The sequence below is a fragment of the Somniosus microcephalus genome, chromosome 2 (assembly GCF_052327205.1).
Source record: "Somniosus microcephalus isolate GS21.2 chromosome 2, FLI_Smic_1.0, whole genome shotgun sequence".
NCBI classification, from domain to species: Eukaryota; Metazoa; Chordata; class Chondrichthyes; order Squaliformes; family Somniosidae; genus Somniosus; species Somniosus microcephalus.
The window spans coordinates 261160248-261301259 of record NC_140988.1 but is presented as its reverse complement, the minus strand read 5'-3'; the positions used below and the strand labels follow the sequence as shown (position 1 = coordinate 261301259).

The 141012-nt window shown below is 47.8% G+C and overlaps 1 protein-coding gene across 1 annotated transcript; it reads left to right on the top strand.

Moving 5' to 3' along the window:
• Nucleotides 1–41369: 41369 nt before the first annotated feature.
• LOC147123354 (uncharacterized) lies at nucleotides 41370–107239 on the top strand. The gene is made up of 3 exons (XM_085965932.1): nucleotides 41370–41598; nucleotides 41758–42446; nucleotides 107168–107239. The coding sequence occupies exons 1-3, from the start codon at nucleotides 41370–41372 to the stop codon at nucleotides 107237–107239; spliced, it is 990 nt and encodes a 329-aa protein (XP_085822058.1).
• The last annotated feature ends 33773 nt before the right edge of the window (nucleotides 107240–141012 follow it).

Here is a 141012-nt window from a genome sequence, read left to right as displayed (position 1 = left end):
CCTCGACTCTTTCCACATACGTGGTCCAGTCCTCTAATGTATTATCAAAAGCAGTGATACAGCCAGTCTTCGGCATCTTGCAAATCTAAAATGGCGCCTCCCGCGCTTTGCCTTCTTCCCCGATTTAACAAAATGGCGCCTCCCGCGCTTTGTCTTCTTCCCCGCTGTTGTTAGCGCTGCTTTCCACGGTTTCCTGCGCGTTAAATATTGATTCTTTTTCTTTTATTATTTTCCCATCGTGGAGCGGACCCTCTGGGACACTTCCCTCCCTCTTCTTAGGTCCGAATGCTGCCCGGCTTCGAAACACCGGCCGCGCCCTGTATGCTCCACCCTCTCTCCCTCTCTTTGCTTCCCGACTCGCTGCCCAGCCCCGTTGAAAGGCCACCCGATCGAGCTTCAGCCCGCCGCAGCCCAGGAAGGATCAGAGCACTACCTGCCACCAGCCCGATTAGCTGGGAAACCACAGACCGAGGAACCCAGCCTGGCTCTGGACAATCTCTCCTGCAAGTTTTGAACCCGATGATTGACGGTCGACGCCCGTTTCTCGAGTTTCAATGGACTCTATTTTTTTTTTTTTTCTGGCTCCGACCTTCAACAACGTCGTCGGAGCTGCTGCCGAGTTGCAGGTAAGTACGTTTCTTACTCGTCGCCAGTGTTAAGTCCGTGAATGATTGAGACACGGACTAGCAGGAGAGAAAACAAACAGATCTTTACTGGTGCAAGTCAATAACGAAGCTAAACAACAGAGGCTCTCTAGCGCCTTTTATACAGGGGTGGTCACTGCTGGTACTGCAGTCTGAGACCAGTTATTCTCTTAAAGGTACATACACAACACCCCCAACCCCACAAAGGGGCTGATATGCGCCATCGGTGTAACATACCCTTTTCCATTTCCCATTCCCACCCAGCTGAATTAGTTCAAAAGCAAAATACTGCAGACGCTGGAAATCTGAAATAAAAACAGAAAATACTGGAGAGCACTCAGGAGGTCAGGCAGCATCTGTGGATCGAGAAACAGGAGTTAGCACTTCAGCTAAAAAAAATTGTTCATCTCTAACATCTTCCAGTTCTGATGAAAGCTCATCGACCTGAAACGAGTAACTCTGTTTCTCGCTCCCCAGATGCTGCCTGACCTGCTGAGTTTTTTCCCCCAGCATTTTCTGTTTTTATTTCAGGTGAATTAGGTGGTATTCACAGGAAAGTCTGATTTGGTTTGACTCAGCTGAGGTCATTTTCCAATTTTGCATTTCCGGTGAGGAGCTTCATCTGCTGAGGACAGATATTGGAGATTTGCACATAAACGGCCCATGATTTTACCACCATTCATAGGCAGTGTGCACAGAATTTCAGGTAGACTCTCCCAGCAGGCAAAACTCCCTATTTGGAGCATAATGCTAGAAAGTGACCCCTATCCTTGCATTTTTTTTTGCTTATCAGGAAGCAGTTTCCCATTTTTCCTGCTAGTCAGGCTGAACACAATAACTCAGTCGGCATGTTTTCTTTTCTAATCTTACTTTCTAAACATTAGAATTGGACAAAAATAGTTTGGATAAATGACACAGGAAAAAATGTGTTTTTAAAAAAAATAAAAAGCTGCAATATCCCACAGTCATTCAATTTAAAATTAACACAATTCAGAACTACTTAACATGTTTTGACAATAAGCCAAAAATTGCATGCCTCTGCCAGCTTGAAACATGCATTATGTGACTTTGATAAACCAAGTTCTGTCATAAATCCTGTGAAAAGAGTACAGCAGAGATTGGTGATTTTTGGATAATTGCCAAAACTCAGAAGCTGTTTAAGATTTGTTTTTGTTTTAATGTAATGACTGCAGGGTATTGGAGCTTTCAAAGCATAAAGAAAATTTAGTATGTGCAAAGCTCACTGAAATGTTTGTTCAAAAAAAGGATCATCTTTAAGGAACATTATAAAGGCATTTTATGACTTATTTTTGACCCCCAAACCACAATAAGCTGCAACCTTCTGAAGAAAAGGATAATGCCTAATCTTTGCTCAAAGAACATAGTTCTTGTACTCCACACTGATACAATTTAGAACACAGGGCACAATGATAGTGCGGCATTCTTGTTTCTTATCAAGCACAAAAGATCATACCTCAAAATAAGTAGACTTCAAAAGCATACATACCAGCCTACAAGCTGACACAGCCCCAAAAATGCTGACAACTCATAAAGACAATGCACAACTGAAAAATAACACCGAATAAAGGCTTATGACCAAAGCCACTTCTTCAAGATGACTGAATGAAGTTAAATACCTTTTTGTTACATTGGATTTCAGGATTTTTATTGGTTTTTCGGATTGTATTACAGGGGAAAAGAACTGAAGTGTATAAGAGTGCAATTTTTGCAGTGATGGATTTGGAAACTGAAGCAGTGCAAAGAGGAGGAATAGCGCATGTCCGGTGCATTAGCCACTAGACTTGGGTAGAAACAGTAGAAATCAAATCATAGAAACGAATGGCTTCTTTATACTGTAGGTACCAGTTTGGCACTAGCCACTGTTTTAGAGCATGCAAGCCATTAGCACTATGTTAAACGGGAATGGTAGCATAGTGATTGTGTTACTGCGACCACTAATCCTAGCAGGCCTGGACTAATGATCTGGTAAATGTAAGTTCAAATCCCACCATGGTAGCTGGGGAATTTAAATTCAATTAATTCAATAAATCTGGAATAAAAAGCTAGTATCAGTAATGGTGACCATGAAACTACAGGGTACTGTAAAAACCCATCTGGTTTCACTCATGTCCTTTAGGGAAGGAAATCTGCCATTCTGGCCTATATGTGATTCCAGACCCACAGCAATGTGGTTGACTTTTAACTTCCCTCTGAAATGGCCTAGTAAGCCACTCAGTTGTAAAAAAAACGCTATGAAAAACAATAAGAATAAAACCGGACAGATAACCCGGCCTCGGCACCAGCTACGGCAACGGCACACCCAGCCCAGTCGACCCTGCAAAGTCCTCCTCACCAACATCTGGGGACTTGTGCCAAAATTGGGAGAGCTGTCCCACAGACTAGTCAATCAACAGCCTGAAATAGTCATACTCACAGAATCATACCTTTCAGCCAATGTCCCAAACTCCTCCATCACCATCCCTGGATATGTCCTGTTCCACCAGAGATGGCACCACAGCGGTATACAGTTGGGAAGGAGTGGCTCTGGGAGTCCTCAACATTGATTCCAGACCCCATGAAGTCTCGTGGCTTAATGTCAAGCATGGGCAAGGAAACCTCCTGCTGATTACATAAGAACATAAGAAATAGGAGCAGGAGTAGGCCATTTGGCCCCTCGAGCCTGCTCCGCCATTCAATAAGATCATGACTGATCTGATTTTTGCCTCAACTCCACTTTCCCGCCCGCTCCCCATAAACCTTGACTCCCCTGTAGCTCAAATATCTGTCTATCTCAACCTTGACTATATTCAATGACTCCACAGCTCTCTGGGGTAGAGAATTCCAAAGATTCACGACCCTCTGAGAGAGGAAATTCCTCCTCATCTCCGTTTTAAATGGGCGACCCCTTATTCTGAAACTATGCCCCCTAGTTCTAGATTCCCCCATAAGGGGAAACATCCTCCCTGCAACTACCCTGTCAAGCCCCCTCAGAATCTTATATGTTTCAATAAGATCACCTCTCATTCTGCTAAACTCCAACGAGTATTGGCAAAACCTGCTCAACCTTTTTTCATAAGACAACTCCTTCAACTCAGGAATCAACCTCGTGAACCTTCTCTGAACTGCCTCCAATGCAAGTATATCCCTCCTTAAATAAGGAGATCAAAACTGCATGCAGTACTCCAGATGTGGTCTCACTAGCGCCCTGCACAGTTGTAGCAAGACTTCCCTACTTTTATATTACATCCCCCTTGCAATAAGGGCCAACATTCCATTTGCCTTCCTAATTACTTGCTGTACCTGCATGCTAACTTTTTGTGTTTCAAGTACGAGGACCCCCGGATCCCTCTGTACCACAGCATTTTGTAGTCTCTCTCCATTTAAATAATAATTTGCTTTTTTATTCTCACTACCAAAGTGGATAACCTCACATTTTCCCACATTATACTTCATCTGCCAATTTTTGCCCACTCACTTAACCTATCTATATCCCTTTGCAGACTCTGTGTCCTCCTCACAGCTTGCTTTCCCACCTATCTTTATATCCTCAGCAAATTTGGCTACAGTGCACTTGGTCCCTTCATCCAAGTCATTAATATAGATTGTAAATAGTTGAGGCCCCAGCACTGGTTCCTGTGGCACCCCACTAGTTACAGTTTGCCAACCATTTATCCTGACTCTCTGTTTTCTGTTAGTTAGCCAATCCTCTATCCATGCTAATATATTACACCCAACCCCGTGAGTTCTTATCTTGTGCAGTAAACTTTTATCTGGCATCTTATCGAATGCCTTCTGGAAATCCAAATACACTACATCTACTACAAAAAGAAAATACTGCAAATGCTGGAAATCTGAAATAAAAACAGAAAATGCTGGAGAAACTCAACAGGTCAGGCAGCATCTGTGAAGAGAGAAACAGAGTTAACGTTTCAGGTCGATGACCTTTCGTCAGAACGAAAGGTCATCGACCTGAAACGTTAAATCTGTTTCTCTCTTCACAGATGCTGCCTGACCTGCTGAGTTTCTCCAGCATTTTCTGTTTTTATTATACTACATCTACTGGTTCCCCTTTATCCACCCCACTCGTTACATCCTCAAAGAACTCTAGTAAATTTGTCAAACACGATTTCCCTTTCATAAAACCATGTTGACTCTGCTTGATTGTATTATGATTTTCTAAATGTCCTGCTACTACTTCCTTAATAATGGATTCCAGCATTTTCCCAATGACAGATGTTATGCTAACTGGCCTATAGTTTCCTGCTTTCTGTCTCCCTCCTTTCTTGAATAGGGGCATTACATTTGCAGTTTTCCAATCTGCTGGGACCTCTCCAGAATCCAGGGAATTTTGGTAGATTACAACCAACGCATCCACTATCTCTTCAGCCACTTCTTTTAAGACCCTAGGATGTAGGCCATCAGGTCAGGGGACTTTACAGCCTTTAGTCCCGTTAGTTTGCCTAGTACTTTTTCTCTAGTGATAGTGATTGTTTTAAGTTCCTCCCTCCTTATAGCCCATTGATTATCTATTATTATTGGGATGCTTTTAGTGTCTTCTACCATGAAGACCATTACAAAATATTTGTTCAAAGTCTCTGCCATTTCCCTGTTTCCCATTATTAATTCCCCAGTCTCATCCTCTAAGGGACCAACATTTACTTTAGTTGCTATCAATATGTTTCAGCTGTGGCTCAGTGGGTAGCACTCTCTAGGTGGGAGGGGCTAGGAGTGAGCCAGGTGTTACTGGTTGCCTAATTGCAGCTGGGTGTTGGAGGGAGTTTTGTAAAAAGTTGGTGGTGGGTTTTGGGGTGTTTTCAGGTTTTAGGGCCTTTTTGGCCCACAAAAAACAGCCAGATGGCTGCTGAGTGCCGGGCCCCTCAGAGGACAATATTCCCGAGAGGAATTTAATTCGGGAAGAAACTGTGGTGGGAAGGGGAAAAAAAAGGCCCAAAGATTTGGGCCGGGACCTCAGGAGGTTTGGTAAAGAAAATACGGTGGTGGTGCAGTGTGAAGATAAGAAGATTCGAGCCTGGGATATAATCCAGGCGATTCATGAAGACTGTGGCGAGGGAAGCTGCTTTGCCTACCGACCAAAGCCGAATGTGGGATTTGAGGTGACGGTCAGTGGCCGTGAGGAGGTGGAAAAACTGCTACTCAGTCTGAAAGTTGGTGAGAAATTCTTGGAGGTGACTCTGCTATATTCAGAGGAGGTGGTGGTTTCATTTTTGAACTTGCCAGTGTACATTGAGGACGAAGTGCTGAGCAAAAAGTTGGAGTCGTGGGACATTAAAATCTGTTCTGAAATAAAGAGGAGGTACTATCCGGGAACACGGGTAGCAGACGGAACCCGGTATGTAAAGGTGCAGTTCCCAGAGGGGGTGAGGTCTTTGCCGTACAGTATGAAGTTCGAGACACTGGAAGGAGTGCAGTACTTTCGGGTGCTGCACGATAACCAAGTAAAGGTGTGCTACTATTGTCTGGGACATGACCATCTCATAAGAAACTGTCCAGATTTGTATTGTTACAATTGTGGTGAGCCGGGACATATCACTCAGAGCTGCAAGGCGGAGAGCTGTGGGGTGTGTCACAAAGGCCCCACCCGCTGTGAGTGTGTGGCAGAAGGGAGCGATATGAGTGATGAGGAGATGGGAGAAGGAGATGAGAGTGGAACGACCAGAGGAGCGGTGCAGTCGGAGGACACAGCTGGTAAAATGAAGGAGAAAGGAGCACAGGAAGAGGCAGAGGATGGCGGAGTGGAGGACGGGATGGAGATGGTGGAAAACATGCTGAGTGCTGTGGAGGGGAACAAAGACAGCAGCGGGCAGCGAGGGTCGAGTGCAGGCTCGAGCCTTGGTGCGGTTCGGCTCCCCCTGGGGAGTCTGGTGGCTGCGGGGGGAGAGGAGGCAGGAGCGGGGTGTGTGGTGGATGTGGGTGCTCCGGGGAGAGGCGGGGAGTCCGATATCTTGGTGAGCGGGAGGGGGCAGGACGGGGAGAGGGAGCAAGAGGCAGGAGCCTTAAAGGGACAGCAGGATGGGATCGGCGAGATAGAGACGTCAGAAGGGAACAATTTAGGTGCGCCATTGTCCCATGGAGAGAGGGAACAGGGTGCAAGGGTCAGAGGTGGAGATGTGGTCGAAGGGAGCGGCACAGTGGGAGAAACTGCGATAGCAGGAAGACTCTCTGTGGGAGATGATGTATCTGACGGGGAGCAGGATTATGTATCTGATGGGGAGCAGGCACAGGGGGTTGCAGAAGAGCTTGAGTGTGAGGAATTAGAGGGGGGCAGAGACATGGAAGTCGGGGGTGGGGTGGCATCATGTGGAAAGGGAAAGGTTAGTGAGGGGCAGAAGGAGGGAGGAAGGGCAGCTCCTGGGCCCAAACTTAATGCAAGGAAGAGGCTGAAACAGCAGGGAAAGTTTAAACAGGAGGGGAAAAAGAGTCGGAGGCTGCAGGAAAAAGCAACAGCTGCCGAGAAGTTGGGAAGGAGCATGTGAGGAGGGAAGGGCCAGAGATTAAATGATGGGGAGATTATCAGGCATACTTCCCTTCTTTGGAGCCATGATTACATTGGTCTCGATTAATGTGAACGGACTGAGGGGTGAGAAGAAATTGCAGCAGTTGTTGCAGGGTTTTAAAGGTACGGACTTGTTGTGTCTGCAAGAATCCTTTTGGGATGAGGATATCCTAGAAAGAGTTCAGAAGGTTTGGAAGGGAGAGGTGTTTGCGAGTTGTGCAAACAATAACTGTAGAGGGGTGGCTGTTTTGGTGAGTCTGTCCATAAAAGAGAACGTTGCCTTGGTGGACAAGGACGCTGAGGGGAGATTTTTACGGCTAAGGGTAAAAATGGAGGGATTTAATTGCGATCTCTTTAATATCTATGCACTGAACGACCATTGCAAGCGTCACGAGTTTTTTGGGGGTTATTCACTGAAGCGGCAGAGGTGGAAAATCCTTGTATAGTGGGGGATTTTAATGTATTTTTTATCTCGGATGGACATTTCAGCCCAGATGACCTTTAAGGATGATAACTCCAGAGGGATGATTGTAAAAATGATGGCAAATTTAAATTTGAGAGACTTATGGAGGGACCGGAACCCCATAAAAAGGGAGTTCTCCAGATCAGTTTGGGTGGGTGATGTTTTAAAACGGAGCCGAATAGATTTTGTGTTAATGCGGGAAGGGTTAAGTTCTGAGGTGATGGAGATTTATTATAAAAAAGCATTTTTTAGTGATCACTCGGCTTTGGTTCTTAGAATTAGGAACAGCAGAGTTAAGATCGGTTCAGGAGTGTGGATTTTAAACAATCAATACCTGAAAAAAATCGCTTATAAAGAAGGGATTATAAATATAATAAAGGATGCTCGGAAGGAACCTTTGTTCTTGAAAGAAAGAAGAGTTTGGTGGGATAATTTCAAATATGAGGTAAAAAAATTTTTGGTACGTTATGGGAAAAAGAGGGCGGCAGCTAACCAGCGTCGAGAAGAGAATATAAATAAAAGGTTTACGGATGCCTGTAAAGCAGTTGATGGAGGGGATAAGGGAGTGGAGACTAAGTTCCGGGTGCTAAAGGAAGAGTGGGAATTATTGCAAGCTGAAAAATGCAAGGGGGCCATTCTCCATGCAAAGGCTAGAGATGCATTGGAGGGCGAAAGATGCACTAGATATTTTCTAGAGCAAGAAAAGCTGCGACAGAGATTATCGTTAATTGAAGAGTTGAAGGTTGGGGAGAAGATCATTCATGAAAGTGGGGAGATTTTAGAGGCGGCTAGCAGCTTTTATCAAGAGTTATATACTAAAGAAGACATTTCCAATTTGGCGATGGAGAAGGTTACTGCTTTTATTGAAAAGGGTTTAAAGGAGGATGAGAGAAGCATGTGTGACAAAGAAGTAGGATTAGCGGAAATAAAAGTAGCAATAAGTGGAATGAAGGGGGGGGGGAAAGCCCAGGGTCCGATGGACTAAGTGCAGAATTTTATAAAGAATTTTGCGAGATTTTAAGTCCATTGCTCTTAGAAGTTTTTAAGGAAAGTAAAATTGAGGGAAGCCTGGCCCCATCTATGAGGAGAGGGATCATAAGCTTAGCTTATATAAAAATAAAGGGGATAGACGGGATCTGAAGAATTGGAGGCCCATCACATTATTAAATGTGGATTATAAGATCTTGGCGAGGGTTATGGCAAATCGTTTGAAGGAGGTGTTACCGCAGATAGTTTGGCCCTCTCAGTCCTATGGAGTCATAGGCTGGGACATCGCAGACTCTGTGGTCTCAATCCGAGATGCGATAGAGCTCATGGAAGAGAGTGGGAGGGAGGCTTATGTATTAAAGATAGATCAAGAGATAGCCTTTGATAGGATCTCTCATGAGTTTTTATTGAAGGTTTTGGAAGCATTTGGTTTCAAGGAAAATTTCATTCAGTGGATAAGGATTTTTTATTCAAACATATTTAGCTGTGTTAAATGTAATGGTTTTTTATCCAAGTATTTTCCGATACAGAGATCAGTGAGACAGGGTTGTCCCCTGTCCCCATTGTTGTACACATTGGTAGCAGAACCATTAGGTTACATGATGCGAAAGAAACAAGGTGTAGTTGGGATTGTGGTCCCCAGATCTGGGCTGGTGTCGGTGATACACCAATATGCAGATGACACAACCTTAACATTGAGAAATGGGGAGTCAGTGAGGAAAGCTAGGGATGTAGTGGAGAAATATTGTAGAGCTTCAGGAGCCAGAGTGAATTATAGTAAGTCCCAATGCCTGGTTGCAGAGAGGGGTAGGGGGGAATGGTTGGGGGAATGTCCCTTTAAGGTGTTGGAGGTTTTGGAAGTTTTGGGGGTGCATATGGGATGCAAGAAAGACAGGGATGAAGTGGATCGATTAAATTGGGAACCGAAGGTTATGAAAATTAAAAAGATTTTGGGAAGATGGGAAAGAAGGTGGTTGAAAGTGCAAGGAAGAGCGACAGTGGTGTCTGCCCTCCTGCTATCTAAGCTATGGTACTTATTGACGGTGGAGGATATTCCTGAGTGGGCGGAAAAGTCCATCCGAGAGGCTTGTGTGAGGTTTTTATGGGAAGGGAAACCAGCCTTGGTGGCTTACAATACCATCATTGGACGGAGAAATCAGGGAGGACTCAATTTCCCAGATATTGATTTGAAGAAAAAATCCTTTAGAATCAAATACAAGTTTTTGGAAGAGTTGTTTTGAGCATTTTTAAAAACGAAGTGGGATAGGAGGGCAGGGGATATTGTATATGGAATACAATAATATGTTTTTGAAATCGATTAAACTTCTCCCTAGGTTTTATAAGGGGGTTGTAGAGACTTGGGCCCAATTTTTAAAAAGTGTGCAGGTTATGCCCAAGGGGGCTGAGGAATTTTTAGAACAGCCCTTATTTTTGAACAGATGGGTCAACATCGAAGGAGAGGTTTTATTTAATCAAGCTTTTATAAAAGCTGGGATTATATCTGTGAAAGATGTATTATACGAGGTGATTCCAGGTTGGTTGCCGGAAGCGATAGTGAGGGACATGGTGTGGGAGGAGGATCAGGAGGTAGAGGAAAAAGCAATAGGGATCATGTATGAGAAGATTGTGAGGGCAATGCCACAGGATTGGATGGAAGAAATAAATGCGGAAATCTCCAAAGGAAGTAAAATACGTCCTGCTTTTCCAAGCTTTGTACTGGAGAAAGGGGGAGAGTTGGTCCAATTTGACAACTGTAATACTCGAGATTTCTATGAGGTATTCAGAGAATGGAGATTCAAGACACCTGCTGGTCAGGAGTTTTGGCAGAGTATATACCCACAGCTGGACTTCAACAGGATTTGGAAGGGAGTGTGGGCGAATTTTAAATGTCCAGAGTGGATTGAACTGGATTTCAAATTGGCTCATAACCGGATTTTTACTATGACGGTCTTGTGCAAGATTAGGCGAGTGGAGGCGGCAACTTGCCCAGTATGTGGGACACGGGATGAGACTCTGTCCCATTTACTGGTGTTATGTCTGCAGTTAAATGACTTTAAGTACTATGTTCGACAGTTGTGTGAAGCTTTTTTGCTGGGTGGGGACCGAAGAGTGAGAATGGGAATCCCGTGGAACTCAATTTTGAGATGGGGATTGCAGGAGTGTCTGCCCGAGTCTAGCAGAGCGGCAATTAATTTAATGCTCAGTTTGGCTAGATTCGTGATTGTGCAAAGAAGGAATGCTCTGTTTTTTAAGGGGAGGAGAATCAATCTAAAAGAGTATTTTAAATATAAGCTAAAAGATCATTATAAGGCTCTGTGGATGTTGTATTCAGAAAGGAATTTAAGGATAGTATTTTACAACCAATTTTTAAAGTACAATCGATTAATATATGTTACAGGAGACAAATTAAACTTCAGGTTTTGATGTTAAAATGTGGCGGCGGAATGGCTGGGCAGAGTGGCGGAATTGATTTGTATCATACAATGAAATGATCAAGATGTTGTAAATTTTCTTAATGTGCAATAAAGTATATTTATATAAAAAAAAATAGCACATCTCACCTCTGAATTAGAAGGTTGTGGGTTCAAGTCCCACTCCAAGAACTTAAGCACATAAATCTAAGCTGACACTCCAGTGCAGTGCTGCACTGTCAGAGGTGCTGTCTTTTGGATGAGATGTTAAACTGAGGCCCTGTCTACTCTTTCAGGTGGATGTAAAAAATCCCATGGCACTATTTTGAAGAAGAGTAGGGGAGTTATCCCTGATGTCCTGGCCAATATTTATCCCTCAATCAACAATACAAAAACAGTTTATCTGGTCATTATCACATTGTTGTTTGTGGGAGCTTGCTGAGCGCAAATTGGCTGTTGCATTTCTCACATTACAACAGTGACTGCACTCCAAAAGTACTTCATTGGCTGTAAAGCGCTTTAAGATGTCCGGTGGTCGTGAAAGGCACTATATAAATGCAAGTCTTTCTTTCTTCTTTCTTTCTTCCTATTTATATACCCGTAGAAGCTCTTACTGTCTGTTTTTAGATTTTTTGCTAGTTTACTCTCATAATCTATCTTCTCCCTCTTTATTATTTTTTTAGTCATCCTTTGCTGGTTTCTAAAAAATTCCCAATCCTCTGGTCTACCACTAATCTTCACAACATTGTATGCCTTTTCTTTCAATTTGATACCATCCTTAACTTCCTTAGTTAGCCAACTACCACCCTCCTTCAGCTGCTGAATCAGTACTCCTCCATGTTGAACACAACTTGGAAGAAGCACTGAGAGTAGCAAGGGCACAGAATATACTTTGGTTGGGGGACTTCAATGTCCATCACCAAGAGTGACTTGGCAGCACCACTACTGACTGAGCTGGCTGAGTCCTGAAGGACATAACTGCCAGTCTGGGCCTGCGACAGGTGGTGAGAGAACCAACATGAGGGAAAAACCTACTTGACCTCGTCCTCACCAATCTACCTGTCGCAGATGCACCTGTCCGTGATCACCACACAGTCATTGTGGAGACAAAGTCCCATCTTCACACTGATGCAGTCCCTCCATCGTGTTGTGTGGCACTACCACTGTGCTAAATGGGATAGAATCAGAACAGATCTAGCAGCTCAAAACTGGGCATCTATGAGGCGCTATGGGCCATCAGCAGCAGCAGAATTGTGTTGAGTCTGTGTTTTCCAAATGTAGTTATGCTGAATAACTGGACACAGACAACAGAATACTTAAACAGGTCTTTAGTAATTGAGGGTCTGGGCTGAACTGAAATACAAACTGCTCCACAGGGTTTATATACCGGTGTGGTCACCACCGGTACTACAATATACAGGAGCCATCAGAAAGTAGTTCATCACCTTAAGGTAGTCTCTTAAGGTGGTACAGGTTACATACACTACAATTCCTCCCCTTTTAGTTTAACAGTGTACATCCCAATTTAAACATAACATGGATAACATATATACAACTTTCATACAAAACTGTTCAAAGATTCAGTCTCTGAGGAGGCCTCCTGATCCGGGCCGGATAACGCCTTTCAGGGGTCTCTGGTTCTCGTTGCTGGGGTGACTCATCCATTTGATCTCTTATGGATTGAACATCATCATGTACGTTCGAGTCTGAGGTAGATGCTACAGGCTCAATAACTTCTTCAACTGGTGTCTGTGCCGTAGACATGGGGTCGACCCTTGTTCTCGATTCCACAAGTTGGTCAGCATGACGTCGTATTACGTTCTCACCAACGTCTACCGTGTACATCAAGGGTCCTTGTCGGGCACGAATTGTTCCGGATTGCCATTTATCATTCCTATAGTCCCTGGCCAACACTGGTTGTCCTATTTTGAAACTCCGAGTGCCCTTGTTATTTACGTGCTGGAATTGTTTGTTTTCGACTTCCCTACGCACATTGGGTTTTAACAAATCCAATCGGGACCGCAACCTCCTGTTATAGAACATTATGGCAGGGCTTTGATTTGTCACTGCATGCGTGGCGTTTCGATATGCCATCAGGAAATTGTCCACCTTGTGTTGTAGTGGAATATGGTCTTCGCTCATGGCCTTTATCGCCTTTTTGAACGTTTGTACAAATCTCTCGGCCAACCCATTTGTAGCCGGATGATATGGGGCAGATGTATAGTGTTTCACCCCATTCTTCTTCATGAATTTCTGGAATTCTTCTGACACGAACTGTGGTCCGTTGTCTGAACATATTTGTTCCGGCAGCCCATTCCTTGCAAATATGGTTCTTAGAACTGCGATCGTCTTTTCAGAGGTAGTGGTCGACATCTTAATCACTTCTGGCCATTTAGAATGTGCGTCTACCGCTATCAAAAACATGGAATCCATGAATGGACCTGCAAAGTCGATATGCATACGTTGCCATGGGGTTGAAGGCCATTCCCACGGATGCAGCGGTGCAATTGGAGGTGCATTTTGAACTTTTTGGCACCCTGAGCAGCTTTTAGTCAGATCCTCTATTTGTTTGTCGATACCTGGCCACCACACATAAGCCCTAGCAAGGCCTTTCATCTTGACTCCCCCCAGATGACCTTCATGCAGTTCCTTCAGAACTCTCTCCCTTAATTTAGGAGGAATAATCACCCTTGTTCCATACATCAATGTCCCTTGACAGACGGACAGCTGCTCTCGTCTGGCTGAGAATGCCGATAACAGTGGTTCGCCATGTGTTGGCCATCCCTTCACTGTCAAATCATGGACCCGAGACAGTGTCGGGTCGTTCCTGGTCTCTCTCTCAATACTCGCATTGGTGACTGGTAAGCATTCGATGATGGTCGAGTGAAATATCTCGACAGGGTCAACTGCCGGTGCCTCTTCCGCTGTAGGTAGTGGCAGGCGCGACAGCCCATCAGCATTACCATGTTGCTTTGTACCTTTGAATTCGATATCGTATTGATGTGCCCCTAGGAAAAGGGACCATCTCTGAAGCCTCTGCGCCGTCATAACCGGAACACCCTTCTTAGGGTTAAAGATGGAAACCAACGGCTGGTGATCTGTCAGCAGCGTAAACCTTTGGCCTTGCAGGTAATGGTTAAATTTCTTAACTCCCCACACGAGGCTGAGAGCCTCCCTATCTATCTGAGCATAGTTGCGCTCAGCGGAGGTCAATGATCTGGATGCGAACGCGACTGGCCTTTCCAAGCCATTTGGTAACTTATGTGAGAGCACTGCCCCGATACCATATGGAGAAGCATCACAAGCTAAACGAATAGGCAGCATTGGGTTAAAGTGAGCCAACACTTCCTTAGAGGTGATCAGTGCCTTGCTTTTTTGAAAAGCCCGCTTACAGTCCTCGCTCCACTTCCATGGTACTCCCATTTGCAAAAGAGTGTTCAGCGGGTGTAACACCGTGGATAAATTTGGAAGAAACTTGTGGTAATAGTTAATCAACCCAAGGAACGACCTCAACTGGGATACATTTTCCGGAGCAGGAGCTTTCACAACAGCTTCGATCTTGTCAGGTGACTTATGAAGCCCCTCCTGGTCAATGACGTGACCGCAGTATGAGATTCGCTTCTGAAAGAACTCACATTTCTGGCGATTAACTCTGAGTCCATATTCTTTCAATCTGGTGAGCACCTGCTCCAAATTTGCGAGGTGTTCCTTATCATCATCTCCTGTAATCAGAATGTCGTCCAGGTAGCATTGTGTGCCTGGAATTCCCTGTAATACCTGCTCCATGGCCCTTTGCCAAATCGCTGGAGCCGATGCCACTCCAAAAACCAGTCTATTATACCGATATAAGCCCTTATGTGTGTTGATCGTGAGATACTGGCGTGACGCTTCATCAACCTCCATCTGTAAGTACGCCTGCACCAGGTCTATCTTGGTGAAGTGTTTCCCGCCAGACAGCGAAGCAAAGATATCCTCAATCCGCGGAAGCGGATATTGCACCGTGTGAAGAACCGGATTAACAGTGATCTTGAAATCGCCACAGATGCGAACCTTCCCAGGTTCCCCCGGCTTGTTGCTCAACGAACGCTTCATGACGGGAACAATGGGCGTGGCCCATTCGCTCCAGTCCACCTTTGACAGTACTCCTGAACGTTCTAGCCCTTCCAGCTCTGCTTCCACAGCAGGTCGTATCGCATAAGGTACCGGTCTGGCTTTGAAAAATTTTGGGTTTGCATGTTCTTCAACTTTGATGTTTGCCGTAATTCCTTTCAGTGTTCCCAGTCCCTGTTGGAACACCTCCTTAACATCGTCCAATATTTTGGACAGTTGTTTAGGTTTGACATCGTCCTCTTTACAGGAATCTACAGTTAGTGCTTGTAAGGAATGCCAGTCCATATTTATTCTCCGGATCCATTCCCGTCCCAGTAGTGGTGGACCTCCCTCAGGTAACACATACAAGTCCATTCCCTGACTTTCTTTATCATTGTAGACCACCTTTACCTTTATCTTTCCGATGGGGTATACTCTTTGCCCCGTGTATGTTTTCAATACAATCTCCGTATCCCTCAGGGGAATGTGTGAGAATAACCTTTTGTACTCTTGCTTATTCATGACCGTCAATGCCGATCCAGTGTCCAATTCCATCTTCACTTGGACTCCTGCTATCCGAAGCATGACCCAGATAGTTTAGTGGTCTGCTGTGTTACCCACATTATGTATTTTTAGACAACCCAGTTCCTTACTGCTGGAGTCTGAATCCGTCTTTTGTTCATCGGAACTGTTCTCTGTCACCTTGTGTACTTTCTTGTACTTCTCCTGCGGCGACTTTTTGTTGCTGGTCTTCTTTCCTGACCGGCATACTTTCGCTATGTGACCAAGTCTGCCACATTGCCTGCATTCTTTATCTTTGAACCAGCACTGGTTCTGATCATGCGTTGTCCTTCCGCAATGATAACACTTTACTGCACCCAATGCCATTTCATTGGTGCTGCATTCCGATGGCCTTTGCTGCATTTCTGCAGTGCCTCGTGCTGCTGCCTCGTGCGATGCTGCAATGCTGGAAGCTTTGTCCAGCGTAAGATCCTTTTCCTCTAGCAGTCGCTTCTGGGTTCCTTCCTTTAGTAGCCCACACACGAACTTATCTCTCAGAGCATCTGCTAGTCCTGTACCGAACTGACAGTACTTTGATAACTTGCGCAGTTCGATTAAGAATTCAGCGTTGCTTTCCTCTTTAAGCTGAATTCTTTTATAAAATTTAAATCGTTCCGCTATCAGCAGCGGCGTGGGGTTTAAATGCTCTTGCAGGATAGTAATAATCTCAGCGAAACTCTTTCCTACCGGTTTATCTGGTGTTACAAGGTGCCTTAATAACCCATATGTCTTCGCACCCATCGAGTTTAATATGGTTAGTGCTTTCTTATCCGCCGGTACCTCATTCGCTGTACAGTAAACTTCAACGCTTTCCACATAAGTGGCCCAATCTTCTACATCGCTATCAAAAGCAGTGATGTTACCCGTTTTTGGCATCTTGTTGAGTTTCCTTTATTTTATTTATTTTTCCAAAATGGCGGCTTCCCGCGCTTGGCGGCTTTTCCCGCGCTTATCTTCTTCCCCGCCGACTAAAATGGCGATTACCGCGCTGTTGCCATTCTCGCCTCCCAGCGGTCCTTATTTCCCTCGACGCTGCTGCTCTTGTTCCCCGCCGCTCCCGCGGTCCTCGTGGACATTAACGCTTTTCTGGCTGCTGCGCGCCTCTGCCCGATTGCCGTCCGGCCCTTTTCACTGGCTGCGGTCGTGTTCTCCGCCCTTTTCTTCGGTTTCCCTCCCCTTCTCCCACTGACAACTCGGCCGACTTTCTCTCCGTGTCGCTAGATCGGGCTTACCCGCCGCTGTCGTAGAAGGGATGATCACTGCCTATTGCTGATGGTGGACTTCGTGGCCAGCAATCCAAACTGGGTTCTCGATGCCTCCCGTGCGATGCGGTGCTCAGCAGGATGATGAGGGCGGATGCCCCTTTTCGACGCCCGTTCTGAGGACAAAGCTTCCTTGGATGCAAAACTGCCGCTAGGTACGATCAGACTCGTCGCCACTGTTGAGTCTGTGTTTTCCAAATGTAGTTATGCTGAATAACTGGACACAGACAACAGAATACTTAAACAGGTCTTTAGTAATTGAGGGTCAGGGCTGAACGGAAATACAAACTGCTCCACAGGGTTTATATACCGGTGTGGTCACCACCGGTACAACAATATACAGGAGCCATCAGAAAGTAGTTCATCACCTTAAGGTAGTCTCTTAAGGTGGTACAGGTTACATACACTACAAATTGTATTCCACCACAATCTGTAACCTCATGGCCTCATGGCTCGGCATACCCCTCACTCTACAATTACCATCAAGCCAGGGGACCAACCCTGGTTCAATATGGAGTGTAGAAGAGCATGCCAGGAGCAGCACTAGGCGTACCTAAAAGTGCAGTGCCAACCTGGGAAAGTTGCAACACAGGACTACATGCATGCTAAAAAGCGGAAGCAGCATGCTGTAGACAGAGCTAAGCAATCCCACAATCAACAGATCAGATCAAAGTTCTGCAGTCCTGCCACATCCAGTCGTGAATGGTGGTGGACCATTAAACAATTAACGGGAGGAGGAGGTTCCACGAATATCCCCATCCTCAATGATGGTGGAGCCCAGCACGTGAGTGCAAAAGACAAGGCTGAAGCGTTTGCAACCATCTTCAGCCAGAAGTGCTGAGTGGATGATCCATATCGGCCTCCTCCTGAGGCCCCCACTACCACACAAGCCAGCCTTCAGCCAATTCAATTCACTCCACGTGATATCAAGAAATGGCTGAGCGCATTGGATACAGCAAAGGCTATGGGCCCCGACAACATCCTGTCTATTGTGCTGAAGACTTGTGCTCCAGAACTAGCCGCAACTCTAGTCAAGCTGTTCCAGTACAGCTATAACACTCTTCTTCTTCTCCTTCTTCTTAGGCAGTCCCTCGGAACTGAGGTTGACTTGCTTCCACATTAAAAATGAGCTCTCAGGTGACTGAGTCCAATGCCGGACCTACAGTCTCTGTCACAGGTGGGGCAGACGGTGGTTGAAGGGGCGGGCGGGTGGGGTGCTTGGGTTGGCGTGCGCTCCTTGCGCTGCTTGCGCTTGGCTTCCGCTTGCTCTCGGCGAAGAGACTCGGTGTTCCGAGTGGCAGGCAGTGACTAGTGGGGTACCGGAGGGATCGGTCCTTGGACCCCAGCTATTCACAATATATATTAATGATCTAGACAAGGGAACTAGATGTAATATCTCCAAATTTGCAGACAACACAAAGCTGGGTGGGCGTGTGTGCTGTGAGGAAGATGCCGAGAAACTCCAGGATGATTTGGACAGGTTGGGTGATTGGGCAGAAGCATGGCAGATGCAATATAACGTAGATAAATGTGAGGTTATCCACTTTGGTAGCAAAAACAGGAAGGCAGATTATTATCTGAATGGCAATAGATTGGGAGAAGGGGAAGTGCAACGAGACCTGGGCATCCTTGTGCACCAGTCACTGAAGGTAAGCATGCAGGTGCAGCAGGCGGTTAAGAAGGCAAATGGTATGTTGGCCTTCGTAGCGAGAGGGTTTGAGTACAGGGACAAGGATGTCTTGCTACAGTTGTACAGGGCCTTAGTGAGACCACATCTTGAGTATTGTGTGCAGTTTTGGTCGCCTTACCTGAGGAAGGATGTTCTTGCCATGGAAGGAGTTCAGCGAAGATTCACCAGGCTGATACCTGCGATGGCAGGAATGACGTATGAGGAGAGATTGTATCGATTGGGCTTGTACTCGCTGGAGTTTAGAAGAATGAGAGGGGATCTCATTGAAACTTATAAAATTCTGACAGGACTGGACAGACTAGATGCAGGAAGAATGTTCCCGATGGTCGGGGAGTCCAGAACCAGCGGTCACAGTCTAAGGATAAGGGGTAGGCCATTTAAGACAGAAATGAGGAGGAATTTCTTCACCCAGAGAGTGGTGAACCTGTGGAATTCTCTACCATAGAAGGCAGTAGAGGCCAATTCATTAAATATATTCAAGAAGGAGTGGATATATTTCTCAAGGCTAAAGGGATCAAGGGGTATGGGGAGAAAGCAGGGACCGGGTACTAAATTTGGATGATCAGTCATGATCGCATTGAATGGTGGAGCAGGCTCGAGGGGCCGAATGGCCTACTCCTGCTCCTATCTTCTATGTTTCTATGTTCGGCGCCTTCTCGGATGCTTCTCCTCCATTTTGTGCGATCTTGGGCCAGGGATTCCCAGGTGTCAGTGGGGATGTTGCACTTTTTCAAGGAGGCTTTGAGGGTGTCCTTGAAGCGTTTCCTCTGCCCACCTGGGGCTCTCTTGCCGTGCTGGAGCTCCGAGTAGAGCGCTTGTTTTGGGAGTCTCGTATCAGGCATGTGGACGATGTGACCCATCCATCAGAGCTGATCGAGCTGGTCAAAGCTTCGATGCTGGGGATGTTGGCCTGATCGAGAACACTGACGTTGGTGCGCCTATCCTGCCAATGGATTTGCAGGACCTTGCGGAGGCAGCGTTGGTGGTACCTCTCCAGTGCTTTGAGGTGCCTGCTGTACATGGTCCATGTCTCTGAGGCATACAGCAGGGCGGGTAACACTGCTGCTCTGTAGGCCATGAGCTTAGTGCCGGGTTTGAGGTCCTGGTCTTCACTCTCTTCCTCAGGCGACTGAAGGCTGCACTGGCAGAGTGAAGGTGGTGTTGGACTTCGTCATCGACGTCTGCCCTTGTTGACAGTAGGCTCCTGAGGTATGGAAAGTGGTCCACATTGTCCAAGGCCTTGTCGTGGATTTTGATAATCGGGGGGCAGTACTGTGTGGCGGGGCAGGTTGGTAGAGGCCCTTTGTCTTACAGATGTTTAGTGTAAGGCCCATGCTCTCGTACGCTTCGGTGAAGGTGTTGACGATGGTTTGGAGTTCGACTCTGAGTGTGCGCAGACGCAAGCGTCGTCTGCATACTGTAATTCGGCGATGCAGCTATAACAGTAGTATGTACCCGACAATGTGGCAAACTGCTCAGGTATGTCCTGTTCATAAAAAGCAGGACAAATCCAATCCAACCAATTACTGCCTCATCAGTCTACTCTCAATCATCAGCAAAGTGATGGAAGGTGTCGTCGACAGTGCTATCAAGCGGCACTTACTCACCAATAACCTGCGCAATAATGCTCAGTTTGGGTTCTGCCAGGACCACTCAGCTCCAGACCTCATTACAGCCTTTGTCCAAATGTGGACAAAAGAGCTGAATTCCAGAAGTGAGGTGGGAGTGACTGCCCTTGACATCAAGGCAGCACTTGACCAATTTTGGCATCAAGGAGCCCTAGTAAAACTGAAGTCAATGGGAATAAGGGGGAAAACTCTCCACTGGCTGGAGTCATACCTAGCACAAAGGAAGATGGTTGTGGTTGTTGGAGGTCAATCATCTCAGTCCCAGGACATTGCTGCAGGAGTTCCTCAGGGCAGTGTCCTAGGCCCAACCATCTTCAGCTGCTTCATCAATGATCTTCCCTCCATCATAAGGTCAGAAGTGGGAATGTTTGCTGATGATTGCATAGTGTTCAGTTCCTTTCACAACTCCTCAGATAATGAAGCAGTCCATGCTCGCATGCAGTAAGACCTGGATGACATTCAGGCTTAGGCTGATAAGTGGCAAGTAACATTCGCGCCACACAAGTGCCAGGCAATGACTATCTCCAAAAAGCGAGCATCTAACCACCGCCCCTTGACCTTCAACGGCATTACCATCCCTGAATCCCCCACCATCAACATCCTGGGGGTCACCACTAACCAGAAATTTAACTAGACCAGCCACATAAATACAGTGGCTACAAGAGCAGGTCAGAGGTCTCACCTGCTGACTCCCCAGATACTTTCCACTATCTACAAGGCACAAATCAGGAGTGTGATGGAATACTCTCTGTTACGTCCGTGTAATAATAAGAAAAGGACTGCAGAGAACGATCAACAGGTGTTTACTCAACGTGGTTCAAACTGCAACTGACTGTACAGATCACTACTCAGGGTTTATATACAGGTGTGGTCACTGCTGGTACTACAGGATACAGGAGCTGTAAAAAGTAGTTCTCCCCCTTAAAGGTACATACATTACAATTCCTCCCCTTTTAGATTAACAGTACAATAACACTCCTTTAACAATTAAATATCAAACTAATTACAATTAACACTTTTAACATGCAACATTAACTGAAAATAGTCTATTTATAAATTCAGTCTTTGGGGAGGCTTCCTGATTCTTTCTGGATAACGCCTTTCCCGAGTGTCTCGCTCTTGGTGCGGAAGCGATTCTAACACCCTGTCGTCAGTTGATTCATCAGCTTCCAATGCTATTGTTTCTGAGGTAGATGCAACCTGTACGTCGGGTTCCTCACCAGGTACGTATGGCCGAGACATGGGGTTGACTCGTTCCTGTGACTCTAGGATCTGGTCAGCATGGCGTCTCACAATGTTCTCCCCAACATCCACTGTATACATTAGTGGCCCCTGCCGTGTGCATATCGTTCCTGGTTGCCATTTCTCTGTTCGGTAGTCGCGGGCCAAGACTGGTTGCCCTACATTGAAGCTCCTTGTCGGCTTCTCATTGATGTGCTGGAATTGCTTACTCTCAACATCTCTTCGTACATTTGGCCTGAGCAAATCCAGGCGAGATCTCAACCTTCGGTTAAAGAACATCATGGCCGGGGCCTGGTTGGTGACTGCATGTGTCGCATTTCTGTAGGCTAACAGGAAATTGTCCACCTTATGCTGCAGTGGAATGTTGTCATCGCACATGGCCTTTACTGCTTTTATAAAGGTTTGTACGAACCTCTCAGCCAATCCATTTGTGGCTGAATGATACGGGGCGGATGTGTAATGCCTTACCCCATTCCTTTTCATAAATCTTCGAAACTCTTCGGACACAAACTGTGGTCCGTTATCAGAGCAAATCTGCTCTCGCAAGCCGTTCCTGGCAAAAATGGTCCGTAGGACTGCAATAGTGTTCTCCGTGGTGGTGGAGGACATTTTGATCACCTCAGGCCATTTCGAGTGCGCATCCACGGCTATTAAAAATATTGAGTCCATGAATGGACCAGCAAAATCAATATACACCCATTGCCATGGAGATGAGGGCCACTCCCATGGGTGTAGAGGGGCATGTGGTGGTGCATTTTGGACCTTTTGGCATCCTGAGCAGCTCTTTGTCATGTCCTCGATTTGCTGATCGATCCCCGGCCACCACACATAAGCCCTAGCAAGGCTTTTCATTTTCACCTCTCCCAGATGACCTTCGTGAAGCTCATTGAGCACTCTCTCCCTTAACTTGGGTGGAATTACCACTCGGGATCCACACATCAAGGTCCCCTGGCATACTGACAGCTGTTCTCTTCTAGATGAAAATGCTGGCAACAGTGAGTCGCCATGTGCTGGCCCATCCCTTCACCGTCAAATCATATACCCGAGACAGTGTCTGGTTATTTCGGTCCTTCTCTATACCAGCGTTAGTTACTGGCAAGCATTCAATCATAGTCGAATTAAATATTTCGACAGGATCCACTGCTGGTGCTTCCTCCGCAGTAGGCAGTGGCAGGCGTGATAGCCCATCAGCGTTTCCATGCTGTTTCGTGCCCTTATACTCGATTTCATATTGGTGCGCCCCTAGAAAAAGGGACCATCTTTGTAGCCGTTGCGCAGTCATCACCGGAACGCCCTTCTTTGGATTAAAGATGGAGACAAGTGGTTGGTGGTCAGTCAGCAAGATGAACTTCTGCCCATGCAGATAGTGATTGAACTCTTTCACTCCCCACACTAGGCTGAAGGCCTCCCTGTCAATCTGGGCGTAGTTACGCTCGGCTGAGGTTAGTGACCGAGACGCAAAGGCTACTGGCCTCTCCGAGCCGTCCGGGAATTTGTGCGACAGCACCGCACCAATGCCATAGGGTGATGCATCACATGCCAACCGAATTGGTAGTGCTGGGCTGAAATGAGCCAACACCTCTTTTGATGTGATCAATGCTTTGCTCTTCTGGAAAGCTCATTTACATTCATCACTCCACTTCCATGGTACCCCCGTTTGCAGTAGGGTGTTCAGTGGGTGTAGTACGGTAGACAAATTCGGCAAGAACTTATGGTAGTAGTTCACCAGCCCGAGGAACGACCTCAGTTGTGACATATTTTCCGGTGCTGGAGCCTTGACTACTGCCTCAATCTTTTCAGGAGACTTATGTAACTCCTCTTTATCAATAACGCGGCCACAATACGAGATCTGCTTCTGGAAAAACTCGCATTTGTGGCGATTAGCTCGGAGCCCATATTCCTTCAATCTAATGAGCACCTGCTCCAGGTTGGCGAGGTGATCACTGTCATTTTCGCCCGTGACCAGGATGTCGTCCAAATAACACTGGGTCCCTGGAATCCCTTGCAGGACTTGTTCCATTGCCCTTTGTCAAATAGCTGGAGCTGATGCTACCCCTAACACCAGCTAGTTGTATTGGTAGAGACCTTTATGAGTGTTGATCGTGAGGTACTGTTTCGAGGCTTCTTCTACCTCCATTTGCAGGTACGCCTGGACCAGATCAATCTTAGTGAAGCATTTCCCTCCAGATAGCGAGGCGAAAATATCTTCAATCCGCGGAAGCGGATATTGTACAGTGTGAAGGACTGGGTTCACTGTCACCTTAAAGTCCCCACAGATGCGAACCTTCTTTGGTTCCCTAGGCATATTACTCAATGACCTCTTCATTACAGGAACGATGGGTGTAACCCACTCGCTCCAGTCCACTTTGGACAGTACTCCTGAACGTTCCAAACCTCCCAGCTCTGCTTCGACGGCTGGGCGGATCGCATAAGGTACCGGTCTGGCCTTAAATAACTTTGGGCTTGCATTTTCCTCTATTTTGATCGTCGTTGTTATGCCTTTTAGTGTTCCGAGTCCCTGCTGGAACACTTCTTGTGCATCAGTTAGCATTTTTGACAGTCATCCAGGTGTCACGTCGTCATCTTTTTTGGCATCTACAGTCAGTGCTTGTATGGAATGCCAATCTAGCTGTATCTTCCGGATCCATTCATGTCCTAGTAGTGATGGTCCTCCATCTGGCAATACATATAGGTCCATTTTTGGTGTTTCCTTGCCGTTATATATAACGTTCACCCTTATTTTTCCTTTGGGGTAGACTTTTTGCCCCGTGTACGTCTTCAAGACAATCTTTGTATCTCTCAAGGGTATATGTGAGAATAGCCGCTTGTAGTCCCTTCGGTTTATGAATGTTAGGGCTGATCCTGTGTCCAATTCCATTTTCACTTGGACTCCTGCTATCTTGAGCGTGACCCAGATAGTTTGGTGATCCTCCGTTTTGATCACATTATGTAGTTTCAGACAACCCAGCTCCTTGCTTTCAGAGTCTGTATCACTCTTCTGTTCGTCTGAACTACTCTCCATCACCTTATGTACCTTCTTGTACTTCTCCTGTGGAGATTTCTTGCTGCTGGTTTTCTTTCCTGACCTGCAGACTCTTGCTATGTGTCCTACTTTTCCACACTGTCTGCACACTTTGTCCTTGAACCAGCAATCATTATGGTCGTGTGTTGTTCTGCCGCAGCGATAGCACTTCACTGTTCCGTATGACATTTCATTTGTGCCATATTCTTGCGGTCTCCGTTGTATCTCTGCAGCGCCCTGTGCTGCTGCTTCGTGTGATACTGCAATGCTGAAAGCCTTGTCCAGCGTAAGATCCTTTTCTGATAGAAGCCATTTCTGGGTTCCTTCACTTTGAAGCCCACACACAAACTTGTCCCTTAAAGTATCTGCTAGTCCCGTTCCAAACTGGCAGTGTTTCGATAGCTTGCGCAGTTCCGTTAAATACTCAGCATTACTTTCATCTTTATGCTGGTTCCTTTTGTGAAACTTAAATCTTTCTGCTATCAGCAGCGGTGTGGGGTTTAAGTGGTCCTGTAGGATTGACACTATGTTTTCAAAATCCTTTTTTACTGGCTTCTCTGGGGTTACTAGGTTTCGTAGTAAGCCATACATTTTTGCACCCATTGAATTCAACAATACCAGCGCTTTCTTGTCATCTGGCACTTCATTCGCCTTGCAGTATACTTCTATGCGTTCGACATATGTCGTCCAATCTTCGACTTCATTGTCAAACGCTGTGATACTGCCACGCTTCGGCATTTTTGGGTGTGGTTAGACTGGCTTAAAATGGCATCTCCCGCACTTTCCTTTCTTCCCCGCTGCGGCTTAAAATGGCGTCTCCCGCGCTGCTGCCAACGCTGCTCTCAGCGGTCCACGTGGCAAATGGCGACGCCGTGTGGGTTTCGTGCGCTGCTCCTGCGCTGCTGCCAATGCCACTCTCTGCGGTCCTCATGGCAATGGCAGCGCCTCGTGTTTTCCTGCGCACCTCTCTCCCCCGTTGACGCTGCTCTGCCCTTGAACACTGGCTGCGCTCTGTGCATTTTCCTGCGCGCCTCTCTCCCCCATACCTGGGAGAGAGCAGCATCGGCGGCAGTTTGAAAGCGGCGGCAGCAGTGAGGCCCGACCACAGAGCCTGGACCTGTACCTGGGAGAGAGCAGCAGCGGCAGTTTAAAAGCGGCGGCAGCAGCAAGGCCCGACCACAGAGCCTAGACCTGTACCTGGGAGAGAGCAGCAGCGGCAGTGTAAAAGCGGCGGCAGGAGCGAGGCCCAACCACAGAGCCTGGACCTGTTCCTGGGAGAGAGCAGCAGCGGCAGTTTAAAAGCGGCGGCAGCAGCAAGGCCCGACCACAGAGCCTGGACCTGTACCTGGGAGAGAGCAGCAGCGGCAGTGTAAAAGCGGCGGCAGCAGCGAGGCCCGACCACAGAGCCTGGACCTGTACCTGGGAGAGAGCAGCAGCGGCAGTGTAAAAGCGGCGGCAGCAGCGAGGCCCGACCACAGAGCCTGGACCTGTACCTGGGAGAGAGCAGCAGCGGCAGTTTAAAAGCGGCGGCAGCAGCGAGGCCAGACCACAGAGCATGGACCTGTACCTGGGAGACAGCAGCAGCGGCAGTGTAAAAGCGACGGCAGCAGCGAGGCCCGACCACAGAGCCTGGACCTGTACCTGGGAGACAGCAGCAGCGGCAGTGTAAAAGCGGCAGCAGCAGCGAGGCCCGACCACAGAGCCTGGACCTGTACCTGGGAGACAGCAGCAGCGGCAGTGTAAAAGCGGCAGCAGCAGCGAGGCCCAACCACAGAGCCTGGACCTGTACCTGGGAGACAGCAGCAGCGGCAGTGTAAAAGCGGCAGCAGCAGCGAGGCCCGACCACAGAGCCTGGACCTGTACCTGGGAGACAGTAGCAGCGGCAGTGTAAAAGCGGCAGCAGCAGCGAGGTGTACCAATTCAGCAGCAGGGGAGAGAGGTAAAAAGTAATCAAAGTGTGACGTCAGCAGGAAGCAGGTAAGTGATTGGTTGGTGAGTATTTCTCTCTTTTTTAAACTTTAACTCTGGTTTATAGTTTCTAAGGTCTCTCTCATGTAGCGGGGCTGTTGGTAAAACTATTTAACTGTAGTGTAATTAGTGGGATTGATTGATTTAATTTAAACTCAATTAATTAAAGGGTAAATCATGGCAGGACCGCCCGGCCCTGTGATCTGCTCCTCCTGCGATATGTGGGAACTCAGGGACACTTCCTGTGTCCCTGACAACTACGTGTGCAGGAAGTGCACCCAGCTGCAGCTACTGACAGACCGCATTGCGGCGCTGGAGCTGCGATTGGATGCATACTGGAGCGTTCACGATTCTCGCGACATCATGAATAGCACGTTTAGGGAGTTGGACACACCACAGGTAGAGGTTGGACAGGAAGAAAGGGAACAGGTGACCAACAGGCAGAGTACTAGGCACAGGCAGGTAGTGCAAGGATCCCCTGTGGCCATCCCCCTCTACAACAGATACAACACCTTGAGTGCTGTTGTGGGGGATGGCTTATCAGAGGAAGGCAGCAGCAGCCAACTTCCTGGCACCAGGGGTGGCTCTGCTGCACAGAATGGGAGGAAAAAGAGTGGTAGAGCTATAGTAATAGGGGATTCAATTGTAAGGGGAATAGATAGGCGTTTCTGTGGCTGCAAACGAGACTCCAGGATGGTGTGTTGCCTCCCTGGTGCAAGGGTCAAGGATGTCTCCGAGCGGCTGCAGAACATCTTGGAAGGGGAAGGTGAACAGCCAGTTGTCGTGGTGCATATAGGCACCAACGATGTAGGTAAAAAGCGGGATGAGGTCCTAAAAGCGGAATATAGGGAGTTAGGAGGTAAATTAAAAAACAGGACCTCAAAGGTAGTAATCTCAGGATTGCTACCAGTGCCACGTGCTAGTCAGAGTAGAAATAGAAGGATAATTCAGATGAATACGTGGCTAGAGGAACGGTGCCAGGGGGAGCGATTCAAGTTCCTGGGACATTGGAACTGGTTCTGGGGGAGGTGGGGCCAGTTCAAACCGGACGGTCTGCACCTGGGCAGGGCTGGAACCGATGTCCTAGGGGGTTTGTTTGCTAATGCTGTGGGGGAGGGTTTAAACTAAAATGGAAGGGGGTTGGGAACCTGAGCAGGGAGACAGAGGAAAGGGAAACAAGGATAAAAGCAAAAGATAGGAAGGAGAAAAACAAAAGTGGCAGCCAGAGAAACCAACGGTTTAAATCAAACATGGCCACAGTAAATAATAATTCTAATAGGTCTAAGAGCGTTAAAAAAACAAGCCTGAAGGCTTTGTGTCTTAATGCGAGGAGCATTTGTAATAAGGTGGATGAATTGGCTGCGCAAATAGAGGTAAACGAATATGATTTGGTTGGGATTACGGAAACGTGGCTCAAGGATGGTCAAGACTGGGAACTCAACATCCAGGGGTATTCGATATTCAGGAAAGATAGGCAAAAAGGAAAAAGAGGTGGGGTAGCATTACTGGTTAAAGAAGGGATTAACACAATTGTAATGAAGGATATTAGCTCTGATGATGTGGAATCTGTATGGGTAGAAATGAGAAATACTAAGGGGAAAAAAACATTAGTGGGAGTGGTATATAGACCTCCCAACAGTAAGGCGGAGGTTGGGGATGGCATTATAAGGGAAATGAAAGAAGCGTGCAATAAGGGCACAGCAGTCATCATGGGTGACTTTAATCTACATATAGATTGGGCTAACCAAATTGGTAACAATACTGTGGAGGAGGAATTCTTGGAGTGTTTACGGGATGGTTTCCTGGACCAATATGTTGAGGAACCAACCAGAGAGCAGGCCATCTTAGACTGGGTATTATGTAACGAGAAAGGATTAATTAGCAATCTTGTTGTACGAGGCCCCTTGGGTCGGAGCGATCATAATATGATCGAATTCTTCATTAAGATGGAGAATGAAGTAGTTGACTCAGAAACAAGGGTCCTCAATTTAAATAAAGGAAACTACGATGGTCTGAGGAGCGAGTTGGGAAGGATTGATTGGGGAATGGCACTCAAAGGGTTGACGGTGGATAGGCAATGGCAAACATTCAAAGACCGAATGGATGAACTACAGAAGTTGTTCATCCCAGTTTGGCATAAAAATAAAACAAAAAAGGTGACTCAACCGTGGGTAACAAGGGAAATTAGGGATAGCATAAGATCCAAGGAGTGGACATACAAATTGGCCAGAAAAAGCAATAATCCTGAGGATTGGGAGCAGTTCAGGATTCAACAAAGGAGGACAAAGGGATTAATTAAGAAAGGGAAAATAGAATATGAGAGTAAGCTTTCAGGGAACATAAAAACTGACTGTAAAAGCTTTTATAGATATGTGAAGAGAAAAAGATTGGTGAAGTCAAGCGTATGTCCCTTGCAGTCAGAATCGGGGGAATTTATAATGGGGAACAAAGAAATGGCTGACCAACTAAATACATATTTTGGTTCTGTCTTCACAAAGGAGGACACAAATAACCTCCCAGAAATACCGGGGAACATAGGGTCTAATGAAAGGGAGGAACTGAAAGAAATCAGTATTTGTAGGGAAATGGTGTTAGGGAAATTGACGGGATTGAAGGCCGATAAATCCCCAAGGCCTGATAATCTACATCCTAAGGTACTTAAGGAAGTGGCCCTAGAAATAGTAGATGCATTGCTGGTCCTCTGCCAACATTCGATAGAATCTGGAACAGTACGCATTGTTTGGAGGGTAGCTAATGTTACCCCACTATTCAAAAAAGGTGGTAGAGCGAAAACAGGGAATTACAGACCGATAAGCCTGACATCGGTAGTGGGGAAAATGCTAGAGTCCATTATAAAAGATGTAATAGCAGAGCACTTGCAAAACAGTGACAGGATCGGACAAAGTCAACATGGATTTACAAAAGGTAAATCATGCTTGACTAATCTACTGGAATTTTTTGAGGATGTAACTGGTAAAATAGATAAGGGAGAACCAGTGGATGTGGTGTATTTGGACTTTCAGAAGGCTTTCGATAAGGTCCCGCATAAGAGATTAGCGTGCAAAATTAAGGCACATGGGATTCGGGGGCAAGGTATTGACTTGGATAGAGAACTGGTTGGCGGACAGAAAGCAAAGAGTTGGAATAAACGGGTCGTTTTCCAAGTGGCAGGCAGTGACTAGTGGGGTACCGCAGGGATCGGTCCTAGGACCCCAGCTGTTCACAATATATATTAATGATCTGGACGAGGGAATTGGATGTAATATCTCCAAATTTGCAGACGACACAAAACTGGGTGGGAGGGTATGCTGCGAGGAGGATGTCATGAAACTCCAGTACGATTTGGACAGGTTAGGTGATTGGGCAGAAACATGGCAAATGCACTATAATGTGGATAAATGTGAGGTTATCCATTTGGTGGCAAAAATAGGAAGGCACATTATTATTTGAATGGCAATAGATTGGGAGAAGGGGAAGTGCAAAGAGACCTGGGTGTTCTTGTGCACCAGTCGCTGAAGGTAAGCATGCAGGTGCAGCAGGTGGTTAAGAAGGCAAATGGTATGTTGGCCTTCGTAGCAAGAGGGTTCGAGTACAGGAACAAGGATGTCTTGCTACAGTTGTACAGGGCCTTGGTGAGACCGCACCTTGAGTATTGTGTGCAGTTTTGGTCGCCTTATCTGAGGAAGGACGTTCTTGCCATGGAAGGAGTGCAGCGAAGATTCACCAGGCTGATACCTGGGATGGCAGGAATGACGTATGAGGAGAGATTGTGTCGATTGGGCTTATACTCACTGGAGTTTAGAAGATTGAGAGGGGATCTCATCCAAACCTATAAAATTCTGTCGGGCCTAGACAGACGAGATGCTGGAAGGATGCTCCCGATGGTCGGGGAGTCCAGAACCAGGGGTCATAGTGTAAGGATAAGGGGTAGGACATTTAGGACTGAAATGAGAAGGAATTTCTTCACCCAGAGAGTGGTGAACCTGTGGAATTCTCTGCCACAGAGGGCGGTGGAGGCCAGTTCATTAAATATATTCAAGAAAGAGTTGGATATATTTCTTAAGGCTAAAGGGATCAAGGGATATGGGGAGAAGGCAGGGACAGGGTACTGAATTTGAATGATCAGCCATGATCTCATTGAATGGCGGAGCAGGCTCAAAGGGCCGAATGGCCTACTCCTGCTCCTATCTTCTATGTTTCTATGTTTCTATGTTGACGCTGCTCGGCCCTTGAACACCGGCTGCGCTCTGCTCTCTCTCGCCTCTCTCCCCCGTTGACGCCACTCGGTCCTGAACACCGGCTGCGCCCTGTGCGCTCTGTCCTTTCTCTCTCCCCCGTCGACGCTGCTCGGCCTTTTTCTGTGCCGCTCGGTCGGCTCTAGCCACCGCTGTCCGGGAAGGGTCTGCGCAGTACCTGTTGCCAGCCTGTTTCGCTGGACCACCGTGACTGGAAAGCCAAGCCTGGCTCTCGACAGCCTCCCCTGCGATGCTCAAATCTCCGCTGGATGACTGGGCGGTTGCCCGTGGTCGACGCCCGTGCTTCTGGACTCGACCTTCTTCCACTGTTCTCCAGGAGCGAATCCCTGGGAGGTGATGCAGAGTTGCAGGTAGGTTCGAATCTGCTCGTCGCCAATGTTACGTCCGTGTAATAATAAGAAAAGGACTGCAGAGAACGATCAACAGGTGTTTACTCAACGTGGTTCAAACTGCAACTGACTGTACAGATCACTACTCAGGGTTTATATACAGGTGTGGTCACTGCCGGTACTACAGGATACAGGAGATGTAAAAAGTAGTTCTCCCCCTTAAAGGTACATACATTACACTCTCCAATTGCCTGGATGAGTGCAGCTCCAACAACACTCAAGAAACTCGACACCATCCAGGACAAAGCAGCACACTTGATTGGCACCCCATCCACCACCTTAAACATTCACTTACTCCACCACCGGGGTACCATGGCTGCAGTGTGTGCCGTCTACAAGATGCACTGCAGCAATTTGCCAAGGCTTCTTTGACAGCACCTCCCAAACCTGCGACCTCTACCACTTAGAAGGGCAAGGGCAGCAGGTGCATGGGAACACCATCACCTCCAAGTTCCCCTCCAAGTCACACACCATCCTGACTTGGAAGTATATCGCCGTTCCTTCATCGTCGCTGGGTCAGAATCCTGGAACTCCCTCCCTAACAGCACTGTGGGAGCACCTTCACGACAAGGATTGCAGAGGTTCAAGAAGACACCTTCGGGTCACCATTGACCAGAAACTTAACTGGATCAGCCACATAAATACTGTGGCAACAAGAGCAGGTCAGAGGCTAGGTATTCTGTGGCAAGTGTCTCAGCTCCTGACTTCCCAAAGCCTTTCCACCATCTACAAGGCACAAGTAAGGAGTGTGATGGAATACTCTCCACTTGCTTGGAGGAGTGCAGCTGCAACAACACTCAAGAAGCTCTACATCATCCAGGACAAAGCAGCCCATTTGATTGGCACCCCATCCACCACCTTAAACATTCACTCCCACCACCACCGGTGTACTGTGGCTGCAGTGTGTACCATCTACAAGATGCATTGCAGCAACTCGCCAAGGTTTCTTCGGCAGCACCTCCTAAACCCGCGACCTCTTCCACCTAGAAGAACAAGGGCAGAAGGCGCTCAGGAACACCACCACCTCCAAGTTCCCCTCCAAGTCACACACCATCCTGACTTAGAAGTATATCGCCGATCCTTCATCGTTGCTGGGTCAAAATCCTGAAACTCCCTACCTAACAGCACTGTGGGAGTACCTTCACCACAGGGACTGCAGCGGTTCAAGAATGTGGCTCACCACCACCTTCTCAAGGACAATTATGGATGGGCAATAAATGCTGACCTTGCCAGCAACACCCAGATCCCATAAGCGAACAAAAAAAAAGACAGCTCACCACCACCTTCTCGAGGGTAATTAGGGAGGGGCAATCAATGCTGACCTTGCCAGCGACGTCCACATCCCAGGAACAAATTAAAAAATGTAGCCATTTTTCTTTACGTGTAAATCTACAACGTGAGCATCAGCATTTTACCATGGAGAGCAGCTTGATTCTTTCCTCATCAGATATCCACACGTGCAAGTAACTGATAACGTTACAGCACTAAGGCCAATTGTAGAGCCCTGACCACGACTCCGGTAGAGATCAGCTCTATTGCTCGGTAGTTAGGGGTTACATTACTGGACTAATAATCCAAAGAACGTGAGTTGAAATCAAATATGGCTATTTGATCTCATGATTTTTGTTTTTTTTTAAAAAGAATCTGGAAATAAAAAGCTGGTATCAATAAAAGTGACCACGAAGCTGTCGGATTGTTGTAAAAACCCAACAGGTCCACTAATGTCCTTTAGGGAAGGATACCTGATGATCTGGTCTATATATGACTCCAGTCTCATATCAACGTGGTTGACTCTTAAATGCCCACTGAAGTGGTCTGGAAAGCCACCCAGTTGTATCAAACTGTATTTAGGCAACTCGTAATATGATAAAAGCTTACCTTGGCAGTGACAGCCACATCCTGAGAATGATTAAAAAAACACACAGCACAGAACTGGATACGGTTTAGCACCTTTGCACACTGAGGGCTAGAAATTCATTATAGCCAAGAAATGGGCAGTGTTTAGACTAAAAATGGTTAAGTAGTGACAGGTGAAAATCGTCTAGAATGCACGGAAAATTTGTCCTCACTCCTCAGTAAAATGATTGCAGTCATGGTTCTCGCCTAAAAACCCAAGCTCATTGGCGTTACACTGAAAAGTTGGCCCAATAGCGGGTGAAGTCTAAACTCAAGTGATGATTGCCACCAGATTTTTTCACTACATAAAAGGAGAGGTTCATTGATGCTGCAGCACCTCATTCTCAGTATTGTTGGGTGTGCAGCTGCCTCAACAACCTTAAGAAGAAGGACAAGGAGAAGGAGCACTTTTTACAAATCCAGATGGCAGCTCGCCGCCCCAGGGAGAGAGCCCGGAGGTTTTCAGATGAAGCTTTGGAGGCATTGGTTTTAGCGGTGGATAGAAGGCGGGCGGTCCTGTATCCACCATCTGGCAGGAGGCCGTTGCCACAAGTCTGCCGGACAATGTGGAGGGAGGTAGCACGCCACATAACAGGCAGCACAGTGGTCTGCAGGACACACACCCAATGCAGGAAGAAGTTTAACGGCCTCACATGGGTGGTCAGGGTGAGTGAATGCTTCAACATGTGCTACATACCACCATCTCTACCATAAGCTTCACACTGCTCAATGCGCCACACCCCACCACACTCCCAGCACTCACCCACCAACAACCTCTACCTAGCAACACTCACTCCCACATCTCACACCTTACACACAATGACAGCTATTCAACTATGGCAGGCACAAGGGTCATTAGTTATTAGAATTCATGTCATATGTGTGATATGTTTCTAGATACATTTATTAAGTGTGTTTGGAATATTTTGTGGTCTCTTTCATTTCCCCTTTTTGCCCAGGAGGACACTGTGATACACCATGAGATAGGGATTGTATGATGGGGATGTGGTGAGCTAGTGGGATCTGGGACTTTATTCATGTGAATCAGAGTCTGCTGAGCCAGTCACGGACAACCCGTCCAGAAGGCCGATTGTTTTGCTACTTCCACCCTCCCTCCTGTTCCTCATCCTCCTCTTCCTTCTCCTTGTCCCCTTCCTCCTCCTCCTCCTCCTCCTCAACCTCTATCTCCTCATCCTCCTCTGCCTCATCATCCTCCTGAGGTAATCCCTCAATCCCGCAGCCCCCATGACTGCGAGGAAGTGTTGTGAGTAGAAGCCTTTAACAAATAATGAGCACTTGAATCAACATTCCCTGTCACCAAAAAAAGCTTGAAAATAACTAAAGAGAGCTGTTTCAGTTGCAGGAAGTAGCAAACAGGCAGTGGGCCTGGGTGAGGTGGCGGCGGCAGAGGAGTGAGCTTAAAAGCGGCGGCAGCAGCAGGTAGGCTTACAAATCTCCGAGCTCAGAGTGGGAGAGAGAGAAGTAAAAAATAATCAAAGTGTGACGTCACCAGAAAGCAGGTAAGTGATTGGTTGGTGAGTATTTCTCCCTTTTTTCCAAACTTAAACTCTGTGGTTTATAGTTTCTAAGCTCTCTGTGGTGTTGCAGGGACTGCTGTTAAACAAGGGCCCTTAAGTATATCATTTAACTGAAGTGTAATTGTTGGTATTGATTTGATTTAATTTTATTTGAATTAATTAAAGGGTAAGTCATGGCAGGACAGCTCGGTCCCATGGTATGTTCCTCCTGCGCTATGTGGGAAATCAGGGACACTTCGTGTGTCCCTGACGACCATGTGTGCAGGAAGTGTATCCAGCTGCAGCTACTGGCAGACCGCATTGCAGCGCTGGAGCTGCGATTGGATACATACTGGAGCATTCGCGATGCTGAGGACATCGTGGAAAGCACATTTAGGGAGTTGGTCACACCGCAGGTAAAGGTTGCACAGGCAGAAAGGGAATGGGTGACCACCAGGCAGAGTAATAGGCACAGGCAGGTAGTGCAGGAGTCCCCTGTGGTCATCCCCCTCTCAAACAGATATACCACTTTGGATACTGTTGAGGGGGATGGCTTATCAGGGGAAAGCAGCAGCAGCCAACTTCCTGGCACCAGGGGTGGTTCTGCTGCACAGGACAGGAGGAAAAAGAGGGGTAGAGCTATAGTAATAGAGGATTCTATTGTAAGGGGAATAGATAGGCGTTTCTGTGGCCGCAAACGAGACTCCAGGATGGTATGTTGCCTCCCTGGTGCAAGGGTCAAGATAGTCTCAGAACAGCTGCAGAACATTTTGGAAGGGGAGGGTGAACAGCCAGTTGTCGTGGTGCATTATGGTACCAACGATATAGGTAAAAAACAGGATGAGGTCCTAAAAGCTGAATATAGGGAGTTAGGAGGTAAATTAAAAAAATAGGACCACAAAGGTAGTAATCTCAGGATTGCTACCAGTGCCACGTGCTGGTCAGAGCAGAAATAGAAGGATATTTCAGATGAATACATGGCTAGAGGAATGGTGCAAGGGGGAGGGATTCAAATTCCTGGGACATTGGAACCGGTTCTGGGGGAAGTGGGACCAGTACAAACCGGACGGTTTGCACCTGGGCAGGGCCGGGACCGATGTCCTAGGGGGAGTGTTTGCTAGTGCTCTGGGGGAGGGTTTCAACTAAAGTGGCAGGGGGTTGGGAACCTGAGCAGGGAGACAGAGGAAAGGGAAACAAGGATAAAAGCAAAAGACAGGAAGGAGAAAAACAAAAGTGGCAGTCAGAGAAATCAAGGGTTTGAATCAAACATGGCCACAGTAAATAATAATTCTAAAAGGTCTAAGAGCGTTAAAAAAACAAGCCTGAAGGCTTTGTGTCTTAATGCAAGGAGCATTTGTAATAAGGTGGATGAATTAGCTGCGCAAATAGAGGTAAACAAATATGATATGATTGGGATTACGGAAACATGGCTCCAGGGTGGCCAAGGCTGGGAACTCAACACCCAGGGGTATTCAATATTCAGGAAAGATAGGCAAAAAGGAAAAAGAGGTGGGGTAGCATTGCTGGTTAAAGAGGGGATTAACACAATTGTAAGGAAGGATATTAGCTCTGATGATATGGAATCTGTATGGGTAGAGCTGAGAAACACCAAGGGGCAGAAAACATTAGTGGGAGTGGTATATAGACCTCCAAACAGAAATGCGGAGGTTGGGGATGGCATTAAAAGGGAAATTAGAGAAGCGTGCAATAAGGGCACAGCAGTTATCATGGGTGACTTTAATCTACATATAGATTGGGCTAACCAAATTAGTAACAATACTGTGGAGGAGGAATTCCTGGAGTGTATACGGGATGGTTTCCTGGACCAATATGCCGAGGAACCAACTAGAGATCAGGCCATCTTAGACTGGGTATTATGTAATGAGAAAGGATTAATTAGCAATCTTGTTGTGTGAGACCCCTTGGGTCGGAGCGATCATAATATGATAGAATTCTTTATAAAGATGGAGAGTGAAGTAGTTGACTCAGAGACTGGGGTCCCGAATTTAAATAAAGGAAACTACGATGGTATGAGGCGCGAGTTGGGTAGGATTGATTGGGGAATGTTACTCAAAGGGTTGATGGTGGATAGGCAATGGCAAACATTCAAAGATCGCATGCATGAACTACAAAAGTTGTTCATCCCAGTTTGGCATAAATTTAAAACAAAAAAGGTGACTCAACCGTGGCTAACAAGGGAAATTAGGGATAACATAAGATCCAAGGAGAAGACATATAAATCGGCCAGAAAAAGCAGTAAACCTGAGGATTGGGAGCAGTTTAGGATTCAACAAAGGAGGACAAAGGGATTAATTAAGAGGGGGAAAATAGAATGTGAGAGTAAGCTTTCAGGGAACATAAAAACTGACTGTAAAAGCTTTTATAGATATTTGAAGAGAAAAAGATTGGTGAAGTCAAGCGTAGGTCCCTTGCAGTCAGAATCAGGGGAATTTATAATGGGGAACAAAGAAATGGCAGACCAATTAAATACATACTTTGGTTCTGTCTTCACAAAGGAGGACACAAATAAACTCCCAGAGATGTCGGGGAACATAGGGTCTAATGAAAGGGAGGAACTGAAAGAAATCAGTATTTGTAGGGAAATGGTGTTAGGGAAATTGACGGGATTGAAGGCCGATAAATCCCCAAGGCCTGATAATCTACATCCTAAGGTACTTAAGGAAGTGGCCCTAGAAATAGTAGATGCATTGCTGGTCCTCTTCCAACATTCAATAGAATCTGGAACAGTACGCATTGTTTGGAGGGTAGCTAATGTTACCCCACTATTCAAAAAAGGTGGTAGAGCGAAAACAGGGAATTACAGGCCGATAAGCCTGACATCGGTAGTGGGGAAAATGCTAGAGTCCATTATAAAAGATGTAATAGCAGAGCACTTGGGAAACAGTGACCGGATCAGACAAAGTCAACATGGATTTACAAAAGGTAAATCGTGCTTGACTAATCTACTGGAATTTTTTGAGGATGTAACTGCTAAAATAGATAAGGGAGAACCAGTGGATGTGGTGTATTTGGATTTTCAAAAGGCTTTCGATAAGGTCCTGCATAAGAGATTAGCGTGTAAAGTTAAGGCACATGGGATTGGGGGTAAGGTATTGACTTGGATAGAGAACTGGTTGGCAGACAGAAAGCAAAGAGTTGGAATAAACGGGTCGTTTTCCAAGTGGCAGGCAGTGACTAGTGGGGTACCGCAGGGATCGGTCATTGGACCCCAGCTATTCACAATATATATTAATGATCTAGACAAGGGAACTAGATGTAATATCTCCAAGTTTGCAGACGACACAAAGCTGGGTGGGCGTGTGTGCTGTGAGGAAGATGCCGATAAACTTCAGTATGATTTTGACAGGTTGGGTGATTGGGCAGAAGCATGGCAGATGCAATATAACGTGGATAAATGCGAAGTTATCCACTTTGGTGTCAAAAACAGGAAGGCAGATTATTATCTGAATGGCCATAGATTGGGAGAAGGGGAAGTGCAACGAGACCTGGGCGTCCTTGTGCACCAGTCGCTGAAGGTAAGCATGCAGGTGCAGCAGGCGGTTAAGAAGGCAAATGGTATGTTGGCCTTCGTAGCGAGATGGTTTGAGTACAGGAACAAGGATGTCTTGCTGCAGTTCTACAGGGCCTCGGTGAGACCACATCTTGAGTATTGTGTGCAGTTTTGGTTGCCTTACCTGAGGAAGGATGCTCTTGCCATGGAAGGAGTGCAGCGAAGATTCACCAGGCTGATATCTGGGATGGCAGGAATGACATATGAGGAGAGATTGGGTCGATTGGGCTTATACTCGCTGGAGTTTAGAAGAATGAGAGGGGATCTCATTGAAACTTATAAAATTCTAACAGGACTAGACAAACTAGATGCAGGAAGGATGTTCCCGATGGTCGGGGAGTCCAGAACCAGGGGGTCACAGTCTAAGGATAAGGGGTAAGCCATTTAGGACTGAGATGAGGAGGAATTTCTTCACCCAGAGAGTGGTGAACCTGTGGAATTCTCTACCACAGAAGGCAGTAGAGGCCAGTTCATTAAATATATTCAAGAAGGAGTTGGATATATTCCTTAAGGCTAAAGGGATCAAGGGATATGGGGAGAAAGCAGGGACAGGGTACTGAATTTGGATGATCAGCCATGATCTCATTGAATGGCGTAGCAACCTTGAGGGGCCGAATGGCCTACTCCTGCTCCTATCTTCTATGTTTCTATGAAGCAGCAAAACCCTGTCAGGTACAGCTGATTGGGGATGGTGCCTTTAAATATCACTGCGGCAGACTGCTTCCTGCTTGTAGATGCCAGCTCTCCCTGCCGTTGTTCTGCGCTGCTGTTAAGATAAGTGGCTAAGTCCAATGTTGGAGATCAGTGGCTGGATTTTGCCAGCCCTTGGGAGGCAGGTTTGGAGGCGGGACTGCCGGGAAAATGGCAGAATTTGGGGGCGGTTAGTTAACAGGCAGTTTTTTGGCTAATCCCTATTTTGAGCCTGTAATGTATACACCTTTAAGGGGGAACTACTTTGTACAGCACATGTATATTGTAGTACCGGCAGTGACCACACCTGTATATAGCACTGAGTAGTAATCTGTACAGGCAGTTCCACTGTCAGCCACGTTGAGTAAACACCTGTTGTACCGTTTCTCCTGCAGTCTGTGTCTTGTTATACCCAGACACAACATTGGCAACAAGGCAAGTTCGAACCTACCTGCAACTCTGCATCACCTCCCGGGGATTCGTTCCTGGAGATCAGTGGATTGGAGGTCAAGGCCAGAGACTCGGGCGTTGACCACGGGCAACCGCCCAGTCATCCAGCAGAGACTCGAGAATTGCGGGGGGAGGCTGTCGAAAGCCAGGCTTGGCTTTCCAGTCGAGGTGGTCCAGCGAAACGGGCTGGCAACAGGTAGTGCGCAGACCCTTCCCGGCCAGTGGCGGGCTAGAGCCCGACCGAGCGGCACAGCAAAGGGCCGAGTAGCGTCGACGGGGGAGAGAGAGAGAGGGCAGAGCGCACAGGGCGCAGCCGGTGTTCAGGGGCCGAGCAGCGTCGAAGAGAGGGAGAGAGAGACGCGCAGAAACCCGCGAGGCGCCGCCATTGTCACGAGGACCGCCGAGAGCGGCGTTGGCAGCAGCGCAGGAGAAGCACGCGAAACCTACAGGGCACCGCCATTGCCACGAGAGCCACCGGGAGCGGCATTGGCAGCAGCGGGGGAGGAAGGAAAGCGTGGGAGACGCCATTTTAAGCCATTGGGAGACGCCATTTTAAACCACACCCAAAATGCCGAAGAGTGGCAGTATCACCGCATTTAACAATGAAGTCGAAGATTGGACTACATATGTCGAACGAATAGAGGTGCACTGCAAGGCAAATGAGGTGTCAGATGACAAGAAAGCGTCGGTATTGTTAAATTTAATGGGTGCAAAGACGTATGGTTTATTACTAAATCTAGTAACCCCAACGAAGCCAATGGAAAAGAGTTTTGAAGACATAGTAACGATACTACAGGAACATTTAAACCCCACACCACTGCTGATAGCAGAAAGATTCAAGTTTCACAAACGGAACCAGCATAAGGATGAAAGCAATGCTGATTATTTAGCAGAACTGCGCAAACTATCGAAACACTGCCAGTTTGGAGCGGGACTGGCAGATACCTTAAGGGACAAGTTTGTGTGTGGGCTTCAAAGTGAAGGAACCCAGAAACGGCTTTTATCTGAATAGGACCTTACGCTGGAAAGGGCTTTCAGCATTGCGGTATCATATGAAGCAGCAGCACAGGGCGCTGCAGAGATACAACAAAGACCGCAAGAATATGGCACAAACGAAATGTCATATGGAACAGAGAAGTGCTATTGCTGCGGCAGAACAACACACGACCAGAATGATTGCTGGTTCAAAGACAAAGGCCTAGAAATTCAGTCTGGACACTTTTGGGGCGCTAAAGTCGGGCATTCGCTAAAGTTAGCGCCCGCCGGAAAGTGTAGGCCACTTCGCCGAAATTCAGTAGATTTGGCCAAGAGTTTGGGCGAGCGCTGAAACTGGCGTTGCAATGCTATCTTCAGGCGCTAAGCCGGAGATGCGGCCTGATAACGCCGAGGCCGGGCGCAGCGCAGGTGCGGGCATGTTTTGATTGACAGCAGACACCCTGACGCCGGCCAGCTCTTAAAGGGGGAAGGGTCGACTTTGACTGCTGCCACGCCCTGCATAGTGGAGCCCTGCAGCTAGGCCTCAACACTGCTGGTGGGCCAAAATAGCGCCTGAAGCCATGGAGAGGGCCCGTGAACGAGCGCAGCGCTTCTCAGAGCATGCTCTGAGGGTGCTGGTTGATGGTGTGGAAAACAAAAGAGAGATCTTGTGCCTGGATAGTGGCAAAAGGCTCCCAGGAGGCAGTACAGGAAAGCCTGGAAGAAAATCGCCCGCAGGGTGTCATCCACCTGCGATGTCCCCAGGAGTGCGGACCAATGCCGGAAGAAGTACAACGACCTCACTCGGTTGGTGAAGGTGAGTACCCTTTCCAGTGTCCTCCTCATCCTTGCATGTGCACCTCACATTATGGGCAAAGGGACCTCAAAGGCCTAATGGGCAGCCCTCCTCCCGCAGCTATGGCACTGGCATGATCATCAATAGCACTTTCTGCACTTAACACACTGGCCAAGCTATTCGACCATGGGAGGCAGTGCACACAGCAACAGGGCACCACACTGGCCAAGCTATTCGACCATGGGAGGCAGTGCACACAGCAGCAGGGCACCACACTGGCCAAGCTATTCCACCATGGGAGGCAGTGCACACAGCAACAGGGCACCACACTGGCCAAGCTATTCCACCATGGGAGGCAGTGCACACAGCAACAGGGCATCACACTGTACTTACAGGCCGTCCTTTCTCTTGCAGGCCAAGCTGGCGCGGAATTTGAGGAGCCAGTCTGTCACCGGTGGAGGCCGTCCCGAGTACCAGGCGCTCAGTGAGCTGGAGGAGAGCGTGGCTCGACTCATGCGTGGCCGGGTGACTGGCCCTGTTGCCATCGGAGATGCGGACCCTGTACTGGGACCCACTGGTAAGGACATGACCGGTTGGACCTCTCTCGTTGCCCTTGCGCTTCAGATCTACATCCTTTCCCACTGTCCAACAAATGCGCATAATGCCACCACTCAGGCCTCCCTCGCTGACGCCCTGTCCTCACTCTAAAGCTACTCTTGTGCCTTCCTGCTTTCAGCTGGTGAGGAGGAGGTGGTCCCTCAAGCTCAGAGTGCCAGGCCCTTGGAGGAGGAGGACGACGAGGACCAGGAGGAAGGCGGCACATCGGGGGAACCCTCATCCGCGCCAGGGGATGGCAATGGAGGGGAGACGTCTGGCCTGCAGGAGAGCCAGGGGGAAGTGTTGCAGGGGAGGGCAGTTCCTGGGCCCAGTGGTGTTGATGCACGCGGGAAGGGTCGGGCAGCACGGCGGCCTTCTCCCCAGAGGGAGAGTCCGCCCTCCAGTCCGGAGACGGTCCTCGCCCAGGAGGTGCGCCTCCTCGATGAGATGTCGGCGGCGTCGGAGTGGCGCCACCAGGAGTTCATGGGGGTTGTGCAACAGATGCCTCAGGCCATTGAGTCCCTGGCTCATAGTGTGGTCGCTTTCGGCGAATCACAGGCCAGGGGGGTCGAACAACTCGCGGCAGCGCACGACAGGGGTGTCCAGCAACTCGCGGCAGCGCAGGACGCGAGTCGCGAGTACATGAGTGGTGCCGTCCAGACACTGGCAGAGCTGATGCGGGCACATACCAGGGCAGTTCGGGCACTCACTTCTGCCACACTCGCTGTGGCGCGGAAGCATCGCCAGGGCACCCGCCGCCCTGCTGCAGCACAGCGGTCTGGCCTCCACCAGCTTGCTGCGCTTGCTGCACTGCCAGCCCGGCTGAGTGCCAGTGTCTCTGGCGAACAGCGCGCGCCTGCCATCAGCCAGCTTGCCCCCATTGGTGCAGCCGACACTGCCACTCCCCCAGCCAAGGTGCGACGAGCTGCTGCTGAGACTGATGCTGGCCAGCCACAGCTGCAGCAGTCACCAGCCGGCCCCTCCCAGGCCGGGCCTCGTCTAGGCCGACCCCCAAGGGCATCTGCCGACACGCATTGTCGCCCTCATGAGCCTTCCCTCAGCCTTGCCACAGCCACAGGGCCCAGGTTGAGGCAGAGCAGCAGGTCGGGCAGGGGCCGGAGAAGCCTGTCTAAGGACTCGCCCTCTCGGCACACCCAGTAGAGTGTGGTGATAGCGGTTTTTTTTATATGGGGGGGCTTGTGTTCTGGGGGGGGATTATTTTGGTAAGGCCGAAGATCAAGGCATTTTTTGTTTTTATGGGGGTGTTTGTGTTGTGGAGGGGGGAGCTTATTTTTGTAAGGCCGATGATGAAGGCCATTTGGATGGGCAAGTTTTGTTAGTCCTCCCCAGGTTTTGGGAGTGATAGATGTTTTTGACTGTTTTTTGGGGGTCTTGTCTGTTTTTCTGTTTCATGTGGGAAGGGCCCTGAGTTTGTGAAATAAAGCTTTTTATTTATTCAGCATGTCCAGGTGTCATGTTTCAAGTGGTTGTTGCGTTAACCAGCTGAGGGCTTGCGGAGCGGCTGCCTTCAGGTGCGTTCATTGCCACAAGCCATTCCCTGACAGGGGGCCTAGAAGTGTCGTTCAATAAGCCGCCGGCGGACGGCCCTTGGACCTTGTGGCTCCCTCCTGGGCTGGTACTCCTCCTCCTCCTCCTCCTCCTCCTCATGGTCCTCCTGCTCGTCCTCCTGAGGTGGTGGTGCAATGTCAGGTGGCAGTGCCTGAGTCCTGCGGATAGCCAGGTTGTGCAGCATGCAGCACACGACGACGAACTGGGAGACTCTATCCGACGAATACTGTAGAGATCCGCCGGAACGATCCAGGCAGCGGAACCGTTGCTTGAGGACGCCTATCATTTGCTCTATGATGTTCCTTGTGGCTTGATGGCTTTCGTTGTATGCCTCCTCCGCTGGGGTCCTGGGCGCGCGGAGCGGGGTCATGAGCCATGTACACAAAGGGTAGCCCTTGTCCCCGATAAGCCATCCCCTTGGTGGAGGCTGTGCCTCGAACATGTCAGCCACAGTAGTCTGGCGCAGGATAAATGCATCGTGGCTGCTTCCTGGAAAGCGGGCATTGACAGCTAGGATGCGCTGCCTGTGGTCACACACCAGCTGTACATTGAGGGAATGGTAGCCCTTCCGGTTGCGGTAATCCTCGGCATTGTCGATAGGTGCCCGCATAGCCACATGCGTGCAGTCAATGGCGCCCTGCACCATGGGGAAGCCCGCGATCCTGCCAAATCCGACTGCACGCTGCTCCTGCCTCTGTAGGGTCATGGGGAAGGAGATGAATTGGTGTCTCCTCGCGAAAAGTGCATCGGTGACCTGCCGGATGCAGCGATGCGCGGCGAACTGGGAGATGTTCGCTATGTCCCCAGCAGCGGCTTGGAAGGAGCCGCTTGCATAAAAGTTCAGAGCCACCGTGACCTTCACTTCCACCGAGAGAGACGTCCTGCACATCAGCTGTGGATGCAGATCTCTGTGAAGCAGCTGGCAGATCTCTGCAACCACCTCCCTTCTGAAGCGCAGCCTCTTAACACAATGCGCGGCAGTCATGGTGAGATAGGACACCTGCTGCCGGTATTGCCTGAGTGGGTAAGGCCTACGTTGCCGATGCCTGATGGCCCCTCTGCATCTAGGCATGGCTGGCCCTCTCTCACAGCGTCTGCGAGCCCTTCGCACATAATGCTGCAACTGAGGGTTGCACCCCCATACAGCCCCCATAATTAAGTTGCAAACAGTGAAATCACAATGATTCAAATGTCAAAGCTCTGGCCAGAAGCCAAAAATACCTCTCCTATGTTGTCCCAAATCAGTAAGCTCTGTCCCTTGGTCTCTGTCCAGAAATCCAAAGCAGTAAAGTCATTGCAACAAAATGGCTGGGCTTTATAGGTCAGTGTAAGTGCCCTTTAATTAGCGCTCCCCGAGGCCCACAGGGCCTCTGTTGCGTTCCACTTCACAGTTCTTAACAGCGCCACGCCCACATTGGGCGGGCGCCACTAAATTTCCGGTTTGGGGCGCACAAACAGAGTTGCACGACGAAATGACGTCATAAGCTGCGCGCGCAGCTGAGCGGGCGCAAACACTTTGCGCCGGCGCTAAATGTCAACTGAATTTGGGCGTAGGCGCAGATCGGTCTGCGCCCGGGCGCTAAGTGCCTAGCGCTGAAAATATACCCCTCTTATGGCTTTAACGGCTGGCGAACGCAACTGAATTTCTAGGCCAAAGTGTGCAGACAGTGTGGAAAAGTAGGACACATAGCATAAGTCTGCAGGTCGAGAAAGAAAACCAGCAATAAGAAACCTACCAAAGAACAGTTCAAGAAGGTACATAAGATGATGGAGAATAGTTCAGACGAACAAAAGAGTGATAACGACTCCGAAAGCAGGGAACTGAGTTGTCTGAAACTACATAATGTGATCACAATGGAGGATCACCGAACCATTTGGGTCACTCTCAAGATAGCAGGAGTCCAGGTAAAGATGGAATTGGACACAGGATCAGCCCTAACAGTCATAAACCGACGACACTACGAGCGGCTATTCTCACACATACCCTTGAGAGAGCGAAAAATTATTTTGAAGCCGTACACGGGGCAAAAAGTCTACCCCAAAGGAAAAATAAGGGTGACTGTTATATATAACGGTAAGGAAACACCAAAACTAGACCTGTATGTATTGCAAGATGGAGGACCACCATTACTGGGATGTGAATGGATCCGGAAAATACAACTGGATTGGCATTCCATACAGGCACTGACTGTGGCTGACAAAAAGGATGACGACGTCACACCTGGGTGACTGTCAAAGACCCTAACTGACGCGAAAGAAGTGTTCCAGCAAGGACTCGGAACACTAAAAGGCATGACAGCGACGATTAAAATTGAAGAAAACGCAAGCCCAAAACTTTTTAAGGCCAGACCGGTACCTTATGCGATCCGCCCAGCCGTCGAAGCACAGCTGGAGAGTCTGGAACGTTCAGGTGTACTGTCCAAGGTAGATTGGAGCGAGTGGGCTACACCCATCGACCCTGTGATGAAAAAGTCGTTGAGCAGCACGCCTGGGGAACCAAGGAAGGTTCGCAACTGTGGGGACTTTAAGGTAACAGTGAACCCGGTCATTCACACCATACAATATCCACTTCCGCGGATTGAAGATATTTTCGCCTCGCTATCTGGAGGGAAACGCTTCACTAAGATTGATCTGGCCCAGGCGTATCTGCAAATGGAGGTAGAAGAAGCATCATAAAAATGCCTCACAATCAACACCCATAAAGGTCTCTACCAATACAACCGGCTGGTATTCGGGGTAGCATCAGCTCCGGCTATTTGGCAGAGGGCAATGGAACATGTCCTGCAAGGGATCCCAGGGACCCAGTGTTATTTGGACGACATCCTGGTTACGGGCGAAAATGACAGTGATCACCTTGCCAACCTGGAGCAGGTGCTCACTAGATTGCAGGAATATGGGCTCCGAGCTAACCGCCCCAAATGCGAGTTTTTTAGAAAACAGATCTCGTATTGTGGCCACATTGTCGATAAAGAGGGGTTACATAAGTCCCCAGATAAGATTGAGGCAGTAGTCAAGGCTCCAGCACCGGAAAATGTGTCACAACTGAGGTCGTTCCTTGGGCTGGTAAACTACTACCATAAGTTCTTGCCAAATTTGTCTACAATACTACACCCACTGAACACCCTACTGCAAACTGGGGTGCCATGGAAGTGGAGTGACGAATGTAGACGAGCTTTCCAGAAGAGTAAAACACTAATCACATCGAAAGAGGTATTGGCCCATTACAACCCGGCATTACCAATTCGGTTGTCATGTGATGCGTCACCCTGGAGCGGTGCTGTTGCACAAATTCTCGGACGGCTCAGAGAGGCCAATAGCCTTTGCGTCACGATCACTAACCTCAGCCGAGCATAACTACGCCCAGATTGACAGGGAGGCCCTCAGCCTAGTGTGGGGAGTGAAAAAGTTCAATCACTATCTGCACGGGCAGAAATTCACCTTGCTGACTGATCACCAGCCTCTTGTCTCCATTTTTAATCCGAAGAAGGGCGTTCCGGTGATGTCTGCGCAACGACTACAAAGATCGTCACTTTTTCTAGGGGCGCACCACTATGAGATTGAATATAAGGGCATGAAACAGCATGGAAATGCTGATGGGCTATCACGCCTGTCACTGCCTACTGCAGAGGAAGCACCAGCAGTGGATCCTGTCGAAATATTCCAATCGACTATAGTTGAATACCTACTGGTAACTAACGCTTGTATCGAAAAGGAAACCCGAAATGACCCGACACTGTCTCGGGTATATGATTTGATGGTGAAGGGATGGCCAGCACATGGCGACTCACTGTTGCCAGCATTCTCGACAAGGAGAGAACAGCTGTCAGTGTGCCGGGGGACCTTGATGTGTGGATCCCGAGTGGTAATTCCACCCAAGTTAAGGGATAGAGTGCTCAATGAGCTTCATGAGGGTCATCTGGGAGGGGTAAAAATGAAAAGCCTAGCCAGGGCTTATGTGTGGTGGCCGGGAATCGATCAGCAAATCGAGGACCTGACCAAGAGCTGCTCAGGATGCCAGAAAGTCCAAAATGCACCACCACAGGCCCCTCTACACCCATGGGAGTGGCCCTCATCTCCATGGCAACGGGTGCATATTGATTTTGCTGGTCCATTCATGGACTCAATGTTTTTAATAGCCGTGGATGCGCACTCGAAATGGCCTGAGGTCATCAAAATGTCCTCCACTATCACGGAGAAAACTATTGCAGTCCTACGGACCATTTTTGCCAGGAATGGCTTGCCAGAACAGATTTGCTCTGACAACGGACCACAGTTTGTGTCCGAAGAGTTCCGGAGGTTCTTGAAAAAGAATGGGGTAAGGCATTACACATCCGCCCCATATCATCCAGCCACAAATGGATTGGCTGAGAGGTTCGTACAAACCTTTAAGAAGGCAATAAAGGCTATGTACAATGACAACATTCCGCTGCAGCACAAGGTGGACAATTTCCTGTTCGCCTACCGGAATGTGACACATGCAGTCACGAACCAGGCCCCAGCCATGATGTTCTTTAACCAAAGGTTAAGATCTCGCCTGGATTTGCTCAGACCAAACGTACGAAGAGATGTTGAGAGTAAGCAATTCCAGCACATCCATGAGAAGCCAACAAGGAGCTTCAATGTAGGGCAACCAGTCTTGGCCCGCGACTACCGAACAGAAAAATGACAGCCAGGAACGATATGCACACGGCAGAGCCCACTAATGTACACAGTGGACGTTGGGGAGAGCATCGTGAGACGCCATGCTGACCAGATCCTAGAGCCACAGGAACAAGTCAACCCCATGCCTTGCCCATACGTACCTGGTGATGAACCCGACGTACAGGTAGCATCTACCCCAGAAACAGTAGCATCGGAAGCTGATGACCCAACCGACGACAGGGGGCCAGAATTGCCTCCGCACCAAGAGCAAGACACTCGGGAAAGGCGCTATCCAGAAAGGATCAGGAAGCCTCCCCAAAGAATATATAAATAGACTATTTTCAGCTAATGTTGCATGGTAAAAGTGTTAATTGTAATTAGTTTGATATTTAATTGTTAAATGAGTGTTATGGTACTGTTAATCTAAAAGGGGAGGAATTGTAATGTATATACCTTTAAGTGGGGGAACTACTTTGTACAGCTCATGTAGCCTGTAGTACCGGCAGTGACCACACCTGTATATAGCACTGAGTAGTAATCTGTACAGGCAGTTCCACTGTGAGCCACGTTGAGTAAACACCTGTTGTACCGTTTCTCCTGCAGTCTGTGTCTTATTATACCCAGACACAACAGATCCCTCAAGTGTGAGCTTCCTAACGACTCCGAACCTCGCCAGGGTCAGCGAGGTGGGCCGTTGGTCTGCGGGTGTCGGAGGGGCCGAGATGTCCGGTGTGCAGGTGAGTAATGGGTGCATGTTTGTAGAGGTAAGTGTGTGAGTTGTGTGTAAAGTGTTTTAATAAGTTTTACTTTCCTTTACTTCTTCCTGCAGGCTACCTCCCTTCAGGTCTTGGGAGTCCCTCAGCTCACTGGCACAGAGAGCAGAATGGCCGCTGAACTGTCAAAAGCTGCAGCCTTCTGCTTTCTGGTCAGGAAGGCTTTCTAATTGAGTCTTGAGTAAAGACACAACTTAGAAGACAGATTGTCAGTGTTTGACAGCTTCAGAGAGCTGTCAAATGATGACATTTCACCTGTCAAAAGCTCTTGACAGATGAACTGGCACTCACTGATGTCACCTGTAACTAGCTTTCCCTTCATTGGCCTGCTAAGCCCAAGTGGGAGTCCCGCCTCCAAAAGCTCCCCACTGACAAAATCCAGCCCTAGGTGTCCAGTGAGCACTGCACACTCACTGACGTCACGATCTCCATGATGGCGCAGTCCCTGGCAATCAAGTCTACCGGCAGTGCTACCGGCAACCCCGATATGCGTGCGGTGCTGGAACCGACATTAGCTGTCATTACAGCTGTCAATGGCGTTTTAGCGGCATCTTGTGGCATTAACGTATGGCGCAACCCACGTGAATTCCTAGGCCCCCAGTCTTGTATATTTCTTTCTGGCCAGTTGAAATGTAACTTTGCCAGAGTTCAAGGAGCAGGTTCTCTACCTACCCTCCCAGTTTGGGGGATGGTGAGTGAAATGTGGGGAGATGAAATAATTTACAAAATGACTGGAGATAAAAATGTCATTACGAACAGCACTGAAAGTACATACCAGTATAACCATGCAAATTAAAAAAAGAATGACTTGCATTTATATAGCACCTTTCACAACCACTGGACGTCCCAAAGCACTTTATAGCCAATTAAGTACTTTTTGTAATTATCCCAAAGTCTTTGAATATTTTCAAAACAGTCATGCATACCATTATTGTATCCAATGCAGCATTCTCCTACAAGTAGACATAGATGGGACATATGGGGGGAGAAATTGGATGCCTTTGCGCCTCCCATTCGTGCCTCCGGGGAAGGCCAATGAGGCGCTACCGACTTTGCGACTGGGTATGGCGCTAGTACCGAAGCCCGCGACATTAAGCTGGAGGTTTGTGGCGGCGGTGACCACTAGTACCACAATCTCCTGCACCCGGAGATCATGACGTCATGCGGTTGCACAGCGCCCCGGCTCAGAAATTCACTCTCGCCCCCTGCCTGAGCGCCTGCCGTTAGCAACAACAGGTACAGGAGGTGGTTTGCAGTCGAATGAGCGCTGGAGGTGCACGATATAAAGGGGTCAACTTCCGGGGTTTTTTTTGTCGGCTAACAGCGCTGCCTTGTTAGTTTGACACAAGCAGACAGGCGTTTTGACCCATTTCACCGTTTTCAACTTGAAGGAGTATTTTGGCTGAGAAAAATTATCACTTTAATTTGGGTTACATTTGAAATTGCAACATTTCCATCATTTAATGGGTGCTGTACTGACATGGGACTTCGCCCACCAGCATTACCGTCGGAGGCAGCGGAGGCAGAGAGAAAGATTGCAAAACGTGGCCAGAGGGAAGAGGGTCAACAGGGCTCTCAACAGGAGGCCTTACCCGCCCAGGGTATTCCGGGAGCAGTTCTACATTCATCTCTCAGTGGAGCAATGCCTTACAAAGCGCTGCTTCAGCAAGGAGGTGGTCACAGAGCTCTACGACCTCCTGCAGCCAGAGCTCCAGCCTCAACTCAGGACCAGGACGTCTCTCTCAGTAGCAGTTAAGGTCACAGTCGCTCCCAATTTCTACGCCAGCGGCTTCTTCCAGGCTTCAACAGGGGATATTGCAAACATTTCGCAGTTCACCATCCATTGCTACATCTGGGAGGTTACAGATGCTCTGTATAGAAGGAGAAGGGAGTACATCTCATTCCCCATGACCAGAGAAACAGGATGAATGCTCATGTGCCTTTGCAAGGATAACGGGCTTCCCCATCGTTCAGGGCGCGTTGACTTCACCCACGTGGCATTGCGGGCACCTCATCACAATGCAGAGGTGTTCCGCAACCGCAAAGGCTACCACTCTCTGAACGTTCATTTGGTGTGCGGCCACAGACAGCGCACCGTCGCCATCAATGCCCGCTGTCCTTGCAGCAGCCACGATGCTTTCATTCTGTCCCAGCACTGTTCCACCCACCACATGAAGCTCACGGCTGGCTGCTCGGAGACAAGATTTATCCACACGCCACCTGGCTGATGACACCCCTCCACAACCCCAACACTCCTGCTCAGCACGTATACAATGAAAGCCATAGCGCCACCAGGAACCTGATCGAACACACTATCGGCATGCTAAAGCAACGGTTCCGCTGCCTTGAACGCTCTGGAGGAGCCCTGATCGGGCCTCCCTTTTCATCATTGTGTGCTGCATGCTGCGCAACCTGGCCATTTTGAGGGCCCAACCATTGCCATCAGGGACTGTAGGTCCACCTCAGGAGGAGGAAGAGGGAGAGGAGGAGGACGATGCAGAGGAGGAGGATGAAGAGGAGAAGGAGCAGCAGCAATGGAGGAGGGAGGCACTCGATATGCTTGAGCACAGATTGCTGGCCTGCTGCGGCACTGTGAGATCCCCAGTGGACTGTGGGCGACCCAGCAAAGATGGCAGCAGTCAGCGCTTGCGTGGCATCAATCTGAGACTGCATGAGAGATTGGATGGTACCAACCAATGACTCAATTACAGCACTAAGCCATTGCGTTGCTTCGGTCTGTGCTGCAATAGCTGCTGCCACCTCACACATGACATGCTGCAGGAGGTCTGGGTCCCCACGGTCTCTGCGAATCGACCATCCTTGGCAAATTGTGTGTGCAGAGATGAGTGCAATGCTGGAGGCGGACTCCTCCAAGCTCCTAGCCAGTGCATCCATGCTCTCGGGCACACTTGCCATTGCACCCATGAGCTTAGTATGCATGCCCATCGAGGTCCTCATCTGAGTCCTGTGCAGCAGAACTCGCGCGTGAACTCACTCTCCGGGGAGATGTCCCATGAGCTTCCCTTTCCCTGTGGTGTTGCTGCAGACTGCTGGATCCCAGAGCTTCACCCACATCAGACCAATGTACTAGTCTCCCCTCCAGCGACCCCGTCACCCCATTATCAGGCCTAGCGCCTTCGGGAGACACAGGCAGTGAGGCTCTGGCTTGTTCTTGCTCCTCCTCCTCTCCCACGTCGCTGTCACTGGGTTGCTGAGGGACAGGCTGGTCAGCTGGTGGCTGATTATCTGAAAGCATAAAGGCACAAGAGTGGGGTTAAGGTCGGGGAGGTGGGCAGGAAGGGATCAAGGAATGGAAACAGTATACTTAGATGGAAAGTGGGAAAGGCTTGTAGTGTGAGGGGGAAGTAGTATGAGAGAAGAGGGAGAGGTGATGAACATACCATTGTTGTCCCCAAAGGGATCGACATCTCCGACGGCCACCGCGCCCATGACCTGGGCAGTAATGATGCGGCCCACTAGCTCCTCCAGGTCTGTAAGGGGGTGCGGGTCCACCTCACCTCCTCCCGTTCATACCTGCTCCCTCCTGTTGTGAGCAAGCTTGGCCTGCAAGAAAAAGGAAAGCGTGTGAGTGAGTGTGGTGCTTTGTGTTTGGCAGATGTGCCTACCATAGTTGAATGGCTATTAATATATGCAAGGCGTGAGATGTGCATGTCACTTTTAGTAGGTGGGCATAGGTGGGTGAGTGTTGGGGATGTGGCAGCTTATACAGTGTGTGCACAGAGTGAGGTTGAGATGATAGCATGTAGAGATGAAGGGTTCGATTTTAACTCCGGTGCGGGCTGTTGTCGTGTTATCCGAATTTCGTGTTTCCCACACGAATCTAAATGGGTGTGGGAGATTGATGCAATTTTAACTCAATTGGCCAATTGATTTCCAGCGTGTTTGCAAAGGGGTTTTTCATGACTGAAAGTCCCCTCCGATGACATCATCACTGCTGCTGCATTTAAGATCCACAGCAAGCCTTGCTTCTTCTGCAGGCTTCCAAGCTTCCTCCATTTGGTGTCAGAGGGGCCTGCAGGAAAGATGACAAGTGAGAGGGCAAGAGCAGCTCCTCGCTTTGACGAGGCGGCACTGCAGGCATTGGTGGATGGGGCTAGGGCCAACGGAGGTCCTGTTCCCTTCATCAGGGAGGAAGAGGCTGTTACGTCCGTGTAATAATAAGAAAAGGACTGCAGAGAACGGTACAACAGGTGTTTACTCAATGTGGTTCAAACTGCAACTGAAACAACAGATTACTACTCAGCGTTATATACAGGTGTGGTCACTGCCGGTACTACAGTATACATGAGCTGTAGAAAGTAGTTCCCCCCCTTAAAGGTACATACATTACAATTCCTCCCCTTTTTGATTAACAGTACCATAACACTCATTTAACAATTAAATATCAAACTAACTACAATTAACACTTTTAACATGCAACATTAGCTGAAAATAGTCTATTTATAAATTCAGTCTTTGGGGAGGCTTCCTGATCCTTTCTGGATAGCGCCTTTCCCGAGTGTCTTGCTCTTGGTGCAGAGGCGATTCTGGCCCCCTGCCGTCGGTTGGGTCATCAGCTTCCGATGCTACTGTTTCTGGGGTAGATGCTACCTGTACGTCGGGTTCATCACCAGGTACGTATGGGCGAGGCATGGGATTGACTTGTTCCTGTGACTCTAGGATCTGGTCAGCATGGCATCTCATGATGCTCTCCCCAACGTCCACTGTGTACATTAGTGGGCCCTGCCGTGTGCATATCGTTCCTGGCTGCCATTTTTCTGTTCGGTAGTCGCGGGCCAAGACTGGTTGCCCTACATTGAAGCTCCTTGTTGGCTTCTCATGGATGTGCTGGAATTGCTTACTCTCAACATCTCTTCGTACATTTGGTCTGAGCAAATCCAGGTGAGATCTTAACCTTCGGTTAAAGAACATCATGGCTGGGGCCTGGTTGGTGACTGCATGTGTCGCATTCCGGTAGGCGAACAGGAAATTGTCCACCTTGTGCTGCAGCGGAATGTTGTCATTGTACATAGCCTTTATTGCCTTCTTAAAGGTTTGTACAAACCTCTCAGCCAATCCATTTGTGGCTGGATGATACGGGGCGGATGTGTAATGCCTTACCCCATTCTTTTTCAAGAACCTCCGGAACTCTTTGGACACAAACTGTGGTCCGTTGTCGGAGCAAATCTGTTCTGGCAAGCCATTCCTGGCAAAAATTGTCCGTAGGACTGCAATAGTTTTCTCCGTGGTGGTGGAGGACATTTTGATGACCTCAGGCCATTTCGAGTGCACATCCACGGCTATTAAAAACATTGAGTCCATGAATGGACCAGCAAAATCAATATGCACCCGTTGCCATGGAGATGAGGGCCACTCCCATGGGTGTAGAGGGGCCTGTGGTGGTGCATTTTGGACTTTCTGGCATCCTGAGCAGCTCTTGGTCAGGTCCTTAATTTGTTTATCGATTCCCGGCCACCACACATAAGCCCTGGCTAGGCTTTTCATTTTTACCCCTCCCAGATGACCCTCATGAAGCTCACTGAGCACTCTATCCCTTAACTTGGGTGGAATTACCACTCGGGATCCACACATCAAGGTCCCCCGGCACACTGACAGCTGTTCTCTCCTTGTCGAGAATGCTGGCAACAGTGAGTCGCCATATGCTGGCCATCCCTTCACCATCAAATCATATACCTGAGACAGTGTCGGGTCATTTCGGGTTTCCTTTTCGTTACAAGCGTTAGTTACCGGTAGGTATTCAACTATAGTCGAATGGAATATTTCGACAGGATCCACTGCTGGTGCTTCCTCTGCAGTAGGCAGTGGCAGGCGTGATAGCCCATCAGCATTTCCATGCTGTTTCATGCCCTTATATTCAATCTCATAGTGGTGCGCCCCTAGAAAAAGTGACCATCTTTGTAGTCGTTGCGCAGTCATCACCGGAACGCCCTTCTTCAGGTTAAAAATGGAGACAAGAGGCTGGTGATCAGTCAGCAAGGTGAATTTCTGCCCGTGCAGATAGTGATTGAACTTTTTCACTCCCCACACTAGGCTGAGTGCCTCCCTGTCAATCTGGGCGCAGTTACGCTCGGCTGAGGTTAGTGATCGTGACGCAAAGGCTATTGGCCTCTCTGAGCCGTCCAAGAATTTGTGCGACAGCACCGCTCCAATGCCGTAGGGTGACGCATCACAAGCCAACCGAATTGATAACGCTGGGTTGTAATGGGCCAATACCTCTTTCGATGTGATTAGTGTTTTGCTCTTCTGGAAAGCTCATCTACATTCGTCATTCCACTTCCATGGCACCCCAGTTTACAGTAGGGTGTTCAGTGGGGGTAGTATTGTAGACAAATTTGGCAAGAACTTATGGTAGTAGTTTACCAGCCCGAGGAACGACCTCAGTTGTGACACATTTTCCGGTGCTGGAGCCTTGACTACTGCCTCAATCTTCTCTGGGGACTTATGTAACCCCTCTTTATCGATAACGTGGCCACAATGCGAGATCTGTTTTCTAAAAAACTCGCGTTTGGGGCGGTTAGCTCGGAGCCCATATTCCTGCAATCTAGTGAGCACCTGCTCCAGGTTGGCAAGGTGATCACTGTCATTTTCGCCCGTGACCAGGATGTCGTCCAAATAACACTGGGTCCCTGGGATCCCTTGCAGGACTTGTTCCATTGCCCTCTGCCAAATAGCCGGAGCTGATGCTACCCCGAATACCAACCGGTTGTATTGGTAGAGACCTTTATGGGTGTTGATTGTGAGGTATTTTTTTGATGCTTCTTCTACCTCCATTTGCAGATACGCCTGGGCCAGGTCAATCTTAGTGAAGCGTTTCCCTCCAGATAGCGAGGCGAAAATATCTTCAATCTGCGGAAGTGGATATTGTACGGTGTGAAGGACCGGGTTCACTGTTACCTTAAAGTCCCCACAGATGCGAACCTTCCTTGGTTCCCCAGGCGTGCTGCCAATGACTTTTTCATCACAGGGACGATGGGTGTAGCCCACTCGCTCCAGTCTACCTTGGACAGTACACCTGAATGTTCCAGACTCTCCAGCTCTGCTTTGACGGCTGGGCGGATCGCATAAGGTACCGGTCTGGCCTTAAAAAATTTTGGGCTTGCGTTTTCTTCAATTTTAATCGTTGCTGTCATGCCTTTTAGTGTTCCGAGTCCTTGCTGGAACACTTCTTTCACGTCAGTTAGGATCTTTGACAGTCGCCCAGGTGTGGCGTCGTCATCCTTTTTGTCAGCCACAGTCAGTGCCTGTATGGAATGCCAATCCAGTTGTATTTTCCGGATCCATTCACGTCCCAGTAGTGGTGTTCCTCCATCTTGCAATACATACAGGTCTAGTTTTGGTGTTTCCTTACCATTATATATAACGGTCACCCTTATTTTTCCTTTGGGGTAGACTTTTTGCCCCGTGTACGTCTTCAAAATAATTTTTGTGTCTCTCAATGGTATGTGTGAGAATAGCCGCTCGTAGTCCTGTCGGTTTATGACTGTTAGAGCTGATCCTGTGTCCAATTCCATCTTTACCTGGACTCCTGCTATCTTGAGAGTGACCCAAATGGTTCGGTGATCCTCCGTTGTGATCACATTATGTAGTTTCAGACAACTCAGTTCCCTGCTTTCAGAGTCGTTATCACTCTTTTGTTCGTCTGAACTATTCTCCGTTATCTTATGTACCTTCTTGTACTTCCCTTTGGTCAGTTTCTTATTGCTGGTTTTCTTTCCTGACCTGCAGACTCATGCTATGTGTCCTACTTTTCCACACTGTCTGCACACTTTGTCCTTGAACCAGCAATCATTATGGTCGTGTGTTGTTCTGCCGCAGCGATAGCACTTCACTGTTCCGTATGACATTTCATTTGTGCCATATTCTTGCGGTCTCCATTGTATCTCTGCAGCACCCCATGCTGCTGCTTCGTGTGATACTGCAATGCTGAAAGCCTTGTCCAGCGTAAGATCCTTTTCTGATAGAAGCCGTTTCTGGGTTCCTTCACTTTGAAGCCCACACACAAACTTGTCCCTTAAAGTATCTGCTAGTCCCGTTCCAAACTGGCAGTGTTTCGATAGCTTGCGCAGTTCCGTTAAATACTCAGCATTACTTTCAGCTTTATGCTGGTTCCTTTTATGAAACTTAAATCTTTCTGCCATCAGCAGTGGTGTGGGGTTTACGTGGTCCTGTAGGATTGACACTATGTTTTCAAAATCCTTTTCTACTGGCTTCTCTGAGGTTACTAGGTTTCGTAGTAAGCCATATGTTTTTGCACCCATTGAATTCAACAATACCAGTGCTTTCTTGTCATCTGGCACTTCATTCGCCTTGCAGTATACTTCTATGCGTTTGACATATGTCATCCAATCTTTGACTTCATTGTCGAATGCTGTGATACTGCCACTCTTCGGCATTTTTGGGTGTGGTTAGACTGGCTTAAAATGGCGTCTCCCGCGCTTTCCTTTCTTCCCCGCTGCAGCTTAAAATGGCATCTCCCGTGCTGCTGCCAACGCCGCTCTCGGCGGTCCTCGTGGCAAATGGCGATGCCCTGTGGGTTTCGCGCGCTGCTCCTGCGCTGCTGCCAACGCCGCTCTCTGCGGTCCTCGTGGCAATGGCAGTGCCTCGCATTTTCCTGCGCGCCTCTCTCCACCGTTGACGCTGCTCGGCCCTTGAACAACGGCTGCGCTCTGTTCTCTCTCGCCTCTTTCCCCTGCTAATGCCGCTCGGTCCTGAACACCGGCTGCGCCCTGTGCGCTCTGCCCTCTCTTTCTCACCCATCGACGCTGCTCGGCCTTTTTCTGTGCCGCTCGGTCGGGCTCTAGCCCGTCGCTGTCCGGGAAGGGCCTGCGCAGTACCTGTTGCCAGCCCGTTTCGCTGGACCACCGTGACTGGAAAGCCAAGCCTGGCTCTCGACAGCCTCCCCTGCGGTGCTCAAATCTCCGCTGGATGACTGGGCAATTGCCCGTGGTCGACGCCCGTGCTTCTGGACTCGACCTTCTTCCACTGTTCTCCAGGAGCGAATCCCTGGGAGGTGATGCAGAGTTGCAGGTAGGTTCGAACTTGCTCGTCGCCACTTTTACATCCGTGTAATAATAAGAAAAGGACTGCAGAGAACGGTACAACAGGTGTTTACTCAACGTGGTTCAAACTGCAACTGAAACAACAGATTACTACTCAGCGTTATATACAGGTGTGGTCACTGCCGGTACTACAGTATACATGAGCTGTAGAAAGTAGTTCCCCCCTTAAAGGTACATACATTACAATTGCCTCCCACTCAGACCAAGGCTGTGTGGATGCAAGTGGCTGAGGAGGTCAACTCCTTGGGAGTAACCCGCAGAACCTGAATACAGTGCAGGAAAAGATTTCATGACCTTCAGCACACTGGAAAAGTGAGTATGAATTTCCCATCACCCTCAATCTGATCCCTATTGCCTTTCCTCACCAGCACTCAGCTTTAGCAATCTCTTCCTCCACATCCCACTCGACACTGACATCCATGAACCCTGACCCATTCCCTCTCTCTCTATGCTCACATTCACATAACTATTCCACCATCCAGCCCTCACACTCCCTATCACTCTGATGCTTTGAACACAACTGACAACACACAGGGAGAGCCCTTAGTCTTGCAACCTCACTCCATCTTTGTCTCCTTCTAAGTATCTATGCTATGCAATCTCTACACTCACTCCTTCATTCTCACTCAACCTCCACTTGTCTCCCTCATTGCAGGAAAAGAGAGCTCACAAGAAGAGAGAGCGAGCCAGGACAGGAGGAGGGCCACCCTCAATAGCCCACCTGACCCCCTGGGAGGAGGCCGTCCTGGAAATCATGGGCATTGAGGATGATTCGTACGTGGGGGACGGACAGACGGGTGCAACACAGCAAGCTGGTGACAGAAAAGTTTCCCATCTCTCTGTTTGGCATTGCATGAGTCGCTGATAATGATTGTGAAGCTGTAACAGATGCACTTATGAGCATCTGCAAAAGGCTATGTGCATGTAGCCTTTGCATCACATCTCTGACTCTTTCCTTTACTCCCCCACAGGACCATCACAAGCATCCAACCCCCCCCTAGCCAGGAAGAAGAGGCTGAGCAGTCAGACTCCTCAGAGGAAGCTTCAACCTCTGAGGGCGCAGCGTCACCAGAATTCAGCGCACTCAGCACCAGCGCAAACACTCACACCTCGGTGGGACCTTCGGGACATAGATTAGTGTTGTCACCTTGTGTATCACAGCTCACAAGGGAGCATCAGCAGATTGTGGAGACAGGGACAGCAGTGGAGAGTCCTAGTCGGAGGGCGCAGGACTCTGCCAGCTCGGCTCAGCAGCATGTCGATCCTCTGCCTTTGGGTCCATCCATAAGATCAGAGATGATGGAATTCCAGGCACGGATGCAGGAGTCTCTGGCAGGTTTTGTCTCTAGGGTCACTGCGAGTGTGGAGCAAATGGAGGAGTCCATAGCGAACATGAGCAGAGCCTTTGTGGAGTCATTGGCGCATGAACGCATCAACATGGAAAGGATGGCTACCTCCGTGGAAACGATTGCTACCTCCGTGGTAAGGCTGGCTACCGTACAGGAGAGGATGGCTACGGTGGAGGAGAGGAGGGTTACGGCCATGGAGGAGCTTAGTCGCCAGGGTATGGAAAACATGGTCATTGTTCAGAATAGAATGACATCTCTTGAGGAGCGATGGGCATCTATTGAACAGAGAAACCAGACCTTCATGGAAGTCCTGAGTAGGACTGCCATTGCAGATACGGGTCCCCATGGCCCCCCTGATGCGCAGCAAGGTGCTCTCCAGCCACTTGCAGGCATGGAGGGGGACCTGACCCATGAGAGGGAGGATGGTGGCAGACCTCAAGGAAGTGGGGGTTCCTCTTCAAGCGCTCACACTTCCATGTCACTGCAGAGCCCTTGGTCAGAGCCCCACCAGAGTCCACCCCCAAGTGAGATAGACGTCTCAACCCCTGCACAGCCGCAGGAGCAACAGACTGTTGACGAGCCCTCACAGGCTCACAACCCCAGAGAATGCCCGCCAAAGGAGACAGGAGCAGCAGGAAAGTGAGCAAGGGGCCTCCACACCTGCTGAAGCTACAGGGGAAGCACTACGTAGGAGCACGCGTAAGAGGAAGATAAAGCACAAGTAGTCACAAGGGTAGTCACTTGGGTGAAATTTGATGTATTGCTAGAAAAAGCCATCAGATTAATAATGTTAATAAAAAATCTGATGGTTACTGCTGTAGTTGTGGCATGTGTCATTTTGCAAATGGGACTTTCACATTGAGGGCTTAGGATTACTTGCAATTGTCAGTATGCTGGTCAAATTGCTAGGAATCCGCAGGGTCTTGGCCACTTTCGATGCTCAGGTAAGAAGCTGTGAGGCAAAAGTGTTTGATTGACTAGGCTAAGCAAATCTGCCCAGGATGAGTGCGTTCCTTGCATCCCGGGCAGCAATGTTCTCGCGTAATGCTGCTGCTGGTTGATGGACCTCTGCAGGATATTCGTTTTCGCCCTACTCCTCCCCCTCCTGCTCCTCCTCCTCCTCCTCCTCCTCATCTGAGGAGGATATGTGAGGAGCCACTTGGTCCTCGGGAATCTGCAAGCCACGACGCTGTGCCATGTTGTGAAGTGCAGAGCAAACCACGATGATTCTGGAGACCCTGGCTGCTGAGTACTGCAGGGCTCCACCTGATCTATCCAGGCATCTGAAGCACATCTTCAGCAAACCGATGGTTTGCTCGATAATGGATCTGGTGGAAATGTGGCTGGAGTTGTAGCGCTCCTCAGCTTCATTGGCTGGCCTCCTCAACGGCGTCATTAGTCACGTCCTCAGGGGATAGCCCTTGTCTCCAAGTAGCCATCCGTTAAGTTGGTCTGGCGGACTGAATAGCGGAGGCACACTAGACTGGCGCAGTATGAAGGAGTCATGGCAACTGCCAGGGTACATGGCACAAACATGCAAAATTTCCTTCTTGTGGTCACACACCAGCTGAACGTTGAGGGAGTGGAAGACCTTGCGGTTGACAAAAATACCTGGATTGCGACGTGGTGCCCTAAGGGTCACGTGTGCAGTCAACGACGTCCTGCACCCTTGGAAAGCCTGCCAGATGAGCTAATCCAACCGCTCACGCCGTGACACTTGCTCGATCCTTGGTGAAATGGATGTGATTGTGCGTGAGGGCAAAGAGGGCATCGGTTACCTGCGTTATGCAAGTGTGTGCGGCCACCTGGGAGATGCCGCTGATGTCTGCTGATGATCCCTGGAATGAGCCTGAGGCAAAAAAGTTGAGTGTGGTGGTGACTTTGACAGCCACTGGTAATGCTTGTTCACGTGGTCCTCTGGGCAGCAGGTTTTGCTATAATATTGCGCAGATGTCAGTCACTACCTCTCGCGAAAGTCGGAGCCGCCTTTGGTACTGCTGCTCAGACATGTTGAGATAGGTGACCCTGCATCTGTAGACCCTGTTTGGGGGGTATCGCCTGTGCCGACGGGCTTCCAGGCGCTGGCCCCTTCTGGCCTGTGCAGCCTCAGGTGGGTGAGCAGCAGCCTGGTGCTCCTGCTGCTGCTGCTGTTGCTAGTGCTGCTGTTGCTCCTTGTTCTGCTGGTGCTGCAGCTGGTGCTTGAGCTCCTCTAATGCCCAGATGGGAAGGAAATAAATGCCTTCATTGAGGAAGCGTGAGTAAAGGTGGCGAGAGGGGTTTCCCAGGAGGCCACGCTGGAGGTGGGTGTGAGGCTCCAACCTTCCACAGGTGTGGTTAAGCCTTGTAAAAGTTGCCCCAGACCTGAGACCACTAAGTCCTGCCACCTGCAAATGATGGCTGATCAAATCTCCTCTTTAATGGTTGTCCTGCAGTTGATAGTCAGCAATCCAATAGTGCTCCCGCCAGGTTTCACATTCGTGATTCCCACCAGGCATGTTTTACATGGGAAAAGGGTTAAAGTTGCAAAGGCCTGTTAAAATAAGATTATAGAGGCCATTTAGTGGTAATTAAGGGCCTTAAAGACCAGTCCCGCCTGTTGGGTGCGGGACAGAGTCGGGACCATCAGACACGCCTGAGTTAAAATTGCTCGGAGTCGGGAACCAGCTCCTTGCAGGCCCAGTTCACAAGCAGCAATGATCAGAGTGAGGCTGTGCAGCCTGATAGAACCTCCCCTTTAAGAACTGGAAGGCGCCAGTCTATCTGAGTACTCACTAATTGACAGCGCTGGAACTTGATTAGCGCTCTGAAGGTAATGCCCCGCTCTGCGATGTTAGCGCCCTAAGAGAAGTATGTAGTGCTTGATTTAGCACTCCACTTCCCTCTTATGGCGCTAAAACTCAAATTCGTGTTCGCCGGTGCTAATTAGCACCTGGCACAAAAGTTAGCGCCCAGGCGATGTTAGCGCCCCAAAATGGTTGATACCGAATTTTACTCTTATGTTGTTAAGAGGAATGTGAGAGATGTATATCACCCAATTGCCCAGGCCACCTTTCTGTGAGTTTTTGAAAATACGGCATTCATTTTGGTGCATGTTTCTTCCCACACACAATGGACCAATTGGCCAGCACTTTGAATCGGTGGCATTGTACAGTGTCCTGGAACAGCATTCACGTGCCTGTGCCTTTAAAAATATGTAATGGTGCAGCCAAGTTTAGACTGAAGTGCATTTAAGTTGTGTCATAAGCCAAAATTGTAAAGTCCTTTGTCAGCACACTTGCCTTGGCAACCTTGCATGACCCAACAAATTTCCTTCTCACCTGCCCTCAGTTTCAGGCCACAAGTGAGACAGTATTCACTCACACTGTCACTTCCACCCCTGCTACTCTAGCATTGCTCTTTATTACAGGGTGTTTCTCACCTCCAAAAAGTACCACCCTTCTCTGCAGGAATTTCTCCATCAGGTGTAAGTGCAGGGTTCTCAAAATTCCCGCACTCCCCAAATTATGGATCAAGGGACCCTGTTTTGGACAAGTTATTAAAACCAGGGTACCCAAAATGGCTTCTGTAACCTCGTGACCAAAACCGACAGGATTTTTAAAGCAAGGCTCTGCAGACAAGCAGGCCTGGAGATGAAACTTAAAATACAGGAATCTGTGAAAAGGACTCTCTGGAGCCAGCCAGACAAAGTAAACACAGAATACGCATTTATTCGACTTGACATAGATCAAGCCAGAATGGGCCCAGAATCGAGGCCATTAGGTTTCTGCATATTTAATCGGTAACCGCTCACAGTAGCCATCAAGTCAGGATGGGGACAATTAAGTCTTATCCATGACAAACAACCAGGACATCGGGGCCATTAGACCCGGAGACAACCACTGTACATGTCGTTAAAATAAATGGCTATAATCATTTAAACAAGCCCGCAAAAAGTTAAACAATGGACTGACCTGATTTGGCACGCAGATAAGGGGTTAATTGTAGGCCCATCGGTGACAATCGCTCTCTTGCTCCTGCTCTCATCGTCTGGCCTTTGGCCTGCTGCTGCTCGTACTTGCGCCCTGGCCTCGTGGTGGGCTCTCTTCTCGCTCCCCGCACCGCTCAACAACCAAGGACGCCCATTACACCGGGGCCAAATGCGGGAGGAGAACGAGACCTGAGTTCAAAACCACACAGGCCACAAATGGGCAGACGAGATGAGATGAGACGAAGAAGAAGGTAAACCGATAAAAGCAGAGAAGGGCAGCGAAAGACGCATTGGGAAAAACCAAACGTCTAGTTATAAACTGGCGTTCGGTGAATAAATTGGCATTGCATGCATGGACATTGAGAATAAGTTGGCGTTCGAAGAGTGGGTGGCAGCGCCCGTGACGATTAAGCTGGCATTCAAAGCTTGGATAGTGAAATCATTCTAAGCGGTAAAAACCGCCAATCGACCCCCGACTGTAACATTACTGCCGACGACTGCCCAAGGGAGAAGAAGAAGAAAACCCATTGCGATGAGACGACGACGGTAGCTGAGGAAAAGGAGGGTGCTTCGCATCAACAACTTCAGTGCCGAGACCACGTGGCGAAGGGGTACCCCAAAGGACAGGGAGAACGGACCTCAAAACTCACAACCGTTAAAGCAACAGGTTTTGGATTAGTGAGCATGAATTCCTGGCCCCTCATAGCTTAATCTAGTTAGGTATAGTGGGTGGGATAACGATAAGGGGATTGTTAATGTAGTTGTTTTCCCTCGATGTGCCGTGTGTTCCCCATTCCCATATAAGTGTAATTGTTTATGCCTGTAATTTCATACCAGTAATTTTTCATAAGATTGTTGTATTCTGCTTATAATAAAATTTTGGTTTTCTTACACCAAACCACTTGTCTACTCGATTTTCTGTATCGCCGCCTGTACCTAAGTCCGGTGTCTAGAACCCAGGGGTGTGGGAGTGATTCGAACCGCCCAAGGGACAGTCAGAGGTGAAGGTGACTGGGCACACACGCCACCCCCTACACAAGATCTCTATAATCAGCATGCAGCCCTCCCTGGGACTCATCTGTCCCCTGCCATTCCACCCACCCCACTCCCCCCCCCCCCCCACCCCCGCCAGTTGCAGGACAGCTTGACAGGAAATCAACAGTCCTTTAAAAGCTGCTGGCACTAGCTAAGCCACCTCCAGATCCAGTGGCGCTTCAAGTCCATCATATGCTGAGTACCAGGAGTGGCGAATGTTCATTGTAATGAATCTGAGCTCGCATTACAGCGTGAGGTGATGTGTGAGCACCACAGGTGTACACAGAGCCCAAAGAACAGTAGTCCATGGAGTGCGTTATCCACCTGGTGGTGTCGGGAATGAAGGGAAATTTGGATTTTTTTAAATGTGAAACTGATTAAACTGTGCATAGATATTGGGGGAAAAATTCAGTTGTTTGCGCCTCCCGTTAGCGCCTTGAGGGCGCCAATTTGGGCGCAAAGCAATTAGAGGCCAGGCGCAGCGATGTTTGTGCCACTCGTGAAATTAATTAGACATTTTGCAGTGGCGCTAAACACTACCGCCACAATCTCCTACGCCGGCAGATTGTGAAGTCAGTCGAGTGCGCAACGTCCCGTTAGCGCCCCGGACCAGATATTGAGTGGCGCCCCCTGCCTTACCGCCTGCCGCTAGCAACGACAGGTTGAGGGGAGCGTTATGCTGTCAGAAAGGGACTAGGGGAGCGCTATTTAAAGGCGACCGCTTCCTGCCTTTTTTTGTCGGTGACATTTTTGCACCACGCAGTCTGAGAGAGAGAGAGAGAGAGACTTGAGAGATTCAACACTGTGTGAAGGAGTTTTGAGTACTGAGCATCACTTTGCAGGTTTATTTTGATTTGCCATTCCTTGCTTCGCCAGCACTCTGAGATAGCGCCTCACTTCTCGGCGTTTGCACCTTAAGACAGGTGTGAAGCGCCTGATTTAGCGCTCCAATCACCTCCAGGGGCGATAAAAGCCAAGTTTGCTGTCGGAGGCGATAATTAGCGGCAGGCGCTAAACTTTGCACATGGCCGATAATGGCGCCCCAAATGGGGCGATACCGAATTTTTCCCCCATTATATTTAAAATTAAATCAAATCAATTTAAAGAATGCCAGAAATAGATGAAATTGTACATGAAAAGGCTTTTAAAAGTGTCTCACTTAGTTGGGATGGAATTAAACAATAGAACAGTTACTCTGCTGTTTAACTCACAAGAATTATATTACAACAACACAAGTTGTAACACATCATTCCTCAGCCTGAGTCGCCTGACTAGTTTAGAGCAGGTTCTTAGTCCGGCTTAATTGCATTGAATTAACTAACTACCGCAGGTGTGCACATGTGCTGCATAATGTAGCACAATCCTGAATATAACCTTTTGTTCACCAACTGTGTTACACGAGATACACAAGGATTTACACAATACTAGGAAGGAGGCACTCCTGGATCTGGTGCTGGGGAATGAGGTGGCAAGGTCGACCAAGTGTCTGTGGGAGAACACTTGGGGGTCGATTTTCCTGGAGCCGTCAGGCGGGGTTTCAGGCGTGTGGGGGGGGAAAATCCTGAATTTGCGGGTCCCGACACCATCCCACCCAAAACCCCGCCCCACGCAAGTTTCAGGGGCGGCAGGTACCCGCCCCATACTGGGACCCGCCGAAACGAGGCGGGAAAGGATTAGTGCCAATTAACTGCCTGTTAACAGGCAGTTAACAGGCAGTTTTTAACCTAATCTCTATTATGAGGGGTTTCGTATGGGATTCCCGACGGCTCCAAACCACGGCAGGTTAGAGCAGGCGGGCCGTCGGGTTGAAGGAGTTGGAGGGGTCGCGATGTCGGTGCTCAGGTGAGTGATGGGTGCATGAGTGCAAAGGTAAGTGTGTTTGGTGTGTCTAAAGTGTGTAAAGAACTTTTACTTACCTGTACTTACCTTAACAACCGTTCTTCCTGTAGCCGTCGGGAGCCCATCACTCAGCCGGCACATAAAGCTGAATGGCTGCGATCTGTGAAAAGTGACAGCCTTCAGCTTTGAGTGCTGCTGAGAGTTCTAACTGAGTCTGTGCAGAAGGACTCATGTTAGAACTCAGACTGTCAGTGTTTCACAGCTTCAAACAGCTGTGAAACACTGATATTTCATCTGTCAAGAACTCTTGACAGATGAAATTGCAGTCTGTGACGTCACCTGTTGCCAGGTGGCCCTTAATTGGCCTGCTGAGCCCGCTGGGTGGGCTCAACAAGGTCAATCAAGGGAAAATCGCGTGGATTGGCCGGACGTCGAAGTAGGCGGGTCTAAAACCCGAAAGTTGTAGTCCCGCCTTCTTCCCGACAGCTTCAGGAAAATCGACCCCTTGGGTACGAGTGATCATCGTAGCTTAACATAGAAGCATAGAAACATAGAAGATAGGAGCAGGAGTAGGCCATTCGGCCCTTCGAGCCTGCTCCGCCATTCAATGAGATCATGGCTGATCATCCAAATTCAGTACCCGGTCCCTGCCTTCTCCCCATATCCCTTGATCCCTTTAGCCTTAAGAAATATATCCAACTCTTTCTTGAATATAATTAATGAACTGGCCTCCACCGCCCTCTGTGGCAGAGAATTCCACAGGTTCACCACTCTCTGGGTGAAGAAATTCCTCCTCATTTCAGTCCTAAATGGCTTACCCCTTATCCTTAGACTGTGACCCCTGGTTCTGGACTCCCCGGCCATCAGAAACATCCTTCCTGCATCTAGTCTGTCCAGGCCTGACAGAATTTTATAGGTTTCGATGAGATCCCCTCTCAATCTTCTAAACTCCAGTGAGTATAAGCCCAATCGACACAATCTCTCCTCATATGTCATTCCTGCCATCCCAGGTATCAGCCTGGTAAATCTTCGCTGCACTCCTTCCATGGCAAGAACGTCCTTCCTCAGGTAAGGCGACCAAAACTGCACACAATACTTAAGGTGTAGTCTCACCAAGGCCCTGTACAACTGCAGCAAGACATCCTTGTTCTTGTACTCGAACCCTCTTGCTACGAAGGCCAACATACCATTTGCCTTCTTAACCGCCTGCTGCACCTGCATGCTTACCTTCAGCGACTGGTGTACAAGAACACCCAGGTCTCTTTGCACTTCCCCTTCTCCCAATCTATTACCATTCAAATAATAATCTGCCTTCCTGTTTTCCCCACCAAAGTGGATAAACTCACATTTATCCACATTATAGTGCATTTGCCATGTTTCTGCCCAATCACCCAACCTGTCCAAATCGTGCTGGAGTTTCACGACATCCTCCTCACAGCATACCCTCCCACCCAGCTTTGTGTCGTCTGCAAATTTGGAGTTATTACATCCAATTCCCTCGTACAGATCATTAATATATATTGTGAATAGCTGGGGTCCTAGGACCGATCCTTGCGGTACCCCACTAGTCACTGCCTGCCACTCGGAAAACGACCCGTTTATTCCAACTCTTTGCTTTCTGTCCGCCAACCAGTTCTCTATCCAAGTCAATACCTTGCCCCCAATCCTATGTGCCTTCATTTTGCACGCTAATCTCTTATGTGGGACCTTATCGAAAGCCTTCTGAAAGTCCAAATACACCACATCCACTGGTTCTCCCTTATCTATTTTACCAGTTACATCCTCAAAAAATTCCAGTAGATTAGTCAAGCATGATTTACCTTTTGTAAATCCATGTTGACTTTGTCCGATCCAGTCACTGCTTTCCAAGTGCTCTGCTATTACATCTTTTATAATGGACTCTAGCATTTTCCCCACTACCGATGTCAAGCTTACTGGTCCATAATTCCCCGCCTTTTCTCTACCACCTTTTTTGAATAGTGGGGTAACATTAGCTACCTGCCAATCCATGGGTACCATTCCAGAGTCTATCGAGTTCTGGAAGATGACCAGCAATGCATCTACTATTTCTAGGGCCACTTCCTTAAGTACCCTGGGATGTAGATTATCAGGCCCTGGGGATTTATCGGCCTTCGGTCCCATCAATTTTCCTAACACCATTTCCCTACATATACTGATTTCTTTCAGTTCCACCCTTTCATCAGACCCTATGTTCCCCGGCATCTCTGGGAGGTTATTTGTGTCCTCCTTTGTGAAGACAGAACCAAAATATGTATTTAGTTGGTCAGCCATTTCTTTGTTCCCCATTATAAATTCCCCCGATTCTGACTGCAAGGGACCTACGCTTGACTTCACCAATCTTTTTCTCTTCACATATCTATAAAAGCTTTTACAGTCAGTTAAGATTTAGATTAGCAATGGAGAAGAGCAAGGAACAATCTAGAGTGGAACTTCTAAACTGGAATAGGGCTAACTTCAATGGGATGCGAAATGATCTAGCCAGGGTAAAATGGAACCAAAGACTGACAGGAAAAACTGTAACGGAACAATGGGTGATCTTTAAGGAGGAGATGTTCCAAGTACAGGCTAGGTACATTCCAACAAGAGGGAAGGGTAAGGGAACCAAAGCAAGGGCTCCTTGGATGATGAAGGAGATAGAGAAGATGATGAAACAAAAAAAGAGGGTGTATGATGCATGTCAAGTGAATTCTTCAAGGGAGAACCAGACCAAATACAATAAGTTGAGAGGGGAAGTGAAGATGAAAATAAGATTGGGAAAGAGAGAATATGATAGTAGAAAGGCAGTTAACATAAAAGGGAAACCAAAAATCTTCTACCGGCATGTAAACAGTAAGCGGGTGGTAATAGGCGGTGTGGGCCTATTAGCGACAAAGAAGGTGATATATGCTTAGAGGCGCAGGCAAGGCTGGAATACTCAATGAGTACTTTGTATCGGTGTTTACTAAGGAGGTGGATGCTGACAAAATATCGGTAGCAGTGGAAAAGTTAGAAGCAATGGAAGGGATGAAAATTGATAGAAAGGCTGGATATGCTTAGAGTGGATAAGTCGCCTGGTCCAGATGGCTTGCATCCCAGACTGCTAAGGGAATTGGGGGAGGAGATAGCAGAAGGGCTTGCCATAATTTTCCAATCTTCCCCAGATGTGGGGGAGGTGCCTGAGGATTGGAAAGTGGCAAATGTGGTACCATTGTTCAAGAAAGGGTGTATGGACAATCCTAGTAACTACAGGCTGGTCTGTTTAATATCAGTGGTGGGTAAAGTTTCAGAAACAATAATCAAGGAAAAATTTAATGGGCACTTGGAGAGATTTAAGCTAATTAAAGAGAGCCAACACAGATTTGTAAAAGGCAGATCATGTTTGACTAATCTAATTGAATTTTTTGATGAAGTAACAGGGAGGATCGATGAAGGGAATGCAATGGATGTTGACTACATGGATTTTAGGTAGACCTTTGACAAAGTACCACATAGAAGGCTGGTTAACAAAGTTGAGGCTTATGGAATAGGTGGGTCAGTGCCAGCTTGGATAAGGAATTGGCTTAAGGACAGAAAACAGTGAGTTGTGGTAAATGGCTGTTTTCAGACTGGAGAATGGTGTTCCCCAAGGGTCAGTGCTGAGGCCACTACTTTTCTTGATATATATAAATGACCTGGATATTGGAATACAAAGTAAAATTTCTAAATTTGCCGATGACACTAAACTTGGGGGTGTGGCAAACAGTGAGGATGATACCAATTGACTGCAACAGGACATAGAGAGGCTAGCAGAATGGGCAGACAAGTGGCAGATGGAATTTAATACAGAGAAGTGTGAGGTGATGCATTTTTGGCAGAAGGAACAGGGAGAGGTAATGTACACTTAATGGCACAGTTTTAAAGAATGTGCAGGGACAGAGGGACCTGGGAGTTAATGCGCATAGGTCCCTGAAGGTGGCAGGGCATATTGAGAGAGTGGTTAGTAAAGCATATGGGAGCTTGGGTTTCATAAATAGTGGTATTGAGTACAAAAATAGAGAAGTTATGATGAACCTTTATAAAGCGCTGGTTCGGCCACAATTGGATTATTGCGTCCAGTTCTGGTCACCACACTTTAGGAAGGAGAGGGTGCAGAGGAGATTTATCAGAATGGTTCCGGGATGGGGGATCTTAGCTATAAGGACAGGTTGGAGAAGCTGGATTTGTTTTCATTAGAGCAAAGGAGGCTGAGGGGTGATTTGATAGAGGTGTACAAGATTATGACAGTTTTGGATAGACTAGATGCGGAAAGGCTGTTCCCACAAGTTGATGGTGCAAGGACTAGGGGACACAGATTTAAGGTTTTGGGCAAGAGATACAGGGGGGACGTGAGGAAAAACTTTTTTACGCAGCGAGTGGTGAGGACCTGGAACTCGCTGCCAACGGGAAGTGATGGAAGCAGAGACACTCAGGGCTAGATTTTCAGTTGATAGCGCCAGCAGTTAGCGCCTTAAGAGAAGTGATTTTCGGGCGCTATGCGTGTAGCGCCCGTGCGCAGCGCAGTTTGCGCCCCGCCCCAAATTAAGTTGCCCGTTAGCGCCGGCGCAAAGTTTAGCGCCCGCCCGGATGCGCGCGCAGAAAATGACGTCACATCCTCGTGCAACGCCCTTTGTGCGCCCCGATTCCAAACTTCAGTCGGACCGCCCCATTGTGCGGCTGGCGGCCGGAGCGTTTGGAAAAAGGAACGCAACACAACCAGCGCGGGCCCCGGGGGGCGCAAATTAAAGGGGACGTGCTCTCCAGTATAAAGGCCAGCCTTTTTTCAGAAAACACTCTTGTGCAACGCATTTCTGGAGACACAACAAGGAGGATAGCTAACTGGTTTCAAGCAGCAAGAGCTCAGGTATTTTTGGACTCAGGCTAGAGCGCTGCAAGTGGCCTTTTGGAAATTTGAGTGTTTGCCAGGATTTGATGGGGGTTGCATGGGGTGCCAACGCGGAGCTGCAGCTCCATGTCCGTAGGGCTCGCAGACGCATTGTGAGAGGGGCAGCCCTGGCTAGAGGCAGAGGGGGCTACAGGCGTCGGCCACGTAGGCCTTACCCAGTCAGGCTATACCGCCAGCAGCGCTCCTACCTAAACATGAGTGCCGCGCGATGTGTTAAAAGGCTCCGATTCCGAAAGGAGGTGATTGCAGAGATCTGCCACCTGCTTCGCCGAGATCTGCGGCCAAAGCTCAGGTGCAGGACGTCTCTGTCGGTGGAAGTGAAGGTGACGGTGGCATTGAACTTCTATGCCACCGGCTCCTTCCAATATGCTGCTGGGGACATAGCAAACATCTCCCAGTACGGCGCGCATCGCTGCATCCGCCAGGTGACCGAAGCACTGTTCAGAAGGAGAAGCCAATTCATCTCCTTCCCCATGGCCCTGGAGAGCCAGCATCAGCGCGCATTGGGATTTTCCAGACTCGGGGAATTCCCCTTGGTGCAGGGCGCCATTGACTGTACGCATGTGGCTTTGCGGGCCCCTCTGGAGCATGGCAAGCAGTATCGCAACAGGAAGGGCTACCATTCTCTGAATGTGCAGCTGGTCTGTGACCACAAGCAGCGCATCATGGCAGTCAATGCCAGCTTCCCAGGCAGCAGCCACAATGCCTTTATCCTGCGGCAGAGTACTGTGCATGACATGTTCCAGGCACAGCCTCCCCCAAGAGGATGGCTACTCGGGGACAAAGGCTATCCTTTGTGCACCTGGCTCATGACCCCGCTCCGCGCGCCCAGGACCGCTGCTGAAGAGGCCTACAACGAGAGCCATCAAACCACCCGCAACATCATCGAGCTAACTATTGGGGTCCTCAAGCAGCGGTTCCGCTGCCTTGATCGCTCCGGAGGAGCTCTCCAGTATTCGCCGGACCGGGTCTCCCAATTTGTGGTGGTTTGCTGCATGCTACACAACCTGGCTATCCGCAGGACTCAGGCACTGCCACCTGACGTTGGACCAGCACCTCAGGAGGAGGAGCAGGAGGAGCATGAGGAGGAGGAGCAGGAGTACGTTCCCAGGAGGGAGCGACCAGGGCCAAGGGCCGCACGACGCCACCTTATTACACGGTACTTCTAAGCCCCCTGTCAGGGAATGGTCAGGGGCCATGAGGGAAGATGAATGCAGCCGCTCCGCAAGCCCTCAGCCGGCGAAGCCAACAAACACTAAGAAGAACAACCATGGAGACTGCATGAATAAAGATAATTTTTTATTACACAAAAATGAAAAGCCCTTCCCACATGAATCCCCAAAAACAATAAACGGGCCCCACAAAAAGCCCAACAAACGACTCACTCCCACAAACTGGGGAGGAGTCACTCCACCTTTCTTCAAACCGGGCCTCAACGTCGGCCTAACGCAAAAAATAAGCCCTCCAACAACACAACCATGGGCAAAATAAAGATGGCCACCGCCATATAAAAGGAAAGCTGGCCACACCCTCTACTGAGTGGCCCGCGAGGGCGAGACCTTGCCCAGCCTTTTGCCTCCCCTGCCCGGCCTGCTGCTCCTTCGCAAGCTCTGCCCAGTGGCTGCTGCAAGGCTGGGGGAAGGTGCCTGAGGCTCAGATGCCCTTCCGCCAGATGCCGCTGGGGGTGCGGCCTACACGGCGTTTGGGCCTCGAGGGGCCGTCTGCTGAGTGGCGCACCTGAGCCTGGCCACCATCAGCTGCAGCCACTTGCCCTTGACGCCCCAGTGGGGGAATGGCGGCGACTGATGGCGCAATGTGGGCCAGCTGGCGTCTGGGATGCGCTGGCTGGTGCTGTGGCGCGGTGGCACTCGGCCGGGCCCGCACTGCAGGATCCGCAACAATCAGCCGAGGGGCGGCTTGCTGGGATGGTCCAGCGCGGCGGCTGCCCTGGCGATGCCTGCCTGAGACAGCGCGTGTGGCAGCAGTGAGTGCCCCTGTTGTCCTGGTGTGCGCGCGCATCACATCCGCCAGGGTCTTGACGGCATCAGTCAGCATGCGGCCACTCGCGGCAGTTGCTGCCCCGAACTCGCGCACACTGGTCGCCAGCGACTCGATGGCCTCAGGCATGCGCCCCACCACGCTCATGAGCTCCGTGTGGCGCCGGTCCGAATCCTCGGCCATCTTATCCAGCTTCCGCACCTCCTCCGAGGTGAAGGTGTCCGGACTGGAGTCGCGACTCTCCCGCTGGGGAGGAGGGGGCCGAACTAAGGGACCCTTGCCACGTTGGTGGCGGCGAGTGTGCCGATCAGCAGCACTTCCCTCTGATCCTTCCCCCCTTTGGGGGGAAGGCCGCGGGCCACGCGCATGGCTCCTGGGTGGCTGGACGCCACTGGTCCCAGAAGCTACATTGCCCTGCGACAGTTCCTCCAGGCACTCGTCCAGTGAGGAGGTCTCAAGCATTTCCTCCTCTCCTGTGGGACGTGACTGTTCCCCCGATGGTCCGGCTTGCTCCTCCTCCTCCTCCTGCTCGGAGGTGCTGTCACTGGCAGCTTCAGGGTCCTGGTCGTCACCAGCTGAAAGCAGGAATGCACAAGAGTAGCTTCAGAGTGAGGAGACGGCGTCAGCGAGGGAGTTAGGACTGGTGGCATTCAGCGCATTGGTGGGACAGTGGCAAAGGAGGTAGCTCGGATGGGCCAGTGCGACGCGAGAGGGCCAAAAGGCGAGGTCCTTACCATTGCCGGGCAGTGGAGGGTCGGATACTCCGCACGCTGTGGGGACGATCACACGGGCTCCCATGAGCACACACACGCGCTCCTCCAGCCGAGTGAGCTTCTGCAGCTTGGCGCGGCCACCCCTGGCACGGGCCTGGCGATTAAAGGCTACTTTAGCCTGCAAGAGAAAGGACGGGCTGTAAGTGCGCAGTGTAGCCCTGATGTAGTGTGCACTGCCTCCCATGGTGGAATAGCTTGGCCAGAGTGAAGCCCTGATGTAGTGTGCACTGCCTCCCATGGTGGAATAGCTTGGCCAGAGTGAAGCCCTGATGTAGTGTGCACAGCCTCCCATGGTGGAATAGCTTGGCCAGAGTGAAGCCCTGATGTAGTGTGCACAGCCTCCCATGGTGGAATAGCTTGGCCAGAGTGAAGCCCTGATGTAGTGTGCACAGCCTCCCATGGTGGAATAGCTTGGCCAGAGTGAAGCCCTGATGTAGTGTGCACAGCCTCCCATGGTGGAATAGCTTGGCCAGAGTGAAGCCCTGATGTAGTGTGCACAGCCTCCCATGGTGGAATAGCTTGGCCAGAGTGAAGCCCTGATGTAGTGTGCACAGCCTCCCATGGTGGAATAGCTTGGCCAAAGTGTAGAGTGCCGAATGGCCATTTGATGCTCATGACTGTCCCAATGCTGCTGGCTGAGGGCTGGCCAATAGGACTTTCAGCTCCCTTTGCCCATCATGTCAGGTGTACATGCAAGAATGAGGAGGAGACTGGAAAGGCTACTCACCTTGACAATCCTGGTCAGGTCGTTGTATTTTTTACGACATTGTTTGTGGGTCCTGGGGGCATCGCCGGTGAACGTCACCCTCTGGGCGATCTGCTTCCAGGCTTTGGTGTAGTCGTGGTGGGTTGGATTCCTCCCACTCTCTGGGAACAAGATCTTGCGCCTCACCTCCAGAGCTGTGACCATTATGTCCAGATCACCCTCTGAGAAGCGCAGGGCACGCTGACTGGCCTTCTCTGGCGTTGCCATGACTCCCTGGGGCTGAGCAGCAGTGTTGAGGCCTCTTTGCAAGGCTGCAGTGTGCAGGGCGTGGCAGCAGACCAATTCGTCCCTTCCCCCTTTAAGAGCTGGTCGGCGCCACGGGGTCTGCTGTCAGTCCAAAAATGACCGCACCCGCGCTGCGCCCCGCCTGGGCGCTATCCCTCTGGACCGCCGGCTTAGCGCCTAAAGATAGTAGTGGAACGCCTCTTTTAGCGCTCCACCAACCTCTTAGGGCGAAGCCACTGAATTCCCGGCAACGGGGCGCTACTTTGGGGCGGGCGCTAACTTCGGGCGGGCGCTAAGGTTAGCGCCCCAAAACTGCCTATACTGAAAATCTAGCCCCCAATGTTTTCAGGGGAAGACTGGATAGGCACTTGAGGGAAATAAACTTGCAGGGCTAGGGTGATAGAGTGGGGGAATGGGACTGACTGGATTGCTCTACAGAGAGCTGGCATGGACTCAATGGGCCGAATGGCCTCCTTCTGTGCCGTTATGACTCTAGGGGGGAAAAATTCAGTTGATTAGCGCCTCCCATTAGTGCCCTAAGAGGACGCTAATGGAGCGCAAAGCAACTAGCGCCTGGGCGCGACGATGTTTGCACCACTCGCGAAATTGATCAGACATTTTGCAGCGGTGCTAAACACTACCGCCATGATTTCCTGCGCCCAGCAGATCATGACGTCAGTCAAGCGTGCAACGCCCCGGTAGCTCCCCAGACTGGATATTGAGTGGCGTCCCCTGCCTTTCCGCCTGCCGCTAGCAACGACAGGTAGAGGGGAGCGTTTTGCAGTCGGGAAGGGACTGGGGGAGCGCTATTTAAAGGCGTCCGCTTCCTGCCTTTTTTTGTCGGCGACATTTTTGCACCACGCATTCTGAGAGAGAGAGAGTGACTTCTGGAGAGATTCAACGCTGTGTGAAGGAGTTTTGGGTACTGAGCAGCACTTTGCAGTTTCATTTTGATTTGACCTTCCTTGCATCGATTTAGAAGAGACTGTGGGGGCTGCACTCTGAGCTCTTTCCCTGGGTCTCTCCATTGTTCTTTCCAGCAGAATTTATGTACAGGTCTCTCCAGGCCGAGATTCAAGGCTGCAATGAGCAGGATGTGGCTGGAGAGCAAGATCGACCCTCCCCTTTAAGAACTGGCCGGCGCCAGTGTGTCTGTGTTCCATTGTTGACTGACATCACATGAGCTTTGCCAGCGCTCGGAGGTAATGCCTCGCTCCTTGGCGTTAGTATCTTAAGAGAGGTGTGTAGCGCCTGATTTAGTGCTCAAATCACTTCTAGAGGTGACAGAAGCCAAGTTTGCAGTCGGAGGCGATAATTAGCGCCAGGCGCTAAACTTTGCGCCCGGCCGATAATTGCACCCCAAACGGGGCAATACCGAATTTCTCCCCCTATAACTTTACATTAATTTTTATTCTGCTACTGATCAAGTCGAGGGGGGTGGGGTTATTTCCTCTTTGCACTAGAACTAACTCACACAGCATTAAGCTATAATAATTTTGTACATTAGCATAATGGTGTAGCCAGTGATTTTGTGGATGATCCTCAAATTGCTCCTGAGTAAATAGGCCCTAAATTGGTGTCTGTCATTGGGACTGACCTGCATGGAGGTTGGGAAAGCCAGTGGAATGTGCTGCACAAATAAAGGACCTTGTTCTAGAAAGTGAAGGGCTGCTTTATTTCATAAGTACCATCCCTACTATAGATTTAGTAAATACTGTTGTAGATTTTCATCTTTATCGCCTGGGCAGAGCTCAGAAAGGAAAGTCTGATGGGGAGGTTCACACATCAGTAACAGAACCCAGTGGATTTTGCTTCCTTTGAAAATTCAGCGAGTTCTGTAAGAGCCGTGTGACCTTCTCCACCAGAGTTTCCTTTCTGAGCTCTGCCCTGACGATGCTTAAAATCCAGGTGGCAAAAACAAACATCTACCTCCTCTACTCTATCCAGGTCAAAAAGGAGACACCAAAATTAGATTCCGTGGCTGTGTGGGTGGTTTGTGGTCGATTTTAACCCAAAGTGGGTTTCGGGAAGGCGGGGACGGGGCGGTTGTGAAACGCACTCGCTGGCCTAAGTTTGAATGCTGCCGGTCCAATTTGGGCAGGAAGAAGCTGCAGAGCAGCTGCCAGTCGGGGCAGATCAGCGGCCCTTGGCTGCCCGCTAGTTTGCAGGAAAATGGCAGGGAGGGGATTTCGGGAGGATCTTGAGGGAGGGAAGCGAGGTGAGTCCGGGGCAAGGGACTTTCTTTGTGGGGCCTGGAGGAGCACTCCTGTTACTCCAGGCCGTACAAAGGAACGTTTACATGTACCTTGAAGGGCATCCTCGTCCTTCTCACCAGCTGCTTCAGTCTGGTGGGAAAGCCAGCTCTCCCACTCAGCCCCAGGTTAAAATGCCACCAGGTCACTCATTGACATCATATAGACCCTGAAGAGCATTTATGAATGAGTCTCTCACTTGAGTTCAGCAGGCACCTTATCCATTGCCAAAACCAACAGCATTGGAATCGGAGATCGGCCGGGATATGGCCAGAAATTAAGCTGCTCCATTTTAACTGCTCACCTGCGCCGTTCCTGCCCAGTGGGGAGAGTTAAAATTGCTCCCAAAATGTTGAATAGTTTTCAAGTATTCTCAACCTTTAATAAATCTTTCTTCATCAGAATGAATTAACTTAGGTAATATACTAATACTAAGATTCAAGTGATATAGGGTGATATAAAGTGTGATTGCAGGACCCTTTCTCAGTTTTATGAAGATGCAAGGCTGAGATGCCCCTCAAGCTGCCAAGTTAAAAAGCCCTATTTGTCATCCAAGACCATTATGAGGAGTTGTGGAAGTAACTTTTTATATTCTATATATTAGAAAGCTCTCAGGCCTAAGGCCAGTAGTGAAATGTAATTATACAAATCCATTCCATATTTTGTGATAAATGCTGGAAGTGTTCAGGGGCGATATCTGCTAGCAGTACATAGCGGAGGAAGATGGTGTAATGAAATGTATGCACAGTATATTTAAGTTATTTTCAACAGAGCCTTTCGGATTCCATGCGTTGCATAGTCATGATAATGTAATTTACTCGATTAACCTGCTTTTGTGTCAGTTGGTTGAGGGAGGGGCAGGATGGCGAAAGGAACATTAATGCTGGTTGCTTTTTAGCAAAAAAAATGATAACATTCTAAATTGATGAGATCCATCGTTAGGAAACCATCTGTTAATTGATTACCGGAGATCACTTGACTTTGTCACTAGTGGCACAGGACATGCACGGCCAGTGCCTTCATCTGTCGCCACGCTTAGCATAATGAGCCTTTAAGAAATCAAGCATGTATTCTGCAACAGTGCTTAGAAGGGTATTCAATTCCCCTTGAGTTTTAATTAATTTTAATTCTGTTTCTAGAGGTCCATCTTCTTCATATCAGTCTTCCAATGCTGATATCTCGATTGCAAATCCCCTCCCCCATCGCCCCCCACCCCACCCCGTCTAAATTCTGCATCTTTTCTTTTTTTAAGTCCTGGCTGTGTAAGCCAAATACTGTCCAATGGAAATTGCTGATTAGCCACAGGTGTGGCTATGGTAACACCGATTTAGCCACTTGCACTCATTTGAGTGTAAAATGCTTTATACACACTTACACAATACATGTGTATATTTTTTTTTTTTTTAAATGACCGCCATTCAGTAACCAAGGAAGTAACACACTCACTATGATCAAAAAACGCTTGCACACTCTGCTTTTCATCTTACCAGTTTACCAACCAACAAACGCACACAAAGGTTAAAGTACACATGCATATGCCCTGTGCAAATAAGAGTTTTGCGATCAATGCCCAATGACGGTATCTATTACTCATTTTTTATTTACTAATCAGAAATGCAATTAACCACATCTGGATTCCCAATTAGTCCCATGTGGCTAGAGGCTAATGTATTGGACAGTACTGGTGTAAGCAAAATTGTAATCTTATATTTCTAATTTAGGTGAAAAAAATTCTTACTGCAAACCCAAAGAGTCAATACAAGACTATTATAGAATCTAAATATATTCCAGTTGTCTTATTAACATATTTTGCAACAACCACCTTTATCTAGATCTAAGGAACAATTATCATTATTCACATAATTAGCAATCTGTACAAAAATCACCCATCTCTCTGAGCCAAGGAACTAGTCAGTTGATTAGCCTATTGAATATTTTCTACCTTTGTCTAAAGCCACAGGGAGGGGGAAGGAAGAATCTAAATTATTCACCTAGTTATTAACCTATTTCAAAAAATTCAACTACTTCCACTGGTAATATGCATTGATAAAACCTGAAGAATTTTTGTAAAATGTCTGAATAATTGACTTAGATTATTACAAAATAAAAGTGAATGTACAATTAACAACCATCTTAGTTACACTTAATGAGAAATAAAGACAGTAAATTTAACCTATCCTGCCCATTGAGAAACTGAATTCAGTGAAAAGTCAATCGGGCTAAGTGTAAAAAGGGCGTTTGAGCTGACTGTGCAGGTTAGGTTAAATTTACCCCCAAAATGTTTATTTTTCACCCAAATTAAATTTTAACAAGGAGTTCTGAACCTCTAATACTTCTGTATTTTGGGTGCTTTGCTATTAGAGATGAACTTCTCAGCTTCAGTTGATTCCTTGCCTTATGCTTTTTCTATCTGATACTGTATATGTAAAATAAGTGCTGCTTTTATAAGCCTGAAATGAAGGGCCAAGATTCAGTGCTGGTGACCCCTTATTAACTGTTACCTAGGCAAAGGTACTGAGAATGCGAAATCGATGCTGTGCTGCCTGTAGGATTCCAGAACAATATATGTACCAATTCACCTCGTATATAGGTTACAATTCAATGGAGCCCCATTGACTACACCACAAAATGAAACTCTTATCATTTCCAAGCTACCTAATTCAGAATGTTCTGAATTCCAACTATTGTAACATTAATGAATATTGTAACTCATATATTTGGCAGAATTGAAAAATCAGATGTAACCCATGCCTTTGTATGTGCAGATATTCAATTTCAATGGAAATTCGTTCACACCTAAACCCTTCCTCCTCGCCCCCCCCCATAAATCCCTTGCTGTCACCTTAAAGAAAAGTGCCTTATTAATTCCCGAAAAATACAAGCTGATATCAGATTCAGAAGCATTTGAGCTAAGATACATCACTTTAAGCACGGAGCTGTAAAGAAAGGTGACCGAGTACAGGTTCCATCCATATGCATGTTTGCTGCTGTCTGCACATTGACATGTGAGCAATGACTTAAAAAGAATTCAAGCTCCAACAAATTTTGCACTGTGCATCATTGCAGCCTCTGGGACTGAATTAGGGCAAATCTATTATACAGTTTCCATGGACACCTTAACACAACTACTGATAAGATGTGTGATGTCTGGTAGAGTACCCCCCTGCCCCCACACACCGCAGCAGCAGCATACTGTGCTCATGCGTGCATGTGTGGGTCGGCAGCTTGGAATGTTGTGATGGAATGCCATGCACACTGTGAATTTGTAAACAGCCTCTCTCTTTCTCTCTCTCTCTTTCTTTCTCTGTCTCTCAGTCTCTGCCTCTGCTTTTTTCTGTCTCTGTCTCTCTCACTGCCTCTGTCTCTCTCTATCTCTGTCTCGGTATCTCTCTGTACCTCTCTCTCTTTCTCTGTCTATCTCTGTCTCTCTATTTCTGTGCCTCTCTGTCTCTCTGTCTCTCTCTCTCTCTCTCTTTGTCTCTCTTCTCTCTTTCTCTTCCTCTCCCTCTATGTCTCTCTCTCTAGCTCTGTCTCTGACTTTCTCTCTCTTTCTCTGTCTGTCTGCCTCTCTCTTTCCTGCAACAACCAATTCTTTACATTGATGCTTTTGCAGTCTGCCTTAACTAGACATCCTACACAATGGACTATTGGAAAAATTCAACAGGATTTGATACCTTTTGTGGAAGTAGTCCCAAGGGATCCAAAGCACGGAGTGAGCCACAAAATATCGAGTATTTATTTTTTATATATTGTGCCAAAGTGAGTTTCAATGGAGAAACATTCCAAATCTCATAGGATCTTTGGTGAAACTGGAGCAGGAAATCAGGTGCAGCTACATAAGTCTCACAATAAGGCTTCGGGGTTCATTTGAGACAATTTATCAAATTGCAGAAAGAACGAGTATTGTAACAACCCCACTAAGATAAATACAAATAATAAATGGATCATTTTTTATACTATCACCTAATAGCTTTAATTTTGGGTCCTCTCGTGCAGGAATGTACAGAATGATTAAACATTACCAGAATTCTTTTAGGGTCTCTAAAAGCAACTGATGGGGGGTTGGGGCGTCTAGTTTTTATCACTGTTGTATATGATGCAGGTCCAGATGGAAGATAAAACATGCATGAGTTGCCTGCAGCTCTGAAAATAATTATACTCATTTGCTAGAAATGTAGAAAGTGCATCCAACCAAGCCACCACCTATCATACTGACACTCACTCTGCATATTGATGAAGTTTAAAGCCAGAGACATGGCTTTAGTGGAGGGGGTTGGATATCACCATTGCTATTGGATTAATAGTGCCATCATTTTACATTATGCAGCATTTCACTTATGCTGCATATTGAGAAGTGATTCTGACCGAGTCTTGTGGTGCAGTTCGTCATACTGGCAGCTTTCTGAGACTTTCCCCCCCCTCGCTCTAAGGTAATTTGTTAAACGTGTGGATATAAACACATAGAAATCTTTATTCTGTGTAAATCTGACATCTCTTCTTGCATTATGTGAAATATTCAGAAACCAGTATTCCATTTTTTTTTATTGAGAAAATAATATGTGCGTGCTAAGCTACAGTGCCACTGACCAGTAATTGATGAATGGGTGCTGTGAAGTGTAGAATAGGAATGAATACCAGAAGGACCCTGGAGGCTACACTCCTGTGTTATAATCAGTTCTACTGATAACCTCCTGCACTGGCCATAGGAATTAGGACAAATGAAGTGATTCTTACCAATTCTGATTCCAGGTAACCCTTTCCGTCTCAGCTCATGATTTTTGTAGACATAAAAAAATAAAGATGAATATTTTTCATACGTTAAAAGGATTGTTCTCCAACGCTTATTCAGTAGTAATTCTACTACTGACAATATATAAGCATAAAATACATTTCTAAAAATATTTAAAATACAGAATACTACCTATCCCTTCGCCAGGCATACTATCTTTGAGTTTCGCAGAATGGGAAACTGCAAAATGTGCTTTCCTATTAGCTTCCAATGTAACCAATATACAGAGACAGACATGACAGGCTTCTTACCACATTTGTTTCTGCACGTGACTATAGAGGAAAATGAAGCCACCAGCCTCATTCTCCTATTGTTTTCTTTTAATTAAACAAAATACTTGTAAGTAATTAACAGGCTCCAAAAAAGGTTCTTCGGTTTTAATTTATCATGATTCAAAACAAAAGAATGACGCTTGGGAGGAGAAAAATCTTGAATTGGTAAAAGTAAGATGAGAGATATTATAATAAATAATAGGAAAGTATAAGGGAAGTTAGTTAAGCTATAGAAAGAAAACATGCCAAGACCTGCCAGGATACATCCAACGATGCTGACAGGTTCTATTGGATGAGGACTGAAAAGCAGCCAATGTCATACCCATATTCAAAAAGGGGACAGAGCTTACCAAGGTAGTTACTGGCCAGTTAATTTAACATCTGTGGTAGGGAAAATTTTGGAATTAAAGATGAAATTACTAAATATTACGGCTGCAAAATTGGGACCTTTAGCGCTGGGCATCAAGGTCAGTTTGTCAGAAAAATTGGCGGCTGCTTCGCTTCCACCCACTTCCCGCGCAGAAAGTGGAGGCCGCCATTTTGGGCTGGTCAGCAGCGCTGCCATTGCCTGCGCTCAGCACACATATTTAAATGATGCGGGTCGTGACGTCAATTGGTGGCAATGCCTGAATTGACGCATGATCTGTGATTTTTCAATGTCGCCGCTCTTAATACCACCCTCTCCAAACCACACATGGAAGAACGTGCAAGAAGCAGTACAACAGAAATGTTGCCAGTGTTTCTTAAAGGGACTCACACAACTTTCAGGTAATTTTAGATCTTTGCATTTGGACTTTTTTATAACATTTCATTGGCATAGTGCAATATATTTAAAAAGTTGTTAAAGTGTAAAGGGAGCGCTGCTGGACATTTGGAAGGCTTTGGATGTTAAAGGAAGGCCTCTGAGAAGACCACTTGCTCCCAGTCCAGGGGGCTCTAGTTGCAGTCCCCCTTGAACAGCTCCTTTCTGGCCGGGATATCCAGGATGGAATCATCTGTCTGCGGTACCAGTGACCACAAACCCAATTTCCCTTTCAACATTAGTCCCACACCTTACCTTCCCTCTGTGACTGACCATCACAGCATCCTCTTGGCCACAATGCTGAAATAAAAGCCACCACAAAGCAAACTTTCCAATACAACTTTATCCAAATATATATCCAATATTACATCAAAAAATCAACTCATCACCCTTGTGCATTCCCTTAGTGACTGCCTTGCGTGTGCCTTTGCCTATCTTAGTGATGTTACGCAGTGGTATCCCAGTGGCTGCAGCATGGCTGATGGAAGGCTGCTGAATTTGAGTGGGGGACACTGCAGATGGCCTTGCTGGTCGGCCTTGAGGAGTTGGTGGCTGGGAGTGTCAAATGGAGTGATGGTGTTTCGTCTTCTTCTTCACTCTCCTCTCCCTCTTCTTGGTCAACCACTGGCTGGGCAGTCTGGATTTCTTGGGTGTCTGAAATGAGGAAGGCACAAGGGTAGACTTGTGGAGAGGGGAGTGGGCTAAAGCAAGAGGTGCATTCTTACACCATGTGCAGCTTGTAAATCAGAAGAGATTTTGGGTTGAGGGGCAAGTGGGATGTGAGAAGGAGGACAACATATGAGGATACCAACATCTTGTATTCTTTCAGCCCCTGCCAAGAATGACCAGCACCGTCCCCTCCAAGGGGGTGAGGGGAAGGCAGGAATGTGAGGTGTGCCTCGTGTTTGGTACAGATTGTTGGTAGGTGAGTGATGGGTGGGGAGATGGGGTTATGCATTGAGCAGTGCGTGAGGCTAGTGGTGCAGTTGATAGGAGATGGCTTTTGAACATGCATTCACTGACCTTGACCACTCATCTGAGGTCATAAAACTTCTCTGGGCACTGGAGCCAGGTCCTGGGGGCGACACTGCTGGCAGTGACAGCCTCGATGATCTGGTCCCACATTGTTCTTTCTGCAGGGCCTCCTGGCCCCCTGTGGGTAGAGGACCTCTCTCCCAGTGTTGATCCCCTGCACAAAGCTCGAGTGCTGCATTCGAGACCCTGGGTGCCCTTTCCCTGGCTTGTTGAGCCATTTGTGTTAGTGCTGAAGCATTTTAACATTTATTGTGTGCAGAAGGCAGCTCAGCTTTAAGACCTGCAGACTGCCTTGAAGAATAGCAGGCTAGCTTTACTTAAAGCTCCAAAAGTTTTATTAGGATGCTGTTCTTCAACAATCATTCAGGAATTGTTCCTTTGGGCAACTTCCCGTCATATCCTATTTTGTGAAGAAACCACAAAAATCCAATTCTGTTTGTTTTCCTCCTGCTCCCCATGGAATATGATGCATTTGAAACTTATGCACTCTCTATTCAAACCATTATGTTCTTGTGAGTTGAGATTTTTTTACAGGGACAGCTCACAGTCTTGACAGCTTTGTCTTTGGTTAAATGAGTTGGTGAACTGCAGGAACCTGCATCAGCCTTATTTGATTTGGCATTGAGACTGTGCTATTCTTAGACATCACCGACACAAGCTTCAGCCCCCTGCTGAGTGCACAGCCTGTCAGCAGCGCATTCTGTGCTAGGCTGTGCACTCCTATCATGCTAATTAGCAGGCAGCACCAAATTGATGTGCTGCCCGCGCTTTTTGAACGGACGCGGCCATATCTCACATCGCGGTGCCTGCGCCCGTTTTTTAGCACTATCGAATTTCACCCCCCCCCCCCTCGGTGAAGGGAAAATAAGTGGAAGTAGCCAAACAGATTTCAGAAAGGAAGATTGTGCTTGACAAACCTGACTGAGTTCTTGGTGGAGGTGACAGATATGGTGGATGGGAAATTGCAGTGGCTGTGGTGTACATGGACTCTCAGAAAGCCTTTAACAGGGTAGCATGCAGGTGACAATTGGAGAAGCTTAAGGGGGATGAAATAATGGGGAGGGGTAGCAAATTGGAATAAAATTGGTTAGAAAGGAGAGAACAGAGAGTAGGAATTAAGAGCGCTTTCTCAGTGTGGTGTCACACAGGGTTCTGTTCTGGGACCGTTTCTGTTCATTGTATATCAATGATTTGGATACAGGGCTAGAGGGAGTGGTGTCCAAATATGCAGTTAATATTAAAATTGGAGGCATAGTAAGTAATTCTGAGGATCAAAGGAAGCTCCGAGAGGATATTGATAGGATGATGGAATGGTCAAAAAAGTGGGTAGCTGGAATTTAGTGTCAGTAAATGTGAGGTGGGACATTTTGGGACAAAACAAAATAATAATTATACTTTGAATGGGCAAAGGCTTGGTGATATGGAAGAGCATAGAGATTTGTGGGTTCAGGCATTAATAGCAGCACCTCAAGTGATTAAGGCCATTAAAAAAAACGAATTAAATACTGGGGTTTGTGGCAAGAGGTTTAGGCCTAAAATTTGCAGACTTACCCCTGGCCGTTAAGGCCCGTTTCAGGAATAAAATGGTGGCCGCCTCACTTCTGCCCGCCTCCGGCACGGGACTCAGCAGCCGCCTTTTTAGTAAGGGCGCTGGCCCTAGAAATGTAAATCAGCAGGGAGTGACGTCAGTCGGCTTTGACATTTTTGCTGACTTCACCGCTGGGTCCTAAGCACGCTCAGAAAAGTGTGCATGCAGCAGACCTACAGAGATGCTATTAACTCTTCTTAAAGGGACACACACATCTTTCAGGTAAGTTTGGATTTAAGCATTTGGACTTTTACATTTTTTTTATTGAAGCAGTGGCTTGGAACAATAGATGTTAAAAGTTTATAAAGTGTGCAAGGAGTGCAGGGAGTGCTGCTGGATGCTTGCAAGGCCTCAGATGGTAAAGGAAGGCCTCTGAGAAGACAGAAAATGCTGCAAATACTCATCAGGTCAAGTAGCATCCATGGAGAGAGAATTCACATCACAGGTTGAGATGCTGCCTGACCTGCTGAGTATTTCCAGCATTTTCTGCATTTATTTCAGATTTCCAGTATCCGCTCGCATAGGGAAGAGGAAGACTCAGAAGAGGAAGGCGCAGAAGAGGAGGAAGCAGAAGGAAGGATGCAACCCTGGCTGGAGTCATACCTAGCACAAAGGAAGATGGTTGTGGTGGTTGAAGGTCAATTATCACAGTCCCAGGACATCGCTGCAGGAGTTTCTCAGGGCAGTGTCCTAGGCCCAACCATCTTTAGCTGCTTCATCAATGGCCTTCCCTCCAATGTAAGGTCAGAAATGGGGATGTTCGCTGATGACTGCACAGTGTTCAGCACCATTCACAACACCACAGATAATGAAGCAGTCCATGCCCGCATGCAACAAGACCTGGACGACGTTCAGGCTTGGGCTGATAAGTGGCAGGTAACATTCGCGCCACAGATGTGCCAGGCAATGACTATCTCCAACAGGCAAGAGTCTAACCACCTCCCCTTGACATTCAACGGTATTACCATCGCGGAATCCCCCACCATCAACATCCTGGGGGTCACCATTGACCAGAAACTTAACTGGACCAGCCACATAAATACTGTGGCAACAAGAGCAGGTCAGAGGCTAGGTATTCTGTGGTGAGTGTCTCACCTCCTGACTCCCCAAAGCCTTTCCACCAACTACAAGGCACAAGTCAGGAGTGTGATGGAATACTCTCCACTTGCCTGGATGAGTGCAGCTCCAACAACACTCAAGAAGCTCGACTCCATCCAGGACAAAGCAGCCCGCTTAATTGGCACCCCATCCACCACCTTAAACATTCACTCCCTCCACCACCGGCGTACCGTGGCTGCAGTGTGTACCATCTACAAGATGCACTGCAGAAATTCACCAAGGCTTCTTCGGCAGCACCTCCCAAACCCGCGACCTCTACCACCTAGAAGGACAAGGGCAGCAGGCGCATGGGAACACCACCACCTCCAAGTTCCCCTCCAAGTCACACACCATCCTGACTTAGAAATATATCGCCGATCCTTCATCGTCACTGGGTCAAAATCCTGGAACTCCCTCCCAAGCAGCACAGTGGGAGTACCTTCACCACACTGACTGCAGCGGTTCAAGAAGGTGGCTCACCACCACCTTCTCAAGGGCAATTAGGGATGGGCCAATAAATGCTGGCCTTACCAGCGACGCCCACATCCCATATACGAATAAAAAAAACCCAGCCAACCTTTTTCTGGCGGAGATATCAGGGATGGAATCATCCACTTGCGGTACCAATGACCACAACTCCAATTCCTGTGGTGTATGTAACCCGTACCACCTTAAGAGAACTACCTTAAGAAGATGGACTACTTTCTCTTGCTACTGTATATTGTAGTACCGGTGGTGACCACACCGGTATATAAGCTCTGTGTAGTCATTTGTAAAGCAGTTCAGCCCTGACCTTCAAGTAGTAAAGACCTGTTTAAGTTTTTCCTGTTGTCTGTGTCCAGTTATTTAAAATAAGTATATGTGGAACACACAGACTCAACAGTGGCGACGAGTCGATCTTACCCAGCGGCAATTGCATCCAAGGCAGCTTCGTCCCCAGAACGGGCGTCGAGAAGAGGCATCCGCCCTCATCATCCTGCTGTGCACCGCATTCGCACGGGAGGCATCGAGAACCCGGGTTGGAATTGCTGACCACGAAGTCCACCATCAGCGACAGGCAGTGATCATCCTTCTTCCACGGCGGTGGGTAAGCCGATCTAGCGACATGGGCAGAAAGTCGGCCGCGTTGTCAGTGGAGAAGGGGGGCGAGACCGGAGGAAAAAGGGCGGAGAACTAAACCGCAGCCGGTGTAAAGGGCCGGGCTGCAATCGGAATAGACGCGCAGCAAGAAAGGAAGCGCTAATACCCACGAGGACAGCGGGGAGTAAAAGCAGCAGCGTCGGGAGGAAATTAAGGACCGCTGGGAGGCGAGAACGGCAACAGCGCGGTAATCGCCATTGTAGCCAGCGGGGGAAGAAGCCAAGCGCGGGAAAAGCCGCCAAGCGCGGGAAGCCGCCATTTTGAAAAAAAAAATACTTAAAGAAACTTACAAGGATGCCTAAAAACGGTAACATCACTGCTTTTGATAGCGATGTCGAAGATTGGGCCACTTATGTGGAGCGTATTGAAGTTTATTGTACAGCAAATGAGACACCGGCTGAAAAGAAAGCACTAACCCTATTAAACTTGATGGGTGCGAAGACGTACGGGTTATTAAGGCACCTTGTAACACCAGATAAACTGGCGGATAAGACTTTCGCGAGTATTGTTACTATCCTGCAAGAGCATTTAAACCCCACGCCGCTGCTGATAGCGGAACGATTTAAATTTTACAGAAGAACGCAGCTGAAAGAGGAAAGCAACGCTGAATTCTTAATTGAACTGCGCAAGCTATCAAAGTACTGTCAGTTTGGTACAGGACTAGCAGATGCTCTGAGAGATAAGTTCGTGTGTGGACTATTAAAAGAAGGAACTCAGAAGCGACTGCTAGAGGAAAAGGACCTTACGCTAGATAAAGCTGTCACCATTGCAGCATCGCACGAGGCGGCAACACGAGACACCGCGGAAATGCAGCTAAGGCCATCGGAACTCAGCACCAATCAAATGGCATTGGGTGCAGTAAAGTGCTATTGTTGCGGAAGAACAACGCACGATCAGAACCAGTGCTGGTTCAAAGATCAAGAATGCAGAAAATGTGGCAGACTCGGTCACATAGCGAAAGTATGCCGGTCAGGAAAGAAGACCAGCAACAAAAAGTCACCACAGAAGAAGTACAAAAAAGTACACAAGGTGACAGAGAACAGTTCGGATGAACAGAAGACGGATTCAGACTCCATCAGTAAGGAACTGGGTCGTCTAAGAATACATAATGTGGGTAACACAGCAGACCACCAAACTATTTGGGTTACACTCCAGATAGCAGGAGTCCAAGTGAAGATGGAATTGGACACGGGATCGGCATTGACGGTCATGAATAAGCAAGATTACAAAAGGTTATTCTCACACATTCCCCTAAGGGATACGGAGATTGTATTAAAAACATACACGGGGCAATGAGTGTACCCCATCGGAAAGATAAAAGTAAAGGTGGTCCACAAGGGTAAAGAAAGCAAAGGAATGGACTTGTATGTGTTACCTGAGGGAGGTCCACCACTACTGGGACGGGAATGGATCAGGAGAATAAATATGGACTGGCATTCCTTAAAAGCACTAACTGTAGATTCCGGTAAAAAGGACGATGTCAAACCTAAACGACTGTCCAGAATATTGGACGATGCTAAGGAGGTGTTCCAACAGGGACTGGGAAAACTGAAAGGAATTACGGCAAACATCAAGGTTGAAGAACATGCAAACCCAAAATTTTTCAAAGCCAGACCGGTACCTTATGCGATACGACCTGCTGTGGAAGCTGAGCTGGAAGGGCTAGAACGTTCAGGAGTACTGTCAAAGGTGGACTGGAGCGAATGGGCCACGCCCATTGTTCCCGTCATGAAGCGTTCATTGAGCAACAAGCCGGGGGAACCGGGGAAGGTTCGCATCTGTGGCAATTTCAAGATCACTGTTAATCCGGTTCTTCACACGGTGCAATATCCGCTTCCGCGGATTGAGGATATCTTCGCTTCGTTGTCTGGCGGGAAACACTTCACCAAGATAGACCTGGCGCAGGCGTACTTACAGATGGAAGTTGATGAAGCGTCACGCCAGTATCTCACGATCAACACGCATAAGGGCTTATATCGGTATAATAGACTGGTTTTTGGAGTGGCATCGGCTCCAGCGATTTGGTAAAGGGCCATGGAGCAGGTATTACAGGGAATTCCTGGCACACAATGCTATCTGGACGACATTCTTATTACAGGAGATGATGATGAGGAACACCTTGCTAATTTGGAACAGGTGCTCACCAGATTGAAAGAGTATGGACTTCGAGTTAATCGCCAGAAATGTGAGTTCTTTCAGAAGCGAATCTCGTACTGTGGTCACGTCATTGACCAGGAGGGGCTTCACAAGTCACCTGACAAGATCGAAGCTGTTGTGAAGGCTCCCGCTCCGGAAAATGTATCCCAGTTGAGGTCGTTCCTAGGGTTGATTAACTATTACCATAAGTTTCTGCCAAATTTATCCACGGTGCTACACCCGCTGAACGCTCTTTTACAAAAGGGAGTGCCATGGAAGTGGAGCGAGGACTGTAAGCGGGCTTTTCACAAAAGCAAGGCATTGATCACCTCTAAGGAAGTGTTGGCTCACTTTAACCCAACGCTGCCTATTCGTTTAGCTTGTGATGCTTCTCCATATGGTATTGGGGCAGTGCTATCACATAAGTTGCCAAATGGCTTGGAAAGACCAGTCGCGTTCGCATCCAGATCATTGACCTCCGCTGAGCGCAACTATGCTCAGATAGATAGGGAGGCTCTCAGCCTCGTGTGGGGAGTAAAAAAATTTAAGCATTACCTGCAAGGCCAAAAGTTTACGCTGCTGACAGACCACCAGCCGTTGGTTTCCATTTTTAACCCTAAGAAGAGTGTTTCGGTGATGACAGCGCAGAGACTCCAGAGATGGTCCCTTTTCCTAGGGGCACATCAATATGAGATCGAATTCAAAGGTACAAAGCAACATGGTAATGCTGATGGGCTGTCGCGCCTGCCACTACCTACAGCGGAAGAGGCACCGACAGTTGACCCTGTTGAGTTATTTCACTCGACCATCATCGAATGTTTGCCAGTCACCAATGCGAGTATTGAGAGAGAGACCAGGAACGACCCGACACTGTCTCGGGTCTACGAATTGACAGTGAAGGGATGGCCAGCACATGGCGAACCACTGTTACCGGCATTCTCAGCCAGACGAGAACAGCTGTCCGTTTGTCAAGGAACATTGATGTATGGAACAAGGGTGATTATTCCTCCTAAATTAAGGGAGAGAGTTCTAAAGGAACTGCATGAAGGTCATCTGGGGGGAGTCAAGATGAAAAGCCTTGCTAGGGCTTATGTGTGGTGGCCAGGTATCGACAAACAAATAGAGGACCTGACTAAAAGCTGCTCAGGGTGCCAAAAAGTTCAAAATGCACCTCCAATTGCACCGCTGCATCCATGGGAATGGCCTTCAACCCCATGGCAGCGTGTACATATTGACTTTGCAGGTCCATTCATGGATTCCATGTTTTTGATAGCGGTAGACGCACATTCTAAATGGCCAGAAGTGATTAAGATGGCGACCACTACCTCGGAAAAGACGATCGCAGTTCTAAGAACCATATTTGCAAGAAATGGATTGCCAGAACAGATATGTTCAGACAACGGACCGCAGTTCGTGTCAGAAGAATTCCAGAAATTCATGAAGAAGAATGGGGTGAAACACTATACATCTGCCCCATATCATCCGGCTACAAATGGGTTGGCCGAGAGATTTGTACAAACGTTCAAAAAGGCGATAAAGGCCATGAGCGAAGACCATATTCCACTACAACACAAGGTGGACAATTTCCTAATGGCATATCGAAACGCCACACATGCAGTGACAAATCAAAGTCCTGCCATGATGTTTTATAACAGGAGGTTGCGGTCCAGGTTGGATTTGTTAAAACCAAATGTGCGTAGGGAAGTCAAAAACAAACAGTTCCAGCATGCAAATAACAAGACCACTCGGAGTTTTGAAATAGGACAACCAGTGTTAGCCCGGGACTATAAGAATGAGAAATGGCAATCTGGAACAATTCGTGCCAGACAAGGACCCCTGATGTACACGGTAGAGATTGGTGAGAACGTAATATGACGTCATGCTGACCAACTTGTAGAATCGAGAACAAGGGTCGAACCCATGGCTACGGCAGAGACACGTGGAAGAAATTATTGAACCTGTAGCATCTACCTCAAACGCGAACGTACATGAGGATGTTCAATCCATAAGAGATCAATTAGAGGAGTCACCCCAGCAACCAGAATCAGAGACCCCTGAAAGGCATTATCCAACTCGGATCAGGAGGCCTCCTCAGAGACTGAATCTTTGAACAGTTGCATGAAAGTTGTATATATGTTATCCATGTTATGTTTAAATTGGGGTGTACACTGTTAAGCTAAAAAGGGAGGAATTTTGGTGTATGTAACCTGTACCACCTTAAGAGAACTACCTTAAGAAGATGGACTACTTTCTCTTGCTACTGTATATTGTAGTACCAGTGGTGACCGCACTGGTATATAAGCTCTGTGTAGTAATATGTAAAGCAGTTCAGCCCTGACCTTCAAGTAGTAAAGACCTGTTTAAGTTTTTCCTGTTGTCTGTGTCCAGTTATTTAAAATAAGTATATCTGGAACACACAGACTCAACAATTCCCCTTTCAATATTAGTCCCGCATCTTACCTTTCCTCTGTTACTGACCATCACAACGTCCTCTTGGCCACAATTTTAAAAACATTTTAAAAATTCATTGATGGGATGTGGGCGTCGCTGGCTGGCTAGGCCTGCATTTAGTGCCCATCCCTAATTGCCCTTGAGAAGATGGTGGTGAGCCGCCTTCTTGAACCGCTGCAGTCCATATGGTGTAGGTACACCCACAATGCTGTTAGGAAGGGAGTTCCAGGATTTTGGCCCAGCGACAGTGAAGGAACGGCGATACAGGTCCAAGTCAGGATGGTGTGTGGCTTGGAGGGGAACTTGTAGGTGGTGATGTTCCCATGCGTCTGCTGCCCTTGTCCTTCTAAGTGGTAGAGGTCACGGGTTTGGAAGGTGCTGTTGAAGGAGCTTTGGCGAGTTGCTGCAGTGCATCTTGTAGATGGTACACACTGCAGCCACAGTGCGCCGGTGGTGGAGGGAGTGAATGTTGAAGGTGGTTGATGGAGTGCCAATCAAGCGGGCTGCTTTATCCTGAATGGTGTCGAGCTTCTTGAGTGTTGTTGGAGCTGCACTCATCCAGGCAAGTGGAGAGTATTCCATCACACTCCTGACTTGTGCCTTGTAGATGGTGGAAAGGCTTTGGGGAGTCAGGAGGTGAGACACTCGCCGCAGAATTCCCAGCCTCTGGCCTGCTCTTGTAGCCACAGTATTTATATGGCTGGTCCAGTTCAGTTTCTGATCAATGGTAACCCCCAGGATGTTGATAGTGGGGGATTTAGCTATGGTAATGCCATTGAATGTCAAGGGGAGATGGTTAGAGTCTCGCTTGTTGGAGATGGTCATTGCCTGGCACTTGTGTGGTGCGAATGTTACTTGCCACTTGTCAGCCCAAGTCTGAATGTTGTCCAGGTCTTGCTGCATATGGACATGGACTGCGTCAGTATCTGACGAGTCTCGAATGGTGCTGAACAGTGTGCAATCATCAGCGAACATCCCCACTTCTGACCTTATGATGGAGGGAAGGTCATTGATGAAACAGCTGAAGATGGTTGGGCCTAGGACACTGCCCTGAGGAACTCCTGCAGTGATGTCATGTGATTGAGATGAATGACCTCCAACAACCACAGCCAACTTCCTTTGTGCTAGGTATGATTCCAACCAATGGAGAGTTTTCCCCTTGATTCCCATTGACTTCAGTTTTGCTAGGGCTCCTTGATGCCACACTCGATCAAACTTGATGTCAAGGGCAGTCACTCTCACCTCACCTCTTGAGTTCAGCTCTTTTGTCCATGTTTGGACCAAGGCTGTAATGAGGTCAGGAGCTGAGTGGCCCTGGCGGAACCCAAACTGGGCATCAGTTAGCAGATTATTGCTGAGTAAGTGCCGCTTGATAGCACTGTCGACGACGCCTTCCATCACTTTGCTGATGATTGAGAGTAGACTGATGGGACGGTAATTGGCTGGGTCGGATTTGTCCTGCTTTTTGTAGACAGGACATACTTGGGCAATTTTCCACATTGCCGGGTAGATGCCAGTGTTGTAGCTGTACTGGAACAGCTTGGCTAGGGGTGCAGCTAGTTCTGGAGCACAAGTCTTCAGTACTATTGCCGGAATGTTGTCAGGGTCCATAGCCTTTGCAGTATCCAGTATCTTCAGCTGTTTCTTGACATCACGTGGAGTGAATTGAATGGGCTGAAGACTGGCATCTGTGATGCTGGTGACCTCAGGAGGAGGCCGAGATGGATCATCCACTCGACACTTCTGGCTGAAGATAGTTGCAAATGCTTCAGCCTTGTCTTTTGCACTCATGTGCTGGGCTCCACCATCATTGAGGATGGGGATATTTTTGGAGCCTCCTCCTCCTGTTAACTGTTTAATTGTCCACCACCACTCACGACTGGATGTGGCAGGACTGCAGAGCTTTGATTTGATCCGAAGGTTGTGAGATCGCTTAGCTCTGTCTATCGCATGTTGCTTCCATTGCTGAAATAAAAGCCACCACAAAGCAAACTTTCCAATCCAACTCTTTATATCTATCCATCCAATATGACATCAAGAAATCAACTCATCACACTTGTGCACTGGGGTTGCGCAATGCTATCCCAGTGGCTACAGCATGGCTGGTGGAAGGCTGCTGACTTTCAGTGGGGGGCACTGCAGATGGCCTTGCAGGACGACCTCTAGGAGCTGGTGGCTGGGAGTGTCAAATCGAGTGATGGTGTTTCTTCTTTTTCTTCTTCCCTTCCTCCTCCTTCTCCTTCTTCCATTGGCCGGGCAGGCTGCATCTCTTGGGTGTGTGAAATGAGTAAGGCACAAGGTTAGAGTTGTGGTGAGGGGAGGGCAGGAAAGCAAGAGGTGCATGCCAGAAGGAGGATAACGTATGAGGATGCCAGCATCTTGTATCCTTTCAGCCCCGCTGCTGGCCAAGGGCTCAGCCATGCCCCTGCCAAGAATGGTCTGCAACGTCTTCTCCAAGGGGGTGAGGTGAAGTTAAGAATTGGAGGTGTGTCTTGTGTTTGGTACAGATTGTTGGTAGGTGGGTGATGAGGGTGGTGGGTGTGGTGGTGTCGTGTAATGAGCAGTGTGTGAGGCTAGTGGTGCAGTTGGTAGGAGACGGCTTTTGAAGATGCATTCACTGACCTTGACCACTGATCTGAGGTCATGAAACTTCTTTGGGCACTGGAGTCAGGTGGTGGGGGTGACACTGCTGGCAGTGACGGCCTCAGTGATGTGGTCCCACGTTGTTCTTTCTGGAGGGCCTCCTGGCCCCTGTGGGTAGAGGACCTCTCTTGCAGTGTTGACCACCTGCACAAAGCTGGAGTGCTGCGTGCGAGACCCTGGGTGCCCCTTCCCAGGCTTGTTGAGACATTTGTGTTAGCACTGAAGCACTTTCCCCATTTATTTAGGTGTGGAAGACAATTCAGCTTTAAGAGCTGAAGACTGCCATTTGGAAATTATTTTTGATGTTTATTGTTTTTTCAGAAGGCAGTTGAGCTCTAAGGGCTAAAAACTGCTTATATTAAAATGATTTTTATTTTTTTTAATTTTTTAATTTTTAAGGGACCAACACTGCTTTCTAAAATGACAGCTTTGCTTTAAGACAATGTTGTTCTTGCTTCAGGGACACTAGGGCCTTACTACATTAGGCCTTCTGCTGAGCGTAGCACCTGAAAAAGAGGGTTGCATGGTAGGTTTAGCGCTGTGCTAATTTAATTTAGCAGGCAGCAACATTAGCAGGCTATGTATTCGGGCGGCTTATTAACTTCGGCCCGCGGTGGCATTAGCAGGTTTCTAGCATATTGCAATTTCTAGGTCATAGAATATAAAAGTTAAGATGTAATAGCAAATATTTATAAAACCTTAGTAAGTAGTGTGTGCAATTTTGGGCCCCAAACTACCAGGAGGCTGGTGAGTCAATTGATAGTAAACAGTGCAGATGGTCAAAAATGTTGAAAGAGAGACTTGAAAAATTGGCTATGTTTTCATTAGAACAGTGGAGGTTATGGTGTGATTTTACCGAGATGTTTAACATTATGTAGGGATGAGGCAGAGTAGATAGAAGCAGACTGTCTCTGATGGTTGAGGGTCTAGAACAAGGAGACATAGATATAAGGTTAAATGTAAGAGATTTAGGATAGAGCAAGAGAAACCTTATTTTACAGAAGGTTGTGAGACTGTTGAATGCATTGGAGTGATCAAAGCAAAGACTATGTCAATATTTAACAATGCATTAAATAGGGGATTAAAGGGATATAGGAATACACAGGCACATGGAATGAGGACTCCTGGTTGTGTGGAGGATAAACACCAACATGGACTGGTTGGGCCAAACGGCCTGTTTCCAGATTGTAATTTCTAATTAATTCTAGGTTAAAAAAATTGACTATTTTGGCAGAAATTAAATGTATTATGTTGTAAATAATAAACATTTCCTGTTATTTATTTCTATTCAAATATTATTTTATTTCAGACTTGTGTTTCCAAAATAATAGGTACTCACAAAGTAACCATATTTCTCAATGTGCAAAGAGACTTTTTAACTGTATATTATTGCAGTGTATTTTTATCATTTATGTCATTTCACCTATGCTGCCACTTTACTCCCGTGGGATTGTTGGGGCAGACAGGGCTGTGGGCTTCAACTCCAGTGCTAATCCCAGTTCATCTTTCAGGGATTACGATTCCTGTGGGTCAGACTGATAATACAACCCCCTCTGTCTCTTGAGGCACTCAACCAGAAGTGACAAGAGCTGACTATATAAAGCTGGAAAGTTGGACCTACCTATCAGGAAATATGGAGAGTTGACCTCAGAGATGTGAAGCAAGTTTCTTAGGCACCATACCTGAGGATTGGGAGCAGTTTAGGATTCAGCAAAGGAGGAGAAAGGGATTAATTAAGAGGGGAAAATAGATTAGGAGAGTATGCTTGCAGGGAACATAAAAACTGACTGTAAAAGCTTCCATAGATATGTAAAGAGAAAAAGATTGGTGAAGTCAAGTGTAGGTCCCTTGCAGTCAGAATCAGGGGAATTTATAATGGGGAACAAAGAAATGGCAGACTAATTAAATACATACTTTGGTTCTGTCTTCACAAAGGAGGACACAAGTAAACTCCCAGACATGCCGGGGAACATAGGGTCTAATGAGAGGGAGGAATTGAATGAAATCAGTATTTGTAGGGAAATGGTGTTAGGGAAATTGATGGGATTGAAGGCCTATAAATCCCCAGGGGCTGATAATCTACATCCTAGGGCACTTAAGGAAATGGTCTTGAAATAATAAATGCATTGCTGGTCATCTTCCAAAATTCTGTATAGACTCTGGAACAGTTCCCATGGATTGGAGGATAGCTAATGTAACCCCACTATTTAAAAAAGGTGGTAGAGAGAAAACGGGGAATTATAGACCGGTAAGCCTGACATCGGTAGTGGGGAAAATGCTAGAGTCCATTATAAAAGATGTAATAGCAGAGTGTAGTGTATGTACTTTGCAGAGGGAACTATATTCTGCAGCCCCTGTATACTGCAGTACCAGTAGTGACCACCCCTGTATATAAGCCTGCGTAGTAACTTTTGCATAGTAGTTCCAGTTTGTCTCCACTCAGTAAAGACCTGTTGTAACCAACTCCTGCTGTCCGTGTCTCAATTACACGCGGACATAATACTGGTGACGAGCAGATCCGAACTTACCTACAGTTCTGCATCACCTCATGGGGATCCATCCCTGAAGCGAAGTTGTTAGAGGTCGAGGCCAGAAGGAAGAAAGAAAAAAAAAACAAACAAACAGAAGAAACGGGCGTCGACCGTGGGCAACCGCCTCTGATTCATCAGAGTTGAAGATTTGCAGGAGAGGCTGTCGAGAGCGGGGCTTGGTTATCTTGTCTATGGTGTTCCAGCTAATCGGGCTGGTGGCAGGTAGTACACTGATCCTTCCTGGGCTGCGGCGGGCTAGAGCTCGATCGGGTGGCTTTTCAACGGGGCCGAGCAGCGTTGTCGGGAAGAGGAGAGAGAGAGAGAGGGTGGAGCACACAGGGCGCGGCCGGTGCTACGGAGCCGGGCAGCGTACAGACCCGAGAAGAGGGAGGAAAGTGTCCCGCAGGGTTGCTCTGATGACGGGAAAATAAAAGAAATTAGAAGCGCAGAAAGCCGCGAGGAGCTGCAGTTTGCCACGGGAACCGCGGAGAGCGGCGTTAGCAGCAGCGCGGGGGGGAAGTGCGCGAAGACCATAGGGCGTCGCCATCAAGGCATAAAATGCCAGCAACAGCGCTAGCAGCAGCGGAGAAGACGGAAAGCGCGGGAGGCGCCATCTTAATCCAGCAGGGAAGAAGGCAAAGCGCGGGAGGCGCCATTTTGTTCAATCGGGGAAGAAGGCAAAGCGCGGGAGGCGCCATCTTAGATTTCCAAGATGCCGAAGACTGGCAATATCACTGCCTTCGATAATGCAATAGAAGACTGGACCACATAGGTGGAAAGAGTCGAAGTATATTGCAAGGCAAACAAAGTAGCCGATGAGAAAAAGGCATCGGTACTACTAAACTTAATGGGCGCAAGAACATACGGCCTATTGCGGAACCTGATCACTCCAGCCAAACCGATGGCGAAGAGTTCTAACGAAATTGTTGATATCCTACAGGAACACCTAAATCCTACACCGCTGCTGATAGCAGAAAGATTTAAATTCCACAGGAGAAATCAGCATAAAGATGAGAGCAATGCTGATTACCTTACGGAACTACGCAAGCTATCAAAGCACTGCCAGTTTGGAGCAGGACTGACAGATACTCTACGGGACAAATTTGTCTGTGGACTCCTGAGTGAAGGAACCCAGAAGAGGTTACTCTCAGAGAAAGAGCTGACGCTAGATAAGGCTTTCAGCGTGGCAGTATCATACGAAGCAGCAGCAAGGGGAGCTGTGGAAATACAGCAAAAGCCACAGGAATACGGCACCCACGAAATGACATGGGGATTTGAAAAATGTTATCACTGCGGCAGAACAACCCATGACCAGAAGGACTGCTGGTCCAAGGACAAAATATGCAGGCAATGCGGAAAGATGGGACACATTGCACGAGTTTGCAGGTCTGGGAAGAAGACTAACGACAACAAAAAGGCGACTAAGGAACAGTACAGGAAAGTACAAAAAATGACGGACATTAGTTCCGAAGACCAGAAGAGCGATAGTGAATCTGGGAACAAGAGACTAAGCTGTCTCAAACTTCACAACGTAATCGCAAAAGAGGATCACCGAACCATGTGGGTCACCCTCACGATAGCAGGGTCCCAAGTCAAAATGGGATTGGATACAGGATCAGCCCTGACCGTCATGAATCGACGAGACTACGAGCGGCTATTCTCACACATACCCTTGAAAGAGACATCCATTGTCTTGAAGACGTATACGGGGCAGAAAGCATACCCCAGAGGGAAAATAAGGGTGCCTGTCGAATACAACGGCAAGGAAATACAGAAATTGTATCTGTACATACTGCAAGATGGTGGACCACCGTTATTGGGACGTGAATGGATCAGAAAGATAAGTTTAGACTAGCACTCCATTCAGGCACTGACGGTGGCTGGTAAAAAGGATGATGACGTCACACCTGGACGATTGTCAAAAATCTTAGCTAACACCAAAGAGGTATTTCAACAAGAACTGGGAACTCTTAAAGGTGTAACCGCCTCGATAAAAATAGAAGAGAATGCAATTCCCAAGTTTTTCAAAACAAGACCGGTACCGTATGCAATTCGCCCAGCCATCGAGGCAGAGCTGGAGAATCTGGAGAATGCAGGCATGTTATCTAAGGTAGACTGGAGCGAGTGGGCGACACCCATCGTTCCTGTCATGAAGAAAATGTTAAACAATAAGTCTGAGGAGCCAAGGAAGGTTCGCATCTGTGGGGACTTCAAGGTGACGGTGAACCCATTCCTTCACACAGTACAATATCCTCTCCCGAGGATAGAAGGTATTTTCACCTCACTATCTGGAGTTAAGCGTTTTACAAAAATTGACCTAGCGCAAGCATATTTGCAGATGGAGGTTGAAGAATCCTCTAGGAAGTATCTCACGATAAACACTCACAAAGGTCTTTACCAGTATAATCGACTGGTATTCGGAGTAGCATCAGCTCCGGCGATATGGCAAAGAGTGATGGAACAAGTCCTGCAAGGGATTCCGGGGACTCAGTGTTACTTGGATGACATCCTAGTGACAGGTGAAGATGACAGTGAACACCTTGCCAACCTAGAGCAGGTGCTCACTAGACTAAGAGAACATGGGCTACGAGCCAATCGGCCCAAGTGCGAGTTTTTAAAGAAATAGATATCGTATTGTGGCCACGTGATTGATGAAGAGGGGTTACATAAGTCCCCTGACAAAATTGAAGCGGTGGTTAAGGCTCCAGCGCCTGAAAATGTGTCGCAACTGAGGTCATTCCTTGGATTGGTGAATTACTACCATAAGTTTTTGCCGAATTTGTCCACAATTCTGCACCAACTGAACGCCCTACTACAAACTGGAGTAGCATGGAAATGGAGCGATGAATGTAAGCGGGCCTTTCAGAAGAGTAAAGACCTAATCACTTCAAGAGAAGTATTGGCTCACTACAACCCATCACTACCGATAAGACTGGCGTGTGATGCGTCTCCCTACGGCATTGAAGCGGTACTGTCACATAAATTCCTTGATGGTTCAGAGAGGCCGATAGCTTTCGCGTCATGCTCGTTAACTTCAGCCGAGCGTAACTACGCCCAGATTGACAGAGAGGCCCTCAGCCTGGTGTGGGAGGTGAAGAAGTTCAATCACTACCTGCACGGTCAGAAATTTACCCTACTAACTGATCATCAACCTTTTGTCTCCATTTTCAACCCTCAGAAGGGCGTCCCGATAATGACAGCACAACGGCTACAGAGGTGGTCCCTTTTCCTAGGGGCACACCAATATGACATCAAGTGCAAAGGAACTAAACAGCATGGGAATGCTGATGGATTGTCGCGCCTACCGTTGCCGACGGTGGAAGAAGCACCTGCAGTGGATCCTGTGGAGATATTCCACTCGACCATAGTCGAATGTCTACCTGTGATGAATGCAAACATAGAAAAGGAAACACGAAATGACCCGACACTCTCCTGGGTCTATGATTTAACGGTGAAGGGATGGCCAGCACATGGCGAACCACTGTTGCCAGCATTCTCGCCAAGAAGAGAACAGCTGTCAGTGTGCAGAGGAACCTTGATGTGTGGATCCAGAGTAGTAATTCCACCCAAATTGAAGGATAGAGTGCCCAATTAGCTTCATGAGGGTCATCTGGGAGGGGTAAAAATGAAGAACTTAGCCAGAGCGTTTGTGTGGTGGCCGGGAATCGATAGAGAAATCGAAGAGATGACCAAGAGCTGTACAGCATGCCAGAAGGTCCAAAACGCCCCACCACAAGCCCCTCTACATCCATGGGAGTGGCCCTCATCTCCATGGCAAAGGGTGCACATTGATTTTGCTGGTCCATTTATGGACTCGATGTTTTTAATTGCGGTGGATGCACATTCAAAGTGGCCAGAGGTAATAAAAATGTCCTCAACCACCACAGAAAAAACTATCACAGTCTTACGAACCATATTCGCCAGAAATGGGCTGCCTGAACAAATTTGCTCTGACAATGGACCACAGTTTGTGTCTGAAGAGTTCCGGAGGTTCTTAAAGAACAATGGTGTTAAGCATTACACATCCACCCCATATCATCCAGCCACCAATGGATTGGCTGAGAGGTTCGTTCAAACATTCAAGAAGGCTATCAAGGCAATGTGTAATGAAGACATACCCCTACAACACAAGGTGGATAACTTCTTGTTTGCCTACCGGAATGCGACACATGCGGTTACCAACCAAACTCCAGCCATGATGTTCTTCAATCGAAGACTACGATGCCGCTTGGATTTGGCTAAGCCAAATATCAGAAGAGATGTGGAGAACAGACAGTTTCAGAATATGAATGAAAGGCCGATCAGGAGTTTTAAGATAGGTCAACCAGTTTTGGCCCGGGACTACCGCACAGAGAAATGGCAGCCAGGAACGATCTGCACACGGCAAGGACCCCTAATGTATACCGTGGATGTTGGAGACAGCATTGTAAGACACCATGCTGACCAGATTCTAGAGTCACTGGAAAACGTCAATTCCACACCACGATCCGATACACCTGGTGATGAAACCGAAATACCAATTGCATCTACCTCAGAATCGGTGATATTGGAAGCAGACGAACCAAACAATGACGTTGATCCCGAATCAACTTTGCCAGAAGAACCTGATACCCCAAAGAGGCGTTATCCAGGCAGAATCAGGAAGCCTCCTCAAAGACTGAACTTATAATTGCTTAACTTCAGCTAATGTATCTAGCAACTGTAATTGTAAATATGTTATTTAATTATTAATCGAATGTTATGCACTGTTTAGCTAAAAGGGGAGGAATTGTAGTGTATGTACTTTGCAGAAGGAACTATATTCTGCAGCCCCTGTATACTGCAGTACCAGTATTGACCACCCCTGTATATAAGCCTGCGTAGTAACTTTTGCATAGTAGTTCCAGTTTGTCTCCACTCAGTAAAGACCTGTTGTAACCAACTCCTGCAGTCCGTGTCTCAATTACACACGGACATAATACAGAGCACTTGGAAAACAGTGACAGGATCGGACAAAGTCAACATGGATTTACAAAAGATAAATCATGCTTGACTAATCTACTGGAATTTTTTGAGGATGCAACTGGTAGAATAGATAAGGGAGAACCAGTGGATGTGGTGTATTTGGACTTTCAGAGGGCTTTCGATAAGGTCCCGCATAAGAGATTCACAGAATCACAGAAATCACAGAAACCCCACAGTGCAGATAGAGGCCATTTCGGCCCATTGAGCCTGCACCGACACATATCCCACCCGATCCCTGTAACCCCTACACCAACACATATCCCACCCAATCCCCGTAACCCCACGTATTTAATCCCCCTAACACTAAGGGTCAATTTATCATAGCCAATCAACCTAACCCGCACATCTTTGGACTGTGGGAGGAAACCGGAGCACCTGGAGGAAACCCACGCAAACACGGGGCGAATGTGCAAACTCCACACAGACAGTCACCCGAGGCCGGATTCGAACCCGGGTCCCTGGCGCTGTGAGGCAACAGTGCTAACCACTATGCCACTGTGCAAAGTTAAAGCATATGGGATTGGGGGTAAGGTACTGTCTTGGATAGAGAACTGGTTGGCAGATAGGAAGCAAAGAATTGGAATAAATGGGTCTTTTTCTGATTGGCAGGCAGTGACTAGTGGGGTACCGCAGGGATCGGTGCTAGGACCCCAGTTATTCACAATATATATAAATGATCTAGACGAGGGAACTAGAGGTAATATCTCCAAGTTTGCAGACGACCCAAAGCTGGGTGGGCGTGTGTGCTGTGAGGAGGATGCAGAGAAACTCCAGTATGATTTGGACAGGTTGGGTGATTGGGCAGATGCATGGCAAATGCAGTATAATGTGGATAAATGCGAGGTTATCCACTTCGGTGGCAAAAACAGGAAGACAGATTATTATCTGAACGGTAATAGATTGGGAAAAGGGGAAGTGCAACAAGTCCTGGATGTCCTTGTGCACCAGTCGCTGAAGGTAAGCATGCAAGTGCAGCAGGTGGTTAAGAAGGCAAATGGTATGTTGGCCTTCATAGCGAGAGGATTTGAGTACAGGAACAAGGATGTCTTGCTGCAGTTGTACAGGGCCTGGGTGAGACCACACCTTGAGTATTGTGTGCAGTTTTGGTCGCCTTATCTGAGGAAGGATGTTCTTGCCATGGAGGGAATGCAGCAAAGATTCACCAGACTGATACCTGGGATGGCAGGAATGACGTATGAAGAGAGATTGGGTTGTTTAGGCTTATATTCGCTAGAGTTTAGAAGAATGAGAGGGGATCTCATTGAAACTTATAAAATTCTAACAGGACTAGACAGACTAGATGCAGGAAGGATGTTCCCGATGGCGGCGGAGTCCAGAACCAGGGGTCACAGTCTAAGGATAAGGGGTAAGCCATTTCGGACTGAGATGAGGAGGAATTTCTTCACCCAGAGAGTGGTGAACCTGTGGAATTCTCTACCACAGAAGGCAGTTGAGGCCAATTCATTAAATATATTCAAGAAGGAGTTAGATATATTTCTTAAGGCTAAAGGGATCAAGGGATATGGGGAGAAAGCAGGGACAGGGTACTGAATTTGGATGATCAGCCATGATCTTATTAAATGGCGGAACAGGCTCGAGGGGCCGAATGGCCTACTCCTGCTCCTATCTTTTATGTTTCTATGTAGGCCATTCGGCCCTTCGAGCCTGCTCCGCCATTCAATATGATCATGGCTGATCCTCTATCTCAATACCGTATTCCCGCTCTCTTCCCTTGATGTCTTTTGTATCTATCTCCTTCTTAAATATATTCAGTGACTTGGCCTCCACAGCCTTCTGTGGTAGAGCATTCCATAGATTCACCACCCTCTGAGTGAAGAAATTTCTCCTCCTTGCAGTCCTAAATATCCTACCCCGTATCCTGAGACTGTGACCCCTCGTTCTAGACCTCCCAGCCAGGGGAAACATCCTCCCTGCTATCATCGTGCGTAAAGTATCTCAATTCAAGTTAGCACCCTTTCTGTACTGTTCTCAGTAGGATAGGAAGGTCCAGCCCTCCTGGTTCCAGCCGCCCTGCAATAATGATTTTCCCCAGATTGGCCTCATTAAGGCTGCCGTGCACATTACCCGGCCCAGTCGGTGGGTGCAGGTCGGCTGATCGCGCTTGATGACGCGCTGGGAGCCTCTATATTTGAGGGGGCCATGTCCCCTTTGATTAGTACTTTCTTTTTTCTGCTCCCGAGTGCTGGTTGCTGCAGGCATGGCAGCGCAATAAACAAAGGCTGCTCCCCGGTTTGATGATGACTCCCTCCATGCTCTTGTGGAGGGAGTAAGAGGATGCAAGGAGGTCTTCTTCCCTTCTGATGGAAGGAGGAAGCCTCCTCAGCACACTAAGGCAGCCTGGCTGCAAATTGCTGAGGAGGTCAGTGCAAGGTCGGTCTGTACACATACATGGGTGCAGTGTAGGAAGAGGTTTAATGATCTGGTGCGCTCAGCAAAAGTGAGTCTAACATCACACTTACCTTTAATCTGCTTCCCATCTCTTCTCATCCCCATCACTCTGCATTGGCAACCGACTCCTGCACATCCCAACCCACCCTAACATCCCTTGCACCCTCACCCATCCCTCTCTCTCTACGTACAGTATCACATCACCATCTTACTATGCAACCCTCACACTCACTCTCACTGTTATGCAATGACAATAACTAACAACGCACAGGGAGGGACCTTGGTATTGGCACCTCACTCCATCATAGTCTCCCTCTAAACATCTATGTTATCCATTCTTTAAACTCACTCCATCAATCTCTCTGAAACTCCACTTGTGTCTCTCATTGCAGGAAAAGAGAGCCCACAATAAGAAGAAGAGGGGGAGGACAGGAGGAGGCCCACCATCCATGGCGCATTTAACACATGCTGAGGAGGCAGCTCTGGAGGTAATGGGAGGTGCAGAGGAGCTGGAAATGGGGGGCGGAGATTTGGGTGCAGTACAGCAAGCTGGTGACAGAATTGATTTCCAGCCATCTGATTTTGCATTCATGAGTGACTTATATGGGATCTGATGTTCATAGAAATTGAGTGCTGATCATCTGCAAAATGGGTTGTGTCTGCAATCTAAATATCACATGTCTAACTCATGCCTTTACACCCCCACAGGACCATCAAGAGCCCCCCACCCCACTGTCCAGGAAGAAGAGCAGGAGCACTCCCCAGAAGAACCTCCAGCCTCTGAGGGAGCAGCGTCAGCAGAAATGAGCGCACCCATCACCAGCACAGAGACGCACTCCTCGGTGGGTCCTTCACAACATAGAGTAGTGTTGTCACCTGGTGTATCACAGCTCACAAGTGAGCAGGAGCAGATGGTGGAGACAGGGACAACAGTGGAGAGTCCTCGTTGGAGGCTGCAGGATGCTCCTAGCTCTGCTCAACTCCATGTAGATGCTGAGCCTCTGGGGCCATCCAGAAAGAGAGCGGTGCTGGAGCTTCAGGAACAAATGCAGGAGACTCTGACTGTGTGCAGAGAATGGAGGAGCCCATCTCAAACATGAGCAATGCCATGGTGCACTCAATGGCGAATGTAGGTGCCGCCATTGAAAGGATGGCAACCTTCATGGGGGACATAAATCGCCAGACACAAACCAACCTGGTGACTCCTCTAGATAGATGGTCAGCTATGGAGGATAGATGGGCACCTATTGTGGAGAGGAACTAGAGGTACAGGGACGTCCCCGTTATGGGGACAGTCAGTGCAGAGACAGGTCTACATGGTTTCACTGATGTGCAGCAAGGTGCTCTCCAGCTACTCTATAGCAGTGAAGTGCAGTTGACCCATGAGAGGGGTGGTGGTGGTCGAGGACAAGGAAGTTGGGGCTCCTCTCCAAGCGCTCACACTCCCATGCCACTGCCGAGCCCTCGGTCAGAACCCCAGATGCCTCACCCAACAAAGATGGCCTACTCTGCCCCTGCACAGCCGCAGGAGGAGCAGACTTTGGCGGGGCCTTCCAAGACTCCCAAACCCAGAGGATGACCACCAAAGGCATCTAAGCAGGCACAGCAGGGAAGTGAGCAGGCTGCCTCTGCATCTGCTGAAGCCACAGGGGAAGCGTCACGTAGAAGCACACGAAAGAGAAAGTGTTCTGGACTTATTACATGCAGATAGCACCCTCTAGTGGTAGTTAGTGTATAGCAGTGTTAGTGTACAGCATTAGGTTATTTGACCTTGTTCCTGTTTGACCCGGAAGTAGTATTCCAGGAAGAACCTGGCAAAGTTATGAAGAAAGCTACATAAGGGATTCTCAATCCTGTTCCATCTCTTCTCATACGCTAGGCAAGATGCAATGTCTGTGAGTATCTTTGTTTAATAACATGAGAACAACCTTGTCAGTGCAGTATTTTGACAATACTTTGTCTATAAGAAGTTATTAGTTGTTAGTTACCGAAGTTTAGCTCCAGTACTATTTAGTTATACAATTAGTCTATTCTATTGTCATAAACATGTTTATATCTTATGTAACATCTAATGTATAGTATTCAGTTCTATGTACAAAACATACTTTGTCTTTGTTTACAGTTTCACAAATTTGTTCAAGTAAAGCTTCAAAACAACAAACCTGCTTCTCGAGGAATTATTTGAATGAGTGTTTAGCTGGCTGAATAACTAGATAGGAGCACGTCTAGCGAGACCAGTACAGTGAAAAGACAGCAATACGGCTAGCTGTGAAGAGAGGAGATCCTCCACGTGGAGCAGCAAGGTCAGAGAAGGCCATCACAACAGAGCCAGCTTAAGTCTTCACCTTGTACACCACACTTACCTCACATCACCGAAAACGCTACTCAGCAAGTAGAAGACCTTAAACAGTTAGATGAAACTGTAGAATGTGACAATCTGTCTATAAACTCTCGTTGCTCTAGATCGCCAGCTGGTTCACGGTCATCAGCTGGCTCACGGTCATCAGCCGGCTCACGGTCATCAGGTGGTTCTAGGGTAAGCATGGCCATTGCCAAAGCAAGGGCTAAGCTAGAAGCAGCCCAAGCCAGAGCTGCGCATGCCGACAAAGAAATAGAAATAAAAGTTGAACAGGCCCGTCTCAAAGCTGAAATAAAAGCCGACCAGGCCCGTCTCAAAGCTGACCAGGCCTGTCTACAAGCTGAACTCCAAGCTGACCAGGCCCGTCTCCAAGCTGAACTCCAAGCTGACAAGGCCCGTCTCCAAGTTGGACGCCAGGCTGAACAGGCCCATCTCCAAGTTGGACGCCAGGCTGAACAGGCCCGTCTCCAAGCCACATTAGATGCTCTACAGGAAGAAAAAAAGATAGATGCTGCATTAGCTCAGGCATAAGTATTCGAGGCAATTTTAGTGGAAGCTGATCCTGAGACAGCTAACAAACCTTTAATTCCCGTTCCACGGCAGAGTCGACGACAACGCACCAGAGATTACATGAGCGACCAAGCCGACTTACAGTTTACAAGAGAGAGGGATGAAGACCCGCACATCTCTATGGACTCAAGCACTTCATATAACATGCCCCATGGCACCAATCAAGGTCAAAATGGACAGCGTGCCTCAAGTCACAGGATCCTCCCCTGCAAAACAGAGGACATGGTGCAGAGGAATGGAGTGCTGAAGAGAGAAAGTCAACAGGAAACCCCCTCTCGTTTCCTTGAGACCCCCAACAGAGCCCTTACTCAAGGCAACCCTGGCACAGGTCCCAGCACCTACGACCTTGCCAAATACCTTGCATGCAGCCAGCTGGTGACTGCAGGGTTAACCACGTTTGATGACAGGCCAGAGAATTATCGGGCGTGGAAGTCCTCCTTCCACGGTGCCATATCGGGCAGAGACCTGTCGGCAGGAGAAGAACTCGACCTCCTTATCAAATGGCTCAGCCCAGAGTCCGCCGGACAGGCACGCAGGATAAAAGCGGTTAATGTGGGACATCCGCCAGCGGGGTTGAAGATGGCTTGGGCAAGGCTGGAAGAAAGCTACTACTCGCCTGAAGCCATTGAAAGGGCTCTCTTTGTCAGGTTGGAGAACTTTCCGAAGTTGACAAATAAGGAACCCCAGAAGCTCCGCGACCTTGGAGATCTGCTGTCGGAACTCGAAGCCGCAAAGCAGGATGGCTACCTACCCGGCCTATCATACTTAGACACTTCCAGAGGGGTAAGTCCCATCATTGAGAAGCTTCCATTCAATCTGCAGGAGAAGTGGATATCGTTCGGGTCAGAGTTCAAGCTAAAGCACAACGTTACCTTGCCTCCATTCTCTGTGTTTGCCAACTTCATCCGTAAAGAAGCCAAAGCCAGGACCGACCCCATCTTCAACCTCTTCTCCTCCCACACAGCACTTGCCAGGAGAGATAAGTTTGACAGACATGGAAAGACACCAATATCTGTCCACAAAATGCAAGTGTCTTCAACCGAGAACACGAAGGATCAGAAGAAATCTGAGGATATGAGCAAACAATGCCCCATCCACAGCAAGCCCCATCCATTAAAGAAGTGCAGAGGCTTCAGGGAGATGTCCCTGGAAGACCGCAAACAGTATCTCAAAGAGAACTCTATATGTTTCAAGTGCTGCTCTTCCACGAACCATCTCGCCAAGAACTGCAAGGTAGATGCAAAATGCACAGAATGTGAAAGTGATCGGCACATTTCAGCACTCCACCCAGGCCCAGCTCCTTGGAAGTCAGAGTCGCCTCCTCCCGCCTCAGAGCACGGCGGGGAGAGAGAGGCAGCTGCCGGTCCAGAGATTACATCCAAGTGCACCGAGGTGTGTGGAGAAGGAGTGAGCGCAAGAGCATGCTCCAAGATATGCCTCATTAATGTGTACCCTGTAGGACGTCGCCAGGAATCTGAAAAGATGTATGCCATACTAGACGAACAAAGCAATCGTTCTCTAGCAAGATCCGAGTTCTTCGACATCTTCAAGGTCAAAGGAAGTCTGTCGCCTTACACGCTGAAGACGTGTGCTGGATTTTCAGAGGCAGCCAGCAGGAGGGCCTGTGGTTATGTTGTTGAGTCAGCCGACGGGAAGATCAGTCTCCCCCTTCCTACACTGATCGAATGTAATCAAGTCCCCAAAACCGTTCTGAGATTCCCACTCCGAATGCAGCTCATCACCACCGTCATCTGAGATGCATTGCAGACGAGATCCCACCTCTTGATCCAGACGCAGACATACTTCTGTTCTTGTGAAGGGACATCCTGAGGGTACATAAGATAAGGAAACAGATCAACGGTCCACATGACGCCCCTTTCACCCAAAGGCTAGACCTCGGCTGGGTCATTGTTGGAGACATGTGCCTCAGGGGTGCTCACAAGCCATCTCAGGTGAGCACACTCAAGACTTCCATCTTGGAGAATGGTCGTCCAAGCTACCTTACCCCATGCTGTAGTCAGATCCGAGTGACAGAGAAGTTCCGTCATACGGCCCAGCCTCAGAACCCCCCAGCGCTGATCTCCACAAACAGCACACAGATGATGCTCACTGGAGAGAACCCGGGTCAGTCAGTCTTCTGTCGCACCACCAATGACCACAAACTTGCTCCATCAATTGACGACATGAGATTCCTCCAGATTATGGACAATGAGGTCTCTCATGACAGCTCTAACAGCTGGGTTGCACCCTTAACCTTCCAGAACCCCAGACGACGGCTGCCAAACAACAGGGGGTATGCCTATAATCGTCTGAACTCACTCCGTCGCACACTAGAGAAGAAGCCAAAGATGAAAGCACACTTCCTAGAGTTTGTCAAGAAAATGCTTGTCAACGATCATGCAGAGCTAGTTCCTCCACTCCAGGAAGGCCAAGAGTGTTGGTACCTCCCCTCCTTCGGAGTCTATCACCCCAAAAAGCCGGAACAGATCCGCGTGGTGTTTGACTCCAGTGCACCATATCAGGGAGTCTCTCTCAACGATGTACTCCTCACAGGGCCCGACCTCAACAACAGCCTCTTGGGGGTACTCATGAGATTCAGGAAAGAGCCCGTCGCCATCACTGCCGATATCCAGCATATGTTTCACTGCTTTGTGGTGAGAGAAGACCACAGTGACTTCCTCCGCTTCCTGCGGTATCGCAACAACGACCCCAACAGAGACATTGTGGACTACAGAATGCGTGTCCATGTCTTCGGGAATAGCCCGTCCCTTGCTGTTGCTATATACGGACTAAGGAGGGCTGCCAAGGAAGAAGAAGACGACTTTGGCAGTGATGTGAGAGGGTTCATCGAACGAGAGTTCTACGTCGACGATGCACTGAAGTCATTCCCGACCGAAGCAAAGGCCATCAGTACCCTTGAAAGAGCTCAGGAACTACTTGCACTATCCAACCTCAGGCTGCACAAGATAGCCTCTAACAGACCAGCAGTGATGGAGGCATTCCCCCCTGAAGATCGTGCTAAGGACGTCAAAGATCTAGACCTCTTCACTGATGATCTCCCCCTACAGCGTAGCCTAGGAGTGTCTTGGAACATAGCAGCAGACACGTTCACGTTCCAAGCCTTAGATGACAAGAAACCCTTCACACATAGAGGAGTGCTCTCTACAGTCAACAGCCTATACGACCCTCTCGGCTTCTTAGCCCCTGTCACCATACAAGGCAGGCTGCTCCTCAGGGAACTCTCCACACGCGCTGAAGAGTGGGATTCACCCCTCCCTAAAGAGATGGAAGCAGACTGGGATAGATGGAGAGACTCACTTCAAGACTTACAGGAGATCCGAATACCTCGCTCCTATACGTCCTTCTCTCCCTCAAATGCCCAATTCAAAGAGCTTTGTGTCTTTGCAGACGCATCCGCTAAGGCCATTGCAGGTGTGGCTTATCTGAAGGTCACCACTCAAGATGGACAAAGCAAAGTCGGCTTCGTCTTTGGTAAGGCCAAGTTGGCACCCCAGCTAGACCTCACCATACCCAGATTGGAACTGTGCGCAGCAGTATTAGCAGTTGAGATTGCAGAGTTCATAGTAAAGGAGATTGATCTGAAGTTCGACAGCATCACGTATTATATAGACAGCAAAGTGGTGCTAGGATATATCCATAACCAAAGTAGATGGTTCTACATATACGTGAACAACAGGGTCCAACGTATTCGACATTCCACATCCCCCGACCAGTGGAGGTACGTCCCCACAGACCTGAACCCAGCTGACCATGGGTCTAGATCTGTAACAGCATCCCTTCTCAGCAGCACGACTTGGCTGTCAAGACCTGCTTTTCTTTAGGATCAGTCCCTGCGCTCCTCCGAAGTCAATGAGTCATTCGACCTCCTCAAACCTGTTTCTGACTCCGAGATACGCCCACAAGTCACAGCGAACGTTTCTCAAATTTCTAAGGACCTGATGAGCACCAAATGCTTCGAGCGTTTCTCCAAATGGAACACTCTCATAAAGACAGTAGCGCGCCTAACCCACATAGCTCATACCTTCTCCCAGTCTACACAAGAGAGTAGCTGCCATGGGTGGCACATCTGTCGTAAGAGTCCCTCTGAAGAGGAGCTCAAGAGGGCCAAAATCCTTGTGATGAAGAGCGTCCAACATGAGTGTTACTCAGAAGAGTTGAAGTGCATAGCAGCAGAACGCAACCTTCCCCCTCACAGCAGTCTACGGAAGCTGCATCCTATCGTCAACACCAACGGACTTCTCAGAGGTGGTCCTTCTTTTGTTGCCAGAGGACTCCAGTGACAAGTAGAGTTAGGATTATGTGGAGTCGCTAATGACCCCAGACGGGGAGTGTTCTGGACTTATTACATGCAGATAGCACCCTCTAGTGGTAGTTAGTGTATAGCAGTGTTAGTGTATAGCATTAGGTTATTTGACCTTGTTCCTGTTTGGCCCGGAAGTAGTATTCCAGGAAGAACCTGGCAAAATTATGAAGAAAGCTACATAAGGGATTCTCAATCCTGTTTCATCTCTTCTCATATGCTCGGCAAGACGCAATATCTGTGAGTATTTTTGTTTAATAAAATGAGAACAACCTTGTCAGTGCAGTATTTTGACAATACCTTGTCTATAAGAAGTTATTAGTTGTTAGTTACCGAAGTTTAGCTCCAGTGCTATTTAGTTATACAATTAGTCTATTCTATTGTCATAAACATGTTTATATCTTATGTAACATCTAATGTATAGTACTCAGTTCTATGTACAAAACATACTTTGTCTTTGTTTACAGTTTCACAAATTTGTTCAAGTAAAGCTTCAAAACAGCAAACCCGCTTCTCGAGGAATTATTTGAATGAGTGTTTAGCTGGCTGGATAACTAGATAGGACCACGTCTAGCGAGACCAGTACAGAAAGCTAACACACAAATAGTCACAAGGGTGGTCACGTGGGTGTTTTCATATAAACCAAAGTTACGTTTGTGCTCTTTATTTTTGTTGTATTAAAGTAATGTGATGTGAATGTTTCAATGCGTTGCCCTATGTGTGCTCAGAATTGGAAGTGGCACAGTGAGGGGTGAGGGCACCTTTCATCAGCAGTAATTGTGGGGAGAATGATAGGAATGGACAGTTCATTGTACAGATGCTGTTTGGTGTGGAAGGGAGGTTCTGCCAACCTTCATGTGCATATGCCAGCCACATGTCTGTGCTGCGTAAAGTTATGCGAATCTGGCATGGATTAGTCCATCCCTTGCCTCATGGCCAGCAATGAGCTCGAGTGCTGGTTGCACTGGGGCAGTCACCTCCACCAGGTCTTCCTCATCTGTAGCCTCATTCGGCTCTTCCTCCTCCTCTGAGGAGGAGGCTGTGCATTTTGCCACTTGTTCCTCAGGCAGCAATAAGCCATACTGCAGTGCGATGTTGTGCAGGGCACAGCAGACCACGATGATTCTGGACACCATGGCTGGTGCATACTCAAGGGCTCCACCAGATCTGTCCAGGCATCTGAAGCGCATTTTGAGTAGCCCTATGGATTGCTCTATGATGCTTCTGGTGGAAATGTGGCTCTCATTGTAACGCTCTTGAGCTTCGTTTGATGGCCTCCTCATCGTTGTCATTAGCCATGTCTTAGAAACATAGAAGCATAGAAGATAGGAGCAGGAGTAGGCCATTCGGCCCCTTGAGCCTGCTCCGCCATTCAATGAGATCATGGCTGATCACCCAAATTCAGTACCCTGTCCCTGCCTTCTCCCCATATCCCTTGATCCCTTTAGCCTTAAGAAATACATCCAACTCCTTCTTGAATATATTTTAATGAATTGGCCTCTACTGCCTTCTGTGGTAGAGAATTCCACAGGTTCACCACTCTCTGGGTGAAAAAATTCCTCCTCATCTCTGTCCTAAATGGCTTACCCCTTATCCTTAGACTGTGACTCCTGGTTCTGGACTCCCCGACCATTGGGAACATCCTTCCTGCATCTAGTCTGTCTAGTCCTGTTAGAATTTTATAATTTTCAATGAGATCCCCTCTCATTCTTCTAAACTCCATCAAGTACAAGCCCAATCGACCCAATCTCTCCTCATACGTCATTCCTGCCATCCCAGGTATCAGCCTGATGAATCTTCGCTGCACTCCTTCCAGGCAAGAACATCCTTTCTCAGATAAGGTGACCAAAACTGCACACAATACTCAAGATGTAGTCTCACCAAGGCCCTGTACAACTGCAGCAAGACATCCTTGTTCCTGTGCTCAAACCCTCTCGCTACGAAGGCCTTCTTAAACGCCTGCTGCACCTGCATGCTTACCTTCAGCGACTGGTGCACAAGGATGCCCAGGTCTCGTTGCACTTCCCCTTCTCCCAATCTATTGCCATTCAGATAATAATCTGCCTTCTTGTTTTTGACACCAAAGTGGATAACCTCGCATTTATCCACGTTATATTGCATCTGCCATGCTTCTGCCCAATCACCCAACCTGCACAAATCATACTGGAGTTTTTCGGCATCCTCCTCACAGCACACACGCCCACCCAGCTTTGTGTCATCTGCAAACTTGGAGATATTACATCTAGTTCCCTCGTCCAGATCATTAATATATATCGCAGACCCGACACTTTGGAAAGTAGCGTGGAGGTGGGTTCTCAGCGGGTTCGCAACCCGCCGTCAATCATTTTGAATTTAACTCCTGACCCGCCTCCAAACCCGCACTCTGAGCGCCAGCAAAATCGCGGCCAGTGTTATTGGGATAGGCAAAGGGTTGGCTGGAAGTAGGCTAGTATTGTCTACAAGTTAATTAGCTCAGGTACTTGAGACTAAATATAGCATTCATAGTTTCTTTGGATTTGTGGCCTATGGCCCTTAGTTAACAGTATATGCTCTTACATTTATTAATGATGGATAACTTTTACAGTTTGAGTGCAGATTATAACCCTCTGCTTGCCATGATGGGATATCTATGGCCATTATTTGATAATCAGTACAATAAAAGAAATTGATGTGCAGGAAAAGACCAGGGGCTAGATATTCAGTATAGGCAGTTTTGGGGCGCTAACCTTAGCGCCCGCCCGAAGTTAGCGCCCGCCCCAAAGTAGCGCCCCGTTGCCGGGAATTCAGTGGCTTCGCCCTAAGAGGTTGGTGGAGCGCTAAAAGAGGCGTTCCACTACTCTCTTTAGGCGCTAAGCCGGCGGTCCAGAGGGATAGCGCCCAGGCGGGGCGCAGCACGGGTGCGGTCATTTTTGCACTGACAGCAGACCCCGTGGTGCCGACCAGCTCTTAAAGGGGGAAGGGACGAATTGGTCTGCTGCCACGCCCTGCACACTGCAGCCTTGCAAAGAGGCCTCAACACTACTGCTCAGCCCTAGGGAGTCATGGCAACGCCAGAGAAGGCCCGTCAGCGTGCCCTGCGCTTCTCAGAGGGTGATCTGGACATAATGGTCACAGCTCTGGAGGTGAGGCGCAAGATCTTGTTTCCAGAGAGTGGGAGGAATCCAACCCACCACGACTACACCAAAGCCTGGAAGCAGATCGCCCAGAGGGTGACGTTCACCGGCGAGGCCCCCAGGACCCACACACAATGCCATAAGAAATACAACGATCTGACCAGGATTGTGAGGGTGAGTAGCCTTTCCAGTCTCCTCCTCATTCTTGCATGTACACCTGACATGATGGGCAAAGGGACCTGAAAGTCCTTTTGGCCAGCCCTCAGCCAGCAGCATTGGGACAGTCATGAGCATCAAATGGCCATTCGGCACTCTACACTTTGGCCAAGCTATTCCACCATGGGAGGCAGTGGACAGTACATCAGGGCTTCACTCTGTCCAAGCTATTCCACCATGGGAGGCAGTGCACACTACATCAGGGCTTCACTCTGTCCAAGCTATTCCACCATGGGAGGCAGTGCACACTACATCAGGGCTCCACTCTGTCCAAGCTATTCCACCAAGGGAGGCAGTGCACACTACATCAGGGCTTCACTGCGCACTTACAGCCCGTCCTTTCTCTTGCAGGCTAAAGTAGCGTTTAATCGCCAGGCCCGTGCCAGGGGTGGCCGCGCCAAGCTGCAGAAGCTCACTCGGCTGGAGGAGCGCGTGTGTGTGCTCATGGGAGCCCGTGTGATTGTCCCCACAGCGTGCGGTGTATCCGACCCTCCACTGCCCGGCAATGGTAAGGACCTCGCCTTTTGGCCCTCTCGCGTCGCACTGGCCCATCCGAGCTACCTCCTTTGCCACTGTCCCACCAATGCGCTGAATCCCACCAGTCCTAACTCCCTCGCTGACGCCGTCTCCTCACTCTGAAGCGACTCTTGTGCATTCCTGCTTTCAGCTGGTGACGACCAGGACCCTGAGGCTGCCAGTGACAGCACCTCCAACCAGGAGGAGGAGGAGGAGCAAGCCGGACCTTCGGGGGAACAGTCACGTCCCGCAGGAGAGGAGGAAATGCTTGACACCTCCTCACTGGACGAGTGCCTGGAGGAACTGTCGCAGGGCAATGCAGCTTCTGGGACCAGTGGCGTCCAGCCACCCAGCAGCCGTGCGCGTGGCCCGCGGCCTTCCCCCCAAAGGGGGGAAGGATCAGAGGGGAGTGCTGCTGATCGGCACACTCGCCGTCACCAACGCGGCAAGGGTCCCCTAGTCCGGCCCCCTCCTCCCCAGCGGGAGAGTCGCGACTCCAGTCCGGACACCTTCACTTCGGAGGAGGTGCGGAAGCTCGATCAGATGGCCGACGACTCGGACCGGCGGCACACGGAGCACATGAGCGTGGTGGGGCGCATGCCTGAGGCCATCGAGTCGCTGGCGACCAGTGTGCGCGAGTTCGGGGCAGCAACTGCCGCGACTGGCCGCATGCTAACTGATGCCGTCAAGACCCTGGCGGATGTGATGCGCGCGCACACCAGGACCACAGGTCCACTCACTGCTGCCACACGCGCTGTCTCAGGCAGGCATCGCCATGGCAGGCGCCGCGCTGGACCATCCCAGCAAGCCGGCCGTTGGCTGATTGCTGCGGATCCTGCAGTGTGGGCCCGGCCGAGTGCCACCGTGCCACAGCACCAGCCAGCGCATCCCAGACGCCAGCTGGCCCACATTGCGCCATCCGTCGCCGCCATTCCCCCTCTGCGGCGTCAAGGGCAAGCGGCTGCAGCTGATGGTGGCCAGGCTCAGGTGCGCCACTCAGGAGACGGCCCCTCGAGGCCCAAACGCCGTGTAGGCCGCCCCCCAGCGGCATCTGGCGGAAGGGCATCTGAGCCTCAGGCGCCTTCCCCCAGCCTCGCAGCAGCCACTGGGCAGAGCTTGCGAAGGAGCAGCAGGCAGGGCAGGGGAGGCAAAATGCTGGCCAAGGTCTCGCCCTCGCGGGCCACTCAGTAGAGGGTGTGGCCAGCTTTCCTTTAATATGGCGGTGGCCATCTTTATTTTGCCCATGGTTGTGCTTTTGGAGGGCTTTTTTTTGCGTTAGGCCGACGTTGAGGCCCGGTTTCAATAAAGGTGGAGTGGCTCCTCCCCAGTTTGTGGGAGTGAGTCGTTTGTTGGGCTTTTTGTGGGGCCCGTTTATTGTTTTTGGGGATTCATGTGGGAAGGGCTTTTCATTTTTGTGTAAAAAAAAATTATCTTTATTCATGCAGTCTCCATGGTTGTTCTTCTTAGTGTTTGTTGGCTTCGCCGGCTGAGGGCTTGCGGAGCGGCTGCATTCATCTTCCCTCATGGCCCCTGGCCATTCCCTGACAGGGGGCTTAGAAGTACCGTGTAATAAGGTGGCGTCGTGCGGCCCTTGGCCCTGGTCGCTCCCTCCTGGGAACGTACTCCTGCTCCTCCTCCTCCTCCTCCTCCTCCTCCTCATGCTCCTCCTGCTCCTCCTCCTGAGGTGCTGGTCCAACGTCAGGTGGCAGTGCCTGAGTCCTGCGGATAGCCAGGTTGTGTAGCATGCAGCAAACCACCACAAATTGGGAGACCCGGTCCGGCGAATACTGGAGAGCTCCTCCGGAGCGATCAAGGCAGCGGAACCGCTGCTTGAGGACCCCAATAGTTAGCTCGATGATGTTGCGGGTGGTTTGATGGCTCTCGTTGTAGGCCTCTTCAGCAGCGGTCCTGGGCGCGCGGAGCGGGGTCATGAGCCAGGTGCACAAAGGATAGCCTTTGTCCCCGAGTAGCCATCCTCTTGGGGGAGGCTGTGCCTGGAACATGTCATGCACAGTACTCTGCCGCAGGATAAAGGCATCGTGGCTGCTGCCTGGGAAGCTGGCATTGACTGCCATGATGCGCTGCTTGTGGTCACAGACCAGCTGCACATTCAGAGAATGGTAGCCCTTCCTGTTGCGATACTGTTCGCCATGCTCCAGAGGGGCCCGCAAAGCCACATGCGTACAGTCAATGGCGCCCTGCACCAAGGGGAATTCCCCGAGTCTGGAAAATCCCAATGCGTGCTGATGCTGGCTCTCCAGGGCCATGGGGAAGGAGATGAATTGGCTTCTCCTTCTGAACAGTGCTTCGGTCACCTGGCGGATGCAGCGATGCGCGCCGTACTGGGAGATGTTTGCTATGTCCCCAGCAGCGTATTGGAAGGAGCCGGTGGCATAGAAGTTCAATGCCACCGTCACCTTCACTTCCACCGACAGAGACGTCCTGCACCTGAGCTTTGGCCGCAGATCTCGGCGAAGCAGGTGGCAGATCTCTGCAATCACCCCCTTTCGGAATCGGAGCCTTTTAACACATCGCGCGGCACTCATGTTTAGGTAGGAGCGCTGCTGGCGGTATAGCCTGACTGGGTAAGGCCTACGTGGCCGACGCCTGTAGCCCCCTCTGCCTCTAGCCAGGGCTGCCCCTCTCACAATGCGTCTGCGAGCCCTACGGACATGGAGCTGCAGCTCCGCGTTGGCACCCCATGCAACCCCCATCAAATCCTGGCAAACACTCTAATTTCCAAATGGCCACTTGCAGCGCTGTTGCCTGAGTCCAAAAATACCTGGCTCTTGCTGCTTGAAACCAGTTAGCTATCCTCCTTGTTGTGTCGCCAGAAATGCGTTGCACAAGACTGTTTTCTGAAAAAAGGATGGCCTTTATACTGGAGAGGACGTTCCCTTTAATTAGCGCCCCCCGGGGCCCGCGCTGGTTGTGTTGCGTTCCTTTTTCCAAACGCTCCGGCCGCCCGCCGCACAATGGGGCGGTCCGACTGAAGTTTGCAATCGGGGCGGCCAAAGGGCGTTGCACGAGGATGTGACGTCATTTTCTGCGCGCGCATCCGGGCGGGCGCTAAACTTTGCGCCGGCGCTAACGGGCAGCTTAATTTGGGGCGGGGAGCAAACTGCGCTGCGCCCGGGCGCTACACGCATAGCGCCCGGAAATCACTTCTCTTAAGGCGCTAACTGCTGGCGCAAGCAACTGAAAATCTAGCCCCTGCTGTTCTATCAAGCCTGCCCCACACTCTTGATGGTCGGAGCATCATGACTAAATACTGCCTCCCTTCCTCACACCCCACACCACCACACCCCCCCTACTCCGCCCCCCGCAGCCATGTAAACTCCTGGGAGAGGCAAACCACTTTACAAATGCATAATACTGCAGATGCTGCAAATCTGAACTAAAAACAGGAAATGCTGGAAATACTCAGCAGGGCAGGCAGCATTTGTGGAGAGACACTTCAATTTGTTTTCAGCTTTTTCAGTGGTGCCTCCCATTATAGGTATAAATAATCACTGGGAATCATGGGTTCTCCCAATCAGCCGCCGTAACTTTGCCGAAAGATCGGTGGAAACCCTGGATCGACAAATATAAGGTTTCCACCGTTCATCCGATAAAGTTACAGCAGCCGATTGGAAGAACTCCCGAGGAAATACCCGGAGAATGAGACAAGGCAGCTTCCATTTTAGACTTGCACATAAATTTCTATAGTTCATTGCACATTAATTGGGTGCGCACATGAAGGAACTTCTAGTTTTAAAGTAACAAACATACATTTATAACAAAGATCTCAATTACCTGCTTTTAGTGTTCATATTTGTAAATCTTAAAACATATATCCAAAGAGATTTTTCTCAAGGCTGAAATGTGAGCATATGCAATCAAGATTTATATAAGACGCCTCAGTCAGTGATAGACTGGAGATGGCTGTCTCTTCACTCCAGAATTTCAGGGTTGAATGTTTTTGATGATTTCTAGCTAGTAGGTGGTTTACACAGGGACACTGGATGGCTCTGAGTTCGTCACAGACACAACACAGAAGGTTTTTTTTTAAATCTGAGGTGAAGGTTGGTTGTCTGAAACATCTGCCATCTTCAGCACTGTAGTACAGCATGCTGTAAAGTCAGGTAGGAATAAATTATCCATCCCATATGGAAGTGGCATATATAATGTCTTAAATATGCCAATACTGACACCTCCTGATGAATCACAAAACATTAGAGTTCCTATTCAGATTATCTTTACATTGTTGACATAAATCTGGTATGCTGACAACATACCAGATGTTTCACAACGCAAAACTAGCAGCTTACTTATTTCTTGTTCAGTATCTTTAAATTCAGTAATGAATGGCTAATTAGATAAACAGAGGTTTACTTACATTTGGATCATTTCAATGAATTACATGATTAAAATAGCTCCCATTGTACTTAAAGAAGGTATGAATAAAGCACCAGCACTTTTTCCTTCTGACATTGGTCTCCCTATAGTCAAGTGCTCTGTGTGTAGCTTTCTTCATGTTTCTTTCATTCGAAGTGTAACTCATAAGCATTAAAACAAATCTGAAAGGCCTTTTATTCTTGGTGGAAATTCTAGCTGAAGAACCTGAAACCGCACTTAGTAACCTTTGTTGTAAATAATATAACATTTGCATTTATATAGCACTTTACCAAGATCACAGATTTCTATGCCAAGCACTTCACACAACGAATTATTTCTGAAGTACAGTGATGGTTTTCTTGCAAATCCCTAGGTTGATAAACCTTCAAAGTTAAGAGCAAAGGAATATAAAAAAAAGCATGGAATGATTAATGACAATTTGGTGCATCAAACTGATACCTTCTGCAGACTGTATAGGAAAGAAGAAAGAACTTGCATTTATATAGTGCCTTTCATATCCTCAAGATGTCCCAAAGTACTTCACAGCCAATTAATTATTTTTGAACGGTAGTCATTGTTGTTTTAAGCAAATGTGGCAACCAAATGTACAATCTGTTATATAAAAATACATTTTGTGTTACATGGTAAAAACCCCTCATTATTAAATGATACAGGAGATCAACTACATTATATAATAACACATTATGCATAACAAAGTTAAAACGCTTTATTATTAAACAGTATCCTACAATATACCATAAACAACACCACAGTACACCTGGCAGTCTTTGCTAAAATTGTCCCTCTTTCTCTCCATCTGTACATAAATCTTCCTACCCACATATCTTTTTTTTGTTTCTATACATAGTTTTTCATGTACATATATAGAAAGAAAGACTTGTATTTATATAGCGCCTTTCATGACCACTGGACGTCTCAAAGTGCTTTACAGCCAACTAAGTATTTTTGAAGTGTAGTCACTGTTGTAAGGTGGGAAATGCAGCAGCCAATTTGTGCACAGCAAGCTCCCACAAACAGCAATGTGATAATGACCAGATAATCTGTTTTTGTTATGTTGGTTGAGGGATAAATATTGGCCAGGACACCGGGGATAACTCACCTGCTCTTCTTCAAAATAGTGCCGTGGGATCTTTTACGTCTACCTGAGAAAGCAGACAGGGCCTCAGTTTAACGTCTCATCCGAAAGACGGCACCTCTGACAATGCAGCACTCCCTTAGTACTGCACTGCAGTGTCAGCTTAGCTTTATGTGCTCACGACCTTCTGACTCAGAGGCAAGTGTGTTAACCAACGGAGCCACAGCTGACTATAAAAGTATATATGTGTAGAAACACAGGAAGACATATCGGTAGAAAGGTCTATATATATTTTAAGGAAGCATCTTTGTAAAGTGTGTACTCGCTGTGATTTCAGTTATTCCTAAGTGTTTGATAAGTTGATTCTTCAGTAATTTTCAATTTACTATCTCAAATCACCATCAACTGTAACAGTTTTGATACCAATGGGTTAGATATTGGATAAAAATATTGTAAAGAATTAAACATTGAAACAACTGCTGAAGACAGAAATTGATGAAAATAAACAGAAAGGCTGATAGAATATCAGTATTGCTACTATAGGAAAAATCACACAAACACCAAATTGCTGTTCAAATACACTCTTGTGGATGCTTTCAATTCATCACCTCAAATTGCTTCCACTACTCTCAGTGACAGATCTGTAATCACCATTTCTTCACTTGTGTTAAAATGGCCTCTCTAAACACAACTCAAGTTTAGATGGAAAAAATCTATAATTGTACTGCAGTTCTAATGGGCATAGTATAAAGATTTCATGTGGCCAGCATTACATATCACTGAAAGCCTAGTGAAAAAATAGCTTTCAGTCCAGCTGTGTGAAAATTTCACAGGCTCATTCACTGAAATTCTAGTCTCACACTGGAAAATGCAATTAGCACTGTCAAAACAATTGAGAGACTACGAGGGTACACACAGTTTAAAATTTTAGTAGTGGCAATCAAAAAATAGCAGATAATCTTTTGATGCTTCGCAAGCAACTAATAAGTTAGTTAATTGCAATAAAGTCAAAAAGTTTGATAATTCAGCTGTGAAGTACGCAACTGTTGGACAAAATATCTGAACTCCAGCAAACAAAAGGCCTATTTACAGAGATATAACACCAGTTCCCACCTACGCTATTTAATAAACAGATTGTTCCGTCAGTTTAGGGTGTGGGTTAATTTAATGGGAACCAGAAAATTAACAAAATTGCAATTTTAAATTGTGTAAATGGTTGCCCATGTGTCAGTGGGGATGCCCTTTACTTCACAAGTCATCACCTGGAAGTGTTACTTCACTCACATAATTGGTCATTCAACCCAAAAGAAAGATCCTATCTAATGTGACCATAGTGCATTATCCCTCTTCATCTTTCTCAACCTCCGAATCCTTTGACATGGTCAACCAAACTGTTGTGTATGTAATATGTGTGCTACTTTGAACCTATGGACAGGACTGCACTACTTGTAGGGCGTAGTGATACGCAGTACCACTCCTGGCCATAGGGGTATAAATAGTACTGTGGGTACTGATCTCCCCTCAGTTCCCGCCTGTGGGCATGAAGTAAAGACCTACGTATAGTCCCTACCTCCAACCAGTAAAGACCTGTTTGAGTTATACATTTAAGTCTTTGTGTTAATTGTTCAATACAATACACATACTTAACACTGGCGACGAGTCAGGTTCTTACCCTGCGGCAGTTGAAGAGAGGTTTCAAACATCACCACCCCACTAGAAGCGACAGGCTTTAGGACTCTGAAGCCTCCATCAGCGACTGAGCACTGGAGTGCAGCAGCCATCCTGACAGCTTCCAGCGACTGACAGAAGTCTTTCTGCAGTTTCCTTGTTCAACCTAGGTGGTGGGGTAAGCCGTGCAGCGTTGGCTGCAAAGACAGGGCTGGGGAAGTTGGAGAAGATAAGGGCGATCGCAATCCCTGATAAGAGCCGCGGTGAAACGCGCGAGCGGGTAAGCCACAGCCCGGGAGGGAGCGAGCAAGAGCCGCTTCGGTCGGGAGCCACTTCGCGATCCAGCGATCGCATCCGCTGATAAGGGCCGCACTCGGGCGATCGCGGCGAAGATAAGGGCCGCACTCGGGGGCTGAAGGGAGACGGCGTCGGGGGACGGGTGAAGACCGCCAAGCGCGGGAAAACCGCCATTTTGTGGGCGGAGGACGACGGCAAGAGCGGGAAGCTGCCATCTTTGATAACAAGTAAACAAAATAAAATCTGAGAAATTGCAAATCTACAATGCCTAAACACGGGAATATTAGCACCTTTGATAGTGACCTCGAAGATTGGGTCATATATGTTGAAAGAGTAAAAAATTATTGTAAGGCCAATAAAATTCGTGACCAAGATAAAGCTCTATCATTATTAAATTTAATGGGTGCGAAAACATACACGGGGCAAAGAGTGTACCCCATCGGGAAAATAGAGGTTGCAGTGGTCCACAAGGGCGAAGACAGTCAAATAATGGACTTATATGTGATATCTGAAGGAGGTTCTCCACTACTAGGACGGGAGTGGATTAGGAAAATGAATATGGACTGGCATTTCCTACAAACAATAACGAGTGAGAACTCGGTGAAGATAGTCGGCCCAGACTCTGGAACGGATGATGGTAAGCCCAACTCAGGTGCAAAAGACAAAGTTTCAGCACAGAATTCCACTGAGCAACAACAACATAGTTTAACTGTGGATTCTGAGTCTGGCAAGTCTACTGATGTGCCCATTTCTGAGGGACACCGGGCTCGAACTCAACTCCATTTCAAACTACAACAGCAATTAGAACAAATGCTTCGCCGTTTTGAGCAAGAGTTGAATGCAACGAAAGAGTTCTTTGATATAGAGTTGGAGAATCTGGAAAGACAACAGAAGCAGCTGATGGAGAAAATGGAGCAGGAGCACACAAAACGTCTGATGTCAGAGGAGTTAACGGTCAGCCAACTCCTGCATATGCTGAAGGACAGGACTCTGAAATGGGAAAAACTTGAACACGAACTTCAATATTCAAACGAAAGGGGTTCGGAGCTCTCAAAGGTTATTGGAAGAGCTGAGGTGGCAACACAGACTGAGATGACTGCAACAGAGCAGCCCTTGGATGCCAAAAGTACGCTGACTCACATCAACGTAGAACAACAGACCGCTGAAACAGCTGCTCCGGTAGAGGGATTGAATAGTCCGATCAATCAATCTCCAAAAGAAGTTGAAGTAGTAAAATCTCAAATGAGGTCATTAGTAAACGACTTGCTGAAAGCCCAGAAAAAGCTGGATGAAGAGGTACGCATGAAGAAGTCTCTTCAGGAAAGATGTCTGGACTTGGAACAAAAGCTGGCTAACGCCCAGCTGGGTATGGAGGAAATAGAAGACCCTCTCGCTGGCCTAGATCAGGACGACACCGAATATTACTATGTCCTGTCCTGCCCAACTTGTAGCTTCGACTCCCACCATACAGAAATCATGGAGGAGCACCGAAAGTCTACGGAACATCGGGAGAAGGTGGCTCTACTATGGAAAAAGGAGGAAGAGAAGGAGGAACTGCGCATGCAGCTGGCAGCTGACAGTGGAGCCCAGAGAGTCTCCAAGAAGCAGAAAAGGAAAAGTCGAAACAGAAGATGACCCATCTGAACCATTATTACCTCTACCAGATCACACACGTGGTCCCTCCGAACGGAGCCAATTCAGTTCGGAAGTTCAAACTGTTAAATCCATGGAAGGACTATTGAATGAGTCACTCCAGCAACGTGAACCGACTACACCACAGAGATTGAATCTGTGAACTGTTTTCCGCAGAGACTGAATCTGTGATCTGTTTTGACATGAAGTTATCTATGTTATTCTGTTATGTAAACCTGAAGTTATATATGTATATCTGTTATTACGTTATGTTAAATGGGGAGATGACTGTAAAGCTAGGAAGGGAGGAATGTTGTGTATGTAATATGTGTGCTACTTTGAACCTATGGACAGGACTGCACTACTTGTAGGGCGTAGTGATACGCAGTACCACTCCTGGCCATAGAGGTATAAACAGTACTGTGGGTACTGATCTCCCCTCAGTTCCCGCCTGTGGGCATGAAGTAAAGACCTACGTATAGTCCCTACCTCCAACCAGTAAAGACCTGTTTGAGTTATACGTTTAAGTCTTTGTGTTAATTGTTCAATACAATACACATACTTAACACAAACCATCCTACTCTAATGCCTTTCCTCTGTTCTCCAAGGGATTGCCTTTACTTGTTTCCACTCTTACCTATCAGATCGTAGCCACCGCATCTTCAGCAAAGCCTTCTCTTCCTGCCCCCGCACCGTTACATAGCAACATAGAAACATAGAAGATAGGAGCAGGAGTAGGCCATTTGGCCCCTCAAGCCTGCTCTGCCATTCAATGCGATCATGGCTGATCATTCAAATTCAGTACCCTGTCCCTGCTTTCTCCCCATATCCCTTGATTCCCTTAGCCTTAAGAAATATATCTAACTCCTTCTTGAATATATTTAATGAATTGGCCTCAACTGTCTTCTGTGGTAGAAAATTCCACAGGTTCACCACTCTCTGGGTGAAGAAATTCCTCCTCATCTCTGTCCTAAATGGCTTACCCCTTATCCTTAGACTGTGACCCCTGGTTCTGGACACCCCCGCCATCAGGAACAGCCTTCCTGCATCTAGTCTGTCTAGTCCTGTTATAATTTTATACGTTTCAATGAGATCCCCTCTCATTCGTCTAAACTCTAGCGAATATAAGCCTAATCGACCCAATCTCTCTTCATATGACATTCCTGCCATCCCAGGTATCAGTCTGCTGAATCTTTGCTGCACTCCCTCCAAGGCAAGAACATCCTTCCTCAGATAAGGCGACCAAAACTGCACACAATACTCAATGTGTGGTCTCACCAAGGCCCTGTACAACTGCAGCAAGACATCCTTGCTCCTGTACTCGAATCCTCTCGCTATGAAGGCCAGCATACCATTTGCCTTCTAAACCGCCTGCTGCACCTGCATGCTTACCTTCAACGACTGGTGCACAAGGACACCCAGGTCTCATTGCACTTCCCCTTTTCCCAATCTATTGCCGTTCAGATAATAATCTGCCTTCCTGTTTTTGCCACCAAAGTGGATAACCTCGCATTTATCCACATTATACTGCATCTGCCATGCATCTGCCCAATCGCCCAACCTGTCCAAATCATACTGAAGTTTCTCTGCATCCCCCTCACAGCACACACGCCCACCCAGCTTTGTGTCATCTGCAAACTTGGAGCTATTACATCTAGTTCCCTCGTCTAGATCATTAATATATATTGTGAATAACTGGGGTCCTAGCACCGATCCCTGCGGTACCCCACTAGTCACTGCCTGCCACTCGGAAACAGACCCGCTTATTCCAACTCTTTGCTTCCTGCCTGCCAACCAGTTTTCTATCCAAGTCAGTACCTTACCCCCAATCCAATGTGCTTTAACTTTGCACGCTGGTCTCTTAAGCTATGTTATATTTCTTATGTTACCTCTGGAGTCTCCCAAAGGTATGTCTTTAGCCCTCTCCTCTTCCTAATCTACACGCTGCTCCTTTGCAAAATTATCTGAAGACACAGAGTCAGCTTCCACATATAAATGGCCAACACCCAGCTCTACCATTCTACCACCTCTCTCAGCCCCTTCACTCTCTCTGTGTTGTCAGACTGCTTGTTCGATATCCAGTCTTGGATGAGCAGCAATTCCCTCTAGTTAACCTTTGGGAAGCCATCATCTTCAGCCCCTGCTGCAAACTCCATACCCTCATCACCAGTTCCATCCCCCTCCCCAGCCATTATCTGGTCCTGTACAGTGCTATGACATATGGGGGTGTTGACACTTAAGTAATCTGGTGAGCTGAACAATCGCTGGGGCAAAAGAAAGCAGAAGGCACCAGAATGGGGACATAAATAAATTTTGCCCTACCTGACCACCATTGCCTTTCAATAGCGCTCCCCAAGCAGCCAGCCAAGGTGACAACGTGTCCTGCAGCTGCCGGTGTTGATGCCCAGCAATGCTGCAGGGGGCGGGAGCGAATATCACTTCTGGGGTGCGAACGGGGCTTTGCACATCGGATGACGTCACGATCTTCGGGGTGCAAGAGAGTGAGGCGGTAAGTCTTAGTGCCAGCACAAATCCGCCTGAAAATTGTGAAAAGTGACATGGAGAATTTGAAGCCACCAGAGCGTTTGAATCTCGAGGGAAATGTCGACTACAATTGGCGGATTTTTAAACAACAATTCGAACTCTACATTGCAGCCATCAGATTCGGTACGAAGCCAGATGCAAGGAAGATAGCGTTGCTGCTTAAGGTTGCAGGCCCACAGGCGATAGAGGTATTTAATACATTTGTATTTAATCCAGAGGAAAACAGAGAAAAATTAGAAGATGTGCTAAAAATAATTTGATGCACATTGCTCTCCCAAAAAGAATGAGACCTATGAAAGATACATGTTCTGTTCAAGGACACAGCAGCAAAATGAGACTTTTGATAGCTTTATAACTGAGCTGAAACTGAAAGCACAGACATGTAATTTCTCTGAGCTGAAATCATCCATGATTCGTGACCAGATTGTGTTTGGTATTCATGATAAAAAGTCAGGGAACATCTGTTGAGAGAAACCGAACTAAATTTGGAAAATGCAGTGAAAATATGCCAAGCCAGCGAGCTAGCTCGAAAGCACGCGAAGACTTTCAGTGAAATCAATAATGATGCGATTGTAATGAGTGATAATGCTGCTGTCGGTGCTGTGTCCTACAAGGGGAAGAAACATGGGCAGAACAGAAATGAAAAGCAATCGGAGGATGAAACTTTTAATTGTAAACGCTATGGTTACAAACATCAGTTAAGACAATGCCCAGCGTTTGGAAAAATGTGCACAAAGTGTAATGGAAAGAATCACTTTGCCAAACAATGCTTTTCAAAAGTAAAAACAACAAAAGGGCAACAAGTTAATGTGATTGAGGACACTGATTTAAGTGAGACATTTTTTGTAGGAATGGTGTCATGTGACGATATCAAAAAAGATACAGAAAATGTGCAGCCCTCAGAAATGGACAATGCTGAACATAAAGTCAATGCAGTAAAAGTGGACAAATGGATGATCCCACTGCAGATAAATGGAGCATTAGTTACATTGAAACTGGACACTGGGGCAAAAGCAAACTTAATCAGTATGAGTGACATAAAAAATATGAAAGAAAAGCCCAAAATATAGAAAAAGTCAGTACTACTGAAGGACTATAATGGACAGAAAATAGATAGCTTAGGTGTATGCAGACTCAAAGTGACAGTCAAAGACAAAGTGCATCATCTCATGTTTTCTGTTGTGGCTGGAAGACTTGATTCGATACTAGGTGACAAAGCTTGTGAAGACTTAGAACTGGTCAAGAGAGTCTACCGTATAAACTGTGCCATAAGCAGACCAGATGACTCAGGTGATGAAGCAGAGAGCCCATCAAGGATGAAAAGGCCAAAGGGTATCCATGTCTTCAAAAAGCCTAGTTTCTCCAAGAAGAAAGAAAAAGACTTTAAGGTCAAAGAAAAGCACAAAGAGGAAAAACACAAGGAGAAAAAGTCCAAAGATATAACCGCAGCAGATGTTGTTAAGCAGTGGAAAGAGAAAAAGAAAAAGAAGAAGCCTGCACCAGAGTAGGAAGCAGTTCCGGTGGATACTCCTTCTTCCCTCAGGCCAATCTTTGGTGTTCCATTAGCCGAGGCTGCTGAGAGGACTATGCTGTATGATGGGATCCAGCTGCCAGCAGTTTTTTGAGAGTGCATTGACTACATTGAGAGTTATGGCATGAAGAGGGAAGGAAACACTGAAACCCCACTCCTGGTACCATGTTATGTTCATTAATAAATAGACATTCTTATTATGAACACAGCTAGCTTCTAGCTAGTCATTTATTCAGTACACGTTCTCTAGGTACAGTATCTGTAGAGATGCAGCATGTGTGCCCCTGTGTGCAGGCTGCCATCTTGACTGCTGCCTTGTGGGTAGCCTAGCCTCATGGGTAATGTAGTCTTAATATATATACAGCTGGGTAGTGTAGTCTTATACATACAGCTATATACAGCTCTACACAGCTCTACGGCTCCACCTAGTGTCCACTATAGAATGACATGTTATTGATCATTACACACGGGTGTCGGTGAATTCACTGCGCCTGGTTGGTAACCGCTTAGTGCCCTGTTACCGCCCCCCACAGGGGCTAACAGGAGGCACAAACCTGGGGAATTTCTCCCCCAAGGTCTTTTCTTGCCCCTTTTGTATGTTTGTATATTCTTAATTTCAAACCACTCCTTGATGATGTCAAGCTGTATTTGTCTCAAGGCCTGATGTTAACTTGCAGCAGTGGCGAAAAGGGACCGTAGTGGAAGGGCCACCCATTGTACAACTTGTTTCCCCCACTGCCGAAAGTTAAAATCAGCCCTCCTATCTTTTTCCTGCGGGTGCTCCTTCCATTTTTCCATCAGTGATTCAGATATTAGCTGCTCCCTTGATTCTCAAATTGTATGTCAACAGTATCTGGTTGTTCAGCAGCTCCCTCTTTTTTGGACCTTTCAAGTTGAGCATCTGGTCATTCATCGTGGAATTCACACAATGCACCAGTAATCTGCATTTCAAATGCTTCCAGTCTTTTTGCATGCCACTACATGTAGATTCCAGGCCCCATACTCATAGAAACCTGTCAACCAAATGCAGCATTTTATTTTCTTGATGTGTGTTTCATTGGTTAAGCTATCAGTTGGGCAAGCAGTTTTGCATGTTATTTAACAGTTGTCTCGCAGCTGCTGCTGATTTTTTGATCTCATGATTGCAATTACCATCATGATTGATTTTGTTGCTGAGGCATGTGAATTAATCAATATTTTCATTGGACTGCCATCAGCTGTTATGAAGGTTTTCAGCCTTTGGCTTCCGCTTTACTTTAGTTTTGCAGAGGATCACTATTTTTCTTTCCTTGGTATTTATTTTTAGCCCATATTACAAGCTCTTATCACTTATTGATTATAATATCTGTTGTAAACCTTCTGCTTACTCTGCAGTTATCACTGTGTCATCAAGAATTGGCTGTTCATTGCCTGCCATTCAGCTCAACCCCATCATTGGTATCTATCAATGATTCATACACGATTTCCAAATAGATGGTGTACAGGGATGCAGAAAATACGCATCCTCGCTTAAATATGTGTCTGACCTTTACCCATTCTGTGGCTAAATTACTAACTTACGTCCTGGTCTCAGTGTAGATTTCAAATGATTCAGATATTTTTTCTGTCACAACCAATAGATCATAGGGTGCCAATCTGTTAATGGTGTACATTACTGTACAAAAGTACGGGAGTTTAAAAATACTTTTTAAAGTAAAGGAATGCAAAATGAGTTAATTTGAGGAGAGTTCGGTTAGGCATTGGAAAAGTGTGAAATATTTATGGAAATGTTGGTAAAGCTACAATCAAGATCCATTCTGACAAATTAAACCAGCTTAAAAGGTAAAAGAGAGTGCTAAATGTAGCAACGTAAAGCGTAGCATTATTTATAAGCTGGTGGGGAGGTGCCAGCAGAGTTTGTGGTGTTCCACCAGACCCTGTCTGACTAATGGTGGGAGTTCACTGGAATGGCTTAACAATTTTGGGAGCAGAAAGTTATGTTTAACTGACTGGTTGGAGTCTTTTGCAGAAATTACTGACACGGAAGAATGTAATTGAGATTTTATACTTAGCTTTTCAGAAAGTTTTGAGAAGGTTCAATGATTAATGACTAAAGTAAAAATTCATAGAACTGAAAGAAAGATAGAAAGAAAGAACCAAGCACAAACAAGCAAACTTGTATTTATATAGCGCCTTTCTCATCCTCAGGATGTCCTAAAGCATTTCAAAGTCACGGAATTATTTTTTGAAATGTAGTCACTTTTGTAGGCAATTGTCGGCAAATGTGGCAGTTTATTTGTGCACAGCAAGGCCCCACAAACAGAAATGAGATAAAGGGCCAATTAATCTGTTTTAAATGGGGACATGTGCCGTTGAACCCCAGGCATATTTCTGTCCATTGGATTCCCCGATGACCGTGTTCGATATGCCGAAAATGTCTTGCAGGCTCAGGGTGTCATGTCATGTGGTGGCAGACGTTAGCAGCCTGCTGAAACAAGACCTGCTGCCAGCTGGACCTGGTGGTCACGCTTTACCAATGGATGTAAGGAATACTTGGAAGTCCCTGGTGTGCAGCATTGCTATGGGAGGCAAAATAGCCATTTAAAATTTAATTGATGTCCTCATGATTATGAAAGGAATTGACAAAATTGATCCTGGAAAATTGTTCACTGAAATTAAGGGTGTGAATTTTAACCTGAAAGAGCGCATGGATTTAGGTGCGGGTGGGGGGGGGGGTTAAAAGCGGCAAAAATATCAGCATGTCGGGAAGCCAGCTCCAACCTGTTAACTTCCGCATTTGACTCCAGCGCATTAGGTTGCGTGCGTGCTATCCCCTCGGGAGAGGCAGGTTGCCAATCAACATATGTAAATCACAAGCAAAATACTGCAGATGTTGGAAATCTGAAATAAAAACAGAAAATACTGGAAAGACTCAGCAAGTCAGGCAACATCTGTGGAGACAGAAACAGAGTTAATGTTTCAGGTCAATGACCTTTTGTCAGAACAGAGACAAGTACAGAAGCAGGGAAAGGGCCGAGGGGAGGAAAGAACAAAAGGGAAGGTCTGTGATAGAGTAGAAGGCAGGAGAGATTAAATGACAAAAGGGATGATGGTGCAAGGCAAAAGGAGATGGTAATGGGACAAGTAAAGAAACAAAAGATGGGTCTGGAGGAAATACACAGCAGGTAGATTGTTATGTTCATTAATAACTAGCCGTTTGCATTATGAACAGCTTGCTTCTAGCTAGTCATTTATTCAGTACACGTTCTCTAGGTACAGCATCTGTAGAGATTCAGCATGTGTACTTCTGTGTGCAGGCAGCCATCTTGACCACTGCCTTGTGGGTAGCCTAGTGCATCCTGGGTAGTGTAGTCTTAAACACATACAACTAAATATACAGCTCTACAGCTCTATAGCTCCACCTAGTGTACTATTCTAGAATGACATGTTATTGATCATTACATCCCCCTTTCTTTGAGGTTAAACAAAATCAACATCAATCAATATCAATCAACTTTCAAGAAAAACGATAAAGATGATATCAGTAACACTTTTGCTAGTGCTCTATAAACATAAACATTTTCAAAGCTTTACTTTATACTCAAAGATTAAGTCTATCAGGCTTTTTTACTTCACGTGTGGATCTTCTATCATTGGTTCCTTTGCTTGTTTGTTTTGGTGTTTCTGACATGTCTCACATTCGCCTATCATGTTCTCAATGTCCTTATTTATGCCAGGCCAATAAACAGTGTCTCTTGCTCTCCTTTTGCATTTTTCAATTCCGAGGTGTCCCTCATGAATCCTTTTGAGCATGTCTCGACGTAGAGCCTGTGGAATGACTATTCTGTTCTGTTTTAGTAATAGTCCACTTACGACACTCAATTCTGACCTGATGCAATAGTATTTTGGACAGGAACCTTTTGGCCAACCATGATGAATGTTCTCTATTACTGTTTGTAATACTGTATCTTTTACTGTTTCTTCTGCTATTTGCTTTGATTTTGTGTCTGACACGGGCAGCGCAGCAGTGACCATACTCACATGAACATCCACATCTTCTTCAGTAGAGCTCACATGACTCATTGTGGGTGCTCGGGATAGTGCATCTGCTAACACTATGTATTTGCCTGGTGTGTAGATCAGTTCAAAGTCATATCTTTGCAGCTTCATCATGAGTCATTGAATCCTTGGAGACATCTCATTCAGATTTTTTTTTATGATGGCAACCAGTGGGCTGTGGTCTGTCTCAACTGTGAAGGTGGGAAGTCCATATATGTAGCCATGGAACTTTTCTAATCCAACTACCAAGCCTAGACATTCCTTTTCAATCTGGGCGTATCGACACTCAGTATCAGTCATAGACCTGGAGGCATAGGCAACAGGCTTCCAATCTTCACCCTCTGCTTATAGCAAGACCGCGCCTAGGCCATCCTTTGATGCATCCGTTGACACTTTGATTCTCTTTGTTGGGTCAAAGAAGGTGAGTACAGGTGTGGTTGCCAGCACTGTTTTGAGATTCATCCACTCTTGTTCATGTCTTTCTGTCCATGCGAACTCATTTGTTTTAAGTAGCAGGTCTCACAGACAGGTTGTCTTGGCTGACAAGTTAGGAATGAACTTTCCAATGAAGTTTATCATCCCCATGATGCGTAGCACTCCTTTTTTGTCAATGGGTCGGGGCATGTTAAGTATGGCGTTCACTTTTTCCATATCTGGCTCTATTCCTTTACCAGATAAATTATCTCCTAGGAAAGTGACTTCCTGGACGCCAAACTGACACTTGGCTTTGTTGAGCTTCAGTGCATTCCGGCGTATGCTCTGTAGCACTTTAGTCAGTCTCTCATTGTGTTCTTTCAGTGTGGAGCCCCAGATGATGATGTCATCAACATAGACCCGAACTCCTTCCAGACCTTCAATTATGTGTTCCATCGCTCTATGACAGATTTCAGATGCAGATATTATCCTGAAAGGCATTCTGAGGAAACAATACCTGCCAAATGGTGTGTTGAAGGTACAGTATTTGGTGCTCTCTTCATCCAGTTTTAGTTGCCAAAATCCTTGTGAGGCATCGAGCTTTGTAAAGTATCTGGCACCTGACATTTCACTGGTGATTTCTTCTCGCTTGGGAATCTGGTAGTGTTCACGTTTTATGTTTGCATTTAAGTCCTTTGGATCCATGCATATTCTTAGATCATTGTTCTTTTTCTTTACACATACCATGGAGTTAACCCAGCCTGTTGGCTCTTCGACTTTCCTGATGACTCCTAGCGTGGTCATTCTGTCCAGTTCTTTCTTGAGCCGGTCACACAGGGGTGCTGGAACTCTTCGTGGAGTATGTACCACTGGCTGAGCATCCTCCTTTAGCTGGATCTTGTAAGTGAATGGTAGAACTCCAAATCCTTTGAACACATCCTGGAAATGATTTACTACAGAATCCACTGAGTCATCTGGTCTGTTTATGGCACAGTTTATACGGTATACTCTCTTGACCAGTTCTAAGTCCTCACAAGCTTTGTCACCCAGTAGTGAATCAAGTCCTTCAGCCACAACAGAAAACATGAGATGATGCACTTTGTCTTTGACTGTCACTTTAAGTCTGCATACACCTAAGCTATCTATTTTCTGTCCATTATAGTCCTTCAGTAGTACTGACTTTTTCTGTATTTTGGGCTTTTCTTTCATGTTTTTAATGTCACTCATACTGATTAAGTTTGCTTTTGCCCCAGTGTCCAGTTTCAATGTAACTAATGCTCCATTTATCTGCAGTGGGATCATCCATTTGTCCTCTTTTACTGCATTAATTTTATGTTCAGCATTGTCCATATCTGAGGGCTGCACATTTTCTGTATCATTTTTGACATTGTCACATGACACCATTCGTACAAAAAATGTCTCACTTAAATCAGTGTCCTCAATCATATTGACTTGTTGCCCTTTCTTTGTTGTTACTTTTGAAAAGCATTGATTGGCAAAGTGATTCTTTCCATGATATTTTGTGCACATTTTTCCAAACACTGGGCATTGTTTTAACTGGTGTTTGTAACCACAGCGTTTACAATTAAAAATTCCTTCCTCCGATTGCTTTTCATTTCTGTTCTGCCCATGTTTCTTCCCCTTGTAGAACACAGCACCGACAGCAGCACTTACTACAATCGCATCATTATTGATTTCACTGAAAGTCTTCGCGTACTGTCGAGCTAGCTCATTGGCTTGGCATATATTCACAGCATTTTCCAATGTTAGTTCGGTTTCTCTCAACAGACGTTCCCTGACTTTTTTATCATGAATACCAAACACAATCTGGTCACGAATCATGGATGCTTTCAGCTCAGAGAAATTACATGTCTGTGCTTTCAGTTTCAGATCGGTCACAAAGCTATCAAAAGTCTCATTTTGCTGCTGTGTCCTTGAACAGAACACGTATCTTTCATAGGTCTCATTCTTTTTGGGAGAACAATGTGTATCAAATTTCTTTAGCACATCGTCTAAATTTTCTCTGTTCTCCTCTGGATTAAATACAAATGTATTAAATACCTCTATCACCTGTGGGCCTGCAACCGTAAGTAGCAATGCTACTTTCCTTGTGTCCGGTTTCATACCTAACCCGATGGCAGCAATGTAGAGTTCGAATTGTTGTTTGAAAGTCCGCCAATTGCAGTCGACATTTCCCGTGACTTTCAAAAACTCCGGTGGCTTCAAATTCTCCATGTCGCTTTTCACAATTTTCAGCAGATCTTCACCACTCCTGGTACCATGTTATGTTCATTAATAACTAGTCGTTTGCATTATGAACAGCTTGCTTCTAGCTAGTCATTTATTCAGTACACGTTCTCTAGGTACAGCATCTGTAGAGATTCAGCATGTGTACTTCTGTGTGCAGGCAGCCATCTTGACCACTGCCTTGTGGGTAGCCTAGTGCATCCTGGGTAGTGTAGTCTTAAACACATACAACTAAATATACAGCTCTACAGCTCTATAGCTCCACCTAGTGTACTATTCTAGAATGACATGTTGTTGATCATTACAGTAGATTGCTCAATTAGAGCGATATTGACCTACATTTTTGTTGTTAATGTCGGATCCACGGGTTTCCCGGGCTTCCTGGAACTCGCCAATGAAAGCAAGGCAAGTACCAACGGCAATTGAGGGAACTGAATCAATCTCAGAGAAATATGGTTTTCTTACCTGCTAGAGGGAAAGGGTTTGTTCACAATACTTTTGCTGAGAGGTTACTTTCTACACTTTGGAGCTCTGATCTATTAGCCCAGGATGGGTGCCGCATATGCTGCCTTAGATTGGACCTCAGATGAGGACCAAGATGACCAGCAGCAGCACCAGCAACAGTCTGCTGGTCATAGACCTGTTGCTCCACAGGAGAGAGGGGAGCAGCAGAGACGTGCAGCTCATAGGAGGCCATACCCAGCACACAGGGTGTACAGGCAGAAGATAAGCTTCCTGAACATGTCTGAACAACAGTGTGTCAGGAGGCTCAGGGTGTCATGTCATGTGGTGGCAGACATTAGCAGCCTGCTGAAACAAGATCTGTTGCCAGCTGGACCTGGTGGCCACGCTTTACCAATGGCTGTCAAAGTCACCACCACCCTCAACCTTTTTGCTTCTGGCTCCTTCCAGGGCTCTGCTGGAGACATTTGCAGGATATTTCATTCGGTGGCCCACGAATGCATAAGACAGGCTTGTTTGCCAGGGCTGCCAATTATGCCAACTTTGCCAGAATGAACGGACGCCCAGCTTTGCGGTTCAGGCTGGTTTCCCTCAGGCACAGGGCATCATCGACTGCACACACGTGGCAAATAGATCACCCAGGAGTGTTTGTCAACTGCAAGGGCTTCCACTCCATCAATGTGCAGCTGATGTGCAACCACAAAAAGATCTTTATGCAGGTATGTGCAAGATTCCCAGGCAGCTGCCATGATGCTTTCATCCTGTGGCAGTCCAATCTCCTTGATGTTTTTGCACCTGGAAGCAGAGTTACCGGCTGGCTGCGAGGAGACAAGGGCTACCCACTTAAAATATGGCTGATGACACCTCTTAGAAACCCAAAGAATGAGGTCCAGAAGTGTTACAATCAATGGCATATCGTCACCAGATGTGTCATCGAACAAGCCATCAGCACGCTGAAGATTCGCTTCAGCTGCCTGGACAGATCTGGAGGCACCCTTCAGTATGCACTAGCTAGGGTCTCCAGAATGGTGGTGGTGTGCTGCACTCTGTACAACATTACCCAGCAGCAAGATTTGGACCTGCAGGAGGAACAAGGTACAGAGCACAGAGCCTCCTTGGAGGAGTCCGAGGAACAGGAGGAGAAAGATGAGGAGGAGGAAGATGATGAGGGCAATACACCTCCAGCTGTGCACATTGCTGCCTGGGATGCCCTGATTATTGTGAGGTTCACTTAGATTCCACTAGTGCACCCTTCAAACAACCACATGCAAAAGCCACTTTTCGTACCCAACACCATCCCCACTACCACCCCCCCACCCACCCCCCCACCACCCCACCACCCGCCCAATGCCATTAACACAAAGCAGTCCTGCAAACAACCAAGCATCCCTTTAACATTCCCAGATTGGTCACCATCAATTCATGTCTTTCGATTCATCATCAAACAACTGAAAAGGCCACTTGCAAGCCAGCAACCAAGAATGGACAAGTTGGGAAAGTGGTGCAAAACAATAATATTTATGTGCTTCAAGTAAAGAACCGGAACTTAACAATATAACAATGTCTAAGATATACCCTTGTGCAGCTCCAAATCTTTAATCTTCCTTTTCCTAGTGCTTCTACATGACGCAAACCCCTGTGGCTTCAGCAGAGGTAGAGGCAGGTTACTCAAATCCCTGCTCTGACTGTTGAGCTGCTCTTGCCCAATGTCCTCTGGGTTTTGGAGCCCGTGACTGCCAAAGACTGCTTCACCTGTACCTGTGCAGGGGCAGAGTTGGCCATCGGGGCAGTATGTTGGGTATTGACTGAGGGGGGGCAATGGGTGAGAAGTGGAAACGCTTTCAGTGGAGTCTCCACTTCCAGGTCCCCATTTACCATCATCCCTCTCATGGCCCAGTCACACTTCACTGCTACCACTGTGCTGAAGAACACTTTAGTGCAATTCAGTGGGATGCTGCAAGGCCAAGGCTAGGGTGTCGGTCATCCTATTTAAGCTGGCATCCAGATTCTGCAAGCGCTTGTTCAAGGCCTGCATGCGCTCGTTTGATTGCCACGTCTAATGCTTCATGCAGTTGGCCACTCTATCCATGGAAGAAAACATCATTGCACTGGCCTGCGATAAGAACTCACTTATGCTTGAGGTGGACTCCTCCAATCTCTCTGCAATCGTGCTCGGAACGCCAGACAGTACATCGCTCATTCTCTGCTGCTGCTCAATGATTATCCTATTCATCGACAGTCCCCCAGGGTAGAGCATCTGTGTCCAGATGAGCAGAGCTTGGAGAGGACTCTCCACTGCAGTCCCTGACTCCACCATCTGCTCTTGCTCACTTGTGGAGTGTGAGTCACCAGGTGACAACCCAACTATCTCTCTAACTGGTCCCACCGAAGTGCGAGTAGCTGAGCTGGTGCATGAGTCCTGTGACGATGCACCCTCAGAGGGATTGAGCTCTGAGGAATCGGCGACCTCTACCAACTCCTGCTGGATGCGTGAGGGCCCTATGGGAGATAAAACACATGAATGAGTACTGCCAATTTAAGAATTTTGGAAGTTAGCATTATGAACGTGATCACATTTCACTTGCTGTTGACATCAAGTCAACATGACTGAGAGTTGTATGACATGTGGTTGTCTGAAATGTAATTCTGTCACCAAGTAGCTGAGAGGCTCCCATCTCTCAATCTATGATGACCAGGCACACCGAGATGCTGCTGATCTCCAGCGCCTCCTCCTCTGCATTTATGGGTTGTGAGATCTGTGGCGAGCCATCTATGGTTCTTTGCCTCTCCTTGCTATTCTGTGCTCTCTTCTCCTGTAAGGAGGGAAAGAACAGACCTATGAGTGAGTTAATGGCATGTGTTCAACCGATGGATGGGGTACATTTGGTGAGGGTCACTATGAAGGAGAGGCATTCAATTGCATAAGGATGAGGGTGAGTGGGAGTGATGGATAGGTAGATGGGGATGTGAGGAGATGCATAGACAGAGAGGGATGGGTGCCCTTACAAGGTAAGTGGGTATGAGGAGTGATGTGCTGGAGTAGGCTTGAGAAGAAAAAGTGAGGGGTTTAGGGTGATACGCACATCAGGATGTGCAACTGTACTCACCTTTCCTGACCTGCTTAGGTCATTAAACTGCTTCCTGCACTGCATCCAGGAGTGTGGCACTACACTCTTGCAACTCACCTCCCCTGCCACTTCCAACCATGCCTTCTTGGTTTCTGCTGCAGGTGTTCTGCTCCCACTGCTATGTCCTACTCCTCACAGACCCCAGGAGCACATCCAGGGATGCATCATTGAACTAGGGTGCACCCTTTGTACATCTTGCTTCCATTTTTCTCCTTCCTGCTTTCTTCCCAGAACTCAAAACACCTCCAAATTGCATCTTTGGATAGTCCCTTTAAATACTGGAGTTGAGATCGCATCATGCGGGTCCTCATCACACCCGCTGCCGCTGATTGGACAGGAAACCTGGATGTAAAATGATAATGAGGTGGCTGGGTTAAAAAGCCACTGAGAGATGTGCTTAACATACTTCCAGCTTTTCCACGAGATATCGGACCCTTCTACTCCTTGGTGTCTGCAAGTTAAGATCTGGGCTGAAAGGTTCAAATTCCAAAAGTGCACAAGTTAAAATTATGGAGTTAGTGATAAGAAGGAAAGTTACGTGGCACTTTATCACCTAAAGGGGTACGTAATGAGTTAGCAGGGAGGGGAATTGAAGCAGATAGCATAAATGGTTCAACAAACAATTGACGTGTTTGTGGAGAGAAAAGGTTTTGAAGGATATGTTGAGAAGACAGAGAAGTTTTTTTTATCATTCCTGGGATGTGGGCGTCGCTGACAAGGCCAGCATTTATTGCCCATCCCTAATTGCCCTTGAGAAGGTGGTGGTGAGCCGCCTTCTTGAACCGCTGCAGTCCGTGTGCTGAAGGTACTCCCATAGTGCTGTTAGGTAGGGAGTTGCAAGATTTTAACCTAGCGACGATGAAGCAACGGCAATATATTTCTAAGTCAAGATGGTGTGTGTCTTGGAGGGGAACTTAGAGGTGGTGGTGTTCCCAAGTGCCTGCTACCCTTGTCCTCTAGGTGGTAGAGGTCGCAGGTTTGGGAGGTGCTACCGAAGAAGCCTTGGCGAGTTGCTGCAGTACATCTTGTAGATGGTACACACTGCAGCCATGGTGCACTGGTGATGGAGGGAGTGAATGTTTAAGGTGGTGGATGGGGTGTCAATCAAGCGGGCTGTTTTGACCTGGATGGTGTCGAGCTTCTTGAGTGTTGTTGGAGCTGCACTCATCCAGGCAAGTGGAGAGTATTCCATCACACTCCTTACTTGTGCCTTGTAGATGGTGGAAAGGCTTTGGGGAGTCAGGAGGTGAGATACTCACCACAGAATATCTAGCCCCTGACTTGCTCTTGTAGCCATAATATTTATGTGGCTGGACCAGTTAAGTTTCTGGTCAATGATGACCCCCAGGATGTTGATGGTGGAGGATTCGGCGATGTAATGCCATTGAATGTCAAGGAGCGATGGTTAGACTCTCGCCTGTTGGAGATAGTCATTGCTTGGCACTTGTGTGGCACGAATGTTACTTGCCACTTATCAGCCCAAGCCTGAATGTCATCCGGGTCTTGCTGCATGCGGGCATGGACTGATTCATTATCTGAGGTGTTGCGAATGGAACTGAACACTGTGCAATCATCAGCGAACATCCCCACTTCTGACCTTATGATAGAGGTCATTGATGAAGCAGCTGAAGATGGTTGGGCCCTGCCCTGAGGATGTCCTGGGGCTGAGATAATTGACCTCCAACAACTATAACTACCTTCCTTTATACTAGGTATAACACCAGCTAGTGGAGCGTTTTACCCGATTCCCATTGACTTCAATTTTACTAGGACTCCTTG

Bases quoted from the DNA above. Each gene is read 5' to 3' on its own strand.
- LOC147123354 (XM_085965932.1), top strand. From the start codon at position 41,370: ATGGGAGGCAGTGCACACAGCAACAGGGCATCACACTGTACTTACAGG. The intron at 41,599-41,757 runs GTAAGGACATGA...TCCTGCTTTCAG, and splicing joins CCCTGTACTGGGACCCACTG to CTGGTGAGGAGGAGGTGGTC. The intron at 42,447-107,167 runs GCCAGTGTCTCT...TCGTTGCTCTAG, and splicing joins CACTGCCAGCCCGGCTGAGT to ATCGCCAGCTGGTTCACGGT.